The following is a 143,607-nucleotide window of genomic DNA, read 5'->3' on the forward strand; positions in this document are numbered from 1 at the left end:
TATTTGGTTGAATCCAGACTCAGGGCTTCCCTGGTGGCTCAGCAGTGAAGAGTCTATCTGCATTGTAGGAGCCACAGGAGACAGGGGTTCTATCCCTATGTAGGGAAGATCCCCTGGAAAAGGGAATGGCAACCCACTCCAGTATTCTTGCCTGGGAAATCCCATGGACAGTGGAGCCTGGTGAGCTACAGTCCATGGCATCACAAAGAGTCAGACATGACTGAAGCAACTTAGCATAAGCACAGGCTCAAGAGAGGGGATTAAAAATAGGTATGAATATTGGTAGGTACCTGATACCTACTACAAACTGCCTTCTGAGAAATCCCCATAATATTGGGACCAGGGGTTTTGGTGACTGAGGTTTTGTATCAATTAATGTAAATAACAAGTAAATAAACTTGGATGGCAATCTAAACATCTCATCTTCTGCCGCATCACCAACAATGGACATGAATTTGGGCAAACTCGAGGTTTCCCTTGATGGCTCATATGGCTCAGCTGGCTCCTGCCTGCAATGCAGGAGACCTGGGTTCGATCCCTGGGTTGGGAAGATCCCCTGGAGGAGGGCATGGTGACCCACTCCAGTATTCTCACCTGGAGAATTCTATGGACAGAGGAGCCTGGAGGTCTACAGTCCATGGGGTTGCAGAGTCTTGACAGGACTGAATGACTAAGCATATTGGGAGATAGTGAAGAACAGGGAAGCCTGGCATGCTGCAGTCCACAGGGTCACAAGGAGTCAGACATAACTTAGTGACTGAATAACAACAATAAACTTGGATGGCATGTTCTTAAAGATAGATCTTTGGTCTATTTCTGAATGCCTCCACGTCTATTTGGGGCAACACAGTATAGCAGTTTGGGGGACTAGTTTTCATGTAAGCTTGAAGACTGGACTTTCTCAAAGATGCTAAGCCTAGCAAATTGAATCTAAAGTACTCCCTGGTCATTGGAAATGCACTGGCTGAGGAAGGCATGCAGTGCTCCCATGCCCCTCCCTGCAGAAGGCAGCAGAATGCCTCTCACCATTCACTAAGTAACAACTGTATCTCTGCTGAGGACTTGGGGAGCTGGGAACACACTGTATTGTATCTTGATTTTTCATATTTCCATATATGTGTGTGTGCTGCTGCTGTTGCTGTTTTATTGCTAAGTCATGTCCAACTCTTTGGGATGCCATGGCCTGTAGCTCACCAGGCTCCACTGTCCATGTGATTTCCCAGGCAAGAATACTGGAGTGGGTTGCCATTTCCTTCTCTAGGGGATCTTCCCAACCCAGGGATGGAACCAGCATCTATGGCATCTCCTGCTTGGCAGTTGGATTATTTACCACTGAGCCATCTGGGAAGCTTATGTATCTTTGTATCTTCTGCAATTGGGAAAAACAAAAAACAAAAAACAAAAAACAAACTTTTAAATCTTGCACCTGTTGGTTTCTTTATCTCAGCTTTATTCCTGGTGATGCCCATGCAGAAGTCAGGACTGCTAACATATGGCCCACACCCCCATCTAGCCTCATTACCTGCATTCTCTTTCAAGTACCCTGCATTCTACCTTCTCTGCTTATTTTCTTTTCTTTTTTTTTAATTTTATTTTATTTTTAAACTTTACATAATTGTATTAGTTTTGCCAAATATCAAAATGAATCCGCCACAGGTATACATGTGTTCCCCATCCTGAACCCTCCTCCCACCTCCCTGCCCATACCATCCCTCTGGGTCGTCCCAGTGCACCAGCCCCAAGCATCCCGTATCGTGCATCGAACCTGGACTGGCAACTCATTTCATACATGATATTTTACATGATTCAATGCCGTTCTCCCAAATCTTCCCACCCTCTCCCTCTCCCACAGAGTCCATAAGACTGTTCTATACATCAGTGTCTCTTTTGCTGTGTCGTACACAGGGTTATTGTTACCTTATTTTCTATTTGGAAAATAGTTTGTCTTTTCATATCTTTGTGCTGAAATGCATACCCTTCCCCCAGTTTGAAAAGCCTATCTTCCTTGGCCTCCCTTATACTCTATTTTCATTCCCTGTTCAAATAGGACTTTATACCACACTGCTAGGAGAAGTATTTAAACAGTGAAGCCCAACATGAGTCCCCAGGCAGAATGCAGGAACTGAACAGAGAAGTGGACTTTGAGATATTAAGTATGCTATCGGTGTGAAGAGTTCTTCAAAAAGCAAAATAAATAATGAGTGCTAGAATTTGAATCATGACTCTGGTTTACTACTTTTGTAACCTATACACCCTCATTTCATCTATAAAATATAGATGTAATAATGGTAGTTAAGTTCAGAGGGTTGTGAAAATTGAAAGAGATTTTTGAAAAATGTTTAGCAGGGTGCTTGGAATATAACAGAGTTTCACAAATCTAACTAATCTTGGGCCTTTTGTTTTCCTTTTAACATGCACTCTCTATTCTAACCCCTTAAGTATCCTCTGAGGATTTGAAGAAATGAAGACTCTTTAACCATTAGGCATCTGTCTCTCTCTTAAATCTGGAACACTCTAGAGACCAGAGCACAGACAAAAGTCTGTATCTGGAGGAATTACAGTGTTTGGCTTCTGGGCAGAGGCCAAGGGAAACTGGGGTGTCCAGGGGAAAAGAAGGATGATAGAGAATCTAAACGGGGAAGAGGGCCTCTAATGGGAGGTCTTTGAAAGAGACAGCACTCCTCACTATGCCTCTGTGTTGTTCATATTTGATCTTGTGTTGCTCCTTCTGATGGCTCCTGTATAAATCCCCCTTCTTTTGAGTGAAAGAAATATGGACCACCATAGGAAGTCAAATAGAGAAAACTCCAGGGATGTGAGTAACTAACCTGGGGACTGGGTGTTGGGCTTGACAAAGTCTCAAAGCCAGGGTGACCCTAGAAAGGATATAAGCCTTCAGTGTGTTAGTCACTCAGTTGTGTTTGACTCTTTGCAAACCCATGTACTGTAGCTCGCCAGGTTCCTCTGTCCACGAGATTCTCTAGGCAATAATATTGGAATGGGTTGCCATTTCCTTCTTCAGGGGATCTTCTTGACACAGGAATAGAACTCAGATCTCCTGCATTGTAGGCGGATTCTTTACTCTCTGAGCAACCAGAGAAGACCATGAGCCCTCAACCCAACTAAAAAGGGCTGGCCAGGTCTAGTGGGTACTGCTCATACCAAGATCACATCTGGAAGTGATGGGACCATTAGGGAAGGAAAAAGAACAGGAATACATGACTACTTTGGTTCAAAGCTGAGAGAGGAAGGGGTAAGTCTAACCTTGAGGTGATAGAGAGAGGGTTTTCAGGGACTAGGGGGGTTTGAGAGAATAGAAACTGAGCAGTAGGGCTGATTGGGAGCACGTGCTTTTGGTCATAGAGGGGAGGCATTGTTTATCATAAACACAAAGGTTCCATTCAACCGAATTATGCATTACTACTTTTACCTTTAGATGTTGTTCAGTCACTAAGTCCTGTCTGACTCTTTGCAATCCCATGGACTCTAACCTGCCCAGCTCCTCTGTGCATGGGATTTCCCAGGCAAGAATAGTGTAATGGATTGCCATTTCCTTCTCCTGGGGATCTTCTTGGACCAGGGATGGATCAAAGACTCCACTCCTGCATTGGCGGGTAGATTCCTTATCACTGAGCCACTACAGAAGCATGCTTTTACCTTTAAGACAATTTTAATTTGAATTACTTCCCATCCTTTAAATAGGAATAAAAAAATCTTCATATACCCTATGATTTAGTTAAGTGACTTGTTTTAGTTTTTCTCTAGTAATTGACTTTCCAGATCTTCCTGTGAATGTCTCTGCAACGTTGAAGGCAGAGATAGGTTCTGGGCTGGAAATTGGCTAGACCTTTCTGAAGAACAGTGCACTTCAACAACCAGAAAGAAATTGTGCCTGTATATTGATCTGGGTAGTGGTCATGACGATATGTTTATGTGCTGACCTTATAAAACTTTATCAACTACACATCTTCTGTGCATTTTACAGTATGTATATCACATGCTGTGTGCTCAGTAAGTAGCTCAGTTGTGCCTGACTCTTTCAGACCCCATGCACTATAACCCACCGGGCTCCTCTGTCCATGAGAATTTTCCGGGCAAGAATACTGGAGTGAGTTGTCATTTCCTACTCCAGAGGATCTTCCCAACCCAGGGATTGAACCCACATCTCTTGCATCTCCTGCATTGGCAGGCAGATTCTTTACCACTGTGCCACCTGGGAAGACAATGTATATCATACTTAAAAAAGTTAACCAATATTAGAGACCAAGCAGTAATGTTAAGTGTTTGGATAGGTCAAATAAAATAAAGACTGAAAAGAAAACACTGGATTGCCAACATGTCATTGATGGAGATGATTGCTGAACTTAGCAAGAAAAATTTCAGTAGCAGTAGATTGAAGAGTAAAAAAAAGACCAACCAAATCAATTATCCTGTCACTTGAAAGGACTAATAAGGTATGTAAACATGTAGCAGTGCTAATCAAGAAAAGGAATGAGGGGGAGATAAATCTCTCAAAAGAATGAAATGTATACAAGCAACTCCTACAGTTCAACTCCGGAAAAATAAATGACCCAATCAAAAAATGGGCCAAAGAACTAAATAGACATTTCTCCAAAGAAGACATACAGATGGCTAACAAACACATGAAAAGATGCTCAACATCACTCATTATCAGAGAAATGCAAATCAAAACCACTATGAGGTACCATTTCACACCAGTCAGATGGCTGCGATCTAAAAGTCTACAAGCAATAAATGCTGGACAGGGTGTGGAGAAAAGGGAACCCTCTTACACTGTTGGTGGGAATGCAAACTAGTACAGCCACTATGGAGAACAGTGTGGAGATTCCTTAAAAAACTGGGAATAGAACTGCCTTATGACCCAGCAATCCCACTCCTGGGCATACACACTGAGCAAACCAGAAGGGAAAGAGACACATGTACCCCAATGTTCATCGCAGCACTGTTTATAATAGCCAGGACATGGAAGCAACCTAGATGCCCATCAGCAGATGAATGGATAAGAAAGCTGTGGTACATATACACAATGGAGTATTACTCAGCCATTAAAAAGAATACATTTGAATCAGTTCTAATGAGGTGGATGAAACTGGAACCTATTATACAGAGTGAAGTAAGCCAGAAAGAAAAACACCAATACAGTATACTAACGCATATATATGGAATTTAGAAAGATGGTAACAATAACCCTGTGTACGAGACAGCAAAAGAGACACTGATGTATAGATCAGTCTTATGGACTCTGTGGGAGAGGGAGAGGGTGGGGAGATTTGGGAGAATGGCATTGAAACATGTATAATATCATGTATGAAACGAGTCGCCAGTCCAGGTTCGATGCATGATACTGGATGCTTGGGGCTGGTGCACTGGGACGACCCAGAGGGAGGGTATGGGGAGGGAGGAGGGTTCAGGATGGGGAGCACGGGTATACCTGTGGCAGATTCATTTCGATGTTTGGCAAAACTAATATAATATTGTAAAGTTTAAAAATAAAATTAAATTAAAAAAATAAAAAAAGAATGAAAGGTATGACTATAATTTGAAAGATGGGCAAACACTAGCTCAGACTGCCCATAGAAGAAAGGAAGATTTATACAGAGCAGAGATGCAGAGAGGAAGACCTTGGATGAGAGGTGAGTTAGTTCAGTTCAGTTGCTCAGTCGTGTCCGACTCTTTGCGACCCCATGAATCACAGCACGCCAGGCCTCCCTGTCCATCACCAACTCCCAGAGTTCACTCAGACTCACGTCCATCAAGTCAGCGATGCCATCCAGCCATCTCATCCTCTGTCATCTCCTTCTCCTCCTGCCCCCAATCCCTTCCCAGCATCAGAGTCTTTTCCAATGAGTCAACTCTTCGCATGAGGTCGCCAAAGTACTTGAGTTTCAGTTTTAGCATCATTCCTTCCAAAGAAATCCCAGGGCTGATCTCCTTCAGAATGAACTGGTTGGATCTCCTTGCAGTCCAAGGGACTCTCAAGAGTCTTCTCCAACACTACAGTTCAAAAGCATCAATTCTTCAGTGCTCAGCCTTCTTCACAGTCCAGCTCTCACATTCATGCATGACCACAGGAAAATCCATAGCCTTGACTAGACGAAACTTTGTTGGCAAAGTAATGTCTCTGCTTTTGAATATGCTATCTAGGTTGGTCATAACTTTCCTTCCAAGGAGTAAGCGTCTTTTAATTTCATGGCTGCAGTCACCATCTGCAGTGATTTTGGAGCCCCCCAAAATAAAGTCTGACACTGTTTCCACTGTTTCCCCATCTATTTCCCATGAAGTGATGGGACTGGAGGTGAGTTAAGAGAGGAAGAATTCTGGTTCCTCAAACTCTCTCTTGATTCTTTGAGGAATGATGCTCAACCTTGAGTTTGTGGCATCCAGGAAACACACAGCAATCTTAAGGATATCCTGAAAAACTTTTTTTTTAAACTCTGCATTATTTTTCTACTTCAAAAAGCTTTCCCTTCTCCTCTCATGATCTATCACTGAAGATGTTTCACCCAGTGGCTAGACACAGCAAGGCTTTCTGATCATGAAACACAGCTCACTACATCATTCTGTTTCATTATAAGGCATTTCTTATGTTCAGGGTTTTAGTTTGTTTGTCTGTTTAAACAAAGACCACAATTTGCAATCACATCCCAGAAATGTGGCTTTTTAAGAAACTTCAGAGGTCTCTCATCAAGGCTGCTGTTGGCACCTCAGTGTGGAATCAGTTAGTGGTAGGCACTCTAGGGGAAAAATGGAAGGGTAACATATATTTACGTGTTACCTGGTTAGACTTGAGAACCAGGTAAATGATTGTCTAATGAAATATAATTTTAGTTGCTCCGTTGTGTCTGACCCTTTGTGACCCCATGTACTGTAACCTGCCAGGTTCTTCTGTCTGTGAGATTTACCCCTTCTCTAGGGATCTTCCTGACCCAGGGATCTAACCTGGGTCTCCTACATTGCAGGTGGATTCTTTACTGTTTAACCCACGAGGGAAGCCCAATGCTCGTTTAGTGCTTGGCTAAAAAGAAAATGGTACAGTAGCTGATTGGATTTTGAAACCAGTACTCCATCAATCTTACCTACTCAAATCTTTAGGGAGAAGCCAGTCTGATGAGAAATTCAAGAAGGGTCAAGAATCCAAAATCACTGCAGATGGTGACTACAGCCATGAAATTAAAAGACACATACTCCTTGGAAGAAAAGCTATGACAAACCTAGATAGCATATTAAAAAGCAGAGACATTACTTTGCCAACAAAGATCCATCTAGTCAAAGCTATGGTTCTTCCAATAGTCATGTATGGATGTGAGAGTTGGACCATGAAGAAAGCTGAGCACCGAAGAATTGATGCTTTCAAACTGTGGTTCTGGAGAAGACTCTTGAGAGTCTCTTGGACTGCAAGGATGTCAAACCAGTCAATCCTAAAGGAAATCAACCCTGAATATTCATTGGAAGGACTGATGCTGAAGTTGAAGCTCCAATACTTTGGCTACCTGATGTGAAGAGCTGACTTGTTAGAAAAGATCCTGATGCTGGGAAAGATAGAAAGCAGGAGAAGGAGGAGATGACAGAGGACAAGATGGTTGGATGCCATCACTGACTTGATAGACATGAGTTTGAGCAAGCTTTGGGAGTTGGTGACGGACAAGGAGGCCTGGCATGCTGCAGTCCATGGGGTTGCAAACAGCAGGACATGACTGAGCGACTGAACAACAACAAGTGAAGACAGTGTCCAGGGATATGGAAAGTTCTTAGCCTATATGCCCCTGACTGAGGGGAGGGATAGGAGGTGAATAAGAACAGTTGGCTAGTGTTCAGGGTTAGCAAATAAGCACTCTTCATATGAGATTGCCTGGAAACCCAGGAAAGAGTTCAGGCCTATAAATGACTATTGTAAAGTCAACATACTCACACAATTGGTGTGGTAAACCACTAGCTTAATGTCTTGAGAGATGCAATATTAGGGCATTGAGAGGTTGAGGAAGGAAAAGATATAAAATGTTACATGTTCAATCTCAAAAAGTTTCACACAACAATTATTAAATATTAGGAACTGAACATAAAAAAGTAAAACAAAAAACCTTTCTTTTGTTTCTGTTTGATCCATCCATTCATTCAACTGTTTGCTATAATGAGTACATATATCTTCTTTTAATGGACCTGTACACAACAGCTGTGGGTCACACTCTTGGCATAAGGGATAAGGCCATGAACAAGACATACATGACTGAATATAAGAAAATCACAGGTAGAGTACTTAAAAGGTCAATTTAGGTCCCTTTGAGGTCAGCAAGGATAAGTCCCTCTATGTAATTTAGGTTTGGCATGGGATGGGTCAGGAAGTAGAGAAGACTTCCCAAAGTATGTAACTCAAGATCTTTGAAGAGTGATAGAAATTAGTAAGGCAAAGAATACTGAGAATGATGAAAGGTGGAGCAGGAAAACTTTGTCACATGTCAGTTCCTTAAACCTGTGGCCCACTGAGCTGAGAATAACATCAGGCCCTTTTAACACCAGAGCTGGGAACACGTCTTACAGGATTGTATCCTTTTCTTACCTAATTTTATACATTAACAGGAAAGCAGTCTCATCTGTGATGTTGGGGTCACCCTACAACCATACAACGGAAGTCCCTGCCACCTTCATCCTGGTGGGTATCCCAGGTTTGCAGTCTTCACATCTTTGGCTGGCTATCTCACTGAGCATCATGTATACCACAGCCCTGTTAGGAAACACCTTCATAGTGACTGTCATCTGGATGGATTCCACTCTACAGGAGCCCATGTACTACTTCCTGTGTGTTCTGGCTGCCATGGACATGGTTATGGCCTCCTCAGTGGTGCCCAAGATGGTGAGCATCTTCTCCTCAGGAGACAATGCCATCAGCTTTAACGCTTGTTTCACTCAGATGTATTTTGTCCATGCAGCCACAGCTGTGGAGACGGGGCTGCTGCTGGCCATGGCTTTTGACCGCTATGTGGCCATCTGTAAGCCCCTACACTATAAGAGAATTCTCACACCTCGAGTGATGCTGGAAATGACTGTGGCCATCACCATCAGAGCTATTATATCAATGACTCCACTGAGCTGGATGGTGAGTCATCTGCCCTTCTGTGGCTCCAACGTGGTTCTCCATTCCTACTGTGAGCATGTAGCTGTGGCCAAGTTGGCTTGTGCCCACCTCAGGCCCAGTAGTCTTTATAGCCTGATTGTTTCCTCCATTATTGTGGGTTCTGATGTGGCCTTTATTGCTGCCTCCTATATCCTGATTCTCCAGGCAGTATTCAGTCTCTCCTCAAAGAATGCTCAGTTAAAAGCATTAAGTACATGTGGCTCCCATGTGGGGGTTATGGCTCTGTACTACCTACCTGGGATGGCATCCATCTATGTGGCCTGGCTGGGGGACGACATAGTGCCTTTGTGCACCCAAGTGCTATTAGCTGACTTGTATCTGATCATCCCACCATCTTTGAACCCCATCATCTATGGCCTAAGGACAAAGCAAATACGGAAGCGAACATGGGGCCTGCTGATTCACTGCCTCTTTAACCAGTCCAACTTGGGTTCAGGAATTCAGGCCCTTGAGCAAACCAGACAACTTCAAAGATGGCCTAGCTAACCTGGACAGTTTGGTTCACCTGATGCCATACAAGGTCTAAGTAAAGAAGCTGTAAAGTTTAACTTTACCTAGCTATTCAATCTCTAGCAAGGATGTCCACGAAATGATTTATTTTCTGATGAATATAGTGGTTTGAATAAACTAGTATTTGAATCAGAGATAAGTCCTGGCAGAGAATATAGATTTGGGATTTTTCTTTCCTTAGATTCTGACTTACATTTCCAATTTAATATCCTACCAGACCTCTGCAGAAGAAACCAAGTGTTGGGTCTGCAATGTCTGACTTATTTTCTCACAACTGTTCTCCTGATATGATTATATGGAAGCAACTGTTAATATATAATACACTGACCTCTGGGCCATTGATGAATCCACTCAACTTGGATCGTGTGCTCATACCTGGAACAGAGTCTGTCTCCAGTCAAAATGGATTCCAGTTTATCTGAGGAGATGTAAAGTTGGAATCACTGATGATGGCCATTTTCTAACACATGTACTTGGAAAGTGAAGTCTGTTCAAAAATTGGTTCTTTGGTTCCAGTTCATTTAAAACACACAAGTACATCCCTGCTATTCAGTACTATAAGATATACCTCTGTTTCCTATGTACCTAGTATTGTTCAGGAAGTTGGAATGGTGTACTTATCACCAACTTTTTGTTTGTAAGCAATGGAAGCTAAGGCAATGTGAGTTTGCTTTTATTTTCTCTTTTCAGAAAGTCTTAATTTCTATAGTCAGTATATGTTAAAAAGAAAGGGATTTCATATGTAAGAGATACATATATTTGACTCTTGTGTATTTGAAAATCTTAATAAAATATAATTTCCAAATAAGTGTTGATGGCAAGTTACTGTATCTGTGTCTTAATATCCCCTTTGTACTGATGGGGAAACAATGCTAACTATAAAGTACATGGAAGATTACATTTCAAAATGAGCATATAAAACAATACCTTACATACATACTGTGCATACTTTAAACTATACACAATAATTTCTAATTTCATAATTTTAAGGGGTAGTCATAGGTACTGTTGATATTATATTCCTGTGTAGATAAGCATGTACAAAGTAACTGTTCCAAAGAGATCTGATGCTCAACCACCTAGCAGCCATAGATTTCCCTGATATTGCTATTATTTACTTGCTTAGAATGTATTCTATTTCTGAAAATCAAACAAGTAGGAGTCAATCTCTAAAAATCAGATAAACTTATTTTGGGCCTCATTTTCTTTTCAGAATATATGTTATATTCCTTATTAGTTATCCTCTGAGGACATGAAACAAAGTCCCTTCCACTAAGCACCTGTCTCTCCCTGCAATCTGGAAAGCTCCCTTGGGCCAGAGAACAGGGAAAAATTAGTCTCTGGAGGAGTTATAGTGTTTGTCTGCTGGGCAGAGGTCAAGGGAAGCTGGGGTGTCCAGGGGAAAAGCAGGGTGATAGAGAATCTGAAGGGAAAGAGGGCTCCCAATGGGAGGGCTCTGAAAGTGACAACACTCCTCATCGTGCCTCCATGTTGTTCATATTTGATCGTGTGTTGCTCCTCCTGTATAAATCCCCCTTCTTTTGAGTGAAAGAAACGTGGCCTGCCAGAGGAAGTCAAATAGAGACAACTCCAGGGATGTGAGTAACTAACCTGGGGACTGGGTGTTGGGCTTGATGAAGTCTCAAAGCCAGCATCACCCTAGAAAGGAGGATATAAGCAACTCCACTGCAAAGGGCTGGCCAGGTCTCATGAGTACTGCTGATACCAAGATCACATTCTGGAAATCATTGGACAACTGGGGAGATAAAAGGAACAGGATATACATGCTTATTTTGGTTCAAAGCTGAGAGAGGAAGGGGTAAGTTTAACCTTGGAATGAAGGAGAGAGGGTTTTCAGGGACTAGGGAGTGTTGAGAGAATAGAAACTGAGCAGTAGGACTGATTGGGAGCATGTGCTTTTGGTCATAGTGGGGAGACATTGATTTATCATGAACACAAAGGCTCCATTTCACTGAATTATGGATTACTACTTTTATCTTTAAGGCAATTTTCATTTAAATTGAGTATTTCCCATCCTTTAAATAGAAATAAAATATCCTGACATATCCTATGATTTTCTTATTAAGTGTCTTGTCTAAGCTTTTCTTTTTTTTCTAAACTTTCTTCCTTTTATTTTAAAAAATTTTTAGTATAAATTTATTTATTTTAATTGGAGGTTAATTACTTTACAATTTTTTAGTATTGGCTCTCCAGCTCTTCAAGTGAATGTCTCTGCAGGGTTGAAGGCAGAGGCAGATTGTGGTCTGAAAATGTTTTAGGAGAGCTTGGCCAGAGCTTTCTGAAGAAGAATGCACCTCAAGAACCAGGAAGCAATTGTATTTCTTGATCTTGGTAGTGGCCATGAGGGTGTGTTCATGTTCTCATAGATAAAACTAAGACTGTCCATTTTACCATATGGATGCTATATTTCAATCAAAAGTTAGCCAAAAAATAAAGAAGCAAGCAACAGTGTTAAATGTTCTGGATAGGTCAAGTAAAATAAAGGCTGAAAACACTGGATTGGCAATGTCACTGATGGAGGTAATTGTTGGTCTTAACAAATTCTTTTTCAGTAGCAGCAGACTGAAGAGTAAGATAGTAATACTTATAAACAGACCCACCAAACCAAATGTTCTGCCAATGGACCAGACTATTAAGACATGTAAATCTCTAGCACTGCTAAGCAAGAAGAAAAAGGAATGAGGGAACTAAAACCTCACAGAAATGAAAGGTATGACCTGTGACAACTTGCCAAGGCTAGAGAGGAGGGATGGGCAGGCACTAGATGAGACTTCTCTCAGAAGAAAGGTCGATTTATACAGGGGCATCCAGAGAGGAAGATCCTGGATCAGAGGTAAATAGCAGGAAGAGCCATTCTTATTCCTCAGATTCTCTTCAACTCTTTAAGGAAAGATGCTCAATCTTGGCTTTATGGCATCCAGGAAACACATAGCAGTCTTAAGAGTACCCTGAATAATTTTCTTTTCACTCTACACTATTGTTCTACTTTTAAAAGCTTTCCTTTATCTTCTCATGCTCTACCACTGAAGATGTCTCACCCAGTGGTTATATGCAGTTAGGTTCTCTGACTATAAAACAGAGCTCATTATTTTATTCAGTCTGTTTCATTATAAGGCATTTCTTATGTTTAGGGTTTTTTTTTTTGTTTGTTTGTTTTGTTTCAATAAAGACCATGGTTTTCAATCATATCCCATAAGTTTGGCTTTTTAGAAAACTTCTTAGAACTCTCATCAAGGTTTCTGTTGGTACCTGGCTGTAGAGTCAATTAGTGGTAGGCTCTCCAGGGGGTAACTGGAAGGGACAAATGTGTGTTGCCTGATTAGCACTGAGAACCAGGTAAGTGTTGGTCTAGTGCTTGGCTACTGCCATTGATGGGATTCTGAAGTCAGTTCTCCAATCAATCTTACCTACTCAACTTTTTAGGGAGGAGCCAGAAGTAATGAGAAATCCAAGAATGATCAAGTGAATACAATGTCCAAGGATCTGGAAAGTCCTTAGCCTTTTAGCTTCTGACTGAAGGGAGGGACAGGAGGCGATAACTAACCACTGGCTAGTCTGGAGGCTTGGCAAATAAGCACTCTTTATTTAAGATTGCCTGGACACCTGGGAAAGAGTTCTTGGGCTTTATGTGAGTACTGTAAAGTCCAATAGTCACACAATCAGTGTCGTGACCCACTAGCCTGAGGCTCTGAGAGATGTAGTATTAGGGTAGTGAGAGTTTCAGGAAGGAGAAGATGAAAAACATTACATGTTAAATCTAGGAAGTTCATTGTTTCATTCAACAATGATTATATATTAGGAATGGAACATAGAGAAATAAAAGAAACATTCTTTCCTCTGATTTTTCATTCATTCAGCTTTTTGCTATAATGAGCACACGTATCCTCTCTTAATGGACTTATGCACAACATACCTGGGTCACACACTTGGTATAATTTATAAGGCCATGAACAAGACACACATGATTGAATACAATAAAGTCATATGTATGATACTGGAATGATCTGTTTAGGTCCCTCAGAGGTAAGCACAGATGAGAGCCCATAAAAGCTCTGAAGCTACCTAATTTAGTTTTGTCCTGAGATAGGGCAGAAAGCAGAGAAGACTTCCCAAGGGATGTAACTCAAGATCTTTGAATAGTGATAGAAATTCGTAAGACAACGAATACTGAGAATGATGGAAGGTGGAGCAGGAAAACTTTGTCACATGTCAGTTCCTTAAACCTGTGGCCCACTGAGTTGAGAATAACATCAGGGCCTTTTAACACCTGAGCTGGGAACACATCTTACAGGATTGTATCCTTTTCTTACCTAATTTTATACATTAACAGGAAAGCAGTCTCATCTGTGATGCTGGGGTCACCCTACAACCATTCAATGGAAGTCCCTGCCACCTTCATCCTGGTGGGTATCCCAGGTTTGCAGTCTTCACATCTTTGGCTGGCTATCTCACTGAGCATCATGTATACCACAGCCCTGTTAGGAAACACCTTCATAGTGACTGTCATCTGGATGGATTCCACTCTACAGGAGCCCATGTACTGCTTCCTGTGTGTTCTGGCTGCCGTGGACATGGTTATGGCCTCCTCAGTGGTGCCCAAGATGGTGAGCATCTTCTCCTCAGGAGACAACTCCATCAGCTTTAATGCTTGTTTCACTCAGATGTATTTTGTCCATGCAGCCACAGCTGTGGAGACGGGGCTGCTGCTGGCCATGGCTTTTGACCGCTATGTGGCCATCTGTAAGCCCCTACACTATAAGAGAATTCTCACACCTCGAGTGATGCTGGAAATGACTGTGGCCATCACCATCAGAGCTATTATATCAATGACTCCACTGAGCTGGATGGTGAGTCATCTGCCCTTCTGTGGCTCCAACGTGGTTCTCCATTCCTACTGTGAGCATGTAGCTGTGGCCAAGTTGGCTTGTGCCCACCTCAGGCCCAGTAGTCTTTATAGCCTGATTGTTTCCTCCATTATTGTGGGTTCTGATGTGGCCTTTATTGCTGCCTCCTATATCCTGATTCTCCAGGCAGTATTCAGTCTCTCCTCAAAGAATGCTCAGTTAAAAGCATTAAGTACGTGTGGTTCCCATGTGGGGGTTATGGCTCTGTACTACCTACCTGGGATGGCATCCATCTATGTGGCCTGGCTGGGGGAGGACATAGTGCCTTTGTGCACCCAAGTGCTATTAGCTGACTTGTATCTGATCATCCCACCATCTTTGAACCCCATCATCTATGGCCTAAGGACAAAGCAAATACGGAAGCGAACATGGGGCCTGCTGATTCACTGCCTCTTTAACCAGTCCAACTTGGGTTCAGGAATTCAGGCCCTTGAGCAAACCAGACAACTTCAAAGATGGCCTAGCTAACCTGGACAGTTTGGTTCACCTGATGCCATACAAGGTCTAAGTAAAGAAGCTGTAAAGTTTAACTTTACCTAACTATTCAATCTCTAGCAAGGATGTCCACGAAATGATTTTTTTCTGATGAATATAATGGTTTGAATAAACTAGTATTTGAATCAGAGATAAGTCCTGGCAGAGAATATAGATTTGGGATTTTTCTTTCCTTAGATTCTGACCTACATTTCCAATTTAATATCCTACCAGACCCTCTGCAGAAGAAACCAAGTGTTGGGTCTGCAATGTCTGACTTATTTTCTCACAACTGTTCTCCTGATATGATTATATGGAAGCAACTGTTAATATATAATACACTGACCTCTGGGCCATTGATGAATCCACTCAACTTGGATCGTGTGCTCATACCTGGAACAGAGTCTGTCTCCAGTCAAAATGGATTTAGCTTATCTGAGGAGATGTAAACTTGGAATCAGTGATGATGGCCATTTTCTAAAACATGTACTTGGAAAGCGAAATCTTTTCAAAAAATGGTTCTTTGGCTCCAATTCATTTCAAACACACAAGTACATCCCTGTTATTATGTAATATAAGATGTACCTCTGTTTCCTATGTACCTAGTATTGTTCAGGAAGTTGGAATGGTGTACTTATCACCAACTTTTTGTTTGTAACAATGGAAGCTAAGGCAATGTGAGTTTGCTTTTATTTTCTCCTTTCAGAAAGTCTTAATTCCTATAGTCGTGAATCTTAAAGAGAAAGGGATTTCATATGTAAGAAATACAATGCATATATTTGACTCTGGTGTATTTGAAAATCTTAATAAAATATAGTTTCCAAATAGGTGTTGTTGGCAATGACTGTATCTTAATATTTCCTTTGTACTGATGGGGAAACAATGCTAACTATAAAGTACATGGAAGATTACATTTCAAAATGAGCATATAAAACAATACCTTACATACATACTGTGCATACTTTAAACTATACACAATAATTTCTAATTTCATAATTTTAAGGGGTAGTCATAGGTACTGTTGATATTATATTCCTGTGTAGATAAGCATGTACAAAGTAACTGTTCCAAAGAGATCTGATGCTCAACCACCTAGCAGCCATAGATTTCCCTGATATTGCTATTATTTACTTGCTTAGAATGTATTCTATTTCTGAAAATCAAACAAGTAGGAATCAATCTCTAAAAATCAGATAAACTTATTTGGGGCCTCATTTTCTTTTCAGAATATATGTTATATTCCTTATTAGTTATCCTCTGAGGACATGAAACAAAGTCTCTTCCACTAAGCACCTGTCTCTCCCTGCAATCTGGAAAGCTCCCTTGGGCCAGAGAACAGGGAAAAATCAGTCTCTGGAGGAGTTATAGTGTTTGTCTGCTGGGCAGAGGTCAAGGGAAGCTGGGGTGTCCAGGGGAAAAGCAGGGTGATAGAGAATCTGAAGGGAAAGAGGGCTCCCAATGGGAGGGCTCTGAAAGTGACAACACTCCTCATCGTGCCTCCATGTTGTTCATATTTGATCGTGTGTTGCTCCTCCTGTATAAATCCCCCTTCTTTTGAGTGAAAGAAACGTGGCCTGCCAGAGGAAGTCAAATAGAGACAACTCCAGGGATGTGAGTAACTAACCTGGGGACTGGGTGTTGGGCTTGATGAAGTCTCAAAGCCAGCATCACCCTAGAAAGGAGGATATAAGCAACTCCACTGCAAAGGGCTGGCCAGGTCTCATGAGTACTGCTGATACCAAGATCACATTCTGGAAATCATTGGACAACTGGGGAGATAAAAGGAACAGGATATACATGCTTATTTTGGTTCAAAGCTGAGAGAGGAAGGGGTAAGTTTAACCTTGGAATGAAGGAGAGAGGGTTTTCAGGGACTAGGGAGTGTTGAGAGAATAGAAACTGAGCAGTAGGACTGATTGGGAGCATGTGCTTTTGGTCATAGTGGGGAGACATTGATTTATCATGAACACAAAGGCTCCATTTCACTGAATTAAGGATTACTACTTTTACCTTTAAGACAATTTTCATTTAAATTGAGTATTTCCCATCCTTTAAATAGAAATAAGATATCCTGACATATCCTATGATTTTCTTATTAAGTGTCTTGTCTAAGCTTTTCTTTTTTTTCTAAACTTTCTTCCTTTTATTCTTAAATTTTTTTAGTGTAAATTTATTTATTTTAATTGGAGGTTAATTACTTTACAATTTTTTAGTATTGGCTCTCCAGCTCTTCAAGTGAATGTCCCTGCAGGTTTGAAGGCAGAGGCAGATTGTGGTCTGGAAATGTTTTAGGAGAGCTTGGCCAGGGCTTTCTGAAGAAGAATGCACCTCAAGAACCAGGAAGCAATTGTATTTCTTGATCTTGGTAGTGGCCATGAGGGTGTGTTCATGTTCTCACAGATAAAACTTAGACAGTCTATTTTACCATATGGATGCTACATTTCAATCAAAAGTTAGCCAAAAAATAAAGACGCAGGAAACAGTGTTAAATGTTCTGGATAGGTAAAGTAAAATAAAGACTGAAAACACTGGATTGGCAACATGTCACAGATGGAGGTAATTGTTGGTCTAAACAAATTCTTTTTCAGTAGCAGCAGACTGAAGAGTAAGATAGTAATACTTATAAACAGACCCACCAAACCAAATGTTCTGCCAATGGACCAGACTATTAAGACATGTAAATCTCTAGCACTGCTAAGCAAGAAGAAAAAGGAATGAGGGAACTAAAACCTCACAGAAATGAAAGGTATGACCTGTGACAACTTGCCAAGGCTAGAGAGGAGGGATGGGCAGGCACTAGATGAGACTTCTCTCAGAAGAAAGGCAAATTTATACAGGGGCATCCAGAGAGGAAGATCCTGGATCAGAGGTAAATAGCAGGAAGAGCCATTCTTATTCCTCAGATTCTCTTCAACTCTTTAAGGAAAGATGCTCAATCTTGGCTTTATGGCATCCAGGAAACACATAGCAGTCTTAAGAGTACCCTGAATAATTTTCTTTTCACTCTATACTATTGTTCTACTTTTAAAAGCTTTCCTTTATCTTCTCATGCTCTACCACTGAAGATGTCTCACCCAGTGGTTATATGCAGTTAGGTTCTCTGACTATAAAACAGAACTCATTACTTTATTCAGTCTATTCCATTATAAGGCATTTCTTATGTTTAGGGTTTTTTTGTTGGTTTGTTTTGTTTCAATAAAGACCATGGTTTTCAATCATATCCCATAAGTTTGGCTTTTTAGAAAACTTCTTAGAACTCTCATCAAGGTTTCTGTTGGTACCTGGCTGTAGAGTCAATTAGTGTTAGGCTCTCCAGGGGGTAACTGGAAGGGACAAATGTGTGTTTCCTGATTAGCACTGAGAACCAGGTAAGTGTTGGTCTAGTGCTTGGCTACTGCCATTTATGGGATTCTGAAGTCAGTTCTCCAATCAATCTTACCTATTCAACTTTTTTAGGGAGGAGCCAGAAATGATGAGAAATCCAAGAATGATCAAGTGAAGACAATGTCCAAGGATCTGGAAAGTCCTTAGCCTTTTAGCCCCTGACTGAAGGGAGGGACAGGAGGTGATAACTAATCACTGGCTAGTCTGGAGGCTTGACAAATACACACTCTTTATTTAAGGTTGCCCGGACACCTGGGAAAGAGTTCTTGGGCTTTATGTGAGTACTGTAAAGTCCAATAGTCACACAATCAGTGTCGTGACCCACTAGCCTGAGGCTCTGAGAGATGTAGTATTAGGATAGTGAGAGTTTCAGGAAGGAGAAGATGAAAAACATTACATGTTAAATCTAGGAAGTTCATTGTTTCATTCAACAATGATTATATATTAGGAATGGAGCATACAGAAATAAAAGAAACATTCTTTCCTCTGATTTTTCTTTCATTCAACTTTTTGCTATAATGAGCACACGTATCCTCTCTTACTGGACTTGTGCACAACACATCTGGGTCACACACTTGGTATAATTTATAAGGCCATGAACAAGATACACATGATTGAATACAATAGTCACATGTATGATACTGGAATGATCAGTTTAGGTCCCTCAGAGGTAAGCACAGATGAGAGCCCATAAAAGCTCTGAAGCTACCTAATTTAGTTTTGTCATGAGATGGGGCAGAAAGTAGAGACTTCCCAAGGGATGTAACTCAAGATCTTTGAATAGTGATAGAAATTCGTAAGGCAAAGAATACTGAGAATGATGGAAGGTGGAGCAGGAAAACTTTGTCACATGTCAGTTCCTTAAACCTGCGGCCCACTGAGTTGAGAATAACATCAGGCCCTTTTAACACCAGAGTTGGGAACACGTCTTACAGGATTGTATCCTTTTCTTACCTAATTTTATACATTAACAGGAAAGCAGTCTCATCTGTGATGCTGGGGTCACCCTACAACCATACAACGGAAGTCCCTGCCACCTTCATCCTGGTGGGTATCCCAGGTTTGCAGTCTTCACATCTTTGGCTGGCTATCTCACTGAGCATCATGTATACCACAGCCCTGTTGGCAAACACCCTCATAGTGATGGTCATCTGGATGGATTCCACTCTACAGGAGCCCATGTACTACTTCCTGTGTGTTCTGGCTGCTGTAGACATGGTTATGGCCTCCTCGGTGGTGCCCAAGATGGTGAGCATCTTCTCCTCAGGAGACAACACCATCAGCTTTAACGCTTGTTTCACTCAGATGTATTTTGTCCATGCAGCCACAGCTGTGGAGACGGGGCTGCTGCTGGCCATGGCTTTTGACCGCTCTGTGGCCATCTGTAAGCCCCTACACTATAAGAGAATTCTCACACCTCGAGTGATGCTGGGAATAAGTGTGACCATCACCATCAGAGCGACCGTATTCATGACTCCACTGAGCTGGATGGTGAGTCATCTGCCCTTCTGTGGCTCCAACGTGGTTCTCCATTCCTACTGTGAGCACATAGCTGTGGCCAAGTTGGCTTGTGCTGACCCCAGGTCCAGTAGTCTCTACAGTTTGATTGGTACCTCCATTATTGTGGGTTCTGATGTGGCCTTTATTGCTGCCTCCTATATCCTGATTCTCCAGGCAGTATTCAGTCTCTCCTCAAAGAATGCTCAGTTAAAAGCATTAAGTACGTGTGGCTCCCATGTGGGGGTTATGGCTCTGTACTACCTACCTGGGATGGCATCCATCTATGTGCCTTGGCTAGGGAAAGACATAATGCCTGTGCACATCCAAGTGCTATTAGCTGACTTGTATCTGATCATCCCACCTACCTTAAACCCCATCATCTATGGCCTGAGGACAAAGCAAATACGAAATCGAACATCGAGCTTGCTGATGCACTGCCTCTTTAAACACTCCAGCTTGGGTTCATGAATACAAATCTCTTCAGACTTTGAGCATTTTAGCCAATCCAAAGATGCTTTAGTTCACCTGGATGGTCTAGTTCACCTGGCACTATACAAGTTCTAAGAGAAAGCTATAAGGATATCTTTGCCTCAGTTCAGTTCAGTACGGTTGCTCAGTTCTGTCCAGCTCTTTGCAACCCCATGGACTGTAGCATGCCAGGCCTCTCTGTCCATCCCCAGCTCCTGGAGCCTGCTCAAACTCATGTCCATAGAGTCGGTGATGCCATCCAACCATCTCATTCTCTGTCGTCCCCTTCTCCTCTTGCCCTCAATCCTTCCCAGCATTAGGGTCTTTTCAAATGAGTCAGTTCTTCACATTAGGTGGTCAAAGTATTGGAGTTTCAGCTTCAACTTCAGTCCTTCCAATAAATATTCAACTAATTTCCTTTAGGGTGGACTGGTTGGATCGCCTTACAGTCCAAGGGACTGTCAAGAGTCTTCTCCAACTTCACAGTTCAAAAGCATCAATTCTTCTGTGCTCAGCTTTCTTTATAGTCCAACTCTCACATCCGTACATGACTACTGGAAAAACCATAGCTTTGACTAGATGGACCTTTGTTGGCAAAGTAATGTTTCTGCTTTTTAATATGCTGTATAGGTTGGCCATAATGTTTCTTCCAACGAGTAAGCGTCTTTTTATTTCATGGCTGCAGTGACCATTTGCAGTGATTTTGGAGCTCCCCCCCCCCCCCCCCCGCCAAAAAAGTCAGTCACTGTTTCCACTGTTTCCCCATCTATTTGCCATGAAGTGATGTGACCAGATGCCATAATCTTAGTTTTCTGAATGTTGAGCTTTAAGCCACTTTTTCACTCTCCTCTCTCACTTTCATCAAGAGGTTCTTTAGTTCTTTGTCGCTTTCTGCCATAAAGGTGATATCATCTGCATATCTGAGGTTATGGATATTTCTCCCAGCAATCTTGATTCTAGCTTGTGCTTCATCTGGCCTAGTGTTTCTCATGATGTACTCTGCATATAAGTTAAAAAAGCAAGGTGACAATATACAGCCTTGACGTACTTCTTTCCCAATTTGGAACCAGTCTTCTGTTTCATGTCCAGTTCTAACTGTTGCTTCCTGACCTGCATACAGATATCTTAAGAGGCATGCAAGGTGGTCTGATATTCCCATCTCTTTAAGAATTTCCCACAGTTTGTTGTGATCCACACAGTCAAAGGCTTTGACATAGTCAATAAAGCAGAAATCTATGTTTTTCTCTTGCTTTTTTGATGATCTAATGGATGTTGGCAATTTGATCTCTAGTTCCTCTACCTTTTCTAAATCCAGCTTGAACATCTGGAAGTTCATGGCTGCTGAAGCCTGGCTTGAAGAATTTTAAGCATTACTTTACTAGTGTGTGAGATGAGTACAATTGTGTAGTAGTTTGAGCTTTCTTTGGCATTGCCTTTCTTTGGGATTGGAATGAAAACTTATCATTTCCAGTCCTGTGGCCACTGCTGAGTTTTCCAAATTTGCTGGCATATTGAGTTCAGCACTTCCACAGCATCATCTTTCAGGATTTGAAATAACTCAACTGGAATTCCATCACCTTCACTAGCTTTGTTTGTAGTGATGCTTCCTAAGGTCCATTTGACTTCACATTCCAGGATGTCTGGCTCTAGGTGAGTGATCATAGAGTCTTGATTATCTGGGTCATGAAGATTTTTTTTTTTTTGTATAGTTCTTTTGTGTATTCTTGCCACCTCTTCTTAATATCTTTTGCTTCTGTTAGGTCCATACCATTTCTATCCTTTATTCTGCCCATCTTTGCATGAAATGGTCCCTTGGTATCTCTGATTTTCTTGACGAGATCTCTAGTCTTTCCCATTCAATTGCTTTCCTCTATGTCTTTGCACTTATCACTAAGGAAGTCTTTCTTATCTCTCCTTGCTATTCTTTAGAACTCTTCATTCAAATAGGTATATCTTTCCTTTTCTCCTTTGCTTTTTGCTTCTTTTCTGAGCTATTTGTAAGACGTCCTCAGATAGCCATTTTGCTTCTTTGTATATCTTTTTCTTGGAGATGGTCTTGATTCCTGTCTTCTTTACAATGTCAGGGACCTCCAATCATAGTTCTTTAGGTACTCTGTCTATCAGATCTAGTCCCTTAAATCTATTTCTCACTTCTACTGTGTAATCGTAAGGAATTTGATTTAGGTCATACCTGAATGGTCTAGTGGTTTTCCCTACTTTCTTCAATTTAAGTCTGAATTTGGCAAGAAGGAGTTCATGATCTGAGCCACAGTCAGCTCCCAGTGTTGTTTTTGCTGACTGTATAGAGCTTCTCCATCTTTGGCTGCAAAGAATATAATAAATTTCATTTTGGTATTGACCGTCTGGTGATGTTCATGTGTAGAGTCTTCTCATGTGTTGTTGGAAGAGGGCGTTTGCTTTGACCAGTGTGTTCTCTTGGCAAAACTCTATTAGCCTTTGCTCCGCTTCATTCTGTACTCCAAGGCCAAATTTGCCTGTTATTCAAGGTGTTTCTTGACTTCTTACTTTTGCATTCCAGTCCCCTATAATGAAAAGGACATCTTTTTTGGGTGTTAGTTCTAGAAGGTCTTGTAGGTGTTCATAGAACTGTTCAACTTCAGCTTCTTCAGCGTTACTGGTCAGGGCATGGACTTGGACTACTGTGATATTGAATGGTTTGCCTTGGAAATGAACAGAGATCACTCTGTTGTTTTTGAGACTGCATCCAAGTACTGGATTTCTTTGCCTAACTGTTCCTTCTCTAGCAAGGACCAATGAGATGATTAATTATCTGACAACTTTAATGGTTTCAATCAACTAGGATCTGAAACGTACAGTTTAGGCAGAGATGATAGATTTGGAGATTTCCTTTCCTTAGTTCCTGACCTGCATTTTCAACTTAGTATCCTACTAGTACCTTTGCACGGAGAAGGCAATGGCACCCCACTCCAGTACTCTTGCCTGGAAAATACCATGGATGGAGGAGCCTGGTAGGCTGCAGTCCATGGAGTTGCTAGGAGTTGGACTCGACTGAGTGACTTCACTTTCACTTTTAACTTTCATGCATTGGAGAAGGAAATGGCAACCCACTCCAGTGTTCTTGCCTGGAGAATCCTAGGGACGGGGGAGCCTGATGGGCTGCCATCTATGGGGTCTCACAGAGTCGGACACGACTGAAGCGACTTAGCAGCAGCAGCAGCAGTCCCTTTGCAAAAGAAGCCAAGTGTTGGTTGTACCATACCTGACTAATTTTCTCACAAACTGTACATCTTGGAATTCTGAGGTGGAGCTACTAGTAAAGAACCTGCCTGCCAAATGCAGGAGACATAAGAGACATGGGTTCAATCCCTGGGTCAGGAAGATCCCCTGGAAAAGGAAATGGCAACTCACTCCAGTATTCTTGCCTCAAAAATCCTATAGACAGAGGAGCCTGGTAGGCTACAGTCCATGAGATCACAAAGAGTTGGACACGCTTGAAGTCACGTTGCACACATGTGTATCTCCTTATGAAATTATATGGAAGCAACTGTTAATATATATGACAGTGACCTCTATGAATTGATGAACCCACTGAACTTGGCTCATGTGCTCACACCTTGACAGAGTCCATCTCCAGTGATGATGGATTCTGGTTTATCTGAGAAGGTATAAACTTGGAATCACTGATGGTAGCCATTTTATAACACATGAACTTGGAACTCTTTCACAGAAGGAGAAGCAAATTAGGAAAATGGTATAAAGAAACTGTCTGGCTCTCTGGTCCCAATTCATTTAGGATACCTAGGTACATCCCTGTTATTAAGTTCTACAAGATATACCTCTATATTCTTTTAATATACCCTCTGTTGTTAAGCTACTTGGAATACTGTACTAATCACCAGCTTTTTGTTTCTAAGCAACAGAAATTTAGGCAATGTGTTTGTCTTTTTCTCTTCCTTTCAGAAAGTTTTAAGCTGAATAGTCAGTATATGTTAGAAGAAAGAGATTTCATATATAATAGATATGTCTATATATTTGACTCTATTACATTTGAAAATCTTAATAAAATGTAATTTTCTAATAAGTGCTGATGAAAAATTACTGTATCTGAGTCTTTATCTCCTTTCTACTGATGGGAAAACAAACCCTCTAATTTATAGAGGGTACTGAAGATTAAAAATGAGTAGAAATCACATAAAACAACACTTGACATACTGTATATACCTAAAAATAAACCCAATAAAATTTTAATTTCATAATTTTAAGGGGTATTTGTAGGCACTATTGAAACTGTGAAAGTGAATTTGCTCAGTTGTGTCCGACTCTTTGTGACCCTGTGGACTGTAGCATACCAGGCTTCTCCATCCATGGGATTTTCCAGGCAAGAGTACCAGAGTGGGTTTCCATTTCCTTCTCCATGGGATCTTCCCAACCCAGGGATCAAACCTGGGTCTCCTGCATTGCAGGCAGATGCTTTACCCTCTGAGCCACCAGGGAAGCCCCTAATGTAGATCAGTATTCATGTAATAACTTTTCCAAAGAGATTTGATGCTTAACAACTTAGCAACCATACATTTTGCTAACATTTATATTATTTACTTCCTTAGAATGTTTTTTTATTTCTGAAAAATCAAAGAAGTATGAATCTACCCCTAAAAATCAGATAATGAGTTCCCATCCGCTTGCAACATCATAACATAAAACCAAATCAAGAGCATGAGATGGTTAAGTATATTTGATAAGATTTCCATTTTGACAAATCACAATATTCTGTTTCCACATGCAACCCACTGACTTGGCCACATCCATTAAATAAAAAAAATTATTAGATGCATTAAAGAATCTGATAGCAAGCAACAAAGGGATAGTCCAGCCAGCAAGTAGAGATTTCTTGCTGGTATTTCCATTAGAAGCCTATCTGCCAACTTTGTGTTTCTTTCACTTTGGAATTCACTGAAGCCAGCTGAGATCCACTGCTGGTACTCAAATACTGAACTTCATACTTCCGAAAATGGACTGGTTCTCTGCCATGGCTACCCCAAACAAAAAACCCTGTGCTTCTCCCAATATATTCAGATATGACCCCTGACCTATTACATAAAGCAACATATGCTCATTTAACTATAAACTGGGACCCACAGTAGACTCTCAGTGTTTTGATTTTTAAGAGATTACAACCAATCTTTATTGAAAAAAAATGGAGATTAGATTTTCTGCAAGGAGGTGGGAACTCAAGGATTCTTGACCTTTGTCTCCACCTTTTGCAGGACCCAAGCATTTTACCCTTTGAAAAGCATTTCCCCTCAAGGCTCAGGCATTGCACCACTCGGTTTTTCTGCCAGTAAAATATACGCATGGGCAAAGCTCATTCCTATCTTACAGTGAATGATCACATTAAACTGCAGGTACAGCCCTAGGCATCCCAGGAGCAGTGCAGCCTCTTGCCCTCCACATGGCTACCTGCCTCTTCCCCTTCTGGACCATTTTTGTAATTAGCCATTAAATTTTTGAATGGGAGTGTAATTCAATAACATCCTGTCTTTCATGCCCTTATGTGGCAAGAAGAGGTTATTTTTGTTTTGATTCTAGGCATATGAATGAAAGTTCCCTCACTTAAATATTTATATATGCACACACTGCCAGACTGGAGCTACAATGGTGAATCAGACATAAAAGGTTCTTGTTTTTTGGTTTTTTGTTCATTTTGTTTTTTCAGTGTCCATATATTTTTATCAGAATATACATTTATTAAGCATTATCTGTGGCTGCTTTCTCACCACAAGACAGAATTATATAGTTACATTGGAGACTATGTTACCCATAAAACCTAAAATATTAAGATACTTTAGAGAAAAACTTCACTGACCCCTGTTCTAGATCAACATTTTAATAGTTACAAAGGGAAATCAATTGGAACTTCATGTAATATATAGATTAAGAATAAATAATATCTTTTCAATATTGAATCTTATCAAAGGACAAAATATATTTCACTTATTTAGATTTTCTGTTATATCTCTTAGTAGCATTTTATAATATTTTTCCATCTAGTTCCTGTATATTACTTCTATTAAATTATTCCTGGAATTTTTGGTGTTGTTTTTGTAAATACAGTTGTTAACAGGATCTTTTCTTATACTGTTTTTTCCTGTATCTGTGACTGTGTGTATATACTTTCTTTATTTAAAAAAATTAAAAATATACATACTCATTATGAAAAGGGGTCCTCATTCTTAGAAGAGAAGTATAAACAATTAACCTAGAGGAAAGAATTTTTATACACTTAAGACCTTTTATCTTCTTGGCTGGTCTTGAAAATCAGACTTTATGATAACACATAATAGGTTTAACCTAAATTCTTTTAACAAGTAATCATAACATCCAAATCAGCTTATAAACAGAAAAGCAAACAACCCAAAGATCACATTACAAATGAAGCCATTGCATTCCTTAATTCATTCAAGATTTTAATGAATTCACCTAATAATCTTCATTTTCCAGGAACCTTCCAAGATTTGTCTTAATAAAAGCACAAAAAGAACATCGTTGATTTGGCCCCTGGCATCCCTGCTAAGTTTCCATGGACATAAGTGGAAGCACTTCCTACAGATCCATTTCTCCAGTCAATACACACTTCCCCAGGGATCCACCCTCCCACACACAAAAAACACATGTTCCCTCTAATATAGAACTGCTCAACCCTTTGCCAGGACCAGCTGTGTGATTTACCAGTTCATTCCTTTCCAGGCAGATGGAAAGTTCTCCTCTTCTGCTGCTAATCATGTTGAAGAAGTAATTTCAAAGCATGGTGGACAGAATGAGTTTATTTTTCATTTTGGCCTGTTTCACCTCCTTCCTATGTGAACAACTGATACAATTAAGGTAGATTTTTTTTTTTTAAACTATTCTTCATTATAGGAATTATTTTCCTTCTGCCTGTACCTAACCTAGTATCTAGTTTGTTGCCAAATCCTAACTCAACAGTCACTACCTTCAAACTTAAAACTACCTCAGAGGTTGCATTACACAGCATCAGTGTGACCATACATAACGTATATATTGCAGCTCCTGCAACAGGCAAAGCCCACAGTTCTCATATGCTTGCCTCACAGTTTGTTTCCAGCACAACCATTCCCATATCATATTTTAAAGACCTGTAATGAATTATTTTCATCGCACCCAACAATCACTCTAAAGGGCCAATTGCCTATAGTCTTAATTCTCCTTCATTATAATATATGGCTTTTTGTGCCTAGTCCTATCCTTTCTCTCCACAATTGCCTCCTGTTTTCCTCCTTTTGTCATAGATTTAGAAGAAAGGAAGGCAGAATACCATGTAGTTATCAGAATCATGAAGGTTCTCTTGGTGACATACAAAGACCCAAAATTTAGCCCAAGGAGATTGTGAGTAAGCTTTCTTTCAATGCATTTGTTTTACATTTTTCAAAATTGAACTAATCTTGGGCCTTTTGTTTTCCTTTCAGAATACACTCTATATTCTTCTAACTCTTAAGTAGCCTCTGAGGATTTAAAGAAACAAAGACTCCTTAACCATTAGGCATCTGCCTGTTCTTACAATCTGGAAAACTCTGGGGACCAGAGCACAGACAAAAATCAGTCTCTGGAGAAGTTACAGTGCTTGGCTGCTGGGCAGAGGCCAAGGAAAGCTGGGGTGTCCAGGGGAAAAGCAGGGTGATAGAGAAGCTACCGGGGGAAGAGGACTCTTAATGGGAGGTATTTGAAAATGACAAAACTCCTCACCATGCATCCATGTTGTTCATATACGAGCTCATGTTGCTTGTCCTGAAGGATCTTATATAAATCCCCTTTCTTTTGAGAGGAAGAAATGTGGACATCCAGAGGAAGTCAAATAGAGAAAATTCCAGGGATGTGGGTAACTGACCCGGGGACTGGGTGTTGGGCTTGAAGTCTCAAAGCCAGAGCCATCCTAGAAAGGAGGATATAAGCTCTCAACCTCACTAAAATGGGCTGGCCAGGGCTAGTGGGTACTGCTGATAGCAAGTTCACATCCTGGAAATCATGGGACAACTGGGGAGAGAACAGGAACAGGAACACATAACTATTTTGATTCAAAGCTAAGAGAGGAAGCGGTTAGTCTAACTTTGTGATAATCAAGACAGGGTTTTCAGGGACCAGGGGAATTTGAGAGAATAGAAACTGAGCAGTAGGGCTTATTAGAAGCATGTGCTTTTTGTCCTAGAGAGGGGAGGCATTGGTTTATCATAAACACGAAGGCTTCATTTGAGTAAATTATGCATTCCTTCTTTACCTTTAAGGCAATCTTCATTTGAATTGAGTATTTCCAATCCTTTGCTGCTGCTGCTGCTAAGTTGCTTCAGTTGTATCCAACTCTGTGCAACCCCAGAGACGGCAGCCCACCAGGCTCCTCCATCCCTGGGATTCTCCAGGCAAGAACACTGGAGTGGGTTGCCATTTCCTTCTCCAAGAGGTCAGCATAGGAGATTCCATAAGTTTTTAAGTTACCTAATTTAGTTCCGGCAGGGGTTGGGGGAGGTGGTAGAGAAGAAAAGACTTTCCAAAGGAGGTAGCTTATGAGCTGACTTTTGAAGAATGAATAGAAATTAGCAAGGCAATGAATACTAAGAATGATGGAAGGTGGAGCAGGAAAACTTTGTCCTATGTCAGTTCCTTAAACCTGTGGCCCACTGAGTTGAGAATAATATCAGGCTCTTTTAACACCAGAGCTAGGAACATGTTCAATTCTTTAAATAGGAATAAAAAATTCTCACATATCCTTCAATTTTATTATTGAATTAAGTGATTGTCTAAGTTCTTCTTTAGTGATTGGCTCTCCAGCTCTTCATGTGAATGTCTCTGTAGGGTTGAAGGCAGAGGCAGGTTGTGGGCTGGAAATGTTTTAGAAAAACTTGGCCATAACATGAAGAACAGTGCACCTCAAGAACCAGGAAGCAATTGTATATCTTGATCTGGATAGTAGCCATGGGGGTATGTTCATGTCCTCACAGATAAAATTTTATCAACTGTCCATTTTATAGTATGCATATTTTAATAAAAAATTAACCCCAAAATATGAGACCAAGCAGTAACGTTAAATGTTTTGGATAGGTTAAGTAAAATTTAAGACTGAAAGCGCTGGATTGAAACAGTGAAAAGTGTTGATGGACTGAAAACTTTCTTCAACATGTCACTGATAGAGATAATTGTTGATATTAGCAAAAAATTTTTCAGTAGCAATAGACTGAAGAGTAAAATAATAAGAAAAAAGTACCAACCAAACCATGTCATTGGAAAGGACTAACAAGATATGTAAATGTCTAGCAGTGCTAATCAAGAAGAAAAAGTAATGAGGGAAATGAAGCCTCAAGGGAATGAAAGGTAGGGACTGCTACAAGTTAGAGAGATGGGCAGGCATCAGCTGAGACTGCCCTCAGAAGAAAGGTGGGTTTATACAGAGCAGGGATGCAGAGGGAAAGATCTGGGATCAGAGGTGGGTGGGGGGAGGAGGCAGTCTGGTTCCTCAACCTCTTTTTTGATTCTTTAAGGAATAATGCTTAACCTTGAGTCTGTGGCATCCAGGAAACACACAGCAATCTTAAAGATGTCCTGAATAAATCTTTTTCACTCTGTACCCTTCTCCTCTCATGATCTATCACTGCAGATGTCTCACCCAGTGGCTAGACACAGCAAGGTTCTCTGACACGGTTTGGCCACCTGATATGAAGAACTGACTCATTGGAAAAGACCTTGATGCTGGGAAAGATTGAGGGCACAAGGAAAAGGGGCAACAGAGGATGAGGTGGTTGGATAGCATTAACTCAATTGACAGGAGTTTGAGGAAACTCCTGGAGATAGTGAAGGACAGGGAAGCCAGGCAAGCTGTAGTCCATGGGGTCACTAAAGAGTCGGACATGACTTAGCAACTGAACAATAACTACTTTATTCAGTCTGTTTCATTATAAGGCATTTCTCATGTTTAGGGTTTTGTCTGTTTCAATGAAGACCACAGTTTACAATCATATTCTAGAAATTTGACTTTTTAAAAAACATTTGAGGTCTCTTGTCAAGGGTGCTGTTGGCAGCTAGGTGTGGGGTCAATCAGTGGTAGGCTCTCCAGGGGGCTACCGGAAGGGGCAAATGCATGTCATTGGTTAGCATTGAGAACCAGGTAAATGTTGGTCTAACATTTGATTAACATGCTTGGTTAACAGGAGAAAATGCTACAGCAGCTGATGGGATTCTGAGGCCAGTACTGTCAATCTGAGTGATCCAATTTTTCAGGAAGAATCCAAGCCTAATGAGAAACAATCTGAAAGAATCAAGTAAAGAGTGTCCAAGGATATGGAAAGGTCTCAGCCTGAAAGCCTCTTCCTGAGGGGATGGACAGGATGTTATAATTAACAGCAGTCTGGTCTTAAGACTTGGCAAATAAGCACTCTTTATTTAGGGTTGCCTGGACACCTGGGATAGAGTTCTTGGGCTTTATTGAATATTGTAAAGTCAACATAGTCACACAATATCCATGTGTTTACCCACTAGCCTGAGGCCTTGAGAGATCTAGTATCAGGGCAGTGAGCATTTGAGGAAGGAAAAGATGCAGTTTGTGACGTGTTCAACCTCAAGAAGTTCATTGTTTCATTCAACAATGATTAAATATTAGGAACTTATCATACAGAAATAAAAGAAAAACTCTTTCCTCTGATTTCTCATTCATTCAACTGTTAGCTACGATGAGTACACATATCTTCTCTTAATGGATCTGGGCAACAGAACTCTGGGTCACACACTTGGTACAAGTTATAAGGCCATGACCAAGACACACATAATTGAATAAAGTCCCAGGCAAAGTACTGGAATGGTCAATTTAGATCCCTCAGAGGTCAGCATAGGAGATTCCATAAGTTCTTAAGTTACCTAATTTAATTCTGGCAGGGTCTGGGGGAGGTGGTAGAGAAGAAAAGACTTTCCAAAGGAGGTAGCTTATGAGCTGACTTTTGAAGAATGAATAGAAATTAGTAAGGCAATTAATACTGAAAATGATGGAAAGTAGAGCAGGAAAAGTTTGTCACATGTCAGTTCCTTAAACCTGTGGTCCACTGAGCTGAGAATAACATCAGGCCCTTTTAACACCAGAGCTGGGAACACATCTTACAGGATTGTATCCTTTTCTTACCTAATTTTATACATTAACAGGAAAGCAGTCTCATCTGTGATGCTGGGGTCACCCTACAACCATACAATGGAAGTCCCTGCCACCTTCATCCTGGTGGGTATCCCAGGTTTGCAGTCTTCACATCTTTGGCTGGCTATCTCACTGAGCATCATGTATACCACAGCCCTGTTAGGAAACACCTTCATAGTGACTGTCATCTGGATGGATTCCACTCTACAGGAGCCCATGTACTGCTTCCTGTGTGTTCTGGCTGCTGTAGACATGCTTATGGCCTCCTCAGTGGTGCCCAAGATGGTGAGCATCTTCTCCTCAGGAGACAACTCCATCAGCTTTAATGCTTGTTTCACTCAGATGTATTTTGTCCATGCAGCCACAGCTATGGAGACGGGACTGCTGCTGGCCATGGCTTTTGACCGCTATGTGGCCATCTGTAAGCCCCTACACTATAAGAGAATCCTCACACCTCGAGTGATGCTGGAAATGACTGTGACCATCACCATCAGAGCTATTATATCAATGACTCCACTGAGCTGGATGGTGAGTCATCTGCCCTTCTGTGGCTCCAACGTGGTTCTCCATTCCTACTGTGAGCACATAGCTGTGGCCAAGTTGGCTTGTGCCGACCCCAGGCCCAGTAGTCTTTATAGCCTGATTGTTTCCTCCATTATTGTGGGTTCTGATGTGGTGTTTATTGCTGCCTCCTATATCCTGATTCTCCAGGCAGTATTCAGTCTCTCCTCAAAGAATGCTCAGTTGAAAGCATTAAGCACATGTGGTTCCCATGTGGGGGTTATGGCTCTGTTCTACCTGCCTGGGATGGCATCAGTCTATGTGGCCTGGCTAGGGGAGGACATAATACCTTTGAGCACCCAAGTGCTGTTAGCTGACTTGTATCTGATTATCCCATCAATCTTGAATCCCATCATCTATGGCTTGAGGACCAAGCAAATACGGAATCGAACTTGGAGCTTGCTGATTCACTGCCTCTTTAACCACTCCGACTTGGGTTCATGAACACTTTGTCTGTTGAGCCCTTGAAGATTCCAGCCAACTTCAAAGATGTCTTAGAGTTCGTGGATCTCATTTGGTTCACCTGGCAGCATAGAAATTCCAAGATGAAACCGTGGAGAGTATTTTTGCCTACCCTTTCAATTTCTACCACGGATGTAAATGACATAATTTTCTGACAATGCTTTTTATGGTTTCAGTCACCTAGTAACTGAATCAGAGATAAGTTTGGTAGAGTATATAGAAATGGGATATTTCTTTGCTTAGATTCTGACCAACATTTTCAACTTAGTATCTGACTGAACCCTCTGTAGAAGAAACCAACTGTTGGGTCTCCCATACCTGACTGGTTTCCTCACAATTGTTCATCTTGTGTGATTATATGGAAGCAACTGTTAATATATAGGCCATTAACCTCTGGCCATTGATGAATCCACTCAACATGGGTCACATGCTCACACCTGGACCAAAGTCCATTTCTAGTGAAAATGGACTTATCTGAGTGGATATAAATACGGAATCACTGATGGTGGCCATTTTCTAACATGAACTTGGAAAGAGAAATCTGTTCCACAGCAAGAGAAGCAGATGAGCAAAATGAGATGAGGAAACTGAGTCTTTGGTTATCTGGTTAAAATTAATTTGGACCACCCAGGTACATATCTCTTATTAAGTTCTATAAGATATGTCTCTATAGCCTTTTAATATATCCACTATTGTAAATTTCCCTGTAGCTCAAACAGTAAAGAATCTGCCTACGAGGCAGGAGACCAGGGTTTGATCCCTGGATTGGGAAGTTCCTCTGGAGAAGGAAATGGCAATCCACTCCAGTATTCTTGCCTGGAAAATTCCATGGACAGAGAAGCCTGGCGGGCTACAGTCCATGGGGTCACAAAGAATTGGACATGACTGAGTGACTAACACACATTGTTAAAGCTGGTTGGAATACTGTATTAGGTTGGTACAAACATAACTGCGATTTTGCACTGTGAATTTTAAGTCATTATAGCTAGACTAAAATACATCTTTATTAATCAAAATAAGAACCATTATAATCAACACATTTTTACCAAAGAGAAATGTTTGTTTATTCCTGTAGTGTAAAAATTTGTGCTTCAAGATTTGATGAACTCTTTAAAGCATCTTCTGCCTCCTGCTGGTTATAGCATTGTCTTCCCTGCAAAAAGTTGTCAAGAAGCTTGAAGAAGTGGTAGTCAGTTGGAGAAAGGTCAGGTGAATAAGGCAGATGAGGCAAAACTTCACAGACCAATTTGTTCAACTTTTGTAGCATGGTTGAGTGACATATGGTTGTGCATTGTTGTGGAGTAGAATCGGGTCCTTTCTATTGACCAATGTTGGCTGCAGGTGCTGCAGTTTTCAGCGCGTCTCATCAATTTGCTGAGCATACTTTTCAGATGTAATGGTGTTGCCAGGATACAGAAAGCTGTAGTGGCTCAGACTGGCAATAGACCACCAAACAGTGACCATGACCTTTTTGTGGTGCAAGTTTGGCTTTGGGAAGTGCTTTGAAGCTTCTTCTTAGTCCAACCACTGAGCTGGTCTTCACTGGTTGTCTATGAAACCCACTTTTCATCACACGTCACAATCTGATCTAGAAATGGTTTGTTGTTGCATAGAATAAGAGAAGACGACACTTCAAAACGATGATTATTTTGAAACGCAGTCAGGTCATGAGGCACCCACTTATTGAGCTTTTTCACCTTTACAATTTGCTTCAAATGCAAATGACCATAGAATGGTCAATGCTGAGTTCTTTGGCAACTTCCTGTGTAGTTCTAAGAGGATCAGCTTCAACGATTGGTTGCTGTCAACCTTTTTTTTTAATTGGAGGTTAATTACTTTACAATATGCTGTCAACTTTTGATGTCTGGCCTCTATGCTCATCATCTTCAAGACACTCATCTCCTTTGCAAAACTTGAATCACCACTTCACTGTACATTTGTTAGCAGTTGGGTCAAATGCATTGTTGATGTTGTGGGTTATCTCTGCTGCTTTACAACTCATTTGAACTTGAATAAAAAAGTCCCTTGAATTTACTTTTTGTCTAACATTAGTTATATTGTCTAAAATAAATATAAGCAGCAAGTAATAACTAGCAAAAAATCATAAGTGATATATGTACATTAAAATGAGGTATAAAATAACCACACTTAAGAATGTATCCCAATATCAAATGGTAAATTTCAACAATGCAAAACCCCAATTATTTTTGTACCAACCTAATAGTTATCACCAGCTTTTTGTTTCTAAGCAACAGAGGCTAAGGCAATGTGAGTTTGTTTTTATTTTCCCCTTTCAGAAAATCTTAAACTGAATAAGTCTGTATATGTTAAAAGAAAGATATTTCATATGTAAGAGATATATATATTTGATTTGGTACATATGCAAATCATAATAAAATATAATTTCCTAATAAGTGTTGATGGCAAGTTATTGTGTCTGAGTCTTTACCTCCTTTCTATTAATGGGGAAATAATGCTAATTCATAGAGGGTACTGAAGATTAAATTAAATTAAAAATGAGTGGAAATCACATAAAACAACACTTGAAATATTGTATATACTTTAAACATATACCCAATAAGTTTTTAATTTCATACTTTGAAAGGGTAGTCCTAGGCACCATTTAAACGTATTTCTGTGTAGATCAGCATTTACGTCAAAACTGTTCCAAAGTGAAGTGATGCTTAACATCTTAGCAGCTATACCTTTTTCTAATATTATGTACTTGCTTAGAATGTATTTTATTTCTGAAAATCAAAGAAGTAGGAATCCACCTGTAAAACTCAGATCAACCCCTTGCAACCCCATAACATAAAATGATCAAGACGGTGTGATGGTTAAGCGTGTTTGGTAACATTTCCATCTTGACAAGTCTCACTACTCTCTCTCCACAAGCTACCCAGTGACTTAGTTATGCCTATTAAATCTAAGAATTATTAGATGCACTAAAGAATTTGATGGAAAGTGACAAAAGGATAGTCCAGCCTGCATGCAAAACAGGAATTTTTTTTCTGGCATTTCCATAAGAACCCTGCCCTGCCAGCTTTGTGTTTCATCCACATTAGTATTCCCTGAAGCCAGATGAGACGTTCTCAAATATCAAACTTCATACTTCCCAAAGTGGGCTGGGTCCCTGCCATGGCTACCCCAAACAGAAAACCCTGTGCTTCTTCCAGTATATTCAGATAGGACCTTTGTCCAAGCAGAGGAACATATGCTCATTTAACTATAAGAACTTTAAGAAATTGCAGCCAATCTTGCTTGAAAAAAAGGGATATTGGGTTTCCTGTGGAGAGTTGGGAACCCAAGGATTTTCCCTCTGTCCACATTTTGTAGAACCCAAACGCTTTACCCTTTGAATAGCCTTTTCTCTCAAGGGCCAGACATTGCAACCCTTGGTTTCTATTTTCTCTGGCAGCAAAACAAAAATGGGCAAAGCTCATCCTTGGCTTGTAGTGAATGATCACACCAACATGGAGGTACAACCCTAGGCATTCTAGGAGCAGTGCAGGCACTTTGCCCTCCACATAGCCACCAGCCTCTTCCCCTTCTGGACTACTCATGTAATTAGCCATCAAATAAGTTTTTGAATGGGATTGCAATTAAATAATATTCAGTCTTTCATGCCCCTATGGGGCAAGAAGAGCTTACTTTTGTTTTGATTCTAGGTATATAGAAGAAAATTCGCTGAACTTAAATATTTACAAAAACATACTCAGTGCCAGAATGGAGCTACAGTGGTGAATTGAACAAATAAGATCCTTATTCTTAGAAGATTATTGTTGGCAACTACCCTAGAGAAAAGGATTGTCAGATACTTAAGACCTTTTATCTTGCCTGGTCTTAAAAATCAGACATTATGATTAACACATAGTATGTTTAACCTTGTAATTCTTCTAACAAGTAATCATGGCACCCAAATTAGCTTATAAATATAAAGACAGAAACAAAACAACAGTCCAAAGAGCACATTACAAATGAACACATTCTACTCCTTATTTCATCCTAAGTTTGACTGACTTCACCCATCAATTCTTTTTCTAGGAGCCTTCCAAGGTTTGTCTTAAGAAAACCATCATAAAAAAACAACAGTGTTTCAGTCCCTAGCCTCTCTGAGAAGTTTCCATGGACATAACTGGAAGCACTTCCTACATATCTATTTCTCATGTCTATACACACACTTACCCAGGGAATTCCTCTGCCCGGCCCCCCTATACACACAAAAACAAAGTCCTTCTCATGTAGATCAGCTCAACCCTTTGCCAGGACCAGGTGTGTGACTTACCAGTTCATTCCCTTCCAGGCAGATGATAGAAAGTTCTCCCACTCTGTGCTAATGCTCAAGGAGCAACTTGAAAGCATGGTGGGTAGAATGAGCTTATTTCTCCATTTTGGCTTGCTTTACCTCCTTTACATGTGAACAACCAATACAACGAAGTCAGAAAGACAATTTATACTGTTCTTTATTACAGGAATTATGTTGCTTCTGCATGTATCTAACCCGTGTCTACTTTGCTGCCCAATCCTAAGTCAACAGTCACCACCTTCAAGCTTAAACTATATCAGAGGTTGTGTTACACAGCATCAATGTGACAATATGTGTATCTTGTAGCCCCTGAAATAGGCAAAGCCCAGTTTTCATATGCTTGCCTCACAGTTTGATTCCAGCACAACTGTTCCCACTTCATACCCTGAAGACCTGTAATGAATTAATTTCACCACACACAATAGCCCAGATATAGTCTTAATTCACCTTCATTATTATATATAGCTCTTTGTGCCTAGTCCTATTCTTTATTCCCACGCTTTCCTCCTGCTTTCATTTGTCACAGATTTAGAGAAGATAAAGGCAGAATATTATGTAGTTACTAGAACTATGAACATTCCCTTGGTGACATACAAAGATCCAAATTTTTGCCCAAGGAGATTATGGGTGAGCCTTCCTTTCAATGCATTTGTTTTACATTTTTCTTTGTATTATTTCTAGTCTCTACCCTGATGTCACAGTCCCTGTTCTAACCCAAAGACAAACACATACCGATGTTGAATATATTACAGTGGCCTGAAGTTTCCCAGGCAGGGCATCTCTCTATTGAAGGGCAGAACTGTCAGAAGAGGCGCTAGGAAACTAAGGCAGTGCTGCAAAGATGCTGGGAAAAGGCAAGATGGGAAGGTCACCACAGGCAAAAGCCATGGCTTGCCTTCCTTGTCCCTGAGAAAGGAACAAACGTTCAGGATGGATCTGAGATATTCACAACGACTCTGTGAGGTAGGAGAGGATGCAGTTACTACACCCATTTTCCCATTGAGGACATTTAAAATCTTTCAAAGATTGGGGTGTTCAGACCTGAATGTAATGAATGATATGCAGCCGTGTGACCTGAGAAGTGAGCTCATCAACTTTGTTTCATTTGAGTGTGAGAAATACTTATATTATCTATGTATTCTTCTCTCCACACCTCTGTGAGAAATAACTGGCTGTATTAAGGCCATTTCAGTTTCTTCATCCATGAAGTGAAAATAGAAACAAAGGTTCATAGGTTTCTGATCCTGATATTTAGAGAAAAGGGCAGGACTGGGACACAGGTTTACTTAGAGTCTGAGATAGTGACTCACCCAGCTTGTGCTCAGAGAGGGGACAGCCACTGTGGGGGATCTGGGCAGTCAGTGACACATTTCTCTAGCTGGGAGGTCAGAGTGCTGGGGTCAAACATGGGTGCTCAGAGGTGGCAAACCTCAGGTGAAGCATCCTCCTGCTGGTGTTGGCACAGTAACCAGCTCTGGAGATGGACAGGATTCTTCTGGTTATTGGTAAACCTGACCCAGTGGGTTTCCTGAAGGTGAAATCTACTTCATTATCCTCCTTGAATTATGGTCCTGACACAGATGTGGACGAGGGATGTGACCTGCAGAAAGGACTGTCTTTATCCTTAGGACCACTGTGATCCTCACCAAAAGGCTTGTTATACTTCCCACAGGGCTGCAATGCTCCTCTGGCCAAGCCTCGGCTTTTTAACGAGTAATTTAGTGGGAGATGTTGGCCCAGGAGAGAGAGACCACTGGGTCAGGCAGTGGAATCCCTGGGTTCCAGGCTCAGCTCAGTTCTCTGGGCAGGATCACCTCACCAGGGGCTGGGTCTTCCCTTCAGACCCCTGTGGGCCAGGTGAAATTCCAAGGCCTCTCGCTAAAACGGTGGCTTAGTCTTCCCCATCCAGGGAGCAGATGGCCAGGGGAGCGGTGTTGTTGGCTCCGATGCTGTAGCAAGGGCTGAAATAGGGCAGGAGGCGCCCAGGAAAGGGGTAGTGGGGGAAAGTGAAAATGTGGGAGCCATTGTCAGTCACGTTGTAGAAGGAGATGTCATGAGCCTCATAATCCAGGAAGACTCCCACCCGGCGGGGAGGGACGGGCAAGGATAGGAGGGGGTACTCATCAGTGCCTGCCCGGTACTCATTGCCCTTCCTCAGCCTGATCACCCAGAATCCATAGTGGGGGGATAAGAAGACCACTTCCTTTCGGTCTACGTTCTCCTTGCATACGCCCAGGCCCCATTCGGACCTGTCTCCCACCTCCACCTCCCAGTAGTGCCGGCCCGAGGAGATGCACTGACTGCCCAGGACAATGTTGTAGCGGTAAAATCTTTCAGGGTTGTCGGGCAGCTTCTGCTTGGTGTCTCCATAGCGCACACATTTCCTGTCCTCAGACACGATGAGGCGAGAGTAGGCAGTGTCTGGATCCAGCCGCACATCCGCTGAGGAAAAAGGTCTTGGTTGGCACCCTGACACAGAGTGAGGGGGCTTGGGTGACGTCTCTGTGACAGATACAGCCACAGATTTCCTCCATGACAGGTGAGGGTGAGGACAGATGGGGCATCCAGAGGGCACTGGGAGATTTCATTCCTCGGGGAGGGGACCCACTCCCCACTCCCCACAAGCCTGCCCTGTACTCATTACCTGCATATGTCTTCAGGATCTCTCTGAGCCCCAGCACACGGCAGTCTGTCTTCAGCTCCAGGGAGACTGGTTCCGGTCTCTGCAGACTCCAGGAGTTGCTCCTGGTAGATGGGGAAGGCCTTGGGGTCAGCAATCCTGTCTCTGCCAAAGGGTGGGGCCTTACCTTAGTAGAGGGAAGGGGGCTTGGCTAGGGATGGAGTCAGTGAGCTGGCCCTCCTCACAACACCAGGCAGAACAGGGAGGTGACGATTGTTTGACTGGGCCGAACAGTTTATGGCACAGAGAGATAATCACATTCCTGGGCCGTGGGAAGGGTTAGGTGTGACTCTGACATTGGGAGAGGCAGAGGTGCACAGCAGAGGAGAAGGGCTGGTACGCAGACTCAGAGGACCAACGCTCATGCAGACACCTGCAGGCACTCCCTCTCCTTGGGCCACCTGCTTAGGCCACCACACATTTTATAGCTCTCACCGAAATTCTTATTGGTAGTGGTTGAAATGAATTTGACCAAGTAACAATACGAATTAAAAAAAGAAAGATGTTCAAAACTTTTTTATCCAATACAATAGAATAGGGAGGTTACAGACCAGCATCCACTTTTCTGTAGGTACTTGGTCTACGTTCCTTCCCCATTTCTAGCTCTGTCCAGGCCCCACTATCCCAAAGATGGAAACATACCTGTTCAAGACTTCCTGAATACCCTGGAAGGAGAAAAAGAAAGGCAGCACATGAGTATGCTCTATTCCTCAAAGGGACCAGACAGACACAGAGGTCTCTCTATGGAGAGGGAGGTAGAGAGCTGGAGAGGAGGCATGCAGGAGTAGAGGGGAGGAGCCTACAGGAGTGGGCAGGGCAGCCATAGCCCTCTTCCCAGATTGGCCGACCTTGGGCTCCATCTCAACTCTCTGGCCAGAGGGGAGGAATAGGTATGATGCAAGAGCTGCCTAAACGATGCCCATCTAGGAGGCTGTGAGGCCATTCACCAGATCAGGGTATGGGAACAACTGGTATTGGTGGTGGGTAACAAGATCCATGCTGGCTGGCCAAGTGCTGACAGGCCCTACTGAGGACTAGGCAATCCCCTCTCTCAGAATGCCAGGCTACCTTCAGGTCTGGCTCAGACTTTCCAGGAAAACCTGCTCCTCACCTGCAGCATCCAGCGGACAGGCCTCTGAGACCTCTCTTCCAGCTCTGCGATCATCCTCCATAGGACCCGGCTCTGCTGGATGAGTGCCTCATGATTCAACTCTAGTTTCTGCATGGTCTCCCTTTCCTCCTGCTGCAGGCTGGCCAGAGCTGCAGCGCCCTCCACCTCCAGCAGCCGACCTGGTGGCTGTTTTTTCTTTAGTAATCGCCGATATTTCTCAAACTCCCATATGATGCTCTGCTTTCGGGTTTCCACCTGTATCTGCACAGCCAGGATTCGAAATCAGCACAAAAACCCCCCAAAAGTTAGTAGAAGGAAAGAAATCATAAAGGTCAGAGCAGAAATAAATGAAAAAGAAATGAAGGAGACAGTAGCAAAGATCAATAAAACTAAAAGCTGGTTCTTTGAGAAGATAAACAAAATCTGACAAGCCATTAGCCAGACATTAAGAAAAAAAGGGAGAAGACTGAAACCAATAAAATTAGAAATGAAAATGGGGAAGTTACAACAGACAACACCAAAATACAAAAATCATAAGAGATTACTACTAGCAACTATATGCCAATAAAAAGGATAACCTGTAAGAAATGGAGAAATTCTTAGAAAAGTATAACCTTCCAAAACTGAACCAGGAAGAAATAGAAAAGATGAACAGATGAACCACAAGCACCGAAATCAAAAGTGTAATAAAAAATCTTCCAACAAACAAAAGCCCAGGGCCAGATGGCTTTACAGGTGAATACTATCAAAAGTTTATAGAACAGCTAACACCTATTCTGCTCAAATTCTTCCAGAAAATTGAAGAGGAATAAAAACTCCCAAACTCATTCTGTGAGGCCACCATCATCCTGATACTAAAACCAGACAAAGATGCCAACACAAAAGAAAATTACAGGCCAATGTCACTGATGAACATAGATGCAAAAATCCTCAACAAAATTCTAGCAAACAGAATCCAACAACACATTAGAAAGATCATATTTACGATCAAGTGGGCTTTATCCCAGGGATGCAAATCAATCAATATGATACACCATATTAACAAACTGAAAGATAAAAACCATATGATCTCAATAGATGCTGAGAAAGCTTTTGATACAATTCAACACCCATTTATAATAAAAACTCTCCAGAAAGTAGGCATAGAAGGAACATACCTGAACATAATAAAGGTCATAGATGATAGATCAGATCAGTCGCTCAGTCGTGTCCGACTCTTTGCGACCCCATGAATTGCAGTACGCCAGGCCTCCCTGTCCATCACCAACTCCCGGAGTTCACTCAGACTCATGTCCATCGAGTCAGTGATGCCATCTAGCCATCTCATCCTCTGTTGTCCCCTTCTCCTCCTGCCCCCAATCCCTCCCAGCATCAGAGTCTTTTCCAATGAGTCAACTCTTCACATGAGGTGGCCAAAGTACTGGAGTTTCAGCTTTAGCATCATTCCTTCCAAAGAAATCCCAGGGCTGATCTCCTTCAGAATGGACTGGTTGGATCTCCTTGCAGTCCAAGGGACTCTCAAGAGTCTTCTCCAACACCACAGTTCAAAAGCATCAATAGCAAACAGTATTCTTAATAGTGAAAATCTGAAAGCATCTCACCTAACATCAGGAACAAGACAAGGGTGGCCACTCTTGTCACTATTATTCAACATAGTTTTGGAAGTTCTAGCCACAATAATCAGAGAAGTAAAAGAAATTAAAGGAATCCAGATTGGAAAAGAAGAAGTAAAACTGTTTGCAGATGACATGATACTATATCTAGAAAACCCTAAAGATGCCACAAGAAAATTACTAGTGCTAATCAATGAATATAGTAAAGTTGCAGGATATAAAATTAATACATAGAAATCTCTTGCATTCTTATACACTAACAATGAAAAATCAGAAAGATAAATTAAGGACACATTCCCATTCACCATTGCAACAAAAAGAATAAAATACCTAGGAATAAACCTACCTAAAGAGACAAAAGACCTGTATGCAGAAAACTGTAAGACACTGATGAAAAGAAATCAAAGATGACACAGACAGATGGAGAGATATATCATGCTCTCGGACTGGCAGGATCTTGTGAAAATGATTATACTACCCAAAACAATCTACATATTCAATGCAATCCCTATCAAACTACCAACGATATTTTTCACAGAACTAGAACAAAAATTTTCATAATTTGTATGGAAACATAAAAGACCCCAAATAGCCAAAGCAATCTTGAGAAAGAAGAATGGAGTTGGAGGAATCAACCTTCCTGACTTCAGATTATACTATAAAGCTATAGTCATCAAGACAGTACAGTACTGGCACAAAAACAGAAATACAGACCAAGAATGGAACAAGAGAGAAAGCCCAGAGATAAATCCACACACACATGGGCACCTTATGTTTGACAAAGGAGGCAAAAATATACAATGGAGAAAAGATAGTCTCTTCAAGTAAGTGGTGCTGGGAAAATTAGGCAGCTATGTGTAACAGAATGAAATTAGAATACTTTCTAACACCATACACAAAGATAAATTCAAAATGGATTAAAAGACCTTAATGTAAGACATAAACTATAAAACTCTTATAGGAAAACATAGGCAGAACACACTCTGACATAAATCACAGCAAGATCCTCAAAGACCCGCTTTCTAGAGTAATGGAAATAAAAACAAAAATAAAGAAATAGAACCTAATTAAAAAAAAAAAGAACCTAATTAAACTTAAAAGCTTTGCACAGCAAAGGAAACTATAAACAAGGTGAAAAGACAGCCCTTGGTATGGGAGAAAATAACAGCAAATGAAACAACTGACAAAGGATTAATCTCCAAAATATACAAGCAGCTTATGCAGCTGTATACCAGAAAAACAACCCAATCAAAAAGTGGGAAGAAGACCTAAACATTTCACCAAAGAAGACATACAGATGGCTAATAAATGCATGAAAAAATGCTCAACATTGCTGATTATTAGAGAAATACAATCAAAACAACAATGAGGTATCGCCTCACATCTGTCAGAATGGCCATCATCAAAAAATCTACAAACAATAAATGCTGGAGAGGGTCTGGAGAAAAGGGAAACTCTCTTGCACTGTTAGTTGGAATGATATAGCCACTATAGAGAAAAGTATGGAGATTCCTTAAAAAACTACAAATAAAACTACCAAATGACCCAACAATCCCACTACTCAGCGTATACTCTTAAGGAAACCATAACTGAAGACACATGTACCCCAATGTTCATTGTAGCACTATTTACAATAGCTAGGATATGGAAGCAACCTAGATGTTCACTGACAGATGAACAAAGAAGTTGTGGTACATATACAGAATGGTATATTACTCAGCCATAAAAAGGAACACATTTGAGTCAGTTCTAATGAGGTAGGTGAACCTAGAGCCTATTATACAGAATGAAGTCAGTCAGAAAGAGAAAAACAAGTATCATATATTAATGCATAGATGTGGAATCTAGAAAGATGGTATTGATGAACCTATTTGCAGGGCAGCAACAGAGATGCAGAGACAGAGAAGAGACTGGTGGACACGGTCGCGGAAGAAAAGGGTGGGATGAATTGAAAGAGCAGCATTGAAACATATACATACCATTTGTAAAACAAATAGCCAGTGGGAATTTGCTATATGAAGCAGGGAGCTCAATCTGGTGCTCTGTGAGCAGAGGGGAGGGATACATCGGCAAGTAGGAGAGAGGTTCAAGAGGGAGGGGACATATGTATCCCTATGGGTGATTCATGCTGATGTATGGCAGAAACCAATACAATATTGCAAAGTAACTATCCTCTAATTGAAAAAAAAAAAAAAAAAACCAGCACAGATACTGGTTGTATAAAGGCCACCCAGGATTGAGGACACTGGCATGTACATATACACACACTCTGAAATGTTTTGGTACCAACTGTGTGCCAGGCACTATAAAGGCAAAGATAAAGGATATTTTTCCTACTTTCCTATTCCCACAGCTCCAGGACATGCTCCTTAGTCCCTATTACTAACTCTTCTTAACCCCAGTAGGGCTCAGGATACTATCTTGGCACTCTATGTTCTAGATTAGTTTCCATTTTCAGAATATATTCTGTTTTCAGAAGCATTACCCTTAAGCCTCTAAGGCAGTATAAAATTACACTGTTAGTTGCTTTTGTTTCTTACTGGTGTTATATCAATTCTTCATGCTGTTTTAGATTGATTCAGTGCTACCTCCCGTTGATTGAGATAGTTTGACAGTTACGGGCCTCGAGTTTATTTCCAAGCTGATTTTCCAATACTTTAATTACTTAACTTTTAGTAAATATGCTTTAGCTGAGGAAACAGAAACAGAAACTATGCTCTACTAAGCATTAAACAAGTCACACCTCTGTGAGCTAAAGTACATGTGAGGTGTGCACTTTTCCTTTCTCACATATGAGGATATAAACCCAGAGGTTCTCCCTATATCACATTCAAGGAACTTAAAAGCAAGTGGTTCCAAGGTTTGCTTAAAGCTGCACACCTGGTACAGAAAGCTGTATGAGGACCCCAGGCTTTCTGACCTCAAACCCCATATTCTGCCTCACAGGGATAAGGAGGGGGCCATGAAGAAGCCAGCTTCAGGACAACACAGGGACCATACAGACTCTTTTCCTCAGGGGGCAACTTGCCTTCCAGTTGGCAGTTCGTTTCCTCTCACCAACTTCCAGCTTCCAGGCCTCTTCCTGCTCTTTCCTCAGATGTTCCAGAGCCTCATGGAGTTTCCACTGAAAGAGATAAAAACCTCATGAGGCCACCTTGGGCAGCCTGCGTGGATTGCCAGGCTTCCAAGCATTGGCAGGTGATGGGAAAACAAGCATCCCTCAGAGGATGGGCCAGAATGGACGCTGGGAGAAAAGGGAAGCCACAGAAGATTCCTGCCCAGATGACAGCCAAGGTCTTTCCATCTGAGAATCATTTAATCTCCCAGTCTCTAAGTTTCTGTAAAGTAGAAGAAAAGATCTGTTTCCAACTTTGCCAGAAAACTACCTTGGACTCTTCCTATGCATGACTCTTCTCATACTCTCCTGTCTTGTTACCCTACAGCCTCCTAAACACTGTTATTCAAAGTGTGGCCCAAGTGTATCAGCAGCATCAGTATCACCTGGGATCTTGTTAGCAACGCAGGACCTTGGGCTTCACCCTGCTGCTACTGCTGCTAAGTCACTTCAGTCATGTCTGACTCTGTGCGACCCCATAGATGGCCTCCCACCAGGCTCCCCCGTCCCTGGGATTCTCCAGGCAAGAACACTGGAGTGGGTTGCCATTTCCTTCTCCAATGCATGAAAGTGAAAAGTGAAAGTGAAGTTGCTCAGTTGTGTCCAACTCTCAGCGACCTCATGGACTGCAGCCTACCAGGCTCCTCCGACCATGGGATTTTCCAGGCAAGAGTACTGGAGTGGGGTGCCATTGCCTTCTCCGGGGCTTCACCCTAGACCTCCCTGAATTAGAATATGAATTTTTGCAAGATCCTTGCATGGTTTATATGGACGTTAAAAGAGTACTATCTTAGATACTAATGCAAGAGATTACTACTGGAAAGCATAAAGTAATCTTATAACAATATCAACCATTTTATTAAAGATTTACCAATAAAACTGAGGCTTAGAGAGTGATCTATTCAAAGTTATTCAGCTGGTAAATGGCTGGGCTGGGATTTAACTTAGCTCTTTAATTCTTGTGTGTAAGGTATGTTGCCTCCCTATTCTAACACTTGCAAAACAAAATAAACTCTTAATTTTTCAGAAATTCTCTTTGCAAAGGAAAACAGCTAAATCAGGGATTCATCTAACACTTACCTTCTAATCTCAACTTTAAGAATTAAGACCAGTAGAGGATCAATGTATCACAGAATCATTGGGATAATGATTCTGATAAAGATGTCAGCCTGGGTGTTCACTGGAAGGATTGATGCTGAAGCTGAAACTCCAATACTTTGGCCACCTGATGCAAAGCGTTGACTCACTGGAAAAGACCCTGATGCTGGGAGGATTGGGGCCAGGAGGAGAAGGGGACTACAGAGGATGAGATGGCTGGATGGCATCACCGACTTGACGGACTTGAGTTTGAGTGAACTCTGGGAGTTGGTGATGGACAGGGAGGCCTGGCGTGCTGCGATTCATGGGGTTGCAAAGAGTTGGACACGACTGAGCGACTGAACTGAACTGAACTGATGGACATCTAAGGAAAAAGAAGTTAGAAGTCAATAAGGATAGCAAAAAAAAAGGAGCAGTGTGTGTGTGTCAGAGATGGCTTTCCCAAAATCCCCCCAATAAATAAAAGGTAAGGAGATGAGAAAGAACACTAGGTAAGGAGAAAGAAGACCTGAGTTCTAGTCTTTGAGCTTCCTTTCACTAACGTAAGCCCAAAGGGACCCTACAACATGAGACCAGACAATCTAACTCAATCCTAAATGACTCTGCCATGGTCCTTTCTAGCTCTAAAACCAATGATCATGATCTCATATTTCCAAGCCTTCATTTCTGTCTATAAAATGAGGGTTTAAAGTGACTCACCTGATATCAAAAGATTATTTGTGGCATTGCTAGGAGTTTGCAGGTTCTGATAGGTACAGTCTTGATGACCTCATCCAAGGCACCCAGAACCCCAGCTAACCCAAACTGGTCTCCCTCAAATTCTCAGTAAGGATAGCAAGTTTGGGTTAGGCATTAAGGCCTGTGGGATCAAGAAAGGGGTGGGGGTAGGTTTGGAAGTGGGAGGGAAGGAAGAAAGGTCATAAAAGCAAGGAGAGGTGCGGCTCACTGGATCAGGCACCCAGGACCTGGTGGTGTGAGAAGTCAAAGGAATCAGTTCTCATCTTGTCTCTGGGGCTCCCTCTCAAGTTCTTGATCTAGAGATAGCCAAGCGAGGGGCAGGGGAGAAACTGGATTGGGGATGGGGACTGGCCTCCATCTCCCACCTTATAATCCCAGGCGACATCCTCCATGGGCACGACACTGTGGGCCTGATGCTCAGGGGACCGGCCGCAGGCCTCACACACGATCAGGCTGTCCTCTTTGCAGAACATCTTCAGCTGTTCTCTGTGGGGTTCGCACATGTCAGCCCTCAGCCCCATTCCAGGATGTAGCCCCAGCCGGCGGACTTTTTCCACAACATTGGCCAGCTGCCAATTAGGCCGCAGGTTCCTGGGCTCGATGGGAGCCCGGCAGAGGGGACACGAGTAAGCCCAGTTCTGGGATTCTCCTGGGACCTCCCAGAGTCCTGAGAGACAGCTGTGGCAGAAGCTGTGGCCACAGTCGATGCTCACAGGCTCCTTCAGGAAGGTCATGCAGATGGGACAGGCCACTTCTTCTACTACAGCTTCCATCAATGCTGCAGGATCCATGGTTCCTGTCACACCCTCCACAGAACATGAACAAAACCAGGCGGAGGCACTGAAGGCTGAGAAGGAAAGAAACACAAATAAGAGAAAAAGGAGCAGAAGAGCAGGGGGAGCCATAATAGGAATAGGTAGTGACTGAAAACAACAGCTGCCTCATTTGGATCTTTTATGGTGGTGGTTTAGTCACCAAGTTATGCCTGGCTCTCTGGGACCCCATGGACTGTAGCCTGCCAGGTTCCTCTGCCCATGGGACTTCCCAGCCAAGAATACTGGAGTAAGTAGCCATTCCCTTCATGGACCCTGTTTAATAAGCACTGGCCTTCCCAACTGAATCTGACTGAGTCACATTTCTCACATCACAGAAGGGGCATTTGGGGATTCCTGAGAGTTGGGATGTTGAGAATTCTCGTTTCCATTCGCCTGATCATCTCTGACCTCCTTGGGGTTCACTGGCCAGACCATTCTCACTCTACCTCTATCATGCTCTGCAGAGTAACATTATTCCTCTTGAACTTAGGTGAATTCAAGAGAACTTAGCCATGTGGTGTTTCAGTAGCCAAACTAAGGTCAGAAATACCCCCAGCCTCACTCTCCAGGATGTTTCTATGTATATTTACGTCAAGATGCACAAAAGTTAATATGCCAGAAGCCCATTGCCTATAGGCTAATTTTGTTTTCTTGTGATGCACACTGAAGTGTAAGGAAACCACCAATACTTCCCCACCTCCTCTGCCCACTTTTCCAGTACTAACATCCACTAAGATGCCAAGACAATCTCCTCAGTGATATGTTAGAAGCAGATATGGATAAATAGCCCTTGGAAGATAAAAACAAAGGTCATCTGATGATAATTAAACCCATTATTGATGAATTCACTACTCCAGCAAGAGACCTGAGATTTCTGCCCAGGCTATATGTGTGTACAAAGCAACAGTGGTAGGCTCTTGGTACAGTTGGCAATATGTATTTGTTCACTGTGCAAGTGTGTATTACCCGCTAGTCTATAAAGGGAAAAGCCCTGATGGTCTTAGTCACCACTGTATCCTGAGGACCTTAAACAGTGCCTGCCATGCAGTACTGCTGCATATAAATACTTGACCTAGACACAGAAAATAGTTCCTAAACCCCAAATGCTTTTATAGCTAGTTAGGGAGTTGAGAGCATAGCAAACACTCCTTGAATACACTATATGCGAGGCAATCCTTTGAGCTTTTTAAATGAACTGACTCAATGTATTTCACAACCCTAAGTAGAAATCATTACTCTACTCTTCTCATATTACAGATGCTTGGTCCTGGGCTCCATCATTCTATCCTGGGCAATGTATCTAATCTCTCTAGCTTCAAGGATAATAAAAATTCAACAGGAGAGAGAAATCACGGTGATTTAGGGTAGTTCAGTAAGGCTTCCTGAAGAAGTGGGGCAATAAGTAGATTTTGAAGGACTGTTACAGGCAATCTTGTAATTACAGGTCTTGCCTTCTCACTGGCCTCCCTGCCTCTTGCTTTTTCTCCTCCCACTGTTACTACCACACTGTAGGATCAGTGTCCTAAAAGCTTGTCTTACTGTCACTAACCTACCGAACAGCCTATCCTGGTTCCCCAGGCCTCATTCCAACAGGAAGTTCCCTCTTGACGCTGAAACAGCCCTGTCAAGTAAAAGGGGAAACTTCCACACTTTCTTGCAGACCCCCCATATCCATTCATTCCATCCCACTTGGATTCCTGCTGTCCTTCCAGCTTGAAATGACCTCCAAATTCCTGCTCTGAATGTCATTTGACATCTATGTGTCTTACTTCCCACAGTACAAGTTTCATGAGGATAGGGACATAGTCTGTTTACTACCACATTCTCAAGGCCAAAAACAGTGCTCAAATATTTTTGAATACGTGAGAATTAAATGTAAATGTTGAGGTCCAGCTGTTAGAAGGCTGTATATGTAAGAAATATCAACATCCTCATCTAAAACGGAGGGGCACCAAGAGATACCAGCTACACAACAGACACTGATATCTATGATTTATAGCTACAGAAGACCAACAAATGAATAAAAATAGCTACTGAAAACTGAGAAGACGGTAGCAGAAGGGAAGTCGGGTAAATACCAAAATGATAAATCAAGAAAATAGGATGGAAGCATATTATTTAGAGAGCCATCAGTTCAGTTCAGTCGCTCAGTCGTGTCCGACTCTTTGCGACCCCATGAATCGCAGCATGCCAGGCCTCCCTGTCCATCACCAACTCCTGGAGTTCACCAGACTCATGTCCATCGAGTCAGTGATGCCATCCAGCCATCTCATCCTCTGTCGTCCCCTTCTCCTCCTGCCCCCAATCCCTCCCAGCATCAAAGTCTTTTCCAATGAGTCAACTCTTCGCATGAGATGGCCAAAGTATTGGAGTTTCAGCTTTAGCATCATTCCTTCCAAAGAAATCCCAGGGCTCATCTCCTTCAGAATGGACTGGTTGGATTTCCTTGCAGTCCAAGGGACTCTCAAGAGCCATAAAAAGCTCTAAACACAAAAAAGTAAAGTGATGGCCTCTGCAAGTCTGTGCTAAAAAGGATTTAGGGCTAGTAGCTATTGCCTTATTATTTTGTTTTTATTATACACAAATTCCTCGGACAAGACTTTAATTATGAAACGTTTAATTGCTTCAACCTTGCGTTTAGCAGACCCGGGCCCTCAAGGAAAGACGTTTGAGGGGAAAGGGGGAGGAGCCTGAAAGAGACTCGAGAGGTGGGGCCAGAGAGGGAGGTGGTGACCTCCGCGATTCGGGAGCAGAGGGGGATGGTAACTTCCGGGGCACAGGATGCCAGGCAGAGCGCCAGGGCACAGGGCGGGTGAGGGCAGAGTAAGGCTGATCGCTTGCAGGACCTCTGAAGAGGCACAACTGTCTACCCACCTCCCTCGTCACCCGGAACTAGCGCTTCGAGGCGGAAACCGAAAATGGAGACGCCCAGTTGGTTCCCATGGTCGAGTCTCCGCAGCGTCCGAAGCGCTTGGCCACGCCAGAGAGGCACTTACCGCTGGCCGGGAGACGAAGACCTCAGCAGCGTCCACCTCTTCGGCCGCCTTTCCCGCAGCGCTCTGAGGCCCCGCCCACAGGGAAGGAGCCAATGAATGGCGTGCAGGACCTGGCGTCGGGATCCGCCCCGCCGGCGGCATCTTTGGGGAAGCAGCCAATCACAGATAGGGATCGGGAGAACCCTAGCCAGTCGGAGCAGGGGACAGGGCTGCACCCACCTCTCGCCCAGAAGGTGTATTTTGTGTTTTTCTGGCCCTTTCCCCTACTCTGAACGCTTTAAACTGTAGAAGGGCCCAGAAGTCAGTCGAGGACCGGTCGAAGGGGTGAAACTCCAGGATGAGGCCGTTCAGGCTAGGCAGTAGCAGAAGCCCAGCTAGCCCCCGGGTCAAAGAACCCCTTGCGTCTTACGCTTCCGCTCTGGATGACTAGTGGTTCTTCTGGGTGAACGTTGTTCCTTCCAGGTGGTAGCCCTGGACCTAATAGTATTCCTTAGCCAGTTTTCTACGTTAAACTCAGCACCCTATGAGATCAATCAGGTCTGGTTCTGTGACCCAGTTTAGTGCAGGGCTGGGCACTGAAAATGCAGTGGACTTTGTAGTTTCCTGCAAGATGAGCGACCTCTCCTGGCTCCAGATGGTGGTTTCTCATTAAAAAACCCTGGGCTTTCTGGCAAGCTCTTATCCTTCAGTACTTCAGCAGGCAGCCTCTCATCACTATTGCCACAACCCCGCTTTACAATTAGAAACAGATGGTGGGAACTGGCGGAGTGAAAGTGGAATTCCTCTTTCGAAACTTCTATAGAAATTGGAACAAAACAAAACAAAACAAGGGGTGCTCGACCCTCACAGAAACACATAGACTGCTACTTAAGGTGATGATTTCTTTGTAGTCTCTGCACCTTGTCCTTTACCTGATACTTCAGTGTTTACTGGATAAGCAAATAAAGGCACACACTGTTTGCATTGAAAATAACCAGGAAATCCTCTCAGTTGAAGCTTAGTTCAAAATGATTTTCTTGTTGGGACTAATAGACTCTGTGGATTTTCATGCCAAGTCAGGGCTCAGGACGTGGTTTAAATTCTGAAGGGTGAGGCCCAGAAAATTCCTGAAACTAATGAGGCCATGAACAAAAAAAGAAGAAAAGAGGTAGTTGAGGTCTGAGCTGTATGGGACATCTCACTTGAATCTGGAGACATGGCTGCCTAACAGAATAATAAATGGATTAATTGAAATAGGACACTTTCAACATATTTTGAGCACTCACTTTTTATACTTTATGCTGGGTTCTGGAATTATAACCATAGGCCACAGACTCTGTTCAAAAAACTCAAATTGGTTGTTAAGTTGGCCTTTAAACATTGCAGGGGCCAACTGTACAGTCAAAAATCTGTGTATAATTTTTGACTCCCCCAAACCTTAATTGCTAGTAGCCTACAGTTGACCTGAAGTCTTACCAATAACATAAACAGTCAATTAACATATTTTGTATTATATACTATAATCATGATAAAGTAAACTAGAGAAAAAATGTTATTAAGAAAATTATAAGGAGGAGAAAATGCAGTTATTCTACTATGCTATATTGATTGACATCATAACTTTACATCTGTTTACAAGATGAACTATCTAACAGTACCTTCATCAGTGGGCTTCCCTGGTGACTCAGTGGTAAAGAATCCACCTGCAATGCAGGAGCCACAGGAGATGAGGGTCCAGATCCCTGGAGGAGAGCATGGCAACCCACTCCAGTATTCTTGCCTGGAGAATCTCATGGACAGAGGAGCCTGGTGGGCTACAGTCCCTAGAGTCGCAAAGAGTCAGACACAACTGAAGTGACTTAGCAAGTATGCACCTACATCAATATTGTCTTATATGATATAAAACACTGTAGATGTTAAATATATTATTAACATTAGACATAAAAATCAAAAGATAACATGAAAAAGAAACTAATATTTATTTATAGTTATAACAATTCATGGATAACAAGCAGCAATATGATTGCTTTTTGGTAGACTGGTGTGATTGATATGATTGCTTCACTGTAGCCTATACACTAATGAATGAATTGTTATAAAATTTTCATAGCATACAGTATTATCAGTCAGTCAGTTGGTCAGTTCAGTCACTCAGTCGTGTCTGACTCTTTGCAACCCCATGAATCGCAGCACGCCAGGCCTCCTTGTCCATCACCAACTCCCGGAGTTCACTCAAACTCACATCCATCGAGTCGGTGATGCCATCCAACCATTTCATCCTCTGTCGTCCCCTTTTCCTCTTGCCCCCAATCCCTCCCAGCATCAGAGTCTTTTCCAATGAATTAACTCTTCGCATGAGGTGGCCAAAGTACTGGAGTTTCAGCTTTAGCATCATTCCTTCCACTGTTAGTGAGAATGTAAATTAGTACAGCTATCATGGAAAACAGTACAGAGGTTCCTCAAAAATTAAAAAAAAAAAATAGAATTGCTACGTGATCCAGATATTGAATGGTTTGCCTTGGAAATGAACAGAGATCATTCTGTCCTTTTTGAGATTGCATCCAAGTACTACATTTTGGACTCTTTTGTTGACTATGATGGCTACTCCATTTCTTCTAAGGGATTCTTGCCCACAGTAGTAGATATAATAGTCATCTGAGTTAAATTCACCCATTTCAGTCCATTTTAGTTTGCTGATTCCTAAAATGTCAACGTTCACTCTTGCCATCTCCTGTTGACCACTTCCAATTTGCCTTGATTCATGGATCTAACATTCCAGGTTCCTATGCAATATTGCTCTTTACAACATTGGACCTTGCTTCTATCACCAGCCACATCCACAACCGGGTATTGTTTTTGCTTTGGCTCCATCCCTTCATTCTTTCTGGAGTTATGTCTCCACTGATCTTCAGTAGCATATTGGGCCCCTACTGACCTGGGGAGTTCCTCTTTCAGTATCCTATGATCCAGAAATCCCACTTCTGGGTATATATCTACAGAAAATAAAATCACTACCTCAAAAATATATCTGCACCGCCATGTTCACTGCAGCATTATCTATAAAAGCTAAGACATAGAAACAACTTAAGTGTCCATTGACACAAGAATGAATAAAGGAAATGGGCTTTTATGAGTGGAAAGTCCTTGGCCCCATTGTCTACTCTGTACCAATATCACACTTTCATAGTTATTATACCTTTATAATAAGCCCTGATATTTGATATATCAAGTCTTTCCACATTGTTCCAATATTTTGAGTGTGGTGGCTATTTTCAGCAATTTACATTTTGCTATAAATTTTTAATTAAGCTTGTCAAGTTCTACAAAATTATCTGTTAGGCTATTACTGAGATTGCATTGAATGTTTTGAAAAATTGGGGGATATAATTAAATTCTTCAATTAAATTCCATTTAATTTATTCTTTTGGAGATATACACACATATATAAAATCACTGCTGCTGCTAAGTTGCTTCAGTCATGTCCGACTCTGTGCGACCCCATAGACGGCAGCCCACCAGGCTCCCCCGTCCCTGGGATTCTCCAGGCAAGAACACTGGAGTGGGTTGCCATTTCCTTCTCAAGTGCATGAAAGTGAAAAGTGAAAGTGAAGTCGCTCAGTCATGTCTGACTCTAGCGACCCCAGGGATTGCAGCCTACCAGGCTCCTCCATCCATGGAATTTTCCAGGCAAAAGTACTGGAATGGGGTGCCATTGCCTTCTCCGATAAAATCACTAAAATTAGTGATAAAAGCACTAATCCACAGATAATGATTGCATGTATTTTTCTAATTCTCATACCACATATTTCTTTTTCTTGTCTTATTTCAAACTATTAATGTAAAGACTTATTTTAAAGCCATGTTCTATTTTCATGAGGGCTATCTGTGGCCTTGCGTGGCTTTGTCCACCAGTGTTTCCTAACAAAAAACAATGGCATTACTTATCTGCAAAAGAAGCTTGGATACGTTTGTAAATAAGAGGACATTTTCATACAGGAAAGATTTCCTTGTAGAACCAGTATGTACAGTGAAATATAAGAATGGTTAGTATGTATAGGAGAGACATAGAGCTTGACTATGCCAGACAAAGCAAGTGCTTGGAAGTGAGTGTAAGAAAAGAGAACTTTCATTTGAGGAGCAGAGAGAATTCCAGTGTAGGACCTTGTTGAGAGACACTTGGTGGGTCATGATATCGATTGGGAATTATTATCAGCAAGTTTATATAGTTTAGCACCTCCTAAGCCAAGAATTTGAGTATATCTCTGGCCAGAGGTCTCCATTATTGGTTGGACATTTTAACATTTTGTGTATGTTGAATGATTTTTTTCTTTAGAAAAATATTGAAACAAAAATATAGGGATATACTGTAATTTTAAAAGTTCACCTTACTCAGTAAAATACCATTCTTATTACTATAATAAGTGAAAAAAAAAAAGCTTGAAAAGTGACCATGAAACCCCTTCATTCAAAAATTGTGCCAACTTGATGCTACTAAGAACAATTTAAGGGATCTACCTGTTACACATGCCTTAGTTGAAGTAACTGAATTGTGAGCTATGAGTGAACATCAATGAGGACCAATAATTTCTGCATGAAGAGTGAATGAAAGAGTACTCTGTAAATCTCCCCCTTTAAATATACACATTAGTGTCCATCTCCCCTCTCCAAAAATAGGAGGATAAGATCTGCTCAGAATTATGGAGACTAATTAATCTCATAACCTTAAAGGGTTTATTTGAAACAAAGGGAAAAAGAGTCAAGTGATTCCATCAAATTTAGGCCTCGGGAAAGATCTTTCTAAGGAAGGAGGTTTAAACAGATATCTCAAAGCTAAAACTTAATAAAAACAGGGAGGAGGGTGAATATTTTTACCATAAGGGAAAATATGTGAAAGTTGCAAGGTGAGAAAGCCTGGCACTTTGAAGCAGGGGGCCAATTTCAATGTGTCTGGGACTTGGCACTCAGAAAGGGAGTTAGAGTGATTAAAGATGGAATGGAAAAGTGCACAGAGATGGCACATGAAAGCTTTAATAGCTATATTATGAAGTGTGAATTTAAACTTCCTATTCTAAAATCAATGGGAAGATGTTATGAACTGATATGTGTTTGGAAGATCACACTGGTGGACACTGAATTGATGGCAAAGATATTCTATGAGGCTGGCAGGTGAACAAATGATTCTGATGATCTAGGCAGAGATTATCTTGGTTAGGAGGCAAAAGACATGGACAAAAAGAATCTGATTCACAAGATTTCCAGGAAGTAAATTAAAGAGAACTTGGTGACTGATTGGATGGGATAAGAGAGAGGTAAGAGAGAGGGAGAAGGCAGAGATGATGGATTCTAGGTTCCTGGCTGAGGCAGCAGACGCAGAACAGAAAACACAGACTGGAGGCATAGACTGAGGATCAGAGATAGTGAACGTGGTTGGAGGCATTGAGTTTGAGATGCCTGAGGGATGCTTAAATAATGTCCAGTAGGCATGACCATGTCTGGAGTTTAGGGTGTTGGTTTGGACTGTTTGGGGGATGATATGGGAGCAATTAAGATTTCTCATGGTCACTGTATAGAGGGGGAAGGACAGAGGGTCTACCTGGGTCACAGCATTGAAGAACTTCACTACGAATATGAGAAATAAAGGACTCTCTACTAATTGGCAACCCACTCCAGTGTTCTTGTCTGGAGAATCCCAGGGACAGGGAAGCCTGGTGGGCCTGCCGTCTATGGGGTCGCACAGAGTTGGACATAACTGAAGCGACTTAGCAGCAGCAGCAGCAGCTACTAATTCCATCCTGTTGACATTTACTTGGGTTTAATCTCTTTAAGCTTCAAATTTGTAGAAATTCTCTTTTGAGCTATTAATACTTCATGTACAGTCCATTTCATTCCTTCTTTTCACATACAAACTTATCAAAATTGTGGTCTACATCCACTTTCTCCATTTCTTCCCAACTCACTCACTCCTCACTCTGCTGTATTCAAGATTCCATTCCTACCAACCACCTCAACAGTTCTTCACGAGGTAACCAGGGACCTTTCATTCTCAGTTCTCCAACTACTTGATCTCTCAGCAGCCTCCAGCACTGCTGTCCACTCTTTCTCTCTAATGTATTTGCTTCCTTTGGCTGTTCTAACACTATCTCGACTTGATTTTCTCCAATTTTGTTGGTTTTTCCTGTTGTTTTGAGCAATAATAATGAACATAATAATTCACTGGAAAATACCTAATCGTTGTTATTGTTCAGTCACTAAGTCATGTCCGACTCTTTTCAACCCTATGACCTGCAGCATGCCAGGCTTCCCTGTCCTTCACCATCTCCTGGAATTGCTCAAACTCATGTCCATTGAGTCAGTGATGCTATCCAACCGTCTCATCCTCTGTCACAATCATTCACTGGAGAATTGCTAGTATCTCATTTTATTTTTCACATCAAACTGAGGCTAAGAATGGTAAGTGGTTGAGCCCAGATTTGGACATAAGTTTGTTCCTTGATAGAGCCCCACATTTAAACAGACATTCTACACTGTCTCATTTTGGATGGGGAGGTGGGGACAGGAGAGTATTACTATAAGTCTGAGGAATAAAGAATTGGCTTATTAGGGAGAGGAGAAAGAGCTTAGGGGCCGCCGTAGTGCAGTGGTAGGAGCTCAGATACAAGGTAAGTTAGGTCCTTAGTTCATCCGAGTCAGCGAGCAAGCAGCGACGAGACTGCAATTCGCCTATATTACCATAAGGGGGCACCATCGAGAAGCGAGAGGCCTTGGCTTAGCCCAGCTCCGGATCCCCGAGGACAGCGCGTCCGGGCAGAGAACAAGAATATTCACATCTGTGTACTTTTAAATGAGCGCCCTCACCTCCATTCCAGTAGCTTTTTTCTTCCAGTGCCGGTAATCTCTCACCTCCACTGTACTCCCTCTCTCTCTAGTCTCCTGAAGGGCCTTAAAATGGTAACTGAGTGCAGGCCCCCGGGGTAGGAGTCGGGGTTCGGCTTTCCTTGGGTGCCTGAGCCAAGCGGTGCTCCCAGGGAGTCTGGCGAAGTTCACTGTTCATCATCCCTCACGCTCCCTAGAGCCCCCAGAGAAGCTATATAAGGGCAGTTGCCTGGGGCAGCGTCATTGTAGGAAAGTGTGCCAGGCTTAGGTCAGGGTGGGGAGGGGAGGGCACGGGACGGGAACCTTGCCCAGGTCCTGGGAAGTTCGCGGAGACCGGGAAGGGAGGGCGCATTGCCTGAGGAAGCCTGCCCTTCGCTTACACAGCCTGCCAGCGCGCCCTTTTCCGGAACCCACCGTCAGGATCCCAGACGCAGTTCAGTGACCTTTCCAAAGAGGAATTCCTTCTAACCGCTGTGAGGCTCATTCCAAACTTTGTCTACCCCTTTGCCAGGAACCCCCCTCAGTTCTAGCTTCTCACCTTTCACTGCAACATGAGGCAAGGGGAATTAATTTACCCAGAGAAAAATATTTGTGTATGGTGGTGGTGGTGGTGGCAACTGGTAAATGCAGAAACAAATTGAGAAGCTTGGCAGGAAAGTTAAGTGGGATCCACACTGGGAAGGGCTTTGAATGCAGACTGTTGGATTCCAATTTCATCTTGAAGGCTATGGGAGTCACCTGTAACTTGCTAAACAGGAGCCTGACATATCCAGTTTTTCTGTTTAGATGTCAGCCATGTGGAAGGTGGATGGAAGAATCTGATTCTGGAAGCAGGGAGGTGAGTTCGGAAGTTCTTCTCATAATCAGAGCAGAATAAATGATATAATGAGGTTGGGAGGGAGGGAGGACATGTTGAATAAAAAGAAAGCCATGATGGATTACTTGGAAAAACAAAATTACAGTAGAGGAGAAAGAGCAGAGATGGGTCTAGCTTCCCTGACCAGGATGACATGAGTGACTCATTGATACCATTCAGAGGGGTCCTATTTGGGACAAAATGAGTATGAAACTCTTGGATTATCCAAGTAGAAATATGAAGAGGAAAAACATGTTATATGTGTTTGGATCTCAGGACAGAGGCTTAGAACAGAGTGGTCTGTGTAGAGGAAGGAAGCTGAGCTCCTTCTGTGTTCACTAGGGAGGGTAGTGGAGGAAGGAGGATATGCCTGTGGATACCACATAGCACTGGCAGCAATGCAGACTGATTTGTCTTTTCATGTCTCAGCTGCGTCTGGCTTCCATGTTACACTCCAGCTAAGCAAATCTGAGGATGACTCTCATGTGGGCCTTGAGAGATCCCACTGAAAAACAATGTTTCATTCTTTGTTAAGGGCTGGAATCTCCCTCCCTCCCAGAACACCAGAACAACTTTTCCTAAATTTCTCTGGTTAAAAAAAAAAAATCACTGGGACAGAAGAGATTTATTGTTCTTTTTAACCAGATTTCTGGACCCCTCCCCTGGAAAATCCCATTCTCTGGGTCTGGAGTATACACAGTGTTTTCAATAACAGCTTTAGCTAATTCCATCAGTGAAGTCTGAGAAATGCTACTCAAGCTGAAACACAAACCTATCTCTTGAAATTGAGTCTCAGATGGACACTCCCACCCCCACCCTACTTCCTGCCCTGAAGTCAGTTGAGAATGGATTTTAAAAGACAAGCACAGACTGACCTCAAACTCTGAACCCAGACATACCCTAACCCAAACATGCACTAGCAAAGCTGGGTTCTGGCAGGATTTGTGCAAGTCTGGCAGTGCTGGTTTAGAAGGGACCACAAGCAGGATATGTGGTCAGCAACATCAGCTCTGGAAATGAAGGGCGTTGCACATGTATCCTGGGTGGGCTTCACACTGAGATTAATGGGACCCTCGGGGGGTTACATCTGTGATAAACTAGAGCAGATAATGTTATGTTGCAGCCTGAATGGGAGGGGAGTTTAAGGGAGGGTTCAGTTCAGTTCAGTTCAGTTGCTCAGTCATGTCTGACTCTTTGCGACCCCATGTACTGCAGCACGCCAGGCCTCCCTGTCCATCACCAACTCCCGGAGTTCACCCAAATCCATGTCCATTGAGTCGGTGATGCCATCCAACCATCTCATCCTCTGTCGTCCCCTTCTCCTCCTGCCCTCAATCTTTCCGAGCATCAGAGTCTTTTCAAATGAATCAGCTCTTCCATCAGGTGGCCAAAGTATTGGAGTTTCAGCTTCGATATCAGTCCTTCCAATGAACACCCAGGACTGATCTCCTTTAGAATGGACTGGTTGGATTGCCTTGCAATCCAAGGGACTCTCAAAAGTCTTCTCCGATACCACAGTTCAAAAGCATCAATTCTTCGGTGCTCAGCTTTCTTTATAGTCCAACTCTCACATCCATACATGACCACAGGAAAAACCATAGCCTTGACTAGACGGACCTTTGTTGGCAAAGTGATGTCTCTGCTTTTTAATATGCTATCTAGGTTGGTCATAACTTTCCTTCCAAGGAGTAAGTGTCTTTTAATTTCATGGCTGCAGTCACCATCTGCAGTGACTTTGGAGCCCAGAAAAATAAAGTCTGACACTGTTTCCCCATTTATTTGCCATGAAGTGATGGGACCAGGTACCATGATCTTCGTTTTCTGAATGTTGAGCTTTGAGCCAACTTTTTCACTCTCCTCTTTCACTTTCAACAAGAGGCTCTTTAGTTCTTCACTTGCTGCCATATGGGTGGTGTCATCTGCATATCTGAGATTATTGGTATTTCTCCCGGCAATCTTGATTCCAGCTTGTGCTTCTTCCAGCCCAGCGTTTCTCATGATGTACTCTGCATAGAAGTTAAATAAGCAGGGTGACAATATACAGCCTTGACGTACTCCTTTTCCTATTTGGAACCAGTCTGTTTTTCCATGTCCAGTTCTAACTGTTGCTTTCTGACCTGTATACAGGTTTCTGAAGAGGCAGATCAGGTGGTCTGGTATTCCCATCTCTTTCAGAATTTTCCACAGGTTATTGTGATCCACACAGTCAAAGGCTTTGACATAGTCAATAAAGCAGAAATAGATGTTTTTCTGGAACTCTCTTGCTTTTTTGATGATCGAGTGGATGTTGTTAATTTGATTTCTGGTTCTTCTACCTTTTCTAAAACCACCTTGAACATCTGGAAGTTCACAGTTCATGTATTGCTGAAACCTGGCTTGGAGAATTTTGAGCATTTATTTACTAGCGTGTGAGATGAGTGCAATTGTGTGGTAGTTTGAGCATTCTTTGGCATTGCCTTTCTTTGGGATTGGAATGAAAACTGACCTTTTCCAGTCCTGTGGCCACTGCTGAGTTTTCCAAATTTGCTGGCATATTGAGTGCAGCACTTTCACAGCATCATCTTTTAGGATTTGAAATAGCTCAACTGGAATTCCATCACCTCCACTAGCTTTGTTTGTACTGATGCTTCCTAAGGTCCACTTGCCTTTGCATTCCAGGATGTCTGGCTCTAGATGAGTGATCACACCATCGTAATTATTTGGGTCATGAAGTTCTTTTTTGTACAGTTCTGTGTATTCTTGCCACCTCTTCTTAATATCTTCTGCTTCTGTTAGGTCCATACCATTTCTGTCCTTTATCGAGTCCATCTTTGCATGAAATGTTCCCTTGGTATCTCTAATTTTCTTGAAGAGATCTCTAGTCTTTCCCATTCTATTGTTTTCCTCTATTTCTTTGCATTGATGGCTGAGGAAGGCTTTCTTATCTCTCCTTGCTATTCTTTGGAACTCTGCATTCAGATGCTTATATCTTTTCTTTTCTCCTTTGCTTTTCACTTCTCTTCTTTCACAGCTATTTGTAAGGCCTCCTCAGACAGCCATTTTGCCTTTTTGCATTTCTTTTTCTTGAGGATGGTCTTGACCCCTGTCTCCTGTACAACATCATGAATCTCCATCCATAGTTCATCAGGCATTCTATCAGAACTAGTCCCTTAAATCTAAGGGAGGACAGTTACATGTGTATGTACAGCTGAGTTCCTTTGCTGCTCATCTGAAATTGTGACAGCATTGTTAATCAGCTGTACCCCCAATATAAAATAAAAGGTCTTTTAAAAATGTTAAAAAAAAAAAAAAAGAAGAATTAAAGCAGAATGAGACTGATGTTTTGGAATTAACTTAGACATTCTGTTTGCTGCCCTCACTGGTTCAGTGCCCTTTCCTAAGTCCTTTCTCTCCGCTGAACCATGACTGAGTGATATTTCTCCTCTTCCCTTTCATAGACCTCAGATTTGGGATACAGAAACCTTGGCTCTTCGTTCCTGCCATGACTGTGCCAAATGGAACTCTGGTCCACCCAGCATACTTCCTGCTGGTGGGCATCCCTGGCCTGGGACCTGACACCCACTTTTGGCTGGCTTTCCCACTGTGTTGTATGTATGCCTTGGCCAGCCTGGGCAACCTGGCCATTATCCTCATCATCCGTGTGGAAAGGCGCCTGCATGAGCCCATGTACCTCTTCCTGGCCATGCTTTCCACCATTGACCTAGTTCTCTCCTCCGTCACCATGCCCAAGATGGTCAGCCTCTTCCTGACAGGTGTCCAGGAGATCGAGTTCAATGCCTGTCTGGCCCAGATGTTCCTTATCCATGCTCTGTCAGCCATGGAGTCAGCTGTCCTGCTGGCCATGGCATTTGACCGCTTTGTGGCCATCTGCCACCCCCTGCGGCATGCTTCTGTACTCACAGGGCCTATGGTTGCCAAAATTGGACTAGCTGCCCTGACCAGAGGGTTTGTGCTCTTCTTTCCCCTGCCCTTCATCCTGAAGCGGCTGTCGTACTGCCGAAAGCACACTGTCACGCACTCCTTCTGTCTGCACCAAGATATTATGAAGCTGTCCTGTACTGACACCACGGTCAATGTGGTGTACGGGCTCTTTATCATCCTCTCGGTCATGGGCGTCGACTCCCTCTTCATTGGCTTCTCCTATATCCTCATCCTGAGGGCTGTGTTGGAGCTCTCCTCTCAGGGAGCAGCACTCAAAGCTTTCAACACCTGCATCTCCCATCTCTGTGCTGTGCTGGTCTTCTACGTGCCCCTCATTGGGCTCTCCGTGGTGCACAGGCTGAGTGGCCCCACTTCCCTGCTCCATGTGATTATGGCTAATATCTATCTACTGCTACCACCTGTGGTTAACCCTATAGTCTATGGAGCCAAAACCAAGGAGATTCGTTCTCGGGTCTTCCATATATTCTCACAGAATGGCAGGTGAGCAGGATTTCCTCCCCAGTGTCCTTAGTCTCTACCAAAGATGGCAGGGTTCAGGTCCTGTTGAATGTCTTGGTGATTGGAACGTCCAACCCACTGGGCTCTGTGCTCCAAGTTGTCTAAGTAGACCTTCAATTTCTATCTCCAGGGATGGGTCACTTCAGAAGAACCAGTTTTGACAGGACATGCTGGATAGTGATCACTCTACACTCCCTTCCTATGGTGACCTCGCCTTATTTCTCTCTCCCAGCTAGAAAATACATGTAATTTTGACATGCAAAGGCTGTAAATGATACACATAATGATTCATTCTGGTCTTGATGTATGATTTTTATTATTTTGCTCCCATGTATCCACATCAGTGAATACGTGTTAACTATAACTTCTTTCTTGGATCCCAAAGAGGTAACACAGTTATTTTTAAGGGTTAATAAAGGTATTTGTGTGATGGTGATTGAAGGGAGGGGAGGGAAATGATAGTAAGCAAAGAAACAGCTCCCATAAAGTATTTATGTTTCTATATATATGGGGGTGTATTTATGTGGAATCTGCCAATGTCATCTTTATGGTTCTATTGGAGATTATTTTTCTATAAGGGTGATGTTTATCTTGTTTGCAGCTGTGAGTATGTAGGTATATTTGTGTGGCTATATGTGATTTTAGCCTGTGTGTGTGAGTACACAGAATATGTGCCAGCTGGTCTGCCTGGCAGCTGTGTCCTGTCATGTATAATATTTTGTGGATAATGTCTATAATTCCACACTTACTGTGTTTATGTGACCTCTGTTAGTTGGTATATGATATGCATCTATGTGAGAATGGTTGTAGAGCATGTGTATCTAATGAGAATAGATGCCTCCTTTTCCCCTCATATTTGTGATATGTAAATGTAGAATTTAATATGTAAAATGTAGAATGTATTAATAATATATAAATGGTAGGGTATAGAATGTAGAATGTTGCATATTTGTAACAATGTAGACTATATAATACACATAAGTGTGTGGAATATGTAGTGTTGGGAGGGCTGTGTCTTTTGGCTTGTTTATCTTTGGGTGTATGCCTGTGATGCAAAGTATTTGTGATATGAAATCCTTCTGTGTAATATATATGTCTTTAGTCATAGATAGATGGAATATAATATCTGAAGGGTATGTGTTTACAAATGTGTGTATGTATGTGTATGTATTGTTTGTGATTACTATGTTTTAAGGCATATTGCACTCATTTGTCCAATGGGTGTGGATTATAAGGCACAAGAGTGTGCCATAATGAACTTAGAAACTGTTAGGTCAAAAATGTTCACAGTGAAGAATTATAGGTAGAAAGTAATGTAGGTTCATTTGAGGGAGATGAAAGAATACTGAAGTAAGACTTATAAGGTTAAAATCCTGGAACTATCATAAAATGGCATACTGTAAGACCTCTCTGGATCTCATTTCCTCTTCTGAATAATGAAGCTACAATGGCAGTGATGCTGTAAAGCTTAAATCCTACGAACCTCCTATGTAAACTGAAAAGTGAAACATGCAAGAAATGATCATATTCGTGGTTGTCTCATTGTACAGCTTTAGGAAACAACATCCACGTTATGGTCCATGCGAATGCTGTGCCTATATTGTGCAGTGCATCACCAGTTTGGCCTCGTGTGGCCATCCTGATTTACTGTTATTAATGAAAACATTATTATTTACTATCTCATAATAAATTGTTTTCACAGAGCTTCAGATGAGTTGACATTTATTTTCCCATGCTGGTGTCTGATTTACAAGTGATGTGCCAATTTACAAATGAAATTCAAAGAAAGCACAACCTTGCTAAGAAGTTCCTTTAAACATGGTTGATAGCTGTATCAGGAAAGACATTGTGGGGTGGGGATTAGAATCAATAGAGATTAGGATCACTAGCTTTAATATTTGGGCTCATTGCTTAGCCTACTGCACCTCAGTAATTTTGGGAATTGTAAATGCTGTAAAAAATGAAATATAATGTACCTCCTGTTGGGTGGTTGTGGGGGTTAAGTAGAATAACAGATGTGAAAACACATGGAAAATAGTGATCGATACATGTTGGTGGTAATGGTTTTAAATAATAAAACTGATTAAATGAGGTATATTTATTCCAATTTAGGGAATATTCAGACAAGAGACTTCACCTTTCATAAGGCCCTGCTGTGCCAAGGCCAGAAGCTAGTCTCTTATCCAGGCAACAGTGTCTCTGGTTTTATATTAACTCATGGCCTTCTTTCTCAGGAGATCTTGGGAAATCTTGGAGTCCTCTAGAATCTCTTTATTTTGATAAATGGTGATGACTGGGGTAATTGTTGCTGGTTTGAAAACTTGGCTAAGTGCCAGACTATATTAAGGGCTTCCCTGAGGTTCCCACAAACTCTGTTTCCCTTGATCATAAACTTTAAAGTTTTATTTTCCAACTGGATGTTTATCCCTCTGTCATAGAGCTTAAATAGTTTTATGATAGCTGTATGTTTATCTTCCATCAGTTCAGTTCAGTAGCTCAGTTGTGTCCGACTCTTTGTGACCCCCATGAACCGCAGCACGCCAGGCCTCCCTGTCCATCACCAACTCCTGGAGTCCACCCAAACCCATGTCCATTGAGTCGGTGATGACATCCAACCATCTCATCCTCTGTTGTCCCCTTCTCCTCCTGCCCTCAATCTTTCCCAGCATCACGGTCTTTTCCAATGAGTCAGCTCCTTGCATCAGGTGGCCAGAGTATTGGAGTTTCAGCTTCAACATCAGTCCTTCCAATGAACACCCAGGACTGATCTCCTTTAGAACTGAAATATCCTTATACATAGTTGTCTGTCTCCCTTGAGGACAAGGACTAGGCTTCTCTGTCTCCAGGGCCTGAAATACTGTATGCTTAATGGCTGTCTGTCTGGGACCTCTCAGAGAGAAGGAGAGCCTGAGTGGGTTCTGGTTTACTTACTTAAGATAAACCAAATTCACTTATCCCTCTCCAAACCCCCTCCAACCCTCATCCACACTCATCTCTTGTTCCTGTCTCTATAAATTAAAGTCCTTAGTTTGACTGGTACTATTTTATAAAGTCAACAAACTACTTTCCCCACTCATTGATGATCAATTATGATCTAAAATCCACATGATACTGCAGATAACATTTGGTTAATTATTCCCCACTACAGAGGCAGGATCCTTCTGTATTCTCTACTCAATGCCCTGTGAATCTTGAAGTTCTCCAATCTGGCAGGGAGGAACAGTCACTATCTGTGACCCAATATGAACCCTGGGTGGGGATGCCAACTCTAATTTTTCCAGGTGGCTCTGTCCCCAGTCTTAAGTAGCTTGTTCACATGCATGTGGGCTCAGTACTCAGCTGGATTCTTGCAGAGGATCCTCTACATGTCTCTAGAGTTCTCTCTCTGTAGATCTCTCACCTCCAATACCTGGTCTTCAAATTCTAGCTAGCTGGGGCTTCCTGGACTACCAGCTCTACATCTTTAACTTAAGATATCCTCTGGACTCTGCATTCTCCTTCCCTGGACTGCAGCAGGGAACCTCTCAAGGCAGTAAGCTGGGGAAACCCCAGGTTCACTCCATTTGTTTTCCATGCCTCAGGGCTCATTGTCCTTCATTGCCTGATATCTAGTATCTTGCAGACTTTTTTTTTAATGTATGCTGTCTATTTTAGGTTCCTTCAGGTGGGATGTTACCTCATGTTATTCTCTCTTGGCCAGAAGTAGAAGTCCCTGGGGTGTCTTTCACACCTTCTCAGTCCTTGGGAGTTTGAGGGAAGCAACAGAGATGGCTCTAGGGTGATAGCAATGAATGACAGGCTGCAGGTTTACAGGTACCTGGAGATCTTGTAATCGCTAGTTTTGATATGGTCTGAATTGGAATTGTCTGATTGACATTGTCTAATTTTGCATAACTTATATCAGATCACCCTGTGTTGTGAATTTAAAACTTGCAGTTGTGAAATTGATCAGTAAAAACACAAGGAGAAACCAATGAAAATTCACTCTGCTTTATTAATAGATTTATTAAAAATTATTTAAATATGTGACATACTTAGTTTCTCATTCCCACTGATCTCTAACCCTCTAAAATGTTCTCTCACTATTTTTGCCCTTAAGAGAGAAACCAGATGGCATTGGTCTTATATGGCTGGAGCTGGAGGTAGGGGAGGGCTAAGGAAACCACATCCTCCTTTCTCAACACGAAGTTCAAGGCCAGGGAATAGAAGTCAGATGTATGGTCCCCAGGGATCCATGTTATGAATTAGCTAGAGACGGGCCCTAGAAAGAAAACGCAGCCCTATAGCTTTTGGGAAAGACAGATGGGTCCACTGGGATGCAGGCCCAGCAAGGACCAAGCAGGCACCACCCATGGAAGTAAGGTGGAGGCCAGAGAAAGCTTCAGGCAGGTGATGAGTTGGCACCTAATCATGGGGTCTCCCTGAAAACATATACTGCTTTTCCTCTGGTTGAGTTTGATGAGGCTGGGGGAAATTTGGAGAAAGCCTCTCCCAGAGACCATGGCCACACACATGAGTTTCTCTAGACTCTCCATACTCATTCACCCTAACTTCACGTTGGGAGCTGGCAGAAATACTCCAACTGGCACAGGGCCCATCTGGGGAGGACTCTAGAGACCCCTTACCCACTACCCCTCCTTCCCCATACCCCAAACACACCTTCTCAGGACACAGCAGCCCAGAAGGACATCAGTCCCACAGTTGGGTATGAGGGGTATCTGCAGATAGACCCTCTGGGCAGCGCCCTACCCCCAGCAGGGAGAAGCCAAAAGAGGGGAGGAGATATGACAGAATAAATAAGCCTGACGAGGGAGGGGGCGGATACTGAGAGGGCGGAACTACGGTGCAGCCTGCCAGATCGCTGCTGGAAGAGTCCTGGAGAAAAGGGCACTCGTTCCTTCAGTGCAATTGAGGTGAGTGTGGGAGACTGGAGGTGACTCCTGGGGTGTGGGTTTCCTGCAGCTAGGGGTCCCTCATTAGGCCTGCTAAATGAATGAGAGACCAGGCCGGGGAGAACCAGAAGTAGGGAGTGGGGCCGGGGATGTGAAGGAGGCCCCGGACTCAGGACAGATGGCCTCAGCAATTTCTGTGCTCCTGTGGTAAAGGGAACGTGGGTGGTGCTGGATGCTTCTTTTGCAGTTTTTAAGACATTTTCCTGTGATCAGTTTGCTGGGGCACCCATCTTGGGCCTGGTGGAGATGGGGCTAAATGAAGGTGGTGGGGTCGAGAGCAGATGGGGCTGGGACGACACTAGAGTTGGACTGGGATTTGTTGTGTGAACAGGGCTGGTTTGACCCAGGTTGTTGGTGTGCTTGAAGCTCGGTTTATGATCAGGGGTCAGATTATAGCCCTGTGTTGGGTGTGGGCTCTGAATGGGGTCTGAGCTCATGCTATACTTTATATCAGAAGTCAGGCTGTGCTGAGTCTAGAACTTAGAACAATTCCTGGGGTTCCGATCCTGACCCAGTCCATGTCTAGGATCAGGGTTCAGTCTTCAGCCCACTTAAAAAACTGGATTTTGTGTCCACGCTGTGACTTCTCCTGCCTTGCACTCTTTAGGCGTCCCCCCTTCCCCTACCACCCCCCCTGCCCCCCGCCCCGCCACATATGCACACACACTGAACCACTTGCAGCTTTCCAAACAGGGTGTGTTCTCGTTCTCTCTGGGTCTTTGCATTTGTAGAATGCACTTCTGAAAACAAATTAGATCAAGCCTATTGCTTAATTTCCCCCAAGTCACTCAGAATTAAATCAAAGCTCCTGGCCGTGCCCTGCAAGTCCCTACATGACCTGTCCCCTCCTCTCCTCTCTGACCTCATTTCCTACAACTCTCCTGTGCTCTTGATACTCTGGCCACCTTTACCTTCTTCCTCCTATGAATCTCCAAAACAGAAGACCTTTTTCTCTTGCCTCCTCTGCCTGGAATGCTCTTTGCCTCGATCTTAGAATGGTCGGTGTTTTCTCATCACACATCTCTCAGTTGGTATGTCACCACCTCAGAGAAACCTTCACTGACCCCCTGTCTCAAATAGGGCTGTCCTGCCTCTGTCCTTTTCTATCCCATCACTCTGTCTTATCTTCAGGGCACTTATCTTTATCTTAAATATTCTTGCTTATTTGTTTCTTTTCTATTATGGCTCTCCTAGTGCTTGGGCTCCATAGAAGCACTGATCTTTTCTGTTGCATCCACTGTTTTATTTCCAGTTTTGGGCACATTGTAGGCACTTGATGTGTTTTGTCATCTAACTGAATGCTGCTGGCCCCGTGTTCCCAACCCTGCTAACTGTGACTGGCCATGCAAGTCTTGGCTCAGATGTCACCTCCTCAGAGCCTGACAAGTTGGTGAACTATTGTCTGCTTTGTTCTGAGCCACTTGTACTTACCCCTGCCCTAGCATTTATCATAACATGTTATGATAGCTGCATATTTGTCTCAATTTCTCTCCCCACTGCCCCCCCCTCCCCCCCCCACTGGAAGGCTGAAACATGACTTGTTTACTCTGTGTTTTAGTATCTCTGGTGCTTAGTCTGGCATAGTCTGATATTTGAAAAAAAACAAAAAAATGTATATTAATCAAAGTCCAAGTTCAGGCTGTTCTGCTGCATATAGATGATAATCAAAGAAGCTCTGAAGGTCTCTGATAAGGATCAAAATGTGAAGGTGTGTGGGAACCTTCTTGGCTCTGGTCCTACTTGGGAAGTGGAGGGGCAGGGCCATGAATGCTTGGAGCTCTGACTGTGGTTGATTTTGGAGGGACAGACTGGATTGAGTGAGGAGAACGGGGATGGGAGGGAGAGTGGAGATGGGAGCCTCACTCTGCCTTTTGAGAGTCAGAAATTGTACTCTCTCACCTTTCCAGTCTCTTTGTGGCCATTCTTTTTAGAATGGCCCTGTAAGGGTTCATCTGCATTATAAAATACAAGCAAGGTATAAGGGGCAGAAAATGCAGATGACTCGGGTAGATGTGGTACTCTTCTAGGGTCTTCCCCGGTGGCTCAGGGGTAAAGAATATGCCTGCAATATAGGAGACGCAGGTTCGATCCCTGGGTCAGGAAGATCCCTGGAGGAGGGCATGGCAACCCTCGTATTCTTGCCTGGAGAATCCCATGGATAGAGGAGCCTGGTGGGCTATAGTCCATGGGGTCACAAAGAGTTGGACATGACTGAAGTGACTTAGCACGTGTGAATCATACCCTTATAGAGTATGAAGAGAAGGTTCCCTCTCCATGAATTGAGTGATGAGCCCTGGTAGTCCTGCCAGTCACAGTATCACCCCTGAGGACTGCCTTCCCTCTATGGCCTGGCAGTAACAGTCAGAGGTTCCCAGGTATTCCTGGGCTTCCCTCCAAGGACATTTTCTTCCAGATGTTCCCACAGATGCTGGCAGGGGCACCAGAGGCCCCCACCCCATTGTTCTAGGCACAGAACATTCTGTGTGTTTAGCCAAGGTAAGAACAGTGATCACAAATCCCCTCTTCCATTCCCTCCTTGTCTCCCTTCCCCACTGAACCCAAGTGGGGACAGCTGGTCAGGTGTCCTGAGTCCTAGAGAAGCCCTCTGGACTCATGGATTTTTTAAATTTTGGATTCCTTGGAGATTAACCTTGAAATAGTCCTTAAAAAATCATTCAAAAGGATACTGGGAGAGAGGCAGGGCAGTAGCTTGGCATATTGGAAAGCACATGGATATGATGCTGAGAGCTCTAATTGAGCTTCAACATCCCTGTATGCAAAATGGGATTAATGATGGCTGCTTGACAACTTGATGAGAGGCCTGTATTGAATGAGAAGGAAGTACTCAACAGAGGGTAAAGATTTTTACTTTCCATTGTGGGCCCTGCCCAAGTCACAGCCAGAATTGGGTCTGAAAGGCGGGAAGTGCCTAAGTCCCAGTCCAGGAGGGCCCTCTTGGTTTCTCTTCCAAGGATCTAACTGGGCCAGGTGTTCTACTTGCCAAGCCCCCTTTCTATTCTGCCTCTGGGGCAGATTTTATTAGCTTTCAGAAGGTGCAACACAAAGACAGTTAAAGGGGAGATCGTACAGGTGTTGGAATTGAACAGTCTAGGTCAAGTTTCTGTTTTACCAGCCAACTATTAAACCCTGGGAATATTTAACTTTTGAGGGGTGGGCTTCTGTTTTCTCACCTATAATGTAGACATGATACATAAAAGTCTTATTATGGAGAATTGTTCCTGGGTTAAATAATCTCTATACAGGCAGGATCTGGCATTTTGTAGGCAGTCTGATTTCTGTTTTAATCATAAAAACAATAGACTCAGTGCTGGCAGTGATCTCGTTGCTCTCCTGGATAGTGTATCCCTGACCACTTTTCCATGCTTCTCTGACATGGAATTTAGAGACTCTGGGGAAGAATCTGAGGATGGGCTGGGCTAGGGGCTGAGCAGGCACTGAGGGAAGAGTCCTGGAGGCCAGGGGGAAGGAATGTGGAGGACTGAAAGCCTCAACACTACTCCACCTCACTGGAGGCTCTAATGCCCTGTCCTCAAGAAAGGGCTAAGATTTTTCACAGTTCTCCAAGAAACATTCCTGAGACTCGTTAAAATGATGTGACTTTTCAGAGAAAATCTCAAGCATAGAGCTATCCCCTGGGGGTTTAAGGCAGTGTTCAGTTTAGTTCAGTTCAGTTGCTCAGTCGTGTCTGACTCTTTGTGACCCCATGAATCACAGCACGCCAGGCCTCCCTGTCCATCACCAACTCCCGGAGTTCACTCAAACTCATGTCCATCGAGTCGGTGATGCCATCCAGCCATCTCATCCTCTGTCGTCCCCTTCTTCTCCTGCCCCCAATCCCTCCCAGCATCAGGGTCTTTTCCAATGAGTCAGTGTAGGCTTTCTAAAAAAGAAACAGACCCTTTCTTTGTTTATTTTTCCTTGATTATGTTCTGTTTTCAAAATAGAGTGATTTAGCTCCAATTTCCTTCAGAGCCTCCAAATGTTATCTGAGTGTGTGCCATGGTTCTAATTACTAACTGCTGCTCAGGCTGGCAGTCAGCTGGCAGGACTGTAGGAGACTGGGGTGCTTCAGGGCTGAGCAGTCTGAAGGGTGACGCTTGGGTCGTTGTGTTGGCTCCCCCTCCAGTCCTTCATTTCTCTCCTGCAGCCTCCATCTGAGGTCCAGCCTGATTTTACCTCAAATAGCTGTCCACTTTATGCTGTCGAGGCACCTCTCTTCTGGGCCAGCTAAATCCTCCTCTCTCTGATTTCTGGTGTCTCCTCAGTTCTCAGTCTTTGCCTTTGGGAGAGATTGGCTCCTAGTTAGTATGCATGTGTCTATGAGGATGTGCTTGAGGTAAAGTGGAAATTAAGGTGACAAATGAGCGGGGGTGATAAAAAGTTTTTGGAAACCTCAGACATTTTCAGAGCCCTTATTCCCCATTTTTATGCAAACATGAGAAAAAAAAAAAAACACTTTGTACACTGTGATGCTGTTTTATGATGTCTTTTGACAGTCCTGACCTCATTGATTTTGCAACAGCACAATGAGGTTATTATCATCCTCTGCATTTACTTGGACCCAGGACTTGCATTTGTAGTCCCAGGGCTCCACTCAACACATCAGTTTACCCTCTAGGTAACAGGATTGAATGTGCCAACCCATAATTTCTTCTCAGTATATTTCCTAAGGTAGCGCATCTTTATCCTGGCAACTGCCCAGTTTTGCATTGTCTGTGCATGTGAAATTTCTGGATGGTATTGATATCTGACCCCCTGGAGCACCAGAATCTTTCTGCTGACATCTCCAGGTCAGGGATCCTTGGTCACCCTCTCTCTTGGGTACAAACTGCTGCAAGTGTCACCGAGTCCAAGCTCATTCTGCTTGCCACATGATAGGCCAATAAATCTGGGAGACGAGGTATTGAGGCAAGCGATATGACTTTGGAAAGCTGGCTGACTGAGAAAATGACAGACTAGTGTCTTAAAATAATTATATTGTTCTGGCTGCCAGGGCTTAGATGCTAGGTTCTTTTATGGATCAGAGATGGGGGGAGGTGAGGAAACAAAGTAAAAGACCATTTAATTCTTGCAAATGTCTCCTAGAATGGCAAGCCTTAGGCAGGGGACTGTGTTAGTTTCACTTCCTTGTAGTCATTTCACAGGTGGTATGAAATGGAGTATCTCCTGTCATATCAATAAACAAATATGCCACAGCTATCTGTGATTCCAGCCCTCCACATGTGAATTTCTGAGCCAAGCTAGTAAGCAAGAGACAAAGGGCACCATTTCCCACACAAAGAACTCAAGGGCAGGGTCAGGCTTTCTGCCTATGAGTCAAACAAAAGGACCATAGCCCAGGGCTCAGGCAGAGGTGGGCAGGCAGGGCTCCCTGAGGCAGGCTGTTATGAATGCCTACAAAAGGGCTTCCCTCATAGCTCAGTTGGTGAAGAATCTGCTTGTAACCCCTGGGTTGGGAAGATCCCTTGGAGAAGGACAGGGGTCGGGAAGATCCCCTGGAGAAGGAAACGGCAACCCACTCCAATATTCTTGCCTGGAGAATCCCATGGACAAAGAAGCCTGGCAGTACAGTCCATAGGGTCACAAGAGTCTGACACGGCTTATCGACTAAACCACATAATAATAAAATCGGCAAAATAAGATTGAAAGTCACAGAAGCAGATCCAATATGGAGTCAGATTTAACCCTTCCCAGTTATATATGTCCATTTTGCATTTATTTAGAGTCAAGGCTTTGCTTTTGCCCTGTTCTCTATGTATCCATTCTCATGCCCTCTGGATCCCTGAATGAGAAAGATCTTTTCTGTTTGATCCTAAAAATTCTTGTTCTGAACTTACAACACCCTGCTATGAATTTCCAGTTTTTATTTTTCCTCAAAAATCTCTATAGTTCAGACAATTGGCAGTCTTTCTTATCCCCTTGGCTATGCTACTCTCATTAGACATTTACTGAGGAATTCTTGTGATAAAACTCTTTTTTATTTTCAACAAACATTAACTAAACACAGGATTGGGTCCCTGCCATTTAGGAATTAAAAATTTAGTGACAAACAAACATAGCAATAATTCTAGTTCAGGATGGTAAATGCATAAAAAGAGACCTAAACAAAGTTCTTTGGGAGCACAGAACAGGAAACATTTAATTATACCCAAGGGGATCAAGGGGAAAGAGGTTCAGGAAAATGCATAGGAGAGAGACAGTAAACCAGGATGTGGAAGATGCAGTTTTGCCCAGTGGGAAGAAAAGGAGGGAGATTTAGGAGGAAAGTGACAAAAGAGAAGTAAAAAAAAAAAAAGAAAAATAGACACAGAGGCACAAAATCAATGCTACATTTATGAAATGGTATGTATTCCAATGTGCCTGGAGTATAGGGACCATGGGAAGAGTGGTCAGAGAGAAACTAGGGCTGGATGCTGAAAGGCAGAGCTTTGCCCCACCCTAGTAGTTCTGTCTTTATTCCAGAATTAATTTCAAGTTATAAAAGGTATTTTTTAAAACAACAAATGGTGACCTGATTTCATTTGGGTAGAAGATTCTTGGGATTGTGCTGATAATAAAGTTATCACTAGGGGCATGGCTATGAGAATCAGAGTATTTAGCTTATGTGTCTGTTTGCTAAGTTGTTTCAGTTGTATCCGACTCTTTGTGACCCTATGAACTGTAGCCGGTCAGGTTGCTCTGTCCATGGGATTCTCCAGGCAAGAATATTGGAGTGGATTGCCATGCCCTCCTCCAGAGGATCTTCCCAACCCAGGGATTGAACCTGGGTCTCTTATACCTCCTGCATTGGCAGATGAGTTCTTTATCATTGGCGCCACCTGGGAAGTCCTGTGTCTGTTTAGGCCACCATAACAGAAAAAGGGAAACACTATAGGAAAACAGCTAACAGCAACACATATAATTTTTTTTTTTGGGTGCAGATTTACTCTGTTCCAGGCATTGTGTTAAAACTTTAACACTGATCATCTCAGTTAATCCTTACATTGATTTCTATTAAGCAGGGACTATTATCCTCATTTTAGCGATGAGGAAACTGAGGATTATAAAGGTTAAATGATTTGCCCCAGATCGTGCAGCTGACAAAGTTGTTGCCTAGGATTTAAATCCAGGCTCGATTTAAATCCAGTCTTAACAGCTGTACAATACTGCTCTTGGAAGACCTTGATCTTTGGACATGGAGAGTTTGATATGTTTCAGGGACAACTAGGTTGTTTCTTTTAGTAACTTTAGAATTATGAATCTGGATCACAAAAGATAATTCAGGCCTTCCCAGGAATATCTGGGAATCAATAGTTTACTGAAGGTTTACTGAAGCGGGTGAGATGGCTCAGGGAATGTATATAGATTGAAAATAGCTCTGAGGATAAAATTCTGAGAGCACTATCATTTAAAAGCATGCTTAAGGGTCAAGTGAAGGAGGCTGAAGATCCAGAAAGAACCAAGGACTAATGGTCAGAGAGATGAGGAGAAGCAGAAGGATCAAGGAGAAGTTTTAAGAAGGAGGGAAATAATCACAGTGTCATATGCTATGGAGAGGTCAATACAGAAGATTTAAATGACTTTGAAGACTGGTCTCTTAACCTGAAGTTCTTCATTAAGCATGACTCCTTAGAGCTTCTCCCTCCAGTTTTTGGAATTAAACTCTGTCCCTCTCTGTTCTAAAACTCACGGTCTCAGTGTTTTCCCCTTTGTGTCTGGCCCAAGGGAACCTCTGGGTGACAGATGAATGGTGGAACAAAAACCATCAACGCATTCTGAGCCCAGTGAATGGCGTAAGCCCCTCCTGATGCTGGCTGTGAGCTCTTCTCTGCATTCAACTGCTGTCTGGTAGCCCATGTAGAAGCCCCTACCTCAGTTATCAAGGACCAATCTTAAGAACCTAGTCCTTCTATTTTTCTTGCTGTGCCGTGCTTAGTCACTCAGTTATGTCTGACTCTTTGCAAACTCATGGACTGTAGACTGCCAGGTTCCTCTGTCCATGGGGATTCTCCAGGCAAGAATACTGGAGTGGGTTGCCACGCCCTCCTCCAGGGGATCTTCCCAACCCAAAAATTGAACCCAGGTCTCCTGCATTGCAGGTAGATTCTTTACCGTCTGAGTTACCAGGAAAGCCCCCTTTTTTCTTACCAAAATAACATTATCTTAAACATACCCTAGCATAATGGGAAGAGGAGAAAACCATATATATATATATATATATATATATATATATATGTAATATATACACCTATATGGTGTGTGTAAATACAATTTATATAATCTAATAAATAATAGGAGCATGTGAATATTCGTGAATGAATGGAGGAAAGGGAAACAGGGAGAAAGTTAGTTAACTCTCTTATTGTTTCAACAGAGATGTGAACTGAGATAACTCAAGTCTGATATTTCCCACCTCAGGAATCTCTACTTATATCCCTCACTTCAGTAGCCAGATTTGGGGATGGTGGAACCCTGGTATAGGATTGATTGTTCCTCTAGTGCTTCTAATGCCATCATCTTTCACGTTTAGTCCTCTGTGTCAGTCTCACTCTCTTCAGCCTAGTAGGTGCCCTAGAAACAGAGCCTAAATAGAAATTCTTATTTAAAGGACATATTGTCACGAGAAGATGAGTGAGGGAAATAGGATAGAGCAGGGAAAGAAAATAATGTGAAGCTGTGGTTTCAGCTGGAGACCAGCTACAGGTTTGGTTCCTCAGGAAGCTTTGGAGCACACATTGCCTCCCAGCTTTGGCCCCACCTGGAGTCAAGGAGGCTGGCTTTGTGTGCCATTGTGTCAGGCACTCATTGACCTCTAGATCCGCCCTGGTGGGGATAACATGACTTTCTGGGTGAAGTGCCTCTCATTTGGTAAATAAAAATTTTCTGTAGAAAGGGAAAATTCTGAGCCTGTCTTACTCAACATCCACTGCAGAAGGGATATAGATGCATTGGCTTGGTGAAAGGGATCTGAGTGGGACACCTATGGCATCCATTGCAGTCATTGTTCTTTTAATGATATAAACTGGGCAGTCTGAACAAGTATAAGACTTTGGGTGAACATTTGAACAAGAGTAAAAATGTAGAGTTAGAGTTCAGGATGAGTTTCGTGTATCTTTTTTTTTTTTTAATGGAATTAAGGGTTACCATAATAAAATAGGTATTATTAAGTTTTACATTAAGTTTTAAATAGCTGCAAGAGTTAAGTCTTTGTTGTTTACTTGCTAAGTCCTGTCTAACTCTTTCATGACCCCATGGACTGGAGCTGTCCATGGGATTTCCCAAGCAAGAATACTGGAGGGGATTGCCGTTTCCTTCTCCAGGGGATCTTTCCAACCCAGGGATCAAACCCATGTCTCCTGCATTGGCAGGTGGATTATTTACCATTGAGACACCTGGGAAGGCCATTATTAAGTTTTACATTGTTTTAAATAGCTACTGGAGTGAAGTCTTAGGTTAATGCTAAAGTTAGGGTTAAGGCTAGAATTGGAGAGGTCATTAGAAGGTTATATTTCAGTGTTAGTCTGTGTTACTAGGGTATTGCTACATTGGACTGTGATTAGTCTTAAAGAGAGTCTAATGATAGAATTACAGTAGGTATTAAAGATAGGGGAGCACAGGGTAGTTAGGATAGAAGCAATGGGAGCTTTTATCATCTATGTCTGATATTAACTTAGTCAACTACCTCTTCTTGGTGAACTACATGATTAAAACACTTAGAATTTTTGCTTCAGTATTTTATTTGTTTTCCAAATTCACTTTGAGGTGAGGCTAGTAAGTAAGACTAGGTGAATGCTCATTTGGGCCTTGAGTTATGAAGGATAGTTAGGTTGAATTTAGAATAGAATCAGAGTTTGGATAGGCAATGAAGTTAGAGTTCTTATCAGAGAATAGGGAATGGAACAGGGAGCGGGGTGGTGGGGAGGGAAATGACAGAAAAATCTTAGAGGATCTGACAATGGTTTATCTTTGTATTCCAGCCTATACCTGCCTGGCACTGCTTGCAGCTCAGCTTCTTCACAATGGTGGGTCCCAATGGCAACGAATCCAGTGCCACGTATTTCATCCTAATAGGCCTGCCAGGCTTGGAAGAAGCTCAGTTCTGGCTGGCCTTCCCATTGTGTTCCCTCTACCTTATTGCTGTGCTAGGTAACTTGACGATCATCTACATTGTGCGGACGGAGCACAGTCTTCATGAACCCATGTACATCTTTCTTTGCATGCTTTCTGGCCTTGATGTTCTCATCTCCACCTCATCCATGCCCAAAATGATGGCCATCTTCTGGTTCAACTCCACTACCATCCAGTTTGACGCTTGTCTATTACAGATGTTTGCCATCCACTCTTTATCTGGCATGGAGTCCACAGTACTGCTGGCCATGGCCTTTGACCGCTATGTGGCCATCTGCCACCCACTACGCCATGCCACTGTGCTAACATTGCCTCGTGTAACCAAGATTGGCATGGCTGCTGTGGTGCGGGGGGTTGCACTTATGGCACCCCTGCCTGTCTTCATCAAAAGGCTACCCTTCTGCCGCTCCAATATCCTTTCCCATTCCTACTGCCTGCACCAAGATGTCATGAAGCTGGCCTGTGCTGACATCCGCGTCAATATCATCTATGGCCTCATCGTCATCATCTCAGCCATTGGCCTGGATTCGCTTCTCATCTCTTTGTCATATCTGCTTATCCTCAAGACTGTGTTGGGCTTGACACGTGAAGCCCAGGCAAAAGCATTTGGTACATGTGTCTCTCATGTGTGTGCTGTTTTCATATTCTATGTGCCTTTCATTGGATTGTCTATGGTGCACCGGTTTGGCAAGCAGCATGACTCCCTCCTGCCTGTCATCCTGGCCAACACCTACCTGCTTGTTCCCCCCGTTCTCAACCCTATTGTCTACGGAGTGAAGACAAAGGAGATCCGACAGCGCATCCTTCGTCTTTTTCATGTGACCACCCACACTTTGGATCCCTAAGGGATCAAATTTCTTTTTCGTGCAAAGTCTTTCAGTTCAGATTTTAATATCAACATTTTGGAAGACTGTATTAGGAAAAAAATTCTTTATAAAAACACAACTGATCCTTCAAAGATGAAACTGGTTGGAGGATCTCCATGTGTGTAGGGGCAGTAGAACTGTATACTCCCAATCCTTATTTTTCAATATTATTTTTCCCTTTAGTTCTTTGGGGTGGTTGTGGTTGGAGGGTTATTACTTCCCATTTGGTTGGAATTCAGTTCAATTCTTAAGTCCAAACCATTCAGACAATTGCTTGCGCTGATAGTTCACAGCATTCTGAGATAAGGGCGATATTTCTAAAGGACATTTATCAAAGGTTTGAGTATGACAAAAATTAAATACAAGAACATAATACAATTAGATAATCTGGCTTAAAACTGATTTCCTCTTCAGAATCCCCTACCATTTGGATCTTAGGAAAGGAGACATACCTGGATTTCCCTCTTCAAAGTGACCTCCACAGAGAAAACATGATTTCTTTTTTTTTTTCTGACTACCATTCCTTAAGAAGCGGATTGAAAGTAAATTCACAAAAGATTACATTTATCTACATTAATGAAAGATGATACTGTATCTGAGCATTTTCATAGACTCTGGACAGTTTTCCTTATTTTCCAGTTTTCTTATCAACCTTTTGATTTTGGCAGGAATATGATTAGTGTCCCCATTGTACTGATGGGGAAACTGATGTTCAATGAGATCACATGGGCTTAAAACATTATCTTTTGATGCCCAATCCCATATTTGAGGAGGGGCTGTTAGACTAGTGGGGTAGTAAGTCAGACATTCTAGAGTCTTGAATTTTCTGTATTTAAGTTCCTTTCTCGTTCAGTATTGTATTTAGGAATTTCCTGTTAATGTTGTTGATGGCTTTAATTTCAAAGGTTCCCAGCCTATTTGCCGTTGTACTTATGTCGTAGCAACAGGAATATGTTTGGGCAATTCCCAAACAGTGGCTATTTCGGGTAATAGTATGATTAGTAGTTGGGGCATTCACTGGATATCTGGAGAGACACTTTATAGAGAGATGCAGCTGAGAAAACTTAGGAGCTCATGGCAGAAAGGGCAGGACTGGTACCATAGACCAGGGAGTCAAGAGCACAAAGCATTGTGAGACTGAGTAGGGTCAGTGGCCCAGGTGACCAGCAAGGAAGAAAAACTAAGGCAAGCATAGGTCCACAGAAAGTGAATAGACATAAAAGTGGACAACATGTATTCCCAGGGTTCTGAGGTACCCTGCTGGGGACACCCATAGCATCAAAGTGCCATGGGTTTGATTCCTGGTTGGGGAATTAAGATTCCACATGTTGTGTCATGCAATACAGACTTTTTTTTTTAAGACTGTATCTCTGATAGCTGTATTTAGCATGAGTATGGTTCCAAAGGCCCACCCAGGCCAAGTATAGCACTTGCAGAAGGAAGCCAAATGGGAAGAATGTGTGTGGGCATTGCAGGAGTGCGGGAGGAATGAATGGAGCAGGAATGAGATCTCCACCCACAGGGGAGTGCTAGGCAGACCTAAGGAGAGGTAGGTAAGTGTGAGAAGCAGGTAGGAGAGTAGTGAGCATGGTACATGGCTGGCCAGACTTTTCTGGCCATAGCCAGAAGCACAGGACTACTTGGTAGAAAGGATATCAGGAGAACATATCCAGTTTCTTTGACTGGAATCCAGAAGATAAGAATTGTGAGCAGTAGGGAATCTGCTGTGCCCGGTGAGTGGTGACCAGCAGATCGAGGTATATAAACTACTCTCAATGCCAGCTAGGGTCACTCTGAACTGTATAGAGGACATCCAAATTCCCAATAGTGCCCTGACACTACGATTGAAAGAAAGAAACAGAATGAGAGAGAAGAGAAAGACTTTTTTCTTATTAGGAAAGTAGTATATGATCACAGTAAACAAAAATCTTAGACATTCTGAAAATATAACAGAAATAAAAATGTAATAAAAACTCCAGTAAACTTGTCACCCTAAAGAAAAAAAAAGTACTGCTGGCATTTTGGTGTTTATTCTTCCAGATTTCTAGTAAGTGTTTGTATACATGCTTCTGTATGGGTATATGATGAATGTGGGTATCTGTTTTATAGTTGAAATCCCACAAGAGTCGTAGACAAATGAGTAAAAAGAGACAAATCAGAAAGACACATTTTTAACTTTTATTTCTGGGGATGCAGCTATTATCATAGATTTCAAAAGAGATTCCAAGTGTATAATAGTTAATATGCTCAGGATAAAGTTTCATGGTTTTGATCCTAAAAGGATTAACCATTTGGTAAATGTAAACCCATATGCACACACATCAACACTTACACTACCTTCTTTCCTGTGTTTCTCAATAAGTACTAAATGCCAGATTTAGGGACAAAACTATATCTGGTCATTTACTTCACTTACTGGGTCATCTGGAGGGCCCAGAGGTAAGAACTAGGATGAAAAGAGAGGCTGCCTTTTTTAGGAGAGTTGACTGGAAATGAGAGGTTTCCTGGGTAGTTTTAACAGTAAAGAATCTGCCTGCAATGCGGGAGACCTGGGTTTGATCCCTGGGTTGGGAAGATCCCCTGGAGAAGGGAAAGGCAACCCATTCCAATATTCTTGCCTGGGAAAACCCACAGGCAGAGGAGTCTGGTAGGCTACAATTCATGGGGTTACAAAGAGTTGAACACGACTCAGCAAGTAACACTTTCACTTTTCAAAGAACTTTATTATATACATTTTACCTGGACATCTTCTTTTGGCCCCATTTCCTTTGTTTAGATATTCTTGTCTCTGGCCCCACAATTGCAGCTAATTGGCCCTTTTCTGGGTCCTAGAAAAGTCGGAATAACATGAAATTTCAGCCTTTAAGTCACTTACTCTCTCTCTCTCTCTTTTTTTTTTTTTAGGTTTTACCTAGAAAGGATCTATAAACATGTCTTGTGTTCCCAGTTATGACTACCAGCTCTCTAGTCCAGATACTCCCCTGCTGCTTGGACAATTGTCAAAAGCTTCACACTGGTCTCCTTGCTTTGAATATCATTTGCACCAGTCCTAAATCCCACAGAGCTGGTAGGAGTTTTTTCCAAACACACCTCTGATTAACTTCCCTGCTTAAAATCCATCAAAGATCTTTTGTTACTTCCCCTAAAAAGTTTTTACTTCTCAGAAAGACAGTAGGCTACACCTTTCTCTTTTATACCTGTTCCTGTCTTATTTTTTCAGTATAACATTTATAATTCTTCCACACAACATATTATTCAGCTACTTGGTGTCTCTGATTGATTTCATGCATTTTTAAAGCCTTTGTTTCACTCTGTTCCATTGTATGAACTGATCTTTTGCTATCCTTATAAAATGAAGCTATTCATGATTTGTCAGGCTAGAAGAAGTATTCTCTCTTCAGTGTGCTCTGACTTCTTGAAGATTTTTACAACTGGACTGTTTTCAGTTCAGAAAAGTAGAATGAGATCTCTGAGTTATATCTGTTTAAGATAGTAACATATCTTATATCACTATTTTAATTAAGTTGAGAAGATTCCCTTGTATGCAATGGACATACATGTGGAGGGTCATTCCCTTCCACTATGGCTGGCCTTCTTGACATAGGCAGATCTGAACTTGGGAAAGGAATATATTATAACATTGGTTTGGGCTTTCAGAGTTGATGTTCATTGTTTATCTCTTAAGCAAAGTACTTTCAAAGTACTTCATGCAATCTCATAGTTTTTGTTATCCTAAATTTGAGCCAAAGAATATGAAGCTGATGCAGAACCAGATTGTAATCTGCTATTCCTAAGGAAGCCAACAAGGATGTAGAGTTCTTAACTCTAACACACTTGAAGAGTGAGGGCATGAAGACTCGGCTGGAAATCTGAAATGGGGTTATTGGAAAGGATGCAACTGTCAGTGTCAGACTTCACCTTGGAATCTGTCAGGCAAGCAAGTCTATTGGAGAAAAAGACACTCCTAAGAGGGGTTACAAGAAGAGTTAGTGCTTAGGCAGGTGGCATCATATCACATGATTAACACATTTATTCACTTGTTCAATAAAAATTTATGAAAAAATTAAAAGTGGGCTTTTCATGTTGTTTTTTTCCTCTAGAGTTTCCTCTTCCTTAATTCATACTTTGCCTAGAAAAACCCTATACATTTTCCAAGATGAAATAAAAAGCCTTCTCCCCTTTGTGGAGATTTGTCTGATCTTCCTAGGAAAGTTCTAGCATGTATGGATTTATTGTCCTTGTGATCTCTTGCCATAAATTTTATTATGGTATGTATAAATCTATACTCTGATTGTGTATTTACATGCCTTTATCCTGGCACAATATTGTGAACTCCTAGAAAGAAAGGACCATGATTAAAATATTTCTTAGCCTTTCCTCCTAAGCACTGCTTCTGGTACAAAGTAAGTGGTGAATATCCATTTATATCATGAAGAAGCCTCATTGTCTTCCTACTGCATGAGCACAGACTAGGAATTGTCAGTGTTTGCTGAGGGTAGCAGGATCCTATGAGGATACAGAAAGTGTCTTTTGTGGTATCCAGACTCTGTAACATGTCATAATGACGTCAGCCTCTGTCTTTCCCCCTTAGCATCCTGAACATGGCCTCCCTGATGGGCTTGGACTTGACACATAGATGATGGGGTTGAGTGCAGGGGCCACCACTAGGTAAATGTAGGAAACAAGGGCATGTACCACAGCGGGAAGGTGCCTCGCAAAATGATGGATCATGGACATGGTGACACCTGGAATAAAGAAGACAAAGAAAGCCAGGTTATGGGAGGCACAGGTGTTGAGGGCTCGGATGCGCTCCCTGGGAGAGGCCAGACTCAGGACCATGTGCAGGATGAGAGTGCAGGATGGGACAATGAGCAGGGAATCTATGCCCCCAGTGGACACAACCACATAGAGCCCATAGTGTATATTGATGCTGATGTCAGCACAGGCTCTTCTCATCACGTCAGGATGGAAACAGAATGAGTGAGACAGGACATTATTGCCAGGGCAGAAGTTTAGATGCTTAATCAAAAATGGCACAGCGAAGAGGCACAAAGTAGCACAGGCCACAATGGCCAGCCCAATCCTGATGATGACATTGTTTGTGAGGATAGAGGCATAGCGCAGGGGGTTGGAGATGGCCACAAAGTGGTCAAATGACATGGCCAGGAGCACCGAGGACTCCACCATGGAGAAGGAGTGGAGGAAGAACATCTGGACTAGACAGGCATTGAAGCTGATGAGCCGATGGTCAAACCAGAGCACAGCCAGTGTGGTGGGCATTGTGGCCAAGGTGAGGCCCACGTTGGTGAGGGCCAGCATGGACAGGAAGTAGTACATGGGCTGGTGCAGGCTGGGGGTCTTCCTCACAGTCAAGAGGATCAGGGAGTTTCCAGTGAGGGCTGTAGTGTACATGGAGGAGAAAAGGATGGAGATCCAGCCATGAACAGCCTCCAGGCCTAGGATGCCAATCATCAGGAAAGTATGTGGCTGGAAGAAGGAGAAGTTGGCAAAGGACCAGGAAGAGAGCATCTTTAGTTTACAGATCAGATCTCCAGAAAGATGTGACTTCTTTAATCTGGGCAGGCACTGAGAGGATCCAGAATGATAGTAAAGAAAAATCTAATATTGAATCTGAATTCTAAAAATCAAGTCCCATACCTGATCAAGTCCCACTACAATCAAGTAATTGGTTGTATTTTTTACCAACATGTCTAAAACCTAATGATAATAACAATTTAAATCTTTGCAGACCCCCTATTATATTTCATGTACTATGCTAATGTATTGCCTAGATTTTCTCATTTCATTATTAAAGTCATAAATTTCTTTTTAAGGCTGTTCCCCCTCATCCACAATATTGGACCTTATGAGTCATGTCACTATGACATAATTTTATCTTGCAAAAGTTTACCATCCCTAATGTTGAGCCCAGGTATGAGCTGATGAAATTTCTCTGTATGGAAATAGCGATTAGAATTCAGAGAATCTGATCATTGTCTACTTGTTGCCCAAATAGAGGATGTATTGTTATGTGCATTGGGATATAAGAAGAATGCCTGTTTGGAGAGAGAGAAGGACAATTGAATCAGATATCCAGGAAGAGGCAAGGATGAGAGCTCATGCAGTCTGATAGAGAGAGGGTCTGAAAGAGTGACTAGCTGCTTTATTCCCCCATGGAGATGGCCTTACACTTCCTGAAACCAGGCATTCCTAAGGTGCCATGTTTTTCTTGCTTTTGACTTTTGTACAAAACATTTTGAGTATAATAAATGGATTGATTTGTGCATAAGAATTTTTGACTGAATTGGGCAAGGCCCCCTCCCCTCTCCCATTATACAGATGAGAAAACTGAGACTCAACTCTAGTGGCCGGCCTCTGAGTGAACTGCTCCTATGTTGTAGTCCTTCACATTAAATCCGAGTCTCTCTGACTCCAAATCCAATATTCTTTCCTGTGACTTCTTCAAATGAGAGAAAGTATTTGAAAACTGTCTTAAGCGCAAAGCACCACAGGCATGATTTTTGTTATTATTGTGTAATATGTATTTCTTTAAACCTTTCTCTGTATATTATTCCTTTAATCTTCACAATTATCTTGTGATATAGACTCTGAAGGGATTACTATCCCTACTTTAGGGATAATGTAACTGAGATTCAGAGAAGTGGCTTGTTTATGCTACTCCCCTGCTTAAAATCTTTCAGTCATTCCTAAGTGCAGTCTGATAAAATGCTTGTGATATGATGTTATATGGTGATACTGACTCCTATCATTTTAAACATTTTTTTTAATTGGTATATAGTTGATTTACAATGTTGTGTTAGTTTCAGGTGTATAGCAAAGTGAATCAGTTATACACATACATATATATACTCATTTTTAAGATTCTTTTCCCACATAGACAATTACAGAGTGAGCAGAGTTCCCTGTGCTATATAACAAGTCTTTACTAGTTACTTATTTTATATATAGTAGCATGTATATGTCAGTCCCAAGCTCCCAATTTATCCCTCTCAACCCCACCTTCCTAACTCTCCACCCTTATCACAGAACAGAAAACCTCTTGCTCAGTATTCTTTAACCACACAGACCTTATTTCAGTTTATTAAAAAATCCAAGTTACTGCTTCACTTTGGGGCTTTCCTGTTCATCCTTTATCCCTCTGTTTGCTTTCTCCTGGGTCACTCCTCTGTCCTTAGATCTTAAATATCATTTGGGTTGACCCTCATTAAGTAGGTGTCAAGAGCCATATACCAAACCCATTATCTTCACCCTACACATACTTAGTTTCCTTGATACCACTCCACATATTTTAAAATTTTATGATTGCTTCTTTCCTTGAAATCTTTTGTTCTCTCTCACTAGACTAGAGGAGCCATGAATACAACAGCCATATGGTTGTATTTGCTGACACAGAGCTCTTGCATTGTGCAGTGCCTGGAACAGAGCAGATTTTCAGTCAATATTTGCTTGTTTGAATAAATAAATGACAAAATAAATAATCAAGTCTGTAAACTCAATGAAAGGAGAAGAAGGAAAAGAAAACTACTATTCCCCTATCCTCTAAATATTGGGAAAAGGGCTGATTTTAAAGAGGAAGGTGGTTGAGGTCTTATCCTAGGCATTAATGCATTATAGAATTGAAAACATGTTTGATTCATGGATGACTGGGCATAAGAGAAATGCCCAATGAAGGGTCTTGTTAAATTTTTGAAAATGAATTTATAAAAACAATTAAGGTCAACAATGAATCTCAAGTATTTGGGTCTATCCATACTGCTTTAAGAAGTGTGATGGGGGCCTTCACAGACATATGTGTACTTACAACCTTACTATTGGATAATCTGCCTAGAATTAAAGCTAATGGATGTCCTTTCATCAACTTCCTATATCTGCCCAATATGCCTTACATCTGTGCTCTCCTTCCTATCATTCAGTCCCTAATTCAATAGTTCATAATCTCATCATTTCTTTTATAGTTTCTTAGGGTGGATGCTTGGCTGGTATCATTTCTCTTACCTAAACAACCACCTCCTCTCCTGGCAGATTTCTCAAGCTACTTCAATCAGTTCAATTTGTTGGGGTCCAGCCCCAGCAGGATCTTAGGGTACCCTCAGGATAGACGGTGTCAGTGAGAGAAAGAGATGACACGGGTTTTATAATGGATTGGGACCTGGTGGTCCGGGGTCAAAATAAAAATAAAAATAAAGAGAAAGAATAAGGCAGAGAGAAAGAGGCTGATGTTTTTTGGTTTACACAGAAAGCCAGTAAAGTCCCTGACACGGGACTTGCTCTGTATACGGAGGCCACAGGCGCCATCTGGATGGGGTGAAGACGCAAAGCGCCTTCTCGATTGGGTCTTAGAAGCCTGGGCAAAAAAGTGAACTCAGAGAGCCTCTGTGCTCCAGGGAGTCAGCCTGAAAAAAAAGAGAGAGAGAGAGAGAGAGACAGAGAGAGAGAGAGACAGACAGAGACCAGAGCTCCGGTGAAGTGGGATCCGCAGCTTTATTTTTAAAAGGGGCTTTTATACCCTGAGTTACACATTTTTAGAAATGAAAGATATAGAGGTGTGTAGAGTCAGCTCAACAATACATCTGTTTAACCCTTATCGAAACCAGGATGTTCTCGGTATACCTTTCCATTTACAAGGGTCTTGTATTATGTACATTATCTTTTGGCCCGAAGGCCTATTAACATTTTATGACCTTTTTCTGATAAAGGTTGGTCAACCAGAAAACTTGTTTTTCCTTTAAAGTGTTTTTTATTTATTTTTCCAATCAGTGTCACCCTCAGAAAGTACTAAATAAAGTTACATTCTTATGGAGCAAAGGTGTAGTGGGTTACAACAAAGGAAGAACTTATTAACTCAAAGGTCTTATGTTGCTATTGTCAAGGCTACTACTTGTTTTTCTACATTCTAACTATATTAACTAATGTACTCCCAGGCACACAATGGGTAAGGGATAAGGAAACTTGGCAGCAAACATTGGCTCAACAATGAAGCCCTTCACCAGTATTATCTAATAATTTCTCACCCCTCAAAGGGCTCTATGCCCATTAGGACTTTTAGAATGCTTTAGGCTTCCCGTGCCTCTCATGTTTGGGAAGTTGTGAACAATCATGTGCATTAGTTGCAAGAGTATGGATAAACCTGCCAAGCAAGCTAAAATGCTAACAGAGGGGTTAGAATTGAAATACTCCTTTCAAGCCCAGAAGACTTATTAACTAGAGCCCTAAGTTGATTTTCTTCAGAGAAAGGTGGTTGGGGACAGCCCCCTGTTAATGTCAGAAGAGTTGGTGAAAGGTATAATATAGTAAACAGTAGACAGACAGACTTTGATTTTGGGCTAGATGCTCGAGCAGGTCCAGGGGAGTCCCTCGAGTTCTGATCTGCCTTGCCTGTCAGGTCTCCTCCACATGAACTTGTCATGGATGGGATCTCCTATGCTGGCTCCCAGCCACCTCCTCTCCTGGCAGATTTCTCAAGCTACTTCAATCAGTTCAATTTTCCTAATTTTCCTTTCCACACTGAAATTGGTGTATCCCTACACCACTGAACTTCTTAATCATTTTCTAGGCCAGTCCACCAGTGCCTTTGGCTGGAGCTCTGTACTGTCACTTGGGTGTACACCCCTTTAAGGCTTCAGAATCCCTGGGGCAAGCACAGGAGCAGAGACCCTCGGTTCTGTCTCCATGCTTTGTAATTGGTGGAGTAACACTATCACACAGCATACAGCAGATACAATGTATTCCAATTTATTTTAATGTAGAGAATTAGAGTTATGCTGCTATATCATTGAGTTGTGCTGGTTATGTATTGCACAGATTAGAAATTAGTCAAGTTATGATGAACAATGAATTCCCTCCACTCTGAAGCCATATGGTGGGATATAACTAACTTTTCCCATATATATCAATGAAGACACTGATGCTTGGAGAAGTCAAGTTTCTAGTGAGGATACAGCATTGAATGATCTAATCTTAATTCTGTTTGTCACATAATACCTTGTTGTTTCAAATAAACTGCACTGTTTGCCACAGACTGCACTCGGTACCAGGCTTACTAAAAATCTGTCAGTTTCTCCTTGTGATCCTCAATTTTCTCAGGAACTGAGACAGATTATCTGTCTTTCTAATTTTGGCATTCTATGATTGCAAGACCCAGTGTTCCTAAGATAGATTTGTTTTATACTTTCCTACTTTTTCCTTTTGTTTTTTTTTCCCCCCTGATTCTCCTTCCCTTAAGGTTCTCATGCTCCTAAACTTTTGTTTTAGCTAAACAACCCTCCACATGCCCAACCATTTTTTTCCTCCCTTCTGTTTCTTCATTCACATCTCTTAGAAACCCCGTTCAATCATTCAGTCATTTACCTGGTGATTTCTGATTTCTCTCTCCTCTCAGCTAGCTTGAGCCTCCCAAGAGCAGCAATTCTGATTTATATTCATAAGGCTCTACTCAGCACAATGTATGGTATATCTTGGGAATTTGTTGCTGTTATGAGCAAGTGAATGAATGAAAGTCACCAGAGTAATTTGCATACTATGCTTGTGTGTTGTCAAGCATGCATCTTTCTATTTTTCTAGAATGGTAGCCCAGAAGAGATTTTGGTACCCTTAACCATTAGCACTCTGGATCACCAATATAGACATCAGTCTTAGAAACAGAGCTTGGGATTTTGAGGCCTTCTCTGAGCTAATCCAGGAGCCACAGGACAAGATTATCCTTGATCTTTCTCTTATGCAGAATATGAAACTACCATTGAGGGTACTCAGTACTCCATATTTCTCTGCTACCTCTGCCTTCTGTCACTTATCTCCATTGACTCTTATTTTGAAGGAGGAGAAGGGGAGGTAACAGAAGTGTCCTCCAGGACTCTGGACATAGAGAAGGCTCTGAGTCTGGGCCCTGGCTACTTACCCTGGCTGCTTCCCCAGGCTGCTTTGTTGTGCCACTTCTTACATAAACCTGGGAAGACTCTGCAGCCAAGACACTCCCCTTTTATGCTGCTTCAGGGGAATGCAGCCCATCTCTAGGGATATCAGGCTTTAGGTCACAGAGAAAGTTTTTTCTGTTGTACTTCACCCCTGGGATGGGAACATGTGATGAGAGGGTAAGAAAGATGGAGGAGGCTGAAGGGAGCCTTCAGGAGAAAGGGAAACCCTGGTAAATTAGAGAAAAGAGCCATTAGAATTCTCTGGAATGTAGAGACTCTCTGGTAATTTACCCCAGCCCTCTGTAAAACATGCTTTCAACAGCTTTTGATGCTTCAGGGGCCCATCTATGCTGTTCACATCATTTTAAAAAGAATACCTTTCTCTTTGCTGGAAAGAGGCAGAGTTAGCCAACACAGAGATGACATTACTTGTGACCAATAACTAAACTGAACACTCAGAAATAGGTCATGAGGAAAAAAGGAATGCCTATGTCACAGAAGGAAAAATGCTTTTCACCAAAAGAATTTTCAAGAACTGAAGGAGCATGATATTTGGACATGGATATTAAGATCACTGGCCAAGGTTTTGAAGAAGAGACCAGGAAGTGGTAAATCCTCTGAATATCCTCATAAAACATACGTACACAGGGGACTTCCCTAGTGGTCCAATGGTTAAGACTTTACCTTACAACGTAGGGGGTGTGGGTTCGATCCCTGGTTGGGGAGCTAAGATCTCACTTGCATTGTGGCCAAAAATGCCAAAGCATAAAACAGAAACAATATTGTAACAAATTCAAAAAAACCTTTAAAAAATCTTGAAAAATAATAAGGACCCCAAGGGCTGGTCCAACTGCAATTCTGGTTATCCATAGGCTAAGGCCATCATTAAAATAATTATATATAAAAAAAGACATTTGCACATCATATAGCGGGAGAAAAAGTGCTCAAATATTAGGCAGCCAGACACATCAGTGAAGTTCTGTGTCCTGTCAGCCTACCCTCTCCAAGGTAAAGGGAAAATTACTTCACCTTGTTCTTTCTACTTCCTCCAAAGAGGCACAGAACCTATTAGTCTTCCTCGGGTTTTAGAGAGAGCACTTATACACTTGAAAATAATCATTTGACCCATTTGTCAGGTGCATAACAGGATGTCAGTTTTGAGAGGGACTACCAGACCACCTTACCTGCCTCCTTAGAAATGTGTATGTAGGTCAAGAAGAAACAGAACTGAACATGGAACAATGGACTGGTTCCAAATTGGGAAAGGAGTACATCAAGGCTATATATTATCACCCTGCTTATTTAACTTCTGTGAAGAGCACATCATGCAAAATGCTGGGCTAGATGAATCACAAGCTGGAACCAAGATTGCTGGGAGAAATATCAACAATCTCAGATATGCAGATGGCACCACTGTAATGGCAGAAAGCTGGTTTAAAACTCAGCATTAAAAAAACTTAGATCATGGAATCCTGTCCCATAACTTCATGGAAAATAGATGGGGAAAAAATGGAAATGGAGCACACTTTATTTTCTTGGGCTCCAAAATCACTGCAGATGGTGACCACAGCCACAGAATTAAAAGACACTTGTTCCTTGGAAGAAAATCTATGACAAACTGGGTTCCTCTGTCCATGGGATTCTCCAGGTAAGAATACTGGAATGGGTTGCCATCCTTTTCTAGGGGATCTTCCCAATCTAGGGGTTGAACCCATGTCTCCTACATTGGAAGGAAGATTCTTTACCACTGCGCCTGGTAGGCTGTAGTCCACAGGGTTGCAGAGTCAGACACAGCTGAGCATGTACACTTACTTAAACATTTTTCTATGTGTAATTTTTATATATATTCAAAGGTGAGATGTTTGAAGGGAAAGACCATTTGTAAATCATTTCTCTATTCCTTGTACTTAGCATAGGACCAGAAAAGAGTTAGCATTGAAAAAATGTATGTGAAATAATGAGAAAATAAATAAATAAATGAAAGTTTCCCATGATAATCAATAATCTCTTTTCCCAGATGCCCAAAACAGTGCTATGGTGGGACTTGATCTATCCAGGAGTTGAAATTTTGATTTGCCAAACTTTCTTCAAGGCCCCCAATGTTATAGGCATCTGGCATCATCAACTCTGGCATTTCCTCCTCAGCACCCAGAGCATGGCCTCCCTGATGGGCTTGGACTTGACACTGTAGATGATGGGGTTGAGCACAGGGGGCACCACCAGGTACACGTAGGCAACAAGGGCGTGTACTATGGGGGGAAGGTGTCTCCCAAAACGGTGGATCATGGACACACCTATGACTGGGATGAAGAAAACCAGAACAGCTAAAATATGAGAAACACAAGTGTTGAGGGCCTGGATACGCTCCCTGGGAGAGGCCAGACCCAGGACTGTGCACAGGATGAAAGTGTAGGACAGGACTATGAGCAGGGAATCTATGCCTGCAGTGGACACAACCACATAGAGCCCATAGAGGATGTTTATGGTGATGTCAGCACAGGCTCTTCTCATCACGTCAGGATGGAAGCAGAATGAATGGGACAAAATGGTCTTATCAGGGCAGAAGTTCAGACGTTTAAGCAGGAAAGGCACTGGGAAGAGTGACAGGGTAGCACGAGCCACAATGACCACTCCAATCCTGATGATGACATTGTTTGTGAGGACAGAGGCATAGCGCAGGGGGTTGGAGATGGCCACAAAACGATCAAATGACATGGCCAGGAGCACCGAGGACTCCACCACGGAGAAGGAGTGGAGGAAGAACATCTGGACTAGACAGGTATTGAAGCTGATGAGCCTATGATCAAACCAGAGCACAGCCAGTGTGGTGGGCATTGTGGCCAAGGTGAGGCCCACGTCAGTGAGGGCCAGCATGGACAGGAAGTAGTACATGGGCTGGTGCAGACTGGGGGTTCTCCTCACAGCCAAGAGGATCAGGCAGTTTCCAGCGAGGGCCACAGTGTACATGGAGGAGAAGGGGATGGAGATCCAGCCATGAATGGCCTCCAGCCCAGGGATGCCAATCATCAGGAAAGCAGGTGGCTGGAAGAAGGAGGTGTTATCGAAGGACTGGGAAGGGATCATCTTTGGAAGGCAGCTGAGGTCTCCAGAAATTTGTGACTTTTTCAGTCTCGGTAGATAGAAGATAGATAGAAAGACATTGACCAGATATCTGTCAAAGAAGACATTTATTTTTGCATTTCATTTATTATTTTTCATTTTCTCAGCTTTTACTTTGTATTAACTATTCCAGGGATGTGTATACATTAGCTAATGAGTCCTCAAAACAAATGCAGCCTGTTGGGGGATAGTTTAAAATTTCCATGACTGGGTGGGTGCTTGGCTGCTCAGCCATGTCCAATTCTTTACAACCCTTTGGACCCCATGGACCTCAGAGGCCCACCAGCCTCCTCTATCCATGGGATTTCACTGGCAAGAATACTGGAGTATTGCCATTTCCTCCTCCAGGAGAAAATAAATGACTGAAATAGATTTAGGATTTTTTTCTTTCTAAATATAAATGCTACACTATTTTCACCCTTTACTTGCAGGCAGTGTCTTCTAATATTGAAAAAAGTGATGCTTGTTAACACTCTTCACTAAGTAAGTGAAACTGAAAATCTCTCAGTTGTGTCTAACTCTTTGAGACCCCATGGACTGTATAGCCCATGTAATTCTCCAGGCCAAAATACTCGAGTGGATAGCCTTTCCCTTCTCCAGGGGATCTTCCCAACCCAGGGGTCGAACCGAGATCTCCCGCATTGTAGGCAGATTCTTTACCAGCTAAGCCACAAGGGAAGCCCAAGAATACTGGAGTGGGTATCCTATCACTTCTCCAGTGAATCTTCCCAATCCAGGAATTGAACCGGGGTCTCCTGCATTGCAGGCAGATTTTTACCAGCTGAGCTACCAAGAAGCCCTTCACTACATAAAGCACTCTCTAAATGCTCATCATTGTCATCCCTTTGCCCTGATTATTGTTATACCATTGATAGCGTATTTTGCATATGTGCTTTTACACAGCACATTATTTTTTACCTTGTTGATAGACAAGAGAAACATTTTAGCTAAAAAGAAAGAAATTCTTAAGTCCATGAAAGGAGGAAAAAACTACAGCTTTCACCTGACTCAGCTATTAGAGCTTGAAATAGTTTTGTATTTGGAGGGTCTGAGTACAATCCCAGGACATTGTCTTCTAATCAACACCCAATAATGATAAATTCCTAGGCTGAATGTCATATTAAGTACTCAGAAAGTTAAATGAAAAGATGCTTGATTTTTACCAGGTCACTAAGAGCACTTAAGTTTTTGGGATCTATCTCTGCTTTGCCCAGAGAATATCCATCTGGGTCTTTGGATGCCCTTATAATCCATTGCTTTACAGGAATCATTCCCTCACTGCATTCACTGAGCATTCCCTATCACTGTTTCCACTTTTCCCCATCTATTTTCCATGAAGTGATGGGACCAGATGCCATGATCTTCGTTTTTTGAATGTTGAGTTTTAAGCCAGCTTTTTCACTCTCTTCTTTCACCTTCATCAAGAGGCTCATTAGTTCCTCTTAACTTTCTGCCATTAAAGTAGTATCATCTGCATATCTGAGGTTGTTGATATTTCTCCCAGCAATCTTAATTCCAGCTTGTGCTTCATACAGCCTGGCATTTCACATGATGTACTTGGCATATAAGTTAAATAAGCAGGGTGACAATATACAGCTTTGACGTACTCCTTTCCCATTGTTGATTCAGTCCCTTGTTCCATGTCTAGTTTTAACTGTTGCTTCTTGACCTGCATACAGGTTTCTCAGGAGGCAGGTAAGATGGTCTGGTATTACCATCTTTTGAAGTTTGTGATCCATGTAGTCAAAGGCTTTAGTGTGGTCAATGAAAAAGTGGATGTTTTTCTGGAATTCTCTTGCTTTTTCTATAATCCAATGGATGTTGGCAATTTGGTCTCTGGTTCTCTGCCTTTTCTTAATCCAGCTTGAACATCTCGAAGTTTTTGGTTCACATACTATTGAAGCCTAGCATGGAGGATTTTGAGCATTACCTTGCTAGCATGTGAGATGAGTGCAATTGTGCTACAGTTTGAACATTCTTTGGCACTGCCTTTCTTTGGGATTGGAATGAAAACAGACCTTTTCCAGTCCTGTGGCCACTGCTGAAGTTTCCAAATTTGCTGGCATATTGAGTGCAGCACTTTCACAGCATCATCTTTTAGGATTCAAAATAGCTCAACTCAAATTCATAGTAATTTGATATTTTTATGGATTATACTCCATACAAAGTTATTATAAAATAAGACTATATTCTCTGTGCTGTACACCATATCCTTATAACTTACTTTATACCTAATAGTTTGTATCTCTTTGTCCCCTTCACCTATTTTGCCCCTTTTCCCAGCTCCCTTCCCTCCTATAACTTTTAAGGAATAATAATAAAAACAATAAAGCAATGTTTAAAACAGAAAGGAGAGGCTTGGTGAGTTCCCTTAGGCTACGCTGGAAATGAGCCTAATTTCAAATTCAGGCCTATTTGGCTTACACACTTTCGGGGGTCATACACCACCTGTATTGACTATGGGCTGTGCTAGATATGGAACATTTGTGAAGTGTGGGGTTGGCAGGATTAGATTATCAAGAAAAGCTTGTTCTCTTATGATATTCCATAGTGACAAGATTTGAGGTTGTGCAGTTGAAGCCCCTTCCTGTTTTTCCAAAAATCTTTTTAATCCATTCGGTGACCCTTTGGCTCCTTCTTATAAAGAATTAAAAATTTCTGTTTATTGTGTTAATTATCTCCTGGCTACTGCTTTTCTTTTTCCTAATCCAAGACACATTTCCTCAAGAATCTCATTCATTCTCAGTGTTTTGATAATTTCACAAATTTCTGTTTTTTTCCCCCCAAGAGTAATCAATGAATGAACAACAAAATAATAATTGAATGAAGACACCCTAAATTTTATAATCCAGTTCCCTTTCACTGTGGGGCTTCTCTGATAGCTCATTTGGGAAAGAATCCACCTGCAATACAGGAAATCCCAGTTTGATTCCTGGGTTAGGAAGATACCCTGGAGAAGGAATAGGCTACCCACTCCAGTATTCTGACCTGGAGAATTCCATGGTCTGTATAATCCATAGGGTCATAAAGAGTCGGACATGACTGAGCAACTTTCGCTTTCACTTTCCCCTCCACTGCAACCCTTAACACAGCACCTCCTAGGTGCATATGTTCACAACTTAAAGTATAAATTTTCTATATGTTAAAAACCAGTGGCACCTTCAGATGAATACAATTACTATTTATTATTATCCAATTTTATTTAGGTTTACTTAGGATCAACCCAGGAAATACCCTCTGTCATCGGTAACATAAATGATGACATGATAACAGAAGGTGAATTCTGGGCTGTTCATTAAACTTGCGGGAATCTGAAGATTATTTTTACATCAGATTAGTGTCACAAATCTCTTTCTTCCATTCTGCATTAATTGATCTATTATTGAGTTATTTACAAATCCCTTATCTTAGAACTTGCCTTTGGCCACAGTTCATAGGTAGATCCCATGCAATTGTGGGTATTTGTGTGATCTATTGCTCTTGGCTGTGGTGGAAGGATCCAAATGGTAATTTAAGCTGAACTTTCAGAAAATTCAGGGAGTAAAATGGTAGGATACCAGTTAAGACTAGTTGCCTAACCCATGAGTAACTCCAATGCAATCACAAAAATTTCTCCCTTGCATCCAGATCATTTTCTTTCTATCCCCTTTTGTGAATATTACAGTGTCATGAGGAGCCTGATAATAGAAAAGAATTCTCTGTGGTGAAACAAAAGAAAAACTTTATTTTCTGTTCTTTTACTAAAATGCCTATTTTAGTAGCCAAGTTCTATCAACATGTTTCTTGCTTCCCATGAGGTTTGGAAGTGTTATAATAAATCACTGTAACCTGGAAACAGATCAGGTTTATCCTTCTATTATTATCTCCAGTACACTAAAGAGTCAAAGATATTATGAATTATAGCTCTCCTCCCCCAAGGAATTCAAGCACTTCCACTTTAGCATTCTAGGTTTCCATTAACCTGTGACTGGGTATGTCTGGGAATGTCAAATTGTCTACAGACAAAAGGCTGAATCCACCATACTTTCTCTACTTGACCTCAAAGCCAAATGCTTTTCTTTTTTAAAAATTTTCTACAAAAAAAGAAAACCATGGTAATTATGTGATATGAGAGAGGTGCTATCTAATGCTATGGTATAATCATTTTGTAATGGATGAGTCTTTTATAAAAGGCTCTTCTTACTCAGAAAAATGGAAACGAAAATCTCATAGTGAGAGTATGGTGAAAGTGAAGTTGCTCAGTCGTGTCCGACTCTTTGTGACCCCATGGACTGTATCCTACCAGGCTCCTTTGTCCATGGGATTTTCCAGGCAATAGTACTGGAGTGGATTGCCATTTCCTTCTCCAGGGGATCTTCCCAAACCAGGGATTGAACCTGGGTCTCCTGCATTGTATACAGACACTTTACCATCTGAACCACCAGGGAAGTGAGAGTATAGATACCTAGAAAATGTTCAGATCACCCACAGGACGGGTGGGATTTCCCTTATATTGACGCCTTACTTTGAGAAACAAAAGTGTACTGATCTGCTTGGACACAGAGCCTGGGTTTCTGAATAAATATATGAATTAGGAAATCTTTGTGTTCAGAAAGTAGTTCTTTACTTCTCCTCTACCTGGGGGTGTGGACCTCCCATTTATGGAAAGTCCTTTTCTTCCTTCTCCTGGCATCTACTCATCCTCCAGCTCACTGGCTCCTCAAGACAGCAACTGACAGAGAGGGATCTCAGACTCTCTAACTAGGTCCTCATCCTTCTAAATGTAGAAAGGGTTCTATCTGGTCCCCAAGTTACTCACGCTACTTGTTGTTGCAGTCTTCTCTACTGCTCCACATTTTGAAGGAGCCCAGAAAAACTCTGCAATTAAGATCCTACTTTATACCACTGACTGGGAGCCTTAGTGAGTCACTGCTCCCCAGGGATGGCCCTGCCACAGGTGACAGAGGATCATCTCTGCTTAGTCTTTCCTGGGGAATTGACAACATGCAGGATATATGTGTTTGGATGAAAACTTATAAAAAATGGTTTATTTGAGCAATTGAATTGTGGAGGAGAGGACTAGGATCATCATCTTTTCTAAGTTGATCCAACTGTTAAGATGGCTGTCATTAAAAAATAGTATTGGTGAGGATGTGAAGAAATTAGAACCCTTGTACACTGTTGGTGATACTGTAAACTGGCATAGCTGCTATGAAAAACAGTATGGAGTTTACTGAAAAATTAAATTTGCAACTACTGTATCATCCAGCAGTTCTACTTCCGAATATATACTCAAAAGAACTGACATCAGGATCTGAAAGATATCTGCAATATCACCTTAAGACAATATTTATGTTTTCAGATGTTGACCTCTAAATCCTGCTTAAATTTATCCACTCCCCAATTTTTTTTTGCCAGTATAGCTGCCAGTGAAGAAAGTGGCTACAGGAGTGTTCTCTGGGATGACTTTGGAATGAAGATATTTCTATCCCAGACACACAGAATTTTACAAGGTGAGGCAGAGAGAATGATGTGTAACTAAAATGTAGATGCTCTAATATTATAATCTCAGGCAATAGCAAATGGTCAGAGGAAGGCCATTCTTGAGCAAGGAGGTACACTTTTGGAGCAACAAGGATGTCCATTGGATCCACAGCTGTGAAGAGCTGTAACTCTGGCTTTCATTGCTTGAGATTTGAAGTAAATTTAATAAGTAGTTGTTGAATAAATACATGAATAAACTTCAGTGCATTTATTTAGGAGTTATGACTCATAAATAGGTTTATTCAAGGAGTATACCTGAAGCCATCTTTGGGCTAATCTCTTTTCCGGATAATGAAGACATTCAATGTGAATCAGATTTCACTGTTGCCTTCCAGAAACTGTCAGTACAAAGCATGGTTTCAATACCAAGTGGTAAGAGTTCTAAGAGAGATGTGTAAAAAAAAAAAAAAAAAAAAGAGAGAGAGAGAAATGTGTATAGGCTACAAAAGGAATAGCAGAGAGAACGTCACAGGCCCAGAGGACAGGAACTTTTATCTCCTCCAGAAGGAGAAGAGTCTTCTAATTAGGAGTAGGAGTGGGGGACTCTAGCAGTAAAGAAGCTGGATGTCCTCTCCCCAGGGATGTGCAGCTGTGGTCCAGGCCTCTGCTGCCTACATTTGAAGGTCAACTAGGGGAGGAGTACGAGACCCTGCATCCATTGATCCAGAGATCTTCATTTCTGAAGAGATCCCTTAGGCCCTATGCTATTGATACATTCTCTCACTGTGTTCATTCATCCATCCATTAAAGCATTATGCATTGAGTGGTAAGCACTTTTTATCCATAATTATGATACAGTGTGTTAAGTATTATAACTGAAGAAAACATTGGGTGCTCAGTGATCACTGTTGAACTCTCTGATTTGGCTTGGGGTGGGTGGGAGTTCATGGAGTCCCAATTACAGTTTTGAGTAAAATCATATGCTAGCCAAGAGGAGGTATAATTATTTTGCTGCCTCTGAATTCTAATTCAGCATCCCTAACATGCATACCCAAGCTCAGTCTTAGGATCTCCTCAGTATCTAATAATTATCTAAGAGGCTGTCCTATATCTCTTGAAATATTGGATCATGGGCATGAGGGTCTCTCTGTCTCTCTCTCTTTACAGTCAGTTCAATTCAGTTGCTCAGTCGTGTTCAGTTCAGTTCAGTTGCTCAGTCATGTCTGACTCTTTGCGACCCCATGAGTTGCAGGACGCCAGGCCTCCCTGTCCATCACCAACTCCCGGAGTTCACTCAAACTCACATCCATCGAGTTGGTGATGCAATCCAGCCATCTCATCCTCTGTTGTCCCCTTCTCCTCCTGCCCCCAACCCCTCCCAGCATCAGAGTCTTTTCCAATGAGTCAACTCTTCACATGAGGTGGCCAAAGTACTGGAGTTTCAGCTTTAGCATCATTCCTTCCAAAGAACACCCAGGACTGATCTCTTTTAGAATGGATGGGTTGGATCTCCTTGCAGTCCAAAGGACTCAAGAGTCTTCTCCAACACCACAGTTCAAAAGCATCAATTCTTCGGCACTCAGCCTTCTTCACAGTCCAACTCTCACATCCATACATGACCACAGGAAAAACCATAGCCTTGACTAGAAGGACCTTTGTTGGCAAAGTAATGTCTCTGCTTTTCAATATGCTATCTAGGTTGGTCATAACTTTCCTTCCAAGGAGTAAGTGTCTTTTAATTTCCTGGCTACAATCACCATCTGCAGTGATTTTGGAGCCCCCCAAAAATAAAGTCTGACACTGTTTCCACTATTTCCTCATCTATTTCCCATGAAGTGATGGGACCAGATGCCATGATCTTCATTTTCTGAATGTTGAGCTTTAAGCCAATGTTTTCACTCTCCTCTTTCACTTTCATCAACAGGCTTTTTAGTACCTCTTCACTTTGTGCCATAAGGGTGGTGTCATCTGCATATCTGAGGTTATTGATATTTCTCCCGGCAATCTTGATTCCAGCTTGTGCTTCTTCCACCCCAGCATTTCTCATGATGTACTCTGCATATAAGTTAAATAAGCTGGGTGACAATATACAGCCTTGATGTACTCCTTTTCCTATTTGGAACCAGTCTGTTTTTCCATGTCCAGTTCTAACTGTTGCTTCCTGACCTGCATACAGATTTCTTAAGAGGCAGGTCAGGTGGTCTGGTATTCCCATCTCTTCCAGAATTTTCCACAGTTTATTGTGATCCACACAGTCAAAGGCTTTGGCATAGTCAATAAAGCAGAAATAGATGTTTTTCTGGAACTCTCTTGCTTTTTCCATGATCCAGTGGATGTTGGTAATTTGATCTCTGGTTCCTCTGCCTTTTCTAAATCCAGCTTGAACATCTGGAAGTTCATGGTTCACGTATTGCTGAAGCCTGGCTAGGAGAATTTTGAGCATTACTTTACTAGCTTGTGAGATGAGTGCAATTGTGCGGTAGTTTGAGCATTCTTTGGCATTGCCTTTCTTTGGGATTGGAATGAAAACTGACCTTTTCCAGTCCTGTGGCCACTGCTGAGTTTTCCAAATTTGCTGGCATATTGAGTGCAGCACTTTTACAGCATCATCTTTTAGGATTTGACATAGCTCAACTGGAATTCCATCACCTCCACTAGCTTTGTTCATAGTGATGCTTTCTAAGGCCCACTTGACTTCACATTCCAGAATGTCTGGCTCTAGGTGAGTGATCACACCATCGTGATTTTCTGGGTCGTGAAGATCTTTTTTGTACAGTTCTTCTGTGTATTCTTGCCACCTCTTCTTAGTATCTTCTGTTTCTGTTAGGTCCATACCATTTCTGTCCTCTATCGAGCCCATCTTTGCATGAAATGTTCCCTTGGTATCTCTAATTTTCTTGAAGAGATCTCTAGTCTTTCCCATTCTGTTGTTTTCATCTATTTCTTTGCATTGATGGCTGAGGAAGGCTTTCTTATCTCTCCTTGCTATTCTTTGGAACTCTGCATTCAGATGCTTATATCTTTTCTTTTCTCCTTTGCTTTTCACTTCTCTTCTTTCACAGCTATTTGTAAGGCCTCCTCAGACAGCCATTTTGCTTTTTTGCATTTCTTTTCCATGGAGCTGGACATACACATATGTATATATATGTATGTACACATGTATGTATATATAATATACATATGTATATATGTATATATCTATGTACACATATGTATATATGTATATAGGTTTGTATATACATACACATTTGTATGTATGTATATATATGATATGCTCCACTCACACTTTATCATTTTTATAAATTTAAAATGTCTTCAAGAGTCAAAAGAACATTCTTTTTTTTTTAATTTATTTATTTTATTTGGAGGCTAATTACTTTACAATATTGTATTGGTTTTGCCACATATTGACATGAATCTGCCATGGGTGTACATGTATTCCCCATCCTGAACCCACCTCCCACCTCCCTCCCCGTCCCATCCTTCTGGGTCATCACAGTGCACCAGCCCCAAGCACCCTGTATCATGCATCGAACATGGACTGGCGATTCGTTTCACGTATGATATTATACATGTTTCAGTGCCATTCTCCCAAATCATCCCATCCTCGCCCTCTCCCACAGAGTCCAAAAGACTGTTCTATACATCTGTGTCTTTTTTGCTGTCTCTTATACAGAGTTCTGATACTTGTATTCCAATCACCTAGATTAGCAACATTTTTAACACTGTTTTCTATCTTTTTTTCCTGCGTTCACTCTCTATATATGCACTCACATACATTTATCATTTATTTTGATAACTCATTTGAAAATAAATTATAGCTTTTATAACCCTTCTTAATAAATATTAAGCATGCACTTCCTAAAAATAGATTTTCCTACCTAGTCACAAAACTATTTTTAAACCTAAGCAAATAATACCAGCCTAATACTATTGTGATCACTAACCTAGAGCCAGACACCCTGGAATGCGAAGTCAAGTGGGCCTTATGAAACATCACTATGAACAAACCTAGTGGAGGTGATGAAATTACAGTTGAGATATTTCAAATCCTAAAAGACAATGCTGTGAAAGTGCTGCACTCAATATGCCAGCAAATTTGGAAAACTCAGCAGTGGCCACAGGACTTGAAAAGGTCAGTTTTCATTCCGAACCCAAAAAAGGCAATGCCAAAGAATGTTCAAACTACCGCACAATTACACTCTTCTCACACACTAGTAAAGTAATGCTCAAAATTCTCCAAGCTAGCCTTCACAGTATATGAACTGTGAACTTCCAGATGTTCAAGCTGGATTTAGAAAAGGCAGAGGAACCAGAGATCAAATTGCCAACATCCGTTGGATCATAAAAAGCAAGAAAGTTCCAGAAAAACATCTACTTTTGCTTTATTGACTATGCCAAAACCTTTGACTGTGTGGATCACAACAAACTGTGGACAATTCTGGAAGAGATGGGAATACCAGACCACCTGACCTGCCTCTTGAGAAACCTGTATGCAGATCAGGAAGCAACAGTTAGAACTGGACATGGAACAACAGACTGGTTCCAAATTGGGAAAGGAGTATGCCAAGGCTGAATATTGTCATACTGCGTAACTTATATGCAGAGTACATCATGAGAAACGCTGGGGTGGAAGAAGCACAAGCTGGAATCAACATTGCCAGGAGAAACATCAATAACCTCAGATATGCAGATGACACCACCCTTATGGCAGAAAGTGAAGAAGAATAAAGTGCCTCTTGATGAAAGTGAAAGGAGAGTGTAAAAGTTGGCTTAAAACTTAACATTCAGAAAACGAAGATCATGGCGTGGTCCCATCACTTAATGGGAAATAGATGGGGAAAGAATGGAAACAGTGACAGACTTTATTTTTTTGGGCTCCAAAATCACTGCAGATGGTGACTGCTGCCATGAAATTAAAAGACGCTTGCTCCTTGAAAGAAAAGTTATGAGCAACCTAGAGAGCATATTAAAAAGCAGAGACATTACTTTGCCAACAAAGATCTGTCTAGTCAAAGCTACGGTTTTTCTAGTAGTCATGTATGGATGTGAGAGTTGGACTATAAAGAAAGCTGATATGTACCACAGCTTTCTTATCCATTCATCTGCTGATGGACATCTAGGTTGCTTCCATGTCCTGGCTATTATAAATAGTGCTGCGATGAACATTGGGGTACACGTGTCTCTTTCAATTCTGGTTTCCTCAGTGTGTATGCCCAGCAGTGGGATTTCTGGGTCATAAGGCAGTTCTATTTCCAGTTTTTTAAGGAATCTCCACACTGTTCTCCATAGTGGCATATGGAAAGCTGTGGTACATACACACAATGGAGTATTACTCAGCCAGGATTCATTTTGATATTTGGCAAAACTAATACAATTATGTAAAGTTTAAAAATAAAATAAAATAAAAAAAAAGAATACATTTGAATCAGTTTCTAATGAGGTGGATGAAACTGAAGCCTATTATACAGAGTGAAATAAGCCAGAAAGAAAAACACCAATACAGTATACTAATGCATATATATGGAATTTAGAAAGATGGTAACAATAACCCTGTATATGAGACAGCAAAAGAGACACTGATGTATAGAACAGTCTTTTGGACTCTGTGGGAGAGGGAGAGGGTGGGATGATTTGGGAGAATGGCATTGAAACATGTATAATATCATATATGAAATGAGTCACCAGTCCAGGTTTGATGCACAATACTGGGTGCTTGGGGCTGGTGCACTGGGATGACCCAGAGGGATGGTACAGGGAGGGAGGAGGGAGCAGTGTTCAGGATGGGGAACACATGTATACCTGTGGCGGATTCATGTTGATATATGGCAAAACCAATACAATATTGTAAAGTTAAAAAATAAAATAAAAAAAATAAAGATACATGGAAGTCAAAACTAAAAAAAAAAAAAAAAAAGAAAGCTGAGCGCTGAAGAATTGATGCTCTTGAACTGTCGTGTTGGAGTAGACTCGTGAGAGTCCCTTGGTCAGCAAGGAGATCCAGTCAGTCCATCCTAAAGGAAATCAGTTCTGAATATTCATTGGAAGGACTGATGCTGAAGTTGAAGCTCCAATACTTTGGCCACCTCATGCGAAGAACTGACTCATTTGAAAAGACCCTGATGCTGGGAAAGATTGAAGGAAGGAGGAGAAGGGGACGACAGAGGATGAGATGGTTGGATGGCATCACCACCTCTAAGGACATGAGTTTGTGTAAAGTCCAGGAGTTGGTGATGGACAGGGAGGCCTGGGGTGCTGCTGCAGTCCATGGGGTTGCAAAGAGTCAGAGATGATTGAGCAACGGAACTGAAGTGTACTGAATACTATTACCTATATACAATACATATTTGAATTCCATGATTGTCCTAATAATGGCTAATTAATGCTAGCATTTGGTTTTCATGCCCCTTTGATCTCTTTTAATTTAGATTAAGTCCCTGACACAACTTTTATAACACCGTGTTTTGAAAACTACCACAGGCTACTAGTTTGTGTGTGTGTGTATGTTAGTGTAGGTATGCGTGTGTGTGGTGCTTTCCATATTTATTGTTTCCTTGGTTATTCCTGAGTGTTAGATTCAGGTTGAGCATTTTTGGTAGGACTTTTACATATGTGATTTTGTGTCCTTATTCATATCAGAAGGCACATAAGGTCAGATTACATTTTATTGGTTAACCTAAATTTGATCATTTGCTTAAGGTATTATTGCCAGTCTCTTTATTGTTGAAACAGATCTATCCTTTTTTATTTAGTAAGTAAGTTGTGCAATGTACTTTGAAACTGTGTGAATATTGTATATGAACATCCTTTAAGCATTTGTTGATTATTTAAAATACATTTAAAACTGCAAAGAGGTTATCTTATAAATCAAAACTTTTGCATTTATTTCATGACCTTCTTCTATAAAAAGAGTTTTCTTCTTTTCTCCCTCTTCATTTTGAATATCACTGGGGACTCATACTTTTCTTAAAGAATTCTATTTGCTATAGTCAATTGCTGTTATAATTATTTTTAATGTTCTAATTGACCTACATTTGGAAAGTGGTAGCCTTTTTGAATGAGTTTCTGGTTTTTTTTTTTTAATACTCCTATTGACTTTGTGTCTTTTTACTGCTTCAGATATAAACTATTCAATCTCACTTTGTGTACTCCCTGCTTCATACCTGGATACCTGGAATTAGCCACTACTCCAAGAATCCTAGGTTTTATGTAGTGGTGAATGGTATTTAGAAGCAAATAGATACTAGTTTTGGTCACTGATGCTGGTATCATTGCTTCCAGGTACTTTCAGAAGACAGAGAAGAGAAATGTGGAGATGAAATTAAATAAAAAATTACATCTATTTTTAAAAAATTATTGACTTAGCTTTAGTTTACATTCTTTTTTCTATACTGTTGAAACAACTTCTTAAATGTTTTCCTTGCATTCTTTTTCTCCTCCACTTTCACCTTCCTAATTCGTGATACACAGTAAAGCCTGTACAAATTTTTACATTGCAGTAGCCTTTCTAAGGCTGACTTTTAAACAAAGAATGAAGACCAAATGGTCCAATCAGATCTGAAAGGTTAAAGAGGTCTCACCACTGCCTGTCATTTCCAACTCGTCTCCAGTTCTTCTCCCTCCAACACCTAACACATTATGCTGAGCCACATCTAACCACTCACTTTTTCACATCAACCAGGTAACTCCATGCCTCAGTTTTATCATTTTTTCATATTGTTTTCCATTTATTAGGTATGACCTCCTATTGCCTACATTTTCTGCCTGACAAGCTCCTACTTATCTTTCAGCCTCCTTCTTCCCTGATTCCTATCTCATTTCCTTCTGTCAAGGCAGCAAATCCACTTCTAGGCTCCTATAGCACTTTGTGTGAACCTCTCATGGCTTTATTACACATTATTATAATCGTGTGTTTAGAAGCTGCTATCTTTCAAAGTAGGGAAGAGACTACATATGGTTCATTTAAATATTTCTTATAACAACCACAGATTCTAGCATAAATAAACACTAAATTAAAAAATTGAATTTAATGAGTGGAGTAAGCAATTAGAACCGAGGAAGTCCCTGGTGGTCCAGTGGTTAGGACTTGGCACTCTCACTGCTGGAGCTCCAGGTTTCATCCGTGGTTGGGGAACTAAGATCCTGCAAGTGATACAGCACAGTGAAAAATAACAAATAAATAAATAAATAAATTAAATGTGAAGCCATAAAGACTTAAAAAAGAATCAGGACTGCGTTTCACCCATATGTATGAGGGTGATTTGCTTGTTATTCCCTTGATAATGTTCCTGGGTCAGGGATCAGAAAAATGGGCTTTCTGGACATAGGTTATAACTGTTTGACTGTGTTTTCCTTCAGATTCTGAGGCTATTTCTTGTTTCCATCAGCCTTTGCTCTTCTTGCTCAGCATCCTGAGCATGGCCTCCCTGATGGGCTTGGACTTGACACTGTAGATGACGGGGTTGAGCACAGGGGGCACCCCCAGGTACACGTAGGCAAAAAAGAGCGTGTACTATGGGGGAAAGGTGCCTCCCAAAACGGTGGATCATGGACACACCTATGACTGGGATGAAGAAAACCAGAACGGCTAAAATATGAGAAACACAAGTGTTGAGGGCCCGGATACGCTCCCTGGGAGAGGCCAGCCTCATCACTGTATGAAGAATAAGAGCACAGGACAGCACAATAAGCAAGGAGTCAAAACCCACTGTGGACAGAACCACATACAGCCCATAAATGATATTGACAGTAATGTCAGCACAGGCTCATTTCATGACATCTGCATGGAAACAGAATGAGTGGGACAGGAGGATCTTGCCAGGGCAAAAGGTCAGTCTCTTTAGTAAGAAGGGCCCTGGGAAGAGGGACACAGTGGTGTGAGCCATAATGGCCAGCCCAATCCTGATGATGACATTGTTTGTGAGGACAGAGGCATAGCGCAGGGGGTTGGAGATGGCCTCAAAGCGGTCAAACGACATGGCCAGGAGCACTGAGGACTCTACCATGGAGAAGGAGTGGAGAAATAATAATTGGATCAGACAGGCATTGAAGCCGATGAGCTGATGGTCAAACCAGAGCACAGTGTGGTGGGCATTGTGGCCAAGGTGAGGCCCATGTCGATGAGGGCCAGCATGGACAGGAAGTAGTACATGGGCTTGTGCAGGCTGGGGGTCCTCCTCACAGCCAAGAGGATCAGGCAGTTTCCAGTGAGGGCCACAGTGTACATGAAGGAGAAGAGGATGGAGATCCAGCTGTCAACGGTCTCCAGGCCTGTGATGCCAATCATCAGGAAAGCAGGTGGCTGGAAGAAGAAGATGTTGGCAAAGGAACAGGAAGCAAGCATCTTGGGAAGGCAGTTGAGGTCTCCAGAAATTTGTGACTTTTTCAATCTGGGCAGACACAAAGACATTGACCATACACCTATCATTAGGAAGATATTTATTTATGCCGTGTAGGCTCTTTCATTAATTATTTTCCATTTCTCAGCTTTTACTTTGTATTATTAACTGTTCCAAGAATGTACATACAACAACCTATATGTCATGAAAACAAATATACCATTTAGGAGATAGTATAACTTCTCTGTGATTTTCAGAAAATAAATGACTGAAATAGATTAAAGATTTAGTTCTTAATAAATGTAAATTTTATACTATTTCCACCCTTACTTCCAGTGTTTTCTTTAAATAAAGTGATGTGTGTTAGCCCTCTTGAATATATAAAAGACATTTTAAATGCTCATGATTTTTTCAGAATTTTAAAAGATTCACATAGTTATCACATGTGCTCTCATAATTACTTTGCTGATAGAGAAGGGAAATATTTTATCTAAAGTGAAAAGAGAAATTCTGAAGTCCAACAAAGGAAGAGAAAGCTGCAGCTTCCTCCTGAATTATTAAAACTATTAGAACTTGGGATCTTCTTATATTTGGAGGGTCTGAGTACAAATCCTAGGATGTTGTCTTCTTATCAAGACCCATAATGATTAATACCTAGGCTGTTAAGTACTAGGAAAGTTTTGGTAAATGAAGAGACACTTGATTCTCACCAGGTCGCTGAGAACACTGAGATATCTGGGTTCCATCTCTGCCTTGCCCAGAGAATATCTGCCTGGGTCTTTAAATGCCCCTGCAATCCAGGCTACACATTGCTTTGTAGGAATCATTTTCTCCATTCACTGAGCGTTCACCATAATGTTTAGAATACCAGCTAAATCTTTTGTTCAGCCTCTTAGCACACTCATCAAGAGGACATGATTTGTCCTTGAATGACCTCCCTGTAACCTCTCAGCACTGATCTCAGCCCTAGCTGGGAGGGCCACAGCTGCAGGAAGATGAGACCTAAGGTTCTCTTCTCCAAGTTAGAATTTCCACAGAAACCAATCAAAGATATGAATGAAAGACGTAAATTTAGGCTTATTGAGGATTCAGTGGGATCTGTCCTAGAAATATCAGTTTAGTTTCCGATTTTGGGGAAATAAATTTTCTTTTTGTTTGAAACTAACAACATTTTATATTAAAAAATTTTTTTATCTTAAAAATTTTATAGCATTTTGCCTTTTATTTTAAATTTTTATTTATTTTTTAATTGAAGGATAATTTATTTACAGAATTTTGTTGTTTCCTGTCAAACCTCAACATGAATCAGCAATAGGTATACATATATCCCCTCCCTTTTAACCTTCCTCCCATCTCCCTCCCCACCCCTCCCTTCTAGGTTGATTTTGGGGAAATACATTTTATTATCAGTTATTGGATACCTTTTGTCTTCCAGATATTAGATGTTCTATTCTCTCATATATTAGTAAATAATACCACTCAGTCTCAAAAAATGATGCAAGTATTACTGTATATTTTAAACAAATAATAAAAATGACAATAATAACAAAAAATAAAACTGAAGGGAGAGGCTTAAAGAGTTTCTCTAGGCTATGCCAGAAATGAATCCAAATTAAAATTCAGGTCTATTTGGCTTACACACTTTAAACAATCTTAAACCTCCTGTATTGGCTGTACTAGATACTGGAGATTTGTTAAATGTGGGGCTGGCAGGATCAGATTATCAAGAAAAGCTTGTTCTCTGCTGATGTTCCATGGAGATAAGATTGAGGTTCTGGAAATGAAACCCTTTCCTGTTTATCCAAATATCTTCTGCCATTTCTCTGTGACTGTTTCATTTCAGTTCAGTCGCTAAGATGTGTTTGACTCTTTGCGATCCCATTTACTGCAGCACACCAGGCCTCCTTGTCCATCAAAAATTCCTGGAGCTTGGTCAAACTCATGTCCACCAAGTCAGTGATGCCATCCAACCACCTTATCCTCTGTCGTCCCCTTCTCCTCCCAATTTCAATCTTTCCCAGCATCAGGGTCTTTTCCAATGAGTCAGTTCTTTGCATCAGGTGGCCAAAGTATTGGAGCTTCAGCTTCAGCATTAGTCCTTCCAATGAATATTCAGGACTGATTTCCTTTAGGATAGACTGACTGGATCTCCTTGAGGTCCAAGGGACTCTAATAAGTCTTCTTCAACACCATAGTTCAAAAGCATCAATTCTTCAGTGCTCAGCTTTTTTTATAGGTCCAACTCTCACATCCATATATGATTCCTGGAGAAACCATACTTTTGACTTGATGGATCTTTGTCAGCAAAGCAATGTCTCTGCTTTTTAATATGCAGTCTAGGTTTGTCAAAGCTTTTCTTCTATGGAGCACATGTCTTTTAATTTCATGGCAGCAGTCACCATCTACAGTGATTTTGGAGCCCCCAAAAATAAAGTCTGTCACTATTTCCATTGTTTCCCCATCTATTTGTCATGAAGTAATGGGACTGGATCTTAGTTTTTTGAATGTTGAGTTTCAAACCAGCTTTTTCACTCTCCTCTTTCACCTTCATCAAGAGGCTTTTAAGTTCCTCTTTGCTGTCTGTCATAAGTGTAGTGTCATCTGCATACCTGAGGTTATTGATATTTCTCCTGGCAATCTTGATTCCAGCTTGTGCTTCATCCAGGCCAGCATTTTGCATGATGTACTTTGCATATAAGTTAAATAAACAGGGTGACAATATACAGCCTTGATGTACTCCTTTCCTATTTGGAACTAGTTTGTTGTTCCATGTCCAGTTCTAATTGTTGCTTCCTGACCTGCATACAGATTTCTCAGGAAGCAGGTCAGGTGGTCTGGTATTCCCATCTCTTCCAGAATTTTCCACAGCTTGTTGTGATCTATATAGTTAAAGGCTTTGGGGTAATCAATAAAATAGAAATACATGTTTTTCTGGAAATCTCTTGCTTTTTCTATGATCTAATGGATGTTGGCAATTTGATCCTTAGTTCCTCTGCCTTTTCTAAATCCAGATTGAACATCTGAAAGTTTTTGGTTCACATACTGTTGAAGCCTAGCTTGGAGAATTTTGAGTATTATTTTGCTAGTGTGTGAGATGCGTGCAATTGTGCAGTACTTTGAACATTCTCTGGTATTGCTTTTCTTTGGGATTGGATTGAAAACTGACCTTTTCCAGTCCTGTGGCCACTGCTGAAGTTTCCAAATTTGCTGGCATATTGAGTGCAGCACTTTCACAGCATCATCTTTTAGAATTTGAAATAGCTCAACTGTAATTTCATCACCTCCACTAGCTTTGTTCATAGTGATGCTTCAGAAGGCCCACTTGACTTCGTATTCCAGGATGTCTGGCTCTAGGTGAGTGATCACACCATCGTAATTATCTAGGTTGTGAAGATCTTTTTTGTATAGTTCTGTGTATTCTTGCCACCTCTTAATATCTTCTGCTTCTGTTAGATCCATACCATTTCTGTCCTTTATGGTGCCCATCTTTGCATGAAATGTTCCCTTGGTATCTCTGATTTTCTTGAAGAGATCTCTAGTCTTTCCCATTCTGTTGTTCTCCTCTATTTCTTTGCACTGATTACTGAGGAAGGCTTTCTTATCTCTCCTTGCTGTTCTTTGGAACTCTGCATTCAAATGGATGTATCTTTCCTTTTCTCCTTTGCCTTTCACATCTTTTATTTTCTCAGCTATTAGTAAGGCCTCCTCAGACAATCATTTTGCCTTTTTGAATTTCTTTTTCTTGGGGATGGTCTTGATCACTGCCTTCTGTAGAGTGTCATGAGCCTCTGTCCACAGTTCTTCAGGCACTCTGTCTATCAGATTTAATCCCTTGAATCTATTTGTCACTTTCACTGTATAATCATAAGTGATTTGATTTAGGTCATACTTGAATGGTCTAGTGGTTTTCCCTACTTTCTTCAGTTTAAGATTGAATTTTGCAATAAGGAGTTTTATGATCTGAGCCATATGAGTCCATAATCTGAGTTCAGGATCCTGGTGTTGTTTTTGCTGACTGTATAGAGGTTCTCCATCTTTGGCTGCAAAGCATATAATCATTGTGATTTCAGTATTGACCATCTGGTAATGTCCATGTGTAGAGTCATCTCTTGTGTTGTTGGAAGAGGGTGTTTGCTGTGACCAATGTGTTCTCTTGGCAAAACTCTGTTAGCCTTTGCTCTAAGCAGGGCAAAGGCTGTGACCTTTTAGAGCCTTCTTATAAAGTCATTTGCCTTTTATTGTGCTAATTATCTCCTTGGTTTTACTTTTCTCTTCACTAATCCCAGGCATATTTCTTCAGCTCTTAGTTCATCTCACTGTTCTGATTTTGATGATTTCATAAATTTCTATCCTCTTTTTTTTTTCAGGGATAATCAATAAATGAACAAGAAAATGAATAATTGAATGAAGACAGTAATTTTATTACCCAGTTCTTCTTCACTCAGTCCATTAACATAGCATGTCAAAGGTCCATATGTTCACAACTTAAGGTATATACTTTGTATATAGTAAAGACCAGTGGTTTCTTCAGATTAATACAATTCAGTTCAGTTCAGTTCAGTCACTCAGTCGTGTCCGACTCTTCGTGACCCCATGAATCGCAGCATGCCAGGCCTCCCTGTCCATCACCAACTCCCGGAGTTCACTCAGACTCACGTCCATCGAGTCAGTGATGCCATCCAGCCATCTCATCCTTTGTCATCCCCTTCTCGTCCTGTCCCCAATCCCTCCCAGCATCAGAGTCTTTTCCAATGAGTCAGCTCTTCGCATGAGGTGGCCAAAGTACTGGAGTTTCAGCTTTAGCATCATTCCTTCCAAAGAAATCCCAGGGCTGATCTCCTTCAGAATGGACTGGTTGGATCTCCTTGCAGTCCAAGGGACTCTCAAGAGTCTTCTCCAACATCACAGTTCAAAAGCATCAATTCTTCGGTACTCAGCCTTCTTCACAGTCCAACTCTCACATCCATACATGACCACAGGAAAAACCATAACCTTGACTATATGGAATTGTTATTATTAACTAATTTCATTTGGATTTGCTTAGTATCAATCCAGGAGTTGGCGGCGCAAACCAAATAGAATGTGTCAGCTCTCCATTTAATTTGAAGGAATCTGAGGATTAATTTTGGAGAAGGAAATGGCAACCCACTCTAGTATTCTTGCATAGAGAATCCTGTACACAGAGGAGCCTGGTGGGCTGCTGTCCATGGGGTCACATACAGTCAGACATGACTGAAGTGACTTAGCATGCATGCATGCATTGGAGAAGGAAATGGCAATCCACTCCAGTGGAGAATCCCAGGGACGGAGGAGCCTGGTGGGCTGCTGTCTATGGGGTCACACAGAGTTGGACATGACTGAAGCGAATTAGCAGCAGAAGCAGCAGCAGAGGATTAATTTTATCTGGGATTAATGTCACAGTTCTCTTTCTTTCATCCTGCATTAATTCATCTATTATTGAATTACTCTTAAATCCTTTGTCTTGAACTTGCTTTTTTCCACAGTTGATATGTAGGTCCCATGCAACTGTGGGTATTTGTGTGATCTATTACTCTTGGCTATGGTAGCAGGATCCAAATGGTAACTTAAGCTGAACATTACAAGAAGTTTAGAGCTTAAGGGGTTAAAATTATAGTATACCCCTTAAGGAAAATTGCCAAAAATTATGAGTAACTCTTATACAACCAAGCCAATTCCTCCCTTACATCCAGATAATGACCTTTTTACCTGCTTTCTGTGTATATTAGTGATATGAGGAAATAATATTGGAAAAGATTCTCTGTGGTTTAGAAAAATAAAGGGAAGGCTTTTTTCCCCACTCTTATTTTACTAAAATGTCTATTTTAGTAGCCAAGTTGGATTGAGATGTTTTGTGCTTCCCATGTGGTTCAGAATTTTAAAATAAATCACTTTAACCTGGAATCAGACCAGATTTAGTCTTCTATTATTATCTCCAGGACACTAAAAGGTCAAAGATATTTTAAATTATAGCTCTCCCCTGAGGAATTCCATCCTTTCCACTTTAGCACTCTAGGATTCTGTTATCTTCTGACTCCGTGTGTCTGGGAAAGTCAAATAGCCTAGAAGCAAAAGGTTGAATCCACCATACTTTCTTTGCTGCTGCTGCTGCTAAGTCGCTTCAGTCGTGTCCAACTCTGTGCAACCCCATAGATGGCAACCCACCAGGCTCCCCCGTCCCTGGGATTCTCCAGGCAAGAACACTGGAGTGGGTTGCCATTTCCTTCTCCAATGCATGAAAGTGAAAAGTGAAAGTGAAGTCGCTCAGTCTTTACTTGAACTCAAAATCAAGTGCATACAGATGGTCAAGAGACACATGAAAAGATGCTCAACATCACTAATTATTAGAGAAATGCAGATAAAAACTACAGGGAAGCATCACCTCACACTGGTCAGATGGTCATCTTCAAAACATTGGCAAACAATAAATGCTAGATAGGATGTGGAGAAAAGGGAAATCTCCAGTACTTGATGAGAATGTATGTTAATACAGCCCCTATGGAGAACAGTATGAATATTCCTTAAAAAACTGAAAATAGAACTACCCTATGACCCAGCAATACCACTACTGGGTATATACCCAGAGAAAACCATTATTCAAAAAGACACATGCAGTCCAATATTCATTGCAGCACTATTTACAGTAGCCAGGACATGGAATCAACCTAAATGTCCATTGATAGATGAATGGATAAAGAAGATGTGGTGCATACATATTATGGAATATTTCTGAGTCATAAAAAGAAGTGAAACTGGGTCATTTGTAGATATGTGGATGGACGTAGGGTTTGTCATACTGACTGAAGTAAGAAAGTGAAAAACAAATATCATATGGTAACGCATATATGTGGAATCTAGAAAAATGGTACAGATGAACCTATTTTCAGGGCAGGAATAGAGATCCAGACATAGAGTATGGATATGTGGACTTGGGGGGAGTATATCTACAGTACAGCACAAGGAGCTCAGCTCAGCACTCTGTGGTGACCCAGACGGGTTGAATGAGGGGGTGTGGGTGGGAGGTATAAAATCGAGGACAAACATAAAACTGATTCACTTCATTGCACAGTAGAAACCAACACAATATTGTAAAACAACTATATACTCCCCGCCGAAAAAAGTCAAGTGCTTTTCTTTTTCCTACCAGAAAAAGAGAGAAATAAACATGATAATTATGTGACATCATGAAGGTGCTATCTAATGCTATGATGTAACAATTTTGCATTATTTAAGCCAAGTGCTCTTCTAAGAGTTTCTTCTTACTCAGAAAACATGGGAAAGACAAACTCATAGAGAGAATTGAGACAGCAAGCAAATATCCAGATCATCCACAGGATGCTCTCTGAGGTGAATATTAAGATACCTTTATATTGATACCTTACTTAGAGAAATAAAAAGGTACTAATCTGCTTGGACACAGAGTCTGGGTTTCTGCATAATTATCTGAATTAGACAGTCTCTATGCTGCAGGAAAGTAGTCTCTTTCACTTCTTTTTCCCTACTGGCGGGGGTGTGTGGAGGGGTATGGGTGTAGGATCTGGCATTTATGGGAAGGCTGGCCTCCTTCCTTTCCTTCCTACTCTTGACATGTGCTCATTCTCCATCTCAATGGCTCTTCCACATGAAAGCAGCTGATCGAGAGGGCATCTCAGATTCTCTCACCAGGCCCCCCCTACTAAATAACATGTGTATGAAGGGTTGTATCTGGGCCCCAAGGTACTCACCCTGCTTGTTGTTGCAGCCTTCTCTACTGTTCCTCATTCTGAAGGAGCCCAGAAAATCTCTGCAACTAAGACCCTACTTTATACTTGGTGCCGTGAGCTGCTGCTCCCCAGGGACATCCCAGCGATAGGCCACAGAGGACAGTCTCAGCTTAGTCTTTCCTGGGCAATGGAAAATGTGCAAAATATGTATTTTTGTTTGGAAAGTTATATTATTGCGCACCTGATTTGGGAAGGAGAGGGCTAGAATCATGCTTTCTAGGCTCATCCCTGCTACCACATCTGTAGGAGATTTTACTTGGCACTTCAAACTTTTTTTTTTTTTTAACTATGTCTTTTAGTATGTGAAGTCACACAGAATACTTCCTGGTCCCTCCAAGTGACCCTTACAGACACTCAGGTGAGTTGTGCTTATCTCTCTGTGCTCTCTTCTTGGTTCCTAGGGTTGTTCTTGCAGGTTAAGCAGATCCACTTCTGTGTCTGTTTTTCCTGGGATTTTATGAAAGCACCATCATGTTTCATAGCAACTATGGATAAAGTAACCTGGGAGGACAGATGGGGAATAAATGGCTTAAGACACAGAGAGATGAATGGGGGAAGACATGGGCGCTCATCTGTGTCTCTGGACTTGTGTTTTAGAGATGCAGCATGCTATCCTACCCAGAACATTGTGCTTGCCATCTTGTTCCATCCCCAGGGGCTTCCTTTACCTCTAATAGAGTGAAAACAATACTGAAAGCATGAAGAGGCCCCAGAGCCAACATGCAGAAGCATCTGTGTGTGTGTGTGTGTATGTGTGTTACAGCTTTATTGAGGTATAATTAATGTACAGAAAACTGAATTTCTTTAATTTATCTAATTAGATCCATTTGAACATCCCTATATACCCTTAAAATCATTCCTTACAATCAAGGTGAGAGACATCCATCACCTCCAAATGTTTCCTTGTTGCAAATGGCTGGATTTTCTTTTTAAAGGCCAAGTAATAATCCACGTTATGTGTATACCACATTTTCTTTATCCATTCTTCTGTTGATGGACATTTGGGTTGTTTCACTATCTTGGCTATTGTGAATAATGCTGAAACGAATATGGGAGTTCTAGATATGTAAGGAATGTATTCCCAACTTAATATAGGACATATATGACAAGCCCATAACTTAAATTATACTCAATAGTAAAAACTGAAACATTTTTCTCATGAATGAGAATTGGAAACAAGGGAAGTATGCTCATTTTTTCTACTTCTATTCAATATAGTATTAAAATCCAAGCCAAAGTAGTGACTTAAGGAAAGGAAATAAAGAGCTCCAACTGGAAAATTAGAAATAAAATTATCTGTTTGCAGGCTACACAATCTTATGTATTCAAAATCCCCAAAGCTCTATAAGAAAACAGTTTACAATAAATTCAAGAAAGTTTCAGGGTACAAAATTAGTACACAAAATCAGTTTTGTTTTTATTATACTAACAATCAATTATCCAAAATGGACAATAAGAAAAAATAATATGTTTTACAATAGAATCAAAGAAAATAAAATACTTAGGAATTCACTTAACTAAAGAGGTGACAGACTTGTACACTGAAAACTATAAATCACTGAAGAAGACAATAAATAAATGAAAGTACACTTTATGTTCATGGATTGGAAGAGTTAATATTGTCAAAGTGTGCATTTTACCCCCAGATGATCTGCAAAGTCAATGAAAGTTATATAAAAATCTCAATGATACCTTTTACAGAAATAGAAAAAAGTCCTAAAATTCATATGGAATCATAAAAGACCCCCAATAGTCAAAGCAGACTTGAATTAGAAGAACAAAGCTGGAGGCATCACATACTTTCTGGTTTCGAAATATATTACAAATCTGTAGCAATTTAAAACAGTATGGTACTGGTATAAGCTTCCCTTCTGGCTTAGCTGGTAAAGAATATGCATGTAATGTGGGAGACCTGGGTTCAATCCCTGGGTTGGGAAGATCCCCTGGAGAAGGGAAAGGCTACCTACTCCAGTATTATGGCCTAGAATTCCATGAACTGTAGTCCTTGGGTTCACAAAGAGTCAGACACGACTGAATGACTTTCACTTTCACTGGTATAAAACCTGTCTTGTACAATAGAAATCCAAACTCACCCATATATACTCAACTACTTTTTAATGAGAATCCCAAGAATATACAATGAGGAAAGGACATTCTCTTTGACAAGTATGTTGGGAAAATTGGATGTCCTCATTCAAATGAATAAAATTGAACCAGATCTCACATTATATACAAAAGTTAACTCAAAATGGATTAAATATTTGACCATAATAAACTATAAAACTAGTAGAAGAAAACTTGGGGGAAAACTTCATGTAACTGGACTTGGCAATGACCTATGAAATAATGAAACCAAAATCACAAGCAACAAAAGCAAAATTAGACAAGTGGGGATACATCAAACTAAAAAATTATTGCCCAGGAAAGGAAACACTATTAGCAGAGTGAAAAGGCAATCCATGGAAAAGAGAAAATATTTGCAAAGTACATATCTGATAAAGGATTAAAATTAGCAATATATAAGGGACTCCTGTAACTCAAGAACAAAAATATAACCTGACTAAAAAATGGGCAAAGGAACTGAAGAGCCATTTCTTTGAAGAAATACTAATAGGTATATAAAAAGCAACTTGCAAAACAAGTAGCAACTAAACTTGCTACTTTTTAGGAAAAAGCAAATCAAAACCACAAAGAGATGTCGCCTCACAACTATCACTAAAAAAATAAGATAACAAGCATTGTTGAGGATGTGGAGAATATGGAACCTTCTGCATCATTGGTGATAATGTAAACTGGTGCAGCTACTAAAAAAAATAGTATGGAGCTTCCTTAAAAAATTAAATATGGAGCCACTATATCATCTAACTATCACTTCTGAATATATACCCACCAAAATGGACACCAGGATGTAAATGATATGTGCAGTAGCATCTTAAGAGAATATGTCAAAACATAGGTTTCTGCGGCTGTTAAGTCGCTTCAGTCATATCCGACTCTGTGCGACCCCATAGACGGCAGCCCACCAGGCTCTTTGTCCTTGGGATTCTCCAGGCAAGAACACTAGAGTGGGTTGCCATTTCCTTCTCCAATGCATGAAAGTGAGAAGTGAAAGTGAAATCGCTCAGTCGTGTCTGACTTTTACCGACCTCATGGACTGCAGCCTACCAGGCCCCTCCGTCTATGGGATTGTCCAGGCAAGCCTCTAAACCCTGCATAAATTTACCTGCTCCTTGATTTTCTGCCAGTGCAGCTGACAATGCAGAAAGTGCCTACCTCAGTGGTCTCTTTGTGATGACTTTGGTTAGGTGTTCCTAACCCAGGGACATGGAATTTTAAGAGATGAGGAAGAAGTGAATGATGTGTAATTAAAATATAGAGCCTCTGAAATTAGAATCTCAGGTGACAGTCAAAGGCCAGAGAAAGGCCATTTTCATGCAAGGAGGTACACTTTTGGAGCAAGGAATGTCCATTGGATCCATAGCTCTGAAGAGCTTTACTACATTTTCGTTGCCTCTAGCACACACACACACACACACACACACACACACACACACAAACACACATTATGCTGAGCCACATCTGACCACTCACCTTTCCTCAAGCAACCAGATAACTCCACACCTCAGTTTATTCACTTTTACAATCTTTTCCAGTGATTATGTATGACCTCCCCTTGCCTTCCTGACAACTGACTCACCTTTTAGCCTCCTTCCTTGACTCCTTTCTCATTTTCTCCTGGCAAGGGAGCAACCTTCTTTCACATTCCTATAACTCTTTGTGTGAAACTCTCACAGCCTTATTATACTTACTGTAATTGTGTATTTAGAGCTTCTATCTGTCAATGGAGGGAAGAGACTCCCTATGGTTCATTTAATATTATTCCTTATAACAACTACAGAGTCTTGCACAAGTAAGTTCTGAATGAAAAAGCTGAGGTTAATGAGTGAAGTAAAGAATCAAGACTGTTTTTCACCCATGTGTCATTCTCTTGATAATGTCTCTGGGTCAGGGCTCAGTATAAGGGCTTTCTGGACATAGGTTATAACTGTTTGATTGTGTTTTCCCTCAGATTCTGAGGTTATTTCTTGACTTCATCAGCCTTTCCTCTTCTCTCTCAGCACTCTGAGCATGGCCTCCCTGATGGGCTTGGACTTGACACTGTAGATGACGGGGTTGAGCACAGGGGGCACCCCCAGGTACACGTAGGCAACAAGGGCGTGTACTATGGGGGGAAGGTGTCTCCCAAAACGGTGGATCATGGACACACCTATGACTGGGATGAAGAAAACCAGAACGGCTAAAGTATGAGAAACACAAGTGTTGAGGGCCCGGATACGCTCCCTGGGAGAGGCCAGCCTCATCACTGTATGAAGAATAAGGGTGTAGGACAGCACAATAAGCAAGGAGTCTATTCCCATCGTGGACAGAACCACATACAGCCCATAAATGATATTGACAGTAATGTCAGCACAGGCTCGTTTCATGACATCTGCATGGAAACAGAATGAGTGGGACAGGAGGATCTTGCCAGGGCAAAAGGTCAGTCTCTTTAGTAAGAAGGGCAATGGGAAGAGGGACACAGTGGCTCGGGCCACAATGGCCAGCCCAATCCTGATGATGACATTGTTTGTGAGGACAGAGGCATAGCGCAGGGGGTTGGAGATGGCCACAAAGCGATCAAATGACATGGCCAGGAGCACCGAGGACTCCACCACAGAGAAGAAGTGGAGGAAGAACATCTGGACCAGACAGGTGTTGAAACCAATGAGCCGATGGTCAAACCAGAGCACAGCCAGTGTGGTGGGCATTGTGGCCAAGGTGAGGCCCATGTCGGTGAGGGCCAGCATGGACAGGAAGTAGTACATGGGCTGGTGCAGGCTGGGGGTCCTCCTCAGAGCCAAGAGGATCAGGCAGTTTCCTGTGAGGGCCGCAGTGTACATGGAGAAGAAGAGGATGGAGATCCAGCCATGAATATCCTCCAGGCCTGGGATGCCAATCATCAGGAAAGCATGTGGCTGGAAGAAGGAGATGTTGGCAAAGGACCAGGAAGGGAACATCCTTAGGGGCCAGATGAGGACTCCAGAAATCGTGACTTTTTCAATATGGACAGACACAAAGACACTGACCCGACACCTGTCAATAGGCAGATAATTATGCTGCGTAGGCATTTTCACTATTTATTTTCCATTTCTCAGCTTTTACTTTATATTATTAACTGTTCTAGGAATGTACATACATTAGCCAATGTGTCATCAAAACAAATACGGCATGTAAGAGATAGTGTAAATTTTCTATGGTTACCAGAAAATAAATGACTGAAATGGATTTAGTTTTTACTAAATATAAAAAAATACAATATTGTAAAGTTTAAAAATAAAATAAAATTAAAAAAAGTAAATTTTATACAATTTCTACCCTTCCATCCAATGTTTTCTTTAAATAAATTGATGTGTGTTAGCAGAAGGCAATGGCAATCCACTCCAGTACTCTTGCCTGGAAAATCCCATGAATGGAGGAGCCTGGCAGGCTACAGTTCATGGGATTGCTACGAGTCGGATACAACTGAGAGACTTCACTTTCACTTTTCACTTTCAAGCATTGGAGAAGGAAATGGCAATCCACTCCAGTTTCTTGCGGGGAGAATCCCAGGGACAGGGGAGCCTGGTGGGCTGCCGTCTATGGGGTCGCACAGAGTTGGACACAACTGAAGCGACTTAGCAGCAGCAGCAGCAGCAACAGCACTCTTTAATATGTACAGCACATTGAAAATGCTCATGATCATTGTCATCCTCCTCCCTGTATCCTTGTTCTTATACTTATTCAATTGAGAATGAATTTTGTTATATTTTAAATGATATTATATATTAAGTGATTAAGCCTTTCCCTCAGGGGATCTTCCCAACCCAAGGATTGAACTGAGGTCTCCTGCATTGCAGGTGATTTCTTTACCAGCTGGCCAAAAGGGAAGCCCAAGAATACTGCGGTAGGTAGCCTATTTGTTCTCCAGGGGATCTTCCCAACCGAGGAATCGAACAGGGGTCTTCTGCATTGCAGGTGAATTCTTTATCAACTGAGCCATCAGGGAAGCCCGATTTCACATAGTTATCACATGTTCTCTCATAATTACTTTGCTGATAGAGAAATGAAATATTCTATCTCAAGTGAAAAGAGAAATTACAAAGGAAGAGAAAACTGCAGCGTTTTCCTAAACTATTAGAACCTGAGATTTTCTTGTGTTTGGCGTGTCTGAGTACAAATCCTAGGACACTGTCTTCTAATCAAGATCCAGTAATGATAAATACCTAGGCTGAAAATTATATTAAGTACTAAGAAACTTTGGTAAATGAAGAGACACTTGATTCTCACCAGGTCCCTGAGAACATTTAGGAATTTGGGGTCCAGCTCTGCCTTGCCCAGACAATATCTGTCTGGGTCATTGGGTGCCTTTGCAATCCAGGCTACAAGTTGCTAAACAGAAATCATTCGCACACTCCATTCATTGAATATTTGCCATAGTTTTTAGAATACCAGCTAAACCTTTTGTTCAGCCTCTTAGCACACTCATCTGGAAGACTTGATTTGTCCTTGAATGGCCTCCCTGTAATCTCTGATCATTGACCTCAGCCCAAGCTGGGAGGGCCACAGCTGCAGGAGGACAAGACCTAAGGTTCTCTTCTCCAAGTTAGAATTTCCACAGAAGCCAACTGAAGACATAAATCAGGGACATAAGTTTAGGTTCTTTAGGGGTTCAGTGGGATCTGTACTACTAGTGTCACAAAATTTTAGCGTCTGATCTTGAGCTGGTGGCTCACCAGTAAAGAATCCACCTGCAATGCAGGGGACATGTGCAAGAGACACGGGTTTGATCCCTGGGTTGGGAAGATTCCCCTGCAGAAGGAAATGGCAACCTACTCCAGTATTCTTTCCTGGAATATCCCACAGGCAGAAGAGCCTGGTGGTCAACAATCCATGGGGTTGCAAAAGAGTTAAACATGACTGAGTGACTCAACAACAACAAAACAATGCTGAGCAAATTAACTTCCTAATTTAACACTTACTGAAGCTCTTGTGTTCTAGATGTTAGACCCCCAACATTCTTGTTTGTGAATATCTCTCTGTCTCAAAAAAAAAAAAAAAGATATAAAGTAAGTGTTCCTATATCTTTTTAACAAATAATAAAAGTTATAGGGACTTCATTGGTGATCCAGTCCTTAAGACTTTACCATCCACAGAGGGTGGATGCTCCCTGCTTGGGAGCAAAAATGCCACATGCTTTGTGGCCAAAGAAGCAATACATAAAACAGAAACAATATTGCAACAAATTTAATAAACACTTTAAAAGTGGTACACACTAAAAAAAAAAAAAAAGGAAAATGAATACATTAAACTGGAAGGAAGAGGCTTAGAGAGTTTTTCTAGCCTGTGCCAGGAAAGAGACCAAATTCAAACTCAGGTCTATTTGGCTTATATGCTTTCAACAGTCTTAAACCTCCTGTATTGGCCATGGGCTAGATTCTGGAGGTTTGTTAAGTGTGGGGCTGGCAGGTCAAATTATCAAGAAGAGATTGTTCTCTTCTGATGTTCCATGTTAATAAGACTGAAGTTTCTCCAAATGAAGCCCCTTCCTGTTTCTCCAAAAATCTTAATTCTCATTGTTACCTTGTGTGTCCTTCTTACAAAGCCATTTGCCTTTTGCTGTGCTAATTATCTCCTTGCTCCTGCTTTTCTTTTCACTAATCCAAGAAATATTTCTTCACTCTCATTCCATCTTACTGTTCTGAATTTGATGATTTCATAAATTTCTATCCTCTTTTTTTCAGGGATAATCAGTTAATAAACAAGAAAATGAATGATTGAATGAAAATACCTTAATTTCATTTTCTAGTTCCCCTTATCTCAACCCTTAACATGGTACCTCATAGGTCCATACGTTCACAACTTAAACTATATACTTTGTATAAAGATCAGTGGTTTCTTCAGCTACTATTTATTATTATCCAATTTTATTTGGATTTACTTAGGATCCACCCAGGAAATACTCTGTCATTGGCAGCATAAATCAAAATAGAATGTGTCAGCTCTCCATTTAATTTGAAGGAATCAGGATTAATTTTATCTGGGATTAATGTCACAGTTCTCTTTCTTTCATTCTGCATTAATTGATCTATTATTGAATTATTCTCAAATCCCTATCTTTGAACTTGACTTTTTACATAGTTGATATGTAGGTACCATGCAACTGTAGGCATTTATGTGATCTATTACTCTTGGCTGTAGTAGCAGGATCCAAAGGTAATTTAAGCTGAACATTATAAGAAGTTCAGAGCTTAAGGGGTTAAAATTATAGTATACTACCTAAGGCATATTTTGAGCAAATCTTGTACAACCAAGCCAATTTCTCCTTTATATCCAGATAATGACCTTTCTACCTTTCTTTTGTTAATATATATTACATTGTTATGAGGAGTCTAATATTGATACTTTTGAACTGTGGTGCTGGAGAAGACTCTTGAGAGTCCCTTGGACAGCAAGGAGATCCAACCAGTCCATCCTAAAGGAAATCAGTCCCAACTATTCATTAGAAGGATTGATGCTGAAGCTGAAACTCCAATACTTTGGCCACCTGATGCAAAGAACTGACTCATTTGAAAAGACCTTGAGAATCCCATGGATGGAGGAGCCTGGTAGGCTACAGTCCACAGGGTTGCAAAGAGTAGGACATGACTGAGTAACTTCACTTCACTTCACTTATTCTGATGCTGGGAAAGATTGAAGGCAGGAGGAGAAGGGGGCAACAGAGGATGAGTTGGTTGGATGGCATCAATGGACATGAGTTTGAGTAAACTCCAGGAGTTGGTGACAGACAGGGAAGCCTGGTGTGCTGCAGTCCATGGGGTCACAAATAGTCAACACAACTAAGTGACTGAACTGAACTGAACTGAACTGAACATTGGGAAAGATTCTTTGTGTTGAAAGAAAGGAAAGGCTTTTTTTCTCCCTGTTCTTTTACTAAAATGCCTATTTTAGTAGCTAAGTTGGATTGATATGTTTCTTGCTTCCCATGTCATTCAGAATTTTGTAATAAATAACTTTAACCTGGAATCAGATCAGGTTTGGTCTTCTATTATTATCTCCTGCACACTAAAGGGTCAAAGATATTTTAAACTATAGCTTTTCCCTGAGGAATTCCATCCTTCCCACTTTAGCACTCTAGGATTGTGTTATCTTGTGACTCCGCATGTCTTGGAAAGTCAAACAGTTGAGAAGCAAAAGACTGAATCCAACATATACTCTTTACATGACCTCAAAGCCAAGTTGTTTTCATTTTCTACAAAAGAGAGAAAGAAAGAAATCTTATAATTGTGTGACATGATGGAGGTGCTATCTAATACTATGTTGTAGTCATTTTGCAATATTTAAGCCAAGTTCTTTTCTAAAAGGCTCTTCTTACTCAGAAAGATGGAAAGAACAATCTCATAGTGAGAGTGTAGAAACCAAGCAAACATTCAGATCACCCACAGGCTGCTCTCTGGAGTGGGATTTTAAAGATAGCCTTATATTGATGCTTTTCTTAGAGAAATAAAAAGGTATTAATTTGCTTGGACACAGAGTCTGGGTTTCTGCATAATTATCTGAATTGGACAATATCTGCATCAGGAAAGTAGCCTTTTCACTTCCTCTCTCTTATTTGGTGATGCAGACCTAGCATTCATGAAGGCCTGGAATTCTTTTCTTCCTGCTTCTGGCATCTACTAATCCTCCATCCCACTGATTCCTCCACATGACAGCAGCTGACAGAGAATTTCAGACTCACTGACCAGGTCCCCACCCTTCTTAATAGTGTAAAAAGGGTTCTAACCTAAGTTACTCACCTTGCCTGTCATTGCAGCCTTCTCTATTGCCCGTCATTCTGAAGAGCCCAGAAAAACTCTGCAACTTAAGTGCTACTTTATACCACTGACTGGGTGCCTTAGTGAGTTGCTGCTCCCCAGGGACATCCTGGCCACAGACCACAGAGGATAGTCTCTGCTTAGTCCTTCCTGGGAAATGGACAATATGCAAAACATGTGTTTGGTTGGAAAGTTGTAGATCTGAGCAACTCTAAAACTATGGAACATGATGGGGCTTTCACAAAATCACAGGAAAAACTGACACAAAAGTGGATCTGCTTAACCTGCAAGAACAACCCTAGGGACCAAAGAGAGTGGAGAGAAGCAGAAACACCTCTGTGGAGGAGAGTGCTAGGATCATCATCCTTTCTAGGTTCATCCATTCCACTACATTTGTAGGAAATTCTACTGGCACTTCAACCTTTTTTTCACTGTGCCTTCCAATGATATCAGATCTATTATCTGGAGTCACACAGAACACTTCCTGGTCCCTCCAAGTGAGCCTTACGGACACTCAGGTGAGTTGTGTCTCTTTCTCCGCACTCTCTCCTTGGTTCCTAGGGTTGTTCTTGCAGGTTAAGCAGACTCACTTCTGTTTCTGTTTTTCCTGTGATTTTGTGAAAGCCCCATCATGTTCCATAGCAACTATGGGTCAAGTAACCTGGGAAGACAGATGAGGAATAAATAGCCTCAGACACAGAGAGATGACTGGGGGTAGACATGGGAGCTCATCCATGTCTGTGGACCTGTGTTTTAGAGATGCAGCATGCCTTCCTACTCAGGATATTGTCCTTGCCATCTTGTTCCATCTCCAGGGGCTTCCTTTACTTCTAATAGAGTGAAAACAATGCTGAAAGCATAAAGAGGCCCCAGAGCCAACATGCAGAAGCATCTGTGTTTGTGTATGTGTGTGCATAATAGCTTTATTGAGGTATAACTGATGTACAAAAAACTGAATTCCTTTAATGTATACAATTTGATTCATTTGGACATATCTTTTCATCCATAAAATCATTCATCACAGTTAAGGTGACAGGCATATCCATCACCTCCAAATATTTCCTTGTTGCAGATGGCAGTATTCTCTTCTTTTTAAAGGGTAAGTAATAGTCTACTTTATGCGTATACCACATTTTCTTTATCCATTCATCTGTTGATGAATATTTGGGTCGTTTCAATATCTTGGCTATTGTGAATAATGCTGAAATGAATATGATATTTCTAGATTTGTAAGGAATGTATATGAGCATAATAAAGAACATGTATGACAAGACCATAACTAACCTTATAGTTAAGAGTGAAAAATTGAAAGATTTTTCTCAGAAACAAGGATCAGGAACAAGGGAAGCATACTTACTTTTTCCAATTCTATTCAACATAGTACTAAAAGTCCAGGCCAAAGCAGTGAGATAAGAAAAAGAAACAAAGTGATTCAAATTGGAAAAGAAGTAAAATTTTCTCTGTTTGCTGACAATATGATCTTATGTCTTTGGAACCCTCAAATTCCATAAAAAGCTATTAGAACAAATTCAGTAAAGTGCAGGATACAAAGAATACAGAAAAATCCTTTTTGTTTTTGTAACACTAAAAATGAACTATCCAAAATGGAAATTTCGAAAATAATCCCTTTTACAGTAGCATCAAAGAAAATAAAATGCTTAGGAATAAACTTAACCAAGGAGGTGAAATACTGGTACGTGGAAAACTGTTAATAACTGAAGAATGAATTAAAGAGGCCACAAATAAATAAAATTACATTGTGTATTCATGGATTGGAAGACTCATTATTGTCAAAGTGTGCCTATTACCCCCAGTGATCTGTAAAGGCAATGAAATTTATATAAAAATCTCAATGATATTTTTTACAGATGGCAACAGTCTTAAACTTCATATGGAATCGTAAAAGAGCCACAAAGGTCAAAGCAATCTTAAACTAGAAGAACAGAGCTGGAGGCATCACATACTTTCTGATTTCAAAATGTATTACAAATCTAAAGATTATGTATTGTAGTCTAAATTGTATTACAATTCAAACAGTATGGTACTGGTATAAAAAATGGAGATCCAAACCCACTCATATAGAGTCAACTGATTTTTAATGTGGATCCCAAAAATAGACCGTAGGGAAAGGACCAGTCTCTTTGACAAGTGGCATTGGGCAAACTGGATACCTGCATGCGATAGAGTAAAATTGGACCTGATCTCACATCACATGCAAAAATTAACTGAAAATAGATTAACTATTTGAACCTAATACCTGGAAGTATAAAACACCTAGAAGAAAACTTAGGGAAAAGCTTCATGTAATTGAACTTGGCAATGACTTTTTGAACATGAAACTAAAATCCCAAGCAACACAAGCAAAATTAGACACATGGGGATACATCAAACTATAAAGTTAATGCATGGAAAAGGAGAAACAATCAACAGAGTGAAAAGAAAACTCATGGAAAGAAGAAAATATTTGCAAACCACATACCTGATAAAGGACTGATATAAAATATACATAAGGGACTCCTGCCATTCTAAAAAAAAAAATAGAAAAGACATAGCCTGATGAAAAAAATGGGCAAAGAAATTGAACAAATACATCTCCAGAGATATACAAATAAGGATATGAAAAGGTTCTCAGCCTGGCTAATTATTAGAAAGAAACGAATCAAAACCAAAATGAGCATTCACATTTATCATTAAAAAAAAGACAACAAGCCTTGGTGAGTATGTGCAGCAATTGAAACCCTGCACATTGTTGGTGATAGTGTACTCTCCTGGAGCCAGTATGAAAAATAAAGTCTGCCACTGTTTCCACTGTTCCTTAAAAAATTAAATATGGATCTACTGCATCATCTAGCAGTATGACTTATGAATATATAGCCCCCAAATTGATCAGATCAGATCAGTCGCTCAGTCGTGTCCGACTCTTTGCGACCCCATGAATCGCAGCACGCCAGGACTCCCTGTCCATCACCAACTGCCGGAGTTCACTCAGACTCATGTCCATCGAGTCAGTGATGCCATCCAGCCATCTCATTCTCTGTCATCCCCTTCTCGTCCTGTCCCCAGTCCCTCCCAGCATCAGAGTCTTTTCCAATGAGTCAACTCTTCGCATGAGATGGCCAAAGTACTGGAGTTTCAGCTTTAGCATCATTCCTTCCAAAGAACACCCAGGGCTGATCTCTTTCAGAATGGACTGGTTGGATCTCCTTGCAGTCCAAGGGACTCTCAAGAGTCTTCTCCCACACCACAGTTCAAAAGCATCAATTCTTCGGTGCTCAGCTTTCTTCACAGTCCAACTCTCACATCCATACATGACCACAGGAAAAACCATAGCCTTGACTAGACGAACCTTTGTTGGCAAAGTAATGTCTCTGCTTTTGAATATGCTGTCTAGGTTGGTCATAACTTTCCTTCCGAGGAGTAAGCATCTTTTAATTTCATGGCTGCAGTCACCATCTGCAATGATTTTGGAGGCCCCAAAAATAAAGTCTGCCACTGTTTCCACTGTTTCCCCATCTATTTCCCATGAAATGATGGGACCGGATGCCATGATCTTAGTTTTCTGAATGTTGAGCTTTAAGCCAACTTTTTCACTCTCCACTTTCACTTTCATCAACAGGCTTTTGAGTTTCTCTTCACTTTCTGCCATAAGGGTGGTGTCATCTGCATATCTGAGGTTATTGATATTTCTCCCAGCAATCTTGACTCCAGTTTGTGTTTCTTCCAGTCCAGTGTTTCTCATGATGTACTCTGCATATAAGTTAAATAAACAGGGTGACAATATACAGCCTTAACGAACTCCTTTTCCTATTTGGAACTAGTCTGTTGTTCCATGTCCAGTTGTAATTGTTGCTTCCTGACCTGCATACAAATTTCTCAAGAGGCAGATCAGGTGGTCTGGTATTCCCATCTCTTTCAGAATTTTCCACAGTTTATTGTGATCCACACAGTCAGTGCAGTAGCATCTTAAGAGAACATTTATGTTTTCAAACATTGGCCTCTAAATCCTGCTTAAATTTACTGACTCTGTTTTTCTGCCAATGCAGCTGCCAGTGAAGAAAATGCACACCTGAGTGGCTTCTTTGGGATGACTTTAGAATGAAGGTATTTCTGTCCCAGGCACACGGAATTTTAAGAGGTGAGGCAGAGAGAGTGATGTGTAACTAAACTAGAGGCTCTAGTATTATGATCTCAGGCTAGACGAAGGTCATTCTTGAGCAAGGAGCTATCCCTTTGGAGCAAGGGATGTCCGTTGGATCCACAGCTGTGACGAGCTGTAACTACAGCTTTCTTTGCCTCCAACACACACACGTTATGCTGAGGCACATCTGACTACTCATTTCCCACAAGCAACCAGAGAACTCCACATTTGCTTTTCCATTGTTTTCCATTCTTCTCTGCTTGCCTGGGGCTTCTCCAACGGCTCAGTGGGTAAAGAATCTGCCTGTGCCAGAGTCACAGGAGATGTGAGTTCGATTCCTGGGTCAGGAAGATCCCCTGGAGGAGGACATTGCAACCCACTCCAGTATTCTTGCCTGGGAAATCCCATGGACAGAGGAACCTGGTGGGCTACAGTCCATGGGGTCGCAAAGACTGAGACACAACTGAGCAACTGAGCACTACTTGCCTACCTTTTCTGCCTGAGAAGCTCTTACTCACTTTTCAGCCTCCTTCTTCCCTGATTCCTTCCCTGACTCCTTTCTCACTTTTTCCTGTCAAAGCAGGAAGCCCTCTTCTAGGTTCCTATAGCTCTTTGCTTGGACCTCTCACAGTCTTATTACACTTACTATAATTGTGTATTTACAAACTTCTATTCTTCAGTGGAGGGAAGAGACTATGTATGGTTCATTTAATGTTCTCTCGTAACAACCACAGACTCTTGCACAAGTAACTCTGAATAAAAAAGCCGAGATTAAGGAGTGAAGTAAAGAATCAGGGCTGATTCTGAGGACATGCATTTGCTTGTCATTCTCTTGATAATGTCTCTGGGTCAGGGCTCAGTATAAGGGCTTTCTGGACATAGGTTATAACTGTTTGATTGTGTTTTCCCTCAGATTCTGAGGTTATTTCTTGACTTCATCAGCCTTTCCTCTTCTCTCTCAGCACTCTGAGCATGGCCTCCCTGATGGGCTTGGACTTGACACTGTAGATGATGGGGTTGAGCACAGGGGGCACCCCCAGGTACACGTAGGCAACAAGGGCGTGTACTATGGGGGGAAGGTGTCTCCCAAAACGGTGGATCATGGACACACCTATGACTGGGATGAAGAAAACCAGAACGGCTAAAGTATGAGAAACACAAGTGTTGAGGGCCCGGATACGCTCCCTGGGAGAGGCCAGCCTCATCACTGTATGAAGAATAAGGGTGTAGGACAGCACAATAAGCAAGGAGTCAAAACCCACTGTGGACAGAACCACATACAGCCCATAAATGATATTGACAGTAATGTCAGCACAGGCTCGTTTCATGACATCTGCATGGAAACAGAATGAGTGGGACAGGAGGATCTTGCCAGGGCAAAAGTTCAGTCTCTTTAGTAAGAAGGGCAATGGGAAGAGGGACACAGTGGCTCTGACCACAATGGCCAGCCCAATCCTGATGATGACATTGTTTGTGAGGACAGAGGCATAGCGCAGGGGGTTGGAGATGGCCACAAAGCGATCAAATGACATGGCCAGGAGCACCGAGGACTCCACCACAGAGAAGAAGTGGAGGAAGAACATCTGGACCAGACAGGTGTTGAAGCCAATGAGCCGATGGTCAAACCAGAGCACAGCCAGTGTGGTGGGCATTGTGGCCAAGGTGAGGCCCACGTCGGTGAAGGCCAGCATGGACAGGAAGTAGTACATGGGCTGGTGCAGGCTGGGGGTCCTCCTCAGAGCCAAGAGGATCAGGCAGTTTCCTGTGAGGGCCGCAGTGTACATGGAGAAGAAGAGGATGGAGATCCAGCCATGAATGTCCTCCAGGCCTGGGAGGCCAATCATCAGGAAAGCATGTGGCTGGAAGAAGGAGATGTTGGCAAAGGACCAGGGAAAGAACATCCTTAGTTTACAGATGAGATCTCCAGCAAGATGGGACCTTTTCAATCTGGACAGAAGAATAAGACAAGATAAAAACATGGGGAAAATGGCAGTTCTGCTATTAGGTAACATGAGTTCACACACAATGCTGCTGCTGCTGCTAAGTCACTTCAGTCGTGTCCGACTCTGTGCGACCCCATAGACAGCAGCCCACCAGGCTCCCCTGTCCCTGGGATTCTCCAGGCAAGAACACTGGAGTGGGTTGCCATTTCCTTCTCCAATGCATGAAAGTGAGAAGTGAAAGTGAAGTCGCTCAGTCGTGTCTGACTCTTAGCGACCCCATGGACTGCAGCCCACCAGGCTCCTCCATCCATGGGATTCTCCAGGCAAGAGTACTGGAGTGGGGTGCCATTGCCTTCTCCTCACACACAATAGCATGTATTAAATGTGAAGGAGATTGAAAATGTATTCCACCCGAAAGCAAGCAAGAGACAATATAATTTAAATGTATTGATATATTTAAATATTGAATATCTAAATATATTGATATATAATATATTTAACTATAAATACTTTTGTAGTATCATTTTTGAAATGCTATACTGTGAAATACTGATTTCTTCACTTATTGAAGAAAGTGGTACTTTCTTTAGAAATACATGAGATGATCATAAAGAGTCCAATTTAAAAAGCCCTAGTTTAAACAAAAAGCAATGGCCTCATGGAAATAAATTGCAAATATACTGTGGAAACTTAAAGGGTTGATGACCTGGGCTCACTCTCATTGTTTTCCTGGGATTTTCCTTTAAATCTCAATACAAAAAGTATAAACAAGTAAATAAGCAAATAAAAACTCTTTAAAGGTACGTCAATAAAAGAATGTAAGAAGAAGAGTTGCACAGCTATCTTTTAGCAGAGCATAAAATTCCACCAAAAGTATGTCTGAGAGCTACAAGGGGCTTTAATCTGAACCCTGGGGTCTACAGCTATGTCATATCTAGTCAACATCATAAACTCACCCTAAAGGTAGGACTGACTTTTTTTTTAATTCCTTTATTTCTTTTTTTTTCTTTCTTTTAAAAAATTTATTATTTTTTTTTTATTTTATTTTTTAACTTTACAATATTGTGTTCGTTTTGCCATATACCAACATGAATCCTTTATTTCTTAGGTGGGTGACAAGCATTGTTTCTCTGGAGCAGAAGATTGTGCATAATTTGGCAGAAACTTTTTAAAGAAAACATAGTGATGTTGCTGACAATGTCAGTTCTGGAGCCCTCCATCCACTCTCTCTCAGACATTGTGAGCAAATATCAAAACCTGATGGAATTCACTCCATTCAAAGCCAAGTAACAGAGAAGTTCCATCACAGAGCTTGTGCAGACACATTTTGTAAAAATTAAAAGGGTTAAAACAACTTCAGTTCGGTTCAGTCACTCAGTCGTGGCCAACTCTTTGAAACCCCATGGACCACAGCATGCCAGGCCTCCCTGTCTATCACCAACTCCCTAAGTTTACCCAAACTCATGTCCATTGAGTCAGTGATGCCATCCAACCATCTCATCCTCTGTTGCCCCCATCTCTTTGAGATAAGGAATTATTCAAGAGAGAGAAGAAAATTCTGTATAAATATTTTCCAAGTAAAGCAATTGAAGAAATCATGAAGCAAATTTATTTTTTGATATTGTGATATAAAAATGGGTCAGTGATAAATTAAGGAAAATGAATGCCAGATGTGATGAAAACTTGACAATTCTCCTTGTTTACTTCCTCTCTGCAGAGACTACGAGGGACACTTCTCCCTGGAAGTGTGGTCTGGGATTCCAGTTTTTCTCTAAGCTGCTGCTGCTGCTGCTAAGTCGCTTCAGTTGTGTCTGACTCTGTGCGACCCCATAGATGGCAGCCCACAAGGCTCCGCTGTCACTGGGATTCTCCAGGCAAGAACACTGGAGTGGGTTGCCATTTCCTTCTCCAATGCATGAAAATGAAAAGTGACAGTGAAGTCACTCAGTCGTGTCTGACTCTTAGCGACCCCATGGACAGCAGCCTACCAGGTTCCTCCGTCCATGGCATTTTCCAGGCAAGAGTACTGGAGTGGGGTGCCATTGCCTTCTCTGCTTCTCTAAGCTATAAACTCCCTAATTCTCAGAAAGGCAGCCTTCTTCAGACTCTCTTCTCAAGAAGGCATGACCGTCTCCTATTGTCCAAGAATGGTTATTTCTCTTTCTTCTGCCTGACTTCCAGATCTTTCCCACTGTTACCTCCATCTGAGGCAGAGGCACTAGTGGTCACTCATCCTGGAAGCAGAGAAGAAGGTGTGTTGAGAACCCAGGTTATTCACGCTGGCTGCTTGTTGTCTCCAGCTGCTCTGCCACTCCACATCCTGCAAGAGCCCAGGATGTCTTTAAGATGCTTTAGCTGCAATGCCATCTCCAGGGAAGGCCCGGCCTGAGCCACAGAGAAGCCACTCCACTCAGGTCCCTGAGGACTGAACAATTTGTGGCTAGCTCTTGGAATGGGGAAGTGGTTGGAGCAATTAAACAATAATTGAGGAAAGGAGACAGACTCATAGATTCTATAATACCCCAGCAAGTTTAAATTATCTTCACAGACTATCCACTTCAATCGCATTTGAAATCCTTCAAAGACAATATTCCTCAAGCCAGCCCCCTCTTGGCCAAATTCCAAGACGAATCCTGCAGGAACAGCCCATTTTTGTGGGGGGTGGAGTGATGTGTTAGGGGCCTAGTAATGTTGGCCTCCCCCAGCCAGAGGGCATCAGGGAAGGCTTCCTAGAGGAAGTGGAGAGAGCTCAGACTTCTAAAAGACCCACAGACCCTGTTCTGAACTCTCAGCTCTCATTCTGGGACAGACTCCAAGACTTTAGGCTTGTAGTTCCAGACTGCAGCTGGCACAGATTCTGCCCACACGCCTAGCCTGGGGCTGCCCTGTTGAATCTAGGTCAAAAGGAGGAAGCTTAGTAGAAACAATATGAACTACAGAGCCATTCAAAACTCATTTCAAATCTTTCTCCATTTCTTGATGTTTCTTCCCACATATAAGTTCTGTGTCCCTTCTTTCTCCCTTTCTTGAGAGTTCTACTCCAAAATAGCTGTGACCTCAGTTGTTTCCTAAATCAATTTGGACTAATGTCACGCACTTGGAGCTGCTTTCTATGAACACATTTGACTTTTCTCCTCTGATTTTGGCTGCACTCTCCAAGCTGAGGGCTTCCCAGGTGGCACTAGTGGTAAAGAACTCAGGATGATAAAGAACTCAGCATGGTAAAGAACTCAGCAGCAGGAGACATAAGAGATCCGAGTTCAATTTCTGGGTTGAGAAGATCCCTTGGAGGAAGGCATGGCAACCCACTCCGGTATTCTTGCCTGGAGAATACCCATGGACAGAAGAGCCTGGCCAGCTACAGTACATAGGATCACACAGAGTCAGCACGACTGAATCGACTTAGCACAGCACTCCCAGCTGAACTGGGCCCAGTGTATCTCCCTTTCTCCTCTATAGGTGATAAATAAATTTAGGAAAAATTACTCAACTTTAAAATCTTATATCAAAATAAATTCATGTTCATTTACCTGAGCTGAGACTTCAGCAGTACTCCATAATTTTCCTTTTGGTTTTTAAATTGTCGCCATTCTTCTCAAGCTCTTTGTCCAATCTGCCATCTTACTCTCAGTAGCTCATATGTTACTGCTCCCAGCTTCACAATGAGAAGCAAAGGCCATCAAATGTGCCCTCTCTGAGTCTTGCCTAGTCCATCTGCTCTTTTTCCTGCTTCCACTCCTACATCTACACCATACTAGAGGGACCATTCTAAGGCAAGTGTGTTTCATATCAACCCCATCTCCAAGCTTTTAACCACTTCTTTGTTGGCTGTCCATCACTTACAACAACAACAAGAAATCTTGGAATGGCAAAGCAGGAACTGAGATACTTTATTCTTTAAAACTCTTTTTGAGACAGTTGTAGATTCATATGCAGCTGTAAGACAACACAGAGACACCATATATCCTTCACTCAATTCTCCCAAAGTTAACATCTTGTGAAACAACAGTACAATACCAATTTAGGAATACTGGCATTGCTACAGTCATGATACTAAACATTTCCATCACCACAAGGCTCCCTCATTTTTTTTTTTCTTCTTTTATGTGGACTCCCACTCCCCTGTTTCCCACCCCCTTTTTCATCCCTGGCAATCACTAGTGTGTTACTTATTTCTATACGTTTGTCAATGCAAGATTGTTTTACAGATGAAATGGTATAGTATATAATTTTTGGGGACTATATTTTTTCCACTCAGCATGACTATCTGGAGATTTATCCAGCTTATTCCATGTATTAATAGCTTTTGCCTGTTTAAAATTGAAGTATAATTGAGTTACAATATTGTGTTAGTTTCAGGAATCTGAAACTATATGTATTTCTGTTTTTCATCTTCAATTTCTTTCATCAGTTTTATAGTTTTCCAAGTTCAAGTCTGTTACTTCCTTAGCTAGATTTATTCCAAGGTTTTTTATTCTTTCTGATGCAATTGTGAGTGGGATTATTTCCTTAATTTCTATTGGGACTCAGAGCATGGGGATTTTTCCTACAGCCCTCTACCTCTCCCATATGCAAACCCTACCAGTTTTCAAAGTCAGATGCTCTTGGGGTTCATCTTTCTGATGCAAAACCCCTGTATTGGAGACCCTGATGTAGGGCTTGGGCCCTTTGTGCCTTGGAGAGAATCTCTGCTCTTGTGATTATCCACCTATTTGTGCGTTGCCTTCCAGGGTTGTGAATTTTGACTACATTGTGTCTCTGCAGCTCCTACCCATTCACTGTGATTTCTTCTTTGCATCTTTAGCTGTGGAAAACTGTCTCATATATAGTTGCTCTGTATGTGCTCTGTATGTATGTATGTGAAACTCGCTCAGTCTTGTCTGACTCTTTGTGACCCTATAGACTATAGCCCACCAGGCTCCTCTGTCCATGGTATTATCCAGGCCATAATACCAGAGTGGGTAACTGTTTCCTTCTCCAGGGGATTTTGCCAACTCAGGGATCGAACCCATGTCTCCCGCATAGCAGACGGATTCTTTACCATCTGAGCCACCTCTGTAAACAGTTGTAATTTTGATGTAACCATGGGAGGAAGTATGCTCAGGGTCTTCCTATTTCACCATCTTCAACAGTTTATTCTCTTTAAATGCTGAGCAATATTGTAGGGTATGGCTATTACCACTGTTTTTTGTTTGTTTTTGTTTTTTTAACAATTTACCTGTTGAAGTACATTATGTCTTATTTCCTGTTTGGGGTTAGTATTTTAAAGTTACTACAAACATTTGTGTACAAGCTTTTGGTACACGTATTTCTTCATTTCTCTGAGATCAATACCAGAGTGCAGATGCTCAGTCATATGTTTGTTGCATGTTCAGTTTTTAGAAACTACCAAAATGTTTTTCAGAGTGACTAGCTATGCCTTTTCACATTTCCTCAGCAGTGCATTAAGCTTCCAGTTTCCCAACATCCTTGCTAGCATTTGATGTTTTCACATTTGTTAAAAAAAAAAAAAAAGTCTAGCTATTCTTATAGATATATATTGATATCTCACCATGGTTTTAATTTTCATTTTCTACGGGGCTAATAATTTTGAACATCTTCTCATGTATTTATTTGCGTCTATGTATCTTTTTCCATAAAATGTCACTTTAAGATTTTTGCCTATCTTTAGATTTTTTTTATTCTAAATTTTCAAAGTCCTTTTTATATTCTAGATACTAGGCCTCTGTTGGATATGTAATTGGCACACATATTCTCACACTCTGTATGTTGTCTTTTCATCCTTTAAACTGAGTCTTTGATACAGCTGCAATTTTTAATTTTAGTGAAGCTTAATTTATCAATTTTCCTTAAATGAATCATGTTTTTGGTGTCAAGACTAAGAAAAGCTTTGCTCTAAATACTGAAGATTTTCTCTTACACTTTTCTAAGAGTTTTATAGATTTATGCTTATGTCTAAAAAAGTTTTACATTCAGGTCAGTGATTGACTTTGAGTTAATTTATGTATATATTGAGGTATAATTAACAAATAAAATCGTAATATACTTAAAAGGTAAAATGTGGCAATTATATATACATATATATTGTGAAAGGGCTGGATCCCCACCATTCAGTTAATTAACAAAAATCGATCACCTCAAAAAACTTAGTGTTTTTTTTTTTTTCTGAGAACACTGAAGTTGTACTCTCTTAGCACATTTCAGTTATACAAGGTAGTGTTATTAACTAACTATAGTCATCACATTACATGCTAGATCCTTAGAATTTACTTATAACTAAGAGTTTATATTTTTTTCATCAACATTTTCCTATTCACTGCCCCAACTCCCAGCCTCCTATAAAAACCATTCTGCTCTGTTTCTTTGAGTTTGTGTTTTTTTCTCCTGATTCCACATATAAGTGAGAATATGAACTATTTGTCTATCTCTGTCTAGAATGTTTCATTTAGAATAATGCCCTTCAGTTTTAAGTTTTATCTATCCTGTAACAAATGTCAGAATTTCCTTTTAAAAGGCTGAATAATATCCATATATTGTGTGTGTGTGTATATATATATATATATATATATATGTAATATATATGTACATCACATTTTCTCTATCCATTCATCTGCTGATAGATGCTTAGGCTGTTTCCATACATTGGCTATTGTGAATGATGCTGATATGAGAGTGCAGGTATCTCTTTGAGGTAATGATTGCTTATGGTATTTTATTTTTAATTTCTTGAATAAACTCCATACTGTTTTTCCTAATGGCTGTACCAATTCGCAATCCCACTAACCATGCACATATGTTTCTTTTTTGCCACATCCTTGCCAACATTTGTTATCTCTTTCCTTTTGGGTAATATCTGACATACACTATGACATCCACTATTGTTTATTTTGGTATTCTCTTCATTTCTTACAAGGCCTAGAAGGTTGTAAATTATGCTTGAATATTTAAAGTTAAATGACATTTAAACATGGACATTGGGCATGAATTCTGGCACCAGCTGGGAGAATTGGTGGTGATCATCTTTGGAAAGAATCTCAGATATGTGATGCTGGTAATCTCTGGTCATAAATATGTATTGAGAGTAAATCTTTTCTTCTAATAATAATTTTTAAAGCCTGGGGAAATCTCTATCTCTCAAAACAAACTTATGTGGTGTTCTTATTTCTTGTCAGTCCAGGGTTGGGTAAATGATGTGCTGCTCAGAGGTGGGGGGTAAATGTAATTATTGTGGGGATGGGAGTTGTCTTGCTTACAGAGCAACCTCAGACACTGTGGCTCTCATGGGGAACTGGGTACCTAAACTGGTGCCCTCCACTGTTCAGGCCAACATAAACATGACTGGGAACAGGGCAAAGCTTTTATGGTCCTTGGTCCCCAGAGATCCTCGTTCACTGGGAAAGAGACTCTCACGACAGTGAGCACTTGCCTGAGACCCAGAGGCCTCTCACGGCAGGGGCTGCCTGGGACCACCTCTCTCAGTTGACTCAGCTCCCCAGGCACCCAGAGGCCTCCTTCTTGAAGTCCATCCAGGCCATTGGGAAACAAACGGCAAACACTCTCCCAGGACCCTGGGTTTGTGTGAACAAGGAATAAGTAATGGCCATAACCTGTTTTTAGTTTGCCACCTTCTAGAATGCAATTGCATTTTTTCTGGTACAGTTTTGAAAACTATGGCCTTTCTGTTGATCTTTCTCCTCTAGTGCATATAATCAGTCATTTCAATCCAAATTGAATCCCATTTAAGTCCCACTTCCCCCCTCCACTACACTTCCTTCCTTCACCTCATTTTCCAATCTTAGTCCTGCTGGTGTATGTATGTGAATTGGAGGGGCGGGAGAGGAACAAAGTCCAGGTCTTAAACTCCAAGCTCCTAGGCTAATGTGCTTTAATCAGTGTTTTAAAACAATTTGTGTGTCTTGCTTGCCACAGGCAGAAACCCATATTCCTATCTCCTCATTATCCTTGTAAGGCAGGGATTATTATCTATCTCCTCAATGATAATAATGAGTATTTATTGAGTTCATACTATGTATTAAACACTGCACTAAGCATTGTGCATGGATAATTGCACATAATCCTCACAAACGCACTGAGGGGTAGACACTATTATTGCTCAAAATAAACTAAAGAGGAAAACAAGCCTCACAGAAAGTGAATTGACTTGATCAGAATGGTTTGCTCTCTCCGCTGGACTGGGCCTCCTTTCAGAGAGCCCATGCATATCTACTGGGTGGAAATTCCCCCATCTTTGAAAGAAGGTTTGATTTTTGGAGACAGCTATAATTGGTAGAATCAGGGAGTAGGAGGTCAAGTTGATAAATACAGTGTTTGGGCAAACAGTAGGTGTGGCCTCAGGGAAGGAGGCTGGTTTTCTTATGTGGGTCCGAAAGCAGTTCTGAAGGAGTCCCTGGAGAGATTCAGCCTTGCAGGACCTTTAGAATTGTTCCCGGCTTCTTAATGTTTGGGCTTCACTTGTGGCTCAGGTGGTAAAGAATCCACCTGCAATGAGGGAGACCTGAGTTCAATCCCTGGGTTGGGAAGATCCCCCGGAGAAGGGAAATGCTACCCACTCCAGTGTTCTGGCTCAGTCCATGGGGTCACAAACAGTCAGACACGACTGAGTGACTTTCACTTTCTTAATGTTCAGAGCACATCATATAACTTCCTGGTGGTCCAGCAGTTAAGACTTTGAGCTTCTACTGCAGGGAGAGGGGGTGACAAGGGAGGGGGTTTGAACCCTGGACAGGGAAATAAGATCTCACATGCCACACAGGGCAGCCAAAAAGTAAAAAAAAAAAAAAAAAAGATTGGAAATGGGATTTAGATTTTTAGACTTTGCATAATTTAATCACATGTTTACAGACTTCAAAGAGATAATGTGATTTAGAAAAGGTCACAAGGCTTAGTGACACGACTGGAGTTCTGAGCTCCTAAATCTCATCCCAGGGCTGTGCCTTCCTCTCAGTATGGTGATCAAATATGTTCTTCTTTGGGATACTTAAACAGCAGCAACAAAAACTTAATATACTTTCTTTAACCTAGATGCAATCATTTCAACATGTTCTTGTTATAAAATTGATGGTGATGTTTTACATTTTTAAAATAATTATCATAGTAAAACATACATAACATTTACCATTCTAACAAACATTTTTAGGTATGCAATTCAGTGGGATTAAGTATATCCACATTGTTGCGCAACCATCATTGCTATCCATTTCTGGAACTTTTTCATCATTCCAAACTGAAATTCTGTTACCCATTAAACAATAACTCTCATTCTCCCCTGCCCCCAGCCCCTGGAAACCTCTACTTTCTATTTTGATGAATTCTACTTTCTAGTTCAATGACTTTTTAGTACCTTATATAATTGGAATCCTATAATATTTTTCCTTTTGTGTCTAGCTTATTTCACTTAACATCATATTCTCAAGATTCATTCATGTTGTAGAATGTATCATATTTTGTTCTTTTTTTATGGCTGAATAATATTCTGTTGTATTATATAACCAGTATTCTTTATCCATTCATGTGTTGAACACCTGGGTTGTTTCCACATTTTGGCTATTGGGAATAGTGTTGCTATGAATACAAGTCTTTGGACTATTTTTTTTTTAAAGTTAAAATCCTGGGGCAGAGGGAGATGTAGGGGAGACAGAAATGGAATATGAATAAATTGGACAGCAGTGAACAGTGAGAGATTTGGGAGCGAGAGATGGCACAATTTATTAAGTTGTTAATCTGGTTATTCTCTTAGGTGTACGGAAGTAGTCAGGAGGGTATGATTTGAGGTAGAGCAATGCACAGGAAAATAGAAGAGAATGGAAGTTGTGGGAAGAGACATAGTCAATTTCATCAAATGAGGCTCCTGACCTCATTATTTGGGGTGAGGCCCAATACTCGAATTTCCACTTTTACCGAGCATGAGCACACCTTTGCTTTTTTAAAGGAGCCATCCATTTCTTCCATTCTCTCCCTCTCAGACCTGGTCTATGTGCATTGACGAACTGCAAGACTTTGGAGGCTCTTACAGCCTCTGGGCAGGCGATCAGAATTAAAAGCTCACAGACACATCATATGCTAGGAGGACCCTTCTCCAGGAGAAAGGCTAACAGTCTGAGGTTCCCTCCTTCTGAGCAAGAGCCTACAGGCTGAAGTCACCCCCCATGGTTTATCCACCCTAGTTACCCACAAAAGATTTGTTCAGTGAAGCTGTTGAGGGAACACATAGGCCCAGTGATTGTCTTCAGACTTTAGCATCTCATCAGACCTGCTCAACGATACAATGGGACTAGTCCATTTTGAAAAGATGCATTTAGCTTTCTGCACTGGTGAGAAAGAAGACCAGGGAACCTCTCACATAGGATTCTATGAATGTGAAAGCAGTAGGTATAACACTTAGCAAAATTTGAAATAAAATTTATAATGTCTCATTACCTAAGTTAAAACTCCGACCTTGGATATGTTTGACAGATACAGAAAACAATTAAAAAAAGGGAGACATGATTGAGAAGACTTTAGGGATAAATAGACAAAAATATTCTCCCTTAGTCAAGAAAGAAGCAGGCTGTAGAACATGAAGGTTGGCTGTAAAACATGAAGAGTAACCTGGATTTGTTGCTCACAACAAGGGCAGGGTTATCTCTCAACACAAATAGTCATTTATCTCATAAGGCCATGGCAGAAGGAAAACAGGATTTACACAGGCTGAGGAAATAAATGGCAGATGTTAAACAGGAAGCAATGCAGCATGGACATTAAATACTGTATTTGGTTATGAAATTTAATTTGGAATCATGGCACGGCACCCACAAAACTGTGTGCCTTAGTTTTCTCAATGTAAACCTTATTTCTTGCACTGGTAATGGAGGACAAAAATAGTCCCTATGCCATAAAGTTGGTGTGAAGATAAGATAAAACCTATAAAGCACTTAGATTTCTGGAACATTGCAACCACTCAAGATATATTCATTGACGTTATTATTTAAAGCTGAACTTCCCAGGTAATAAATAGGAAACAATGAGTCTTTGACAATCCCTGGTGTACATAAATGATCAGTTTCATTTTTTCCATTTTAAAAGTTGTACATGCTAACTTGTACAAATTATAAAAGGTGTACAAGATCTCCATAAAAAGGGAATTAGAAGATAGAAACAGAAGTAAGTCACTAGTAATTTGAGCACATTTCTTTCAAGGCATAGATTGTTTTACAAGTTAGTTTCAATCATGTATCCTCCTTATTTTTCTTAACATTATATGCATGTTTCATTTTATAGCAGAGCCTTTAAAGGTCACATGATATTTCCTTAACATGGAATATTTCACATAATATTCCATTAAGTGAAAAGACCATGTCTGAGTCACCAAGGAAGCCCATATTTGAGTTTACTATTCTTTATTTTTATAAATCAAACCTTGGATGTCAAATACATGACTACTATAAATAATGATATGACTGATATATCTTATAAGAAACTTGTTTTTCTGCATTTAGGGATATTTTATTAGAATAAATTTTCAAAAGAGAGATTACAGCATTAACATTCATAACTTTTAAAAAGCCCTTGCTACATTTTGGCAGTTGCACCATCAGCTGTGATGCTACAGCATATATGTTTCAACACAAACTCCTTTTCCATTGTGAATTTTCACTAACAAAAACTGCTAATTAAAGAAGAAAAAATGTTATCTAATTATTGTGTTAATGTAGGTTTCTTGGACTAATAATCAAAACAATTTTCCCCTTGTTTAAAAGTCAAATTGTACTTTTGCCACTCTCCTTTACGTTCTTTTGCTGCTTATTTTCTAATTTTAGCTTTTTATATAACAAGGATAGTAGT

The 143,607-nt window shown here is 41.4% G+C and overlaps 10 protein-coding genes and 2 pseudogenes across 13 annotated transcripts; 6 read left to right on the top strand and 6 right to left on the bottom strand.

The window, feature by feature from the left end:
* The first annotated feature begins 8,599 nt into the window (after positions 1-8,599).
* Positions 8,600-9,637, top strand: LOC123464978 (olfactory receptor 52I1-like). The gene has a single exon (XM_045162868.1). It carries the CDS (start codon positions 8,615-8,617, stop codon positions 9,635-9,637), a length of 1,023 nt encoding a protein of 340 aa, XP_045018803.1. The 5' UTR covers positions 8,600-8,614.
* Positions 9,638-14,016: 4,379 nt separating this feature from the next.
* On the top strand, positions 14,017-15,088 carry LOC102409196 (olfactory receptor 52I1-like). The gene has a single exon (XM_006062032.4). The coding sequence runs from the start codon at positions 14,032-14,034 to the stop codon at positions 15,052-15,054; it is 1,023 nt and encodes a 340-aa protein (XP_006062094.3). The 5' UTR covers positions 14,017-14,031; the 3' UTR covers positions 15,055-15,088.
* Positions 15,089-19,397: 4,309 nt separating this feature from the next.
* LOC102402285 (olfactory receptor 52I2-like) lies at positions 19,398-20,412 on the top strand. The gene has a single exon (XM_025265891.3). The coding sequence runs from the start codon at positions 19,438-19,440 to the stop codon at positions 20,410-20,412; it is 975 nt and encodes a 324-aa protein (XP_025121676.2). The 5' UTR covers positions 19,398-19,437.
* An 11,176-nt stretch (positions 20,413-31,588) lies between these two features.
* LOC102401960 (olfactory receptor 52I2-like) lies at positions 31,589-32,578 on the top strand. Its single transcript, XM_006062013.4, has one exon. It carries the CDS (start codon positions 31,604-31,606, stop codon positions 32,576-32,578), a length of 975 nt encoding a protein of 324 aa, XP_006062075.4. The 5' UTR covers positions 31,589-31,603.
* Positions 32,579-37,041: 4,463 nt separating this feature from the next.
* TRIM68 (tripartite motif containing 68) lies at positions 37,042-51,210 on the bottom strand. 3 transcript variants are annotated; one of them, XM_006062012.4, is made up of 7 exons: positions 51,069-51,188; positions 47,623-48,104; positions 45,335-45,430; positions 40,694-40,954; positions 40,225-40,247; positions 39,547-39,647; positions 37,042-39,344 (listed from the first exon to the last, which is right to left on the bottom strand). In XM_006062012.4, exons 2-7 carry the CDS (start codon positions 48,046-48,048, stop codon positions 38,794-38,796), a joined length of 1,458 nt encoding a protein of 485 aa, XP_006062074.3. In that variant the 5' UTR covers positions 48,049-48,104; positions 51,069-51,188; the 3' UTR covers positions 37,042-38,793. The 3 variants fall into 3 exon arrangements, with proteins under 3 accessions (XP_006062074.3, XP_044785367.2, XP_025122287.3); XM_044929432.2 differs by having other exon boundaries at positions 50,947-51,076; XM_025266502.3 differs by lacking the exon at positions 47,623-48,104 and having other exon boundaries at positions 51,069-51,210.
* Positions 51,211-57,805: 6,595 nt separating this feature from the next.
* LOC102400888 (olfactory receptor 51E1) lies at positions 57,806-83,231 on the top strand. 2 transcript variants are annotated; one of them, XM_006062009.4, is made up of 4 exons: positions 57,806-57,935; positions 58,305-58,393; positions 58,707-58,758; positions 78,146-83,231. In XM_006062009.4, the coding sequence occupies exons 3-4, from the start codon at positions 58,729-58,731 to the stop codon at positions 79,139-79,141; spliced, it is 1,026 nt and encodes a 341-aa protein (XP_006062071.3). In that variant the 5' UTR covers positions 57,806-57,935; positions 58,305-58,393; positions 58,707-58,728; the 3' UTR covers positions 79,142-83,231. The 2 variants fall into 2 exon arrangements, with proteins under 2 accessions (XP_006062071.3, XP_006062073.2); XM_006062011.4 differs by lacking the exons at positions 57,806-57,935; positions 58,305-58,393; positions 58,707-58,758 and adding an exon at positions 68,055-68,129.
* LOC102406614 (olfactory receptor 51D1) lies at positions 62,009-63,332 on the top strand. The gene has a single exon (XM_006062027.4). It carries the CDS (start codon positions 62,258-62,260, stop codon positions 63,200-63,202), a length of 945 nt encoding a protein of 314 aa, XP_006062089.4. The 5' UTR covers positions 62,009-62,257; the 3' UTR covers positions 63,203-63,332.
* Positions 83,232-83,667: 436 nt separating the features above from the next.
* Positions 83,668-85,291, bottom strand: LOC102400561 (annotated as a pseudogene).
* A 6,923-nt stretch (positions 85,292-92,214) lies between these two features.
* On the bottom strand, positions 92,215-93,192 carry LOC102408879 (olfactory receptor 51I2-like). The gene has a single exon (XM_006062031.4). It carries the CDS (start codon positions 93,175-93,177, stop codon positions 92,215-92,217), a length of 963 nt encoding a protein of 320 aa, XP_006062093.4. The 5' UTR covers positions 93,178-93,192.
* A 13,867-nt stretch (positions 93,193-107,059) lies between these two features.
* LOC102400232 lies at positions 107,060-108,019 on the bottom strand (annotated as a pseudogene).
* An 11,870-nt stretch (positions 108,020-119,889) lies between these two features.
* LOC102399894 (olfactory receptor 51I2-like) lies at positions 119,890-121,003 on the bottom strand. Its single transcript, XM_006062008.3, has one exon. The coding sequence runs from the start codon at positions 120,961-120,963 to the stop codon at positions 119,890-119,892; it is 1,074 nt and encodes a 357-aa protein (XP_006062070.3). The 5' UTR covers positions 120,964-121,003.
* Positions 121,004-130,761: 9,758 nt separating this feature from the next.
* Positions 130,762-136,998, bottom strand: LOC112579445 (olfactory receptor 51I2-like). The gene is made up of 2 exons (XM_025265892.2): positions 136,985-136,998; positions 130,762-131,770 (listed from the first exon to the last, which is right to left on the bottom strand). The coding sequence occupies exons 1-2, from the start codon at positions 136,996-136,998 to the stop codon at positions 130,762-130,764; spliced, it is 1,023 nt and encodes a 340-aa protein (XP_025121677.2).
* Between the last annotated feature and the right edge of the window lie 6,609 nt (positions 136,999-143,607).

Source organism: Bubalus bubalis, chromosome 16 (assembly GCF_019923935.1).
Source record: "Bubalus bubalis isolate 160015118507 breed Murrah chromosome 16, NDDB_SH_1, whole genome shotgun sequence".
Taxonomy (NCBI): Eukaryota; Metazoa; Chordata; class Mammalia; order Artiodactyla; family Bovidae; genus Bubalus; species Bubalus bubalis.

Excerpts from the sequence above, each read along its gene's own strand:
- LOC102406614 (XM_006062027.4), top strand. The coding sequence starts at position 62,258 with ATGACTGTGCCAAATGGAACTCTGGTCCACCCAGCATACTTCCTGCTG.
- LOC102401960 (XM_006062013.4), top strand. The coding sequence starts at position 31,604 with ATGCTGGGGTCACCCTACAACCATACAATGGAAGTCCCTGCCACCTTC.
- LOC102408879 (XM_006062031.4), bottom strand. The coding sequence starts at position 93,177 with ATGATCCCTTCCCAGTCCTTCGATAACACCTCCTTCTTCCAGCCACCT.
- LOC102400888 (XM_006062009.4), top strand. The coding sequence starts at position 58,729 with ATGGAAGAATCTGATTCTGGAAGCAGGGAG. Across the intron at positions 58,759-78,145 it reads CTGATTCTGGAAGCAGGGAG|CCTATACCTGCCTGGCACTG; the intron begins GTGAGTTCGGAA and ends TTTGTATTCCAG.
- LOC102409196 (XM_006062032.4), top strand. The coding sequence starts at position 14,032 with ATGCTGGGGTCACCCTACAACCATTCAATGGAAGTCCCTGCCACCTTC.
- LOC102402285 (XM_025265891.3), top strand. The coding sequence starts at position 19,438 with ATGCTGGGGTCACCCTACAACCATACAACGGAAGTCCCTGCCACCTTC.
- LOC102399894 (XM_006062008.3), bottom strand. The coding sequence starts at position 120,963 with ATGCCTACGCAGCATAATTATCTGCCTATTGACAGGTGTCGGGTCAGT.
- LOC123464978 (XM_045162868.1), top strand. The coding sequence starts at position 8,615 with ATGTTGGGGTCACCCTACAACCATACAACGGAAGTCCCTGCCACCTTC.
- TRIM68 (XM_006062012.4), bottom strand. The coding sequence starts at position 48,048 with ATGGATCCTGCAGCATTGATGGAAGCTGTAGTAGAAGAAGTGGCCTGT. Across the intron at positions 45,431-47,622 it reads ATGTCGCCTGGGATTATAAG|TGGAAACTCCATGAGGCTCT; the intron begins GTGGGAGATGGA and ends TATCTCTTTCAG. Across the intron at positions 39,648-40,224 it reads ATTCAGGAAGTCTTGAACAG|GAGCAACTCCTGGAGTCTGC; the intron begins GTATGTTTCCAT and ends CCCATCTACCAG.